The 144,179-nt window shown below is 28.3% G+C and overlaps 5 protein-coding genes across 5 annotated transcripts; 4 read left to right on the top strand and 1 right to left on the bottom strand.

Annotated features, from left to right (window-relative positions):
* Positions 1-19,590: 19,590 nt before the first annotated feature.
* On the top strand, positions 19,591-21,520 carry LOC100203604 (palmitoyltransferase ZDHHC12-A). Its single transcript, XM_065790616.1, has one exon. The coding sequence runs from the start codon at positions 20,679-20,681 to the stop codon at positions 21,513-21,515; it is 837 nt and encodes a 278-aa protein (XP_065646688.1). The 5' UTR covers positions 19,591-20,678; the 3' UTR covers positions 21,516-21,520.
* LOC105845105 (protein C19orf12 homolog) lies at positions 20,029-20,451 on the top strand. Its single transcript, XM_065789467.1, has one exon. The coding sequence runs from the start codon at positions 20,029-20,031 to the stop codon at positions 20,449-20,451; it is 423 nt and encodes a 140-aa protein (XP_065645539.1).
* A 2,630-nt stretch (positions 21,521-24,150) lies between the features above and the next one.
* LOC124812196 (oocyte zinc finger protein XlCOF20) lies at positions 24,151-35,830 on the top strand. The gene is made up of 3 exons (XM_065790615.1): positions 24,151-24,233; positions 25,713-26,132; positions 34,612-35,830. The coding sequence occupies exons 2-3, from the start codon at positions 25,742-25,744 to the stop codon at positions 35,649-35,651; spliced, it is 1,431 nt and encodes a 476-aa protein (XP_065646687.1). The 5' UTR covers positions 24,151-24,233; positions 25,713-25,741; the 3' UTR covers positions 35,652-35,830.
* Positions 35,831-37,953: 2,123 nt separating this feature from the next.
* Positions 37,954-43,823, bottom strand: LOC136076008 (uncharacterized). The gene is made up of 8 exons (XM_065789466.1): positions 43,816-43,823; positions 40,572-40,632; positions 40,192-40,293; positions 39,791-40,093; positions 39,377-39,688; positions 39,082-39,240; positions 38,492-38,676; positions 37,954-38,315 (listed from the first exon to the last, which is right to left on the bottom strand). Exons 1-7 carry the CDS (start codon positions 43,821-43,823, stop codon positions 38,590-38,592), a joined length of 1,032 nt encoding a protein of 343 aa, XP_065645538.1. The 3' UTR covers positions 37,954-38,315; positions 38,492-38,589.
* Positions 43,824-58,429: 14,606 nt separating this feature from the next.
* On the top strand, positions 58,430-138,876 carry LOC101240038 (laminin subunit gamma-1). Its single transcript, XM_065790614.1, has 27 exons — positions 58,430-59,238; positions 63,208-63,441; positions 63,520-63,625; positions 64,480-64,647; positions 64,760-65,244; positions 79,062-79,229; positions 85,204-85,449; positions 85,768-85,948; positions 91,576-91,725; positions 91,907-92,185; positions 98,604-98,952; positions 99,088-99,337; positions 105,455-105,577; positions 107,147-107,426; positions 107,627-107,853; positions 111,155-111,332; positions 115,356-115,549; positions 117,101-117,194; positions 118,490-118,627; positions 119,038-119,288; positions 127,418-127,726; positions 128,486-128,881; positions 133,517-133,800; positions 133,919-134,060; positions 136,077-136,253; positions 136,363-136,507; positions 138,242-138,876. Exons 1-27 carry the CDS (start codon positions 58,687-58,689, stop codon positions 138,382-138,384), a joined length of 6,249 nt encoding a protein of 2,082 aa, XP_065646686.1. The 5' UTR covers positions 58,430-58,686; the 3' UTR covers positions 138,385-138,876.
* The last annotated feature ends 5,303 nt before the right edge of the window (positions 138,877-144,179 follow it).

Raw genomic sequence — 144,179 nt, 5'->3', positions numbered from 1 at the left:
TTTGATAATACTTTTCAATCTTGCTAATTTTTTTTTTCTGACAAAAATTTGTCTTTTAACTTCAAGATTAATAATTTTTTGCAAATTCTTGAAGTTGTTTTTTTTTTAATCATTTTTATTTTATTTTACTTCGATCAACTTGATGGATTTTCTATTGTTACGATTTGGAAATCTTTGAGCCCTAGCTAGTAACAAAGCAGATCAATCTGAAACTCCAATTCAAGCGTATACTAGGGCTTGATTACAAAACTTAAATCTTTTTTCAGAAAAACGAGTATAGTATGATTTTGATGAAGTGTATGCCTAAACAATTCTTAAAATATATTATCTAAGTTTACAAAAGATGCTTCTTCATGTTCTATTTTACACATTGGTTTAAAAGGTAATGTTTATTTACTTTTTCCCACCATATTTTCTGCATAAAAAAAGTTTTCTAGTCTGATTGTATATTGATTGTATTGTTTTTCTTTTTATATTGAACAAGTTGGATTTACTTTTTCTTTTTTTCAAAATTAATCATTTCCATTTTACAAAATGTTCTTCGATCCATAAGAAAACATTTTTTCCTAATAGGAATTTTTACTTTGCAATAACATGCAATAAAGTTTTTACATTTGCAGATACATATAACAAACAGAGTTGTTTCATAATTTTTTCTAAATTTTAAATGTTTAGAGTCTAAACATTGTTGCTTTAAACCTGTTAAAAGATTATTTTTTAAGATTTATACTTATTGTTTATGTTTACTATCATGCTCAATATTCGCTAACCAAAAATAATTGAAAGAAATGTTTTTTAAACTTCAGATCTCGCTACATTTTATACATTAGGTATGTGATAAAATCGATCAAGTATAAGACTTTATATATCCTTAAAAAAAGCATTAATACAGTATTCACAGAATCAAACAATTTTAAAAAAATTTCTGAGGTTTTAAGTAACAAACCTTTGATATATAGATTTAATTGAAGAAAATGTGGTCAAAACTAGGTTTTTCTTCACTTATATTGTTATAATTTTGTCAATTCTTAACTAAATGCTTATAACTTGGTATAAAAAAATTAATGTAATAGATGGCTATTTGTGATAGATACAAATGTAAATTGTCTTCTAGCAGTCGGGCATATTCAGGGGGTTAGAGAGGGTACAAATACGCCGATAAAATTTATTTTACTAATTTATAACTTATGTATACAAAAAATTGTTTTTATTTTATTCCAGACCAAAAGCAAATATAAGAGATCTGTTATCTTTGAGTTGAGGGTGAGTGTGGTGGTGAGGATTTAACACACCCTAGTATCAAACTATTTAATTCTTTTAAATACTTTAAAGAATTTTTTTATTTTTATTTAAATGAGTGAAACTCGTACGAAAAATTAAAAATAAATTTTACTACAACAAATTAGAGAGTGATGAATACACTATTTTGTAGTTGGAGTGTTTAACCCCCTACCCTTGAGTCCTCATTCCTTACTAAAACAAACTTTGTCTGTGGCTCTAATAACTCTGGTCTCTAAAATTAATGGAAATGTCAGTGACAAGAGGGGGAGCTGCACCAATATTTTCACTGTCCAAAAATGCATATTACTTTACCATAAAATACAAAAAGTATTTCAATGACATAAGTATTCAATAACATACACTCACACACAATAACATAAGTATATGCATTCAATAACACTCACACACAATAACATAAGTATATGCATTCAATAACATACACTCACACACAATAACATAAGTATATGCATTGCTATCTAAAATGAGGGAATTTAGCATAAAAACATTTTATTATATTGTAAGATATATGCAAGATATTGCAAGATATTTCAGCGTTTTATCTATTGTCTTATGGAAAAAGGTATTCTTCCTCATATATTTCTCTTTGTTTTAATAAAAATTTGATTCTACTTTTCTAAATGGATAATATCTCCGACAAGCTAATTAACCCTCTTTGATGAAATTGATGAAAAATCGGGGTTTTATTATTTGTATTAATGGGTGCTTACAATTTTTCCCAAATTAGATACAATATGTAACACAAAATTGTGCTGATAGAGATCTAATTAATTATTCATGTTCATTACAGTAGTTTGTAATAAAATAAAAGATGACTTGGCTCATTAGCTTATTTTGATGGACAAGTGTACTAACTAGGATAACCACTTGATAATACAGTGTGTACAATAAAGACAAATGTAATAGCCAGACACATGTACATATAAATCGAGTTGGTTTTAATTATTCTTTAAATAAAGTTGTATTACTATTTTAAATTTAAAAAATATTATTTTTTTTTTAAATCCACAAATGCTAATACAAAAAAATTCAAGTTAAAAAGGTTAAAATAAAGATTAGAAGTTCTTTTTACCAGAAGTAAACTCGATTTACCAGAAATAAACTCGATTTACCAGAAGTAAATGTGATTTACCAAAAGAGCAGACTCGAGCACTTCGATATCAAAACCAATTTTACGATTTTTTTCACTTAAATGGCTTGTGTAAAACTCATGATAGTATGGAGGAATCAGGTCCAAACACAACATCAAATCATTTTTATTAGCTTAACGATATATTCTGTAAATAAGAGCCAGATGAGGGTAAGCGGTAAGTATTTTAATTTAGAACTTTATTTTCTGTTGCAATGACTGATTTAATGTAGATAGCTTAAGATATGATCTATTTTATCATCAAAATTAGCCTGGCTTTTTTTTATTTCTTGGTTCTTTTTTTCCCCGTTGTTTTACGTATGAATCATGATGCTCTCGCTTCAAAGTTTTATAAAGCGTACCACTGGAAACTTGAAAGATTTTGCTAAAAGTTTTCTTGCAAAATCCTATGCTGGTTCCCACGGCGTTAATTTTTGGCTAAAAATCTCCCAGGGCGAAAAGTTCGCACGACTTACAAAACTAAGTGTGGTGTAGACTGAAATATTTTTATGTTTGGTTCAGTCTATACTAAAATATGCAGTTAAATAACTAAGGTTCATGGCTTAATTGGTCAAAAAGCGAATGTTTTAATGTCTTAATATGTTTAAATATAAGTTGTATTTTTTGTTCATTGAGGAATATATGTATTTTTACACATTCTTCGTATTATTCAAATCATAATAAACAAGTGAACAAAAAGATGCTCGATAAACGACCTCTTCAATGCGCATAGTTTAACGTATGAAATTGATACTTGCATTAATATCTTTCTTTTTAGCTAGAGAATTTGAAAGTTATTAAATTTCTTTTTGAAAATCAAAAATTTTTGATTTTCAAAATGTCTTTAAATCTAAAATAATGAGTTATCATTAAATTCTCTAACTAAATATGGACCTAACTTACAAAGGACCACTTGTTGAATTTTTTTTATAAATGAAGTAAAGATAAGTATGAGTTTATCTTATATTATTATAGTATGATGTTTCTATGTGACTTTTTGACTAACTTTTAAAAAATTGGCAGCCATTTTTTTTTTTTAAAGTATTTTCAATATATGATTAAAAAAACACAACTGCTTTTTTAATAAAGACTTTATTAAGTATGTTAAAATGTAAATGTTATAAAATTTTTATTTATTTGTCACTTGACATTTAAAAAATTTTTTAAAAGATTTTATTGTAACACTATAGAATATTTTAGAAAATTTTAAAAAATATATTTTATCAAGATATATATTTATTTAAAAATTCATGTATTTAAATTATTTATATATATAAATAATAAAACAAGTATATATTTATTTAAACAAAATACATTTTATCAACTATAAATTGTAGTATAGTTTATAGTTATATAACTATAGTATAATTAATATATTATAGTACAATTTATAGTCGATAAAATATATTTTATTATTTATTAATGGGGTTGGTGGGAGTAAAGATCCACACTTTGCAGTATTGTGCTAATTGTGTCCAATTTATTAATTTGGGAAATTTTCAAACTGCCTGTTATTGTATAACAAGTATTAGTCTAATAATTCCTCTTACCACCAGTGCTTCAAATAACGCACAAAATTTATGGGGGTGATTTTTTCAAAATTTTTATTTGCGGACTTTTGCCCCATCAAAAGGGGTAAAAGTCTGCAAGGTGTCAAGCATGCGGGCATTTGCCCCATTTAAAGAAATAAAATACTTTATAAAAAAACGTATAATTGTTACTCAACAATCAGAAAAATGTTATCAAAATTATAAAATAACGCTGGATCATTTTTTTAACACGACATCCAAAGCTTTGCAGTGTTTCATAATTTCGCGTTCCATGTGATCTGAAAATATTCTTCTGAAACAACCAAGACTCTGAGTACCGTATCCTATTTTTAACCTTTTTTTGATAGTGGATTCATCAAAATTCAGTGCTCTAGCAACTGCCCTAATTAACAATCCTGAGTTTTTCATTTCTTTTACCTGGTTAAGAATGACACCAGTCAAGGGCTTGACTGCTTCTGCTTTATGCTTATTGTTTCAGGGAAAACAGAAAAATATCTTAGTTTTAAAAATTAAAATTACAATACAAAGTTCATTTTTCTAAATAGCAAGTAGACGTTGAGGTTAGGTAAAGCAGACTCATTTTATTTTATTTTATTTTAAATACATTAATAATTAGATATTAAGATTACAATTACAATTAAAACTAACTAAAAAAAATAATAATAATAAACAAAATAATTAAAACAACAACAAACAACTTACAAAAAAAACAAAACAATTTTTTTCTGTGCGACAAAGATCCACTGTACATGTTTCTGTGGAGCAAAGATCCAAGTTTTATTTTGTATTCATGTATTTCAAAGTTATGCTTTCATTAAATTTTAAAATTGTATGCCAAAGATCTGAATTTTATTTGGCTTTTTTTTTTTTGTGTGTGTGTACTTGTATTGTAACTTCATTAAGTATTTTTATGAAGGATAAATATTTTACTTGGTTAGCCGTTGGAGAATGGATCTCTAAAAAGAAAAGTTGGAAGTGGTCGAATCGCTAAGGTAGCTACTAAAGAAAATATTCCAAAGATTGCTGCATTTTTTGAAAATAAGTCAGGGTGCTCTCAAAAGAAAGTAGCTCAAGTTTTTAACTGTAGTCAAACTCGAATTTCCCAAGAATTAAAAACAATGATTAACATTCGTACTTTCAAAAAAACAAATCGTCCAGATCGTAGCCATCACCAAAAGAAAGTTATGCTTCCTAAATGTCGTAAATTGTACGAAAATTCTAAAAACTTGGATTTTGTTATGGATGATGAAAGCTATTTTACCCTAAACTATAGCACATTAGCTGGTAATGATAGGTTTTATGCCGCTGATCCTTCTCAATGTTTTGACCAAGTATGATACAATTTGCGTAAAAATTACGAGGACAAGCTCTTAGTTTCTTGTTGCATCAGCCCCGTGGAATAAGCCCTCTTTATATTTATCACAGAAAGCAGGCAATCAACCAGTACACTTATAAAGAGATACTAGAAAAAACTTTAATTCCTCTAGTATTAGAATATTATAAAAAAGACAATGAGTTTATTGTTTGGCCTGATCTAGCTCAATCACATTATGCAAAGTCGGTCATCGTCTTTTTAAAATTGAAAAAAGTCAAAGTTGTACCCAAAGGTATAAACCCAGCTAACGTTCCAGAAGCAAGACCAAATGAAAACTTTTGGGGTGATTTAAAACGGCTAGTGTACGAGAATAATTGGAGAGCTGAGAATTTGGAAGAGGTTTAAGCAAGAATTAGATATTGTTATTCAAAGATGAATAAAGAAACTTTCCTTACTCAAATAAAACATCTTTTAAAAAACCTTCTAATTTTGCTAAATATGGTATTTGAAATAATTATTTTAATATATTTATATACTTTGTATACTAACATATTAACAGTTGAAATATTAAATAATAAAACTTATTAGTTCTTAAAATATTAATTTTTAAATTTTGTCCACAATTTTATTTATGAGGTGTTATATTTAAACAGACTGTTTGAATATACTGTTACATTATATTAGTAATGAACTTAAGTGTTAACGGAATTTTTCTACGTTTGCAGATTTAAAATGTTTTCTATTAATAATTTTTCATACATATGTAGGCGTATATCTTAAAAAACTGTGTTTCTCTCATTTATATTCATTAATATCAATTTATATATTGTATATTCAAAAACAAAAGCATTTTGTAGTTTGCTTTTCAAAGTTGATAAACAATGTAATGACTTTCAAAATTGGTACTGCGAGCGTTGTGGCTTGCAAAGCTGCTTAGTTGTATGTGTACAGGCAAATATCAAAAAGAATGTACAAGCAAAAATTGTTTGGTGATGATGATACAAGCAACAAATTGTTTGGTGATGATGATACAAGCAGCAAATTGTTTGGTGATGATGATACAACCAACAAATTGTTTGGTGATGATGATACAAGCAGCAAATTGTTTGGTGATGATGATACAACCAACAAATTGTTTGGTGATGATGATACAACCAAAAAATTGTTTGGTGATGATGATACAACCAACAAATTGTTTGGTGATGATGATACAAGCAACAAATTGTTTGGTGATGATGATACAAGCAACAAATTGTTTGGTGATGATGATACAAGCAACAAATTGTTTGGTGATGATGATACAAGCAACAAATTGTTTGGTGATAATGATAGATGTACAAGCAACAAATTGTTTGGTGATGATGATAGATGTACAAGCACAAAAGTGTTTGGTGATGATGATACAATTAACAAATTGTTTGGTGATGATGATACAACCAATAAATTGTTTGGTGATGATGATACAACCAACAAATTGTTTGGTGATGATGATACAACCAACAAATTGTTTGGTGATGATGATAGTATCATTTCTGAAAATATTTTTGCAATTCGATTATTTCTCGATTTCAAAAAATATTTATATTCATAATAATTAACATATTTTTTTAGAATTGGATTTTATTTATTTCATTTCAAGATACTTTCATATTACCTTTATGAAAAAGATATTAAAAAAAAAAAGAAGCATATTCAAAATATAAAATGAATTTATTTCTATTAGTTTTGATAAATATTACCTGTTATAAAAATATCAATAAGATGACACCTTTCTTAATATGCTTTTTATTATTGTGAATAAATTTAGGTGTAGATGTATATAGTAGTTATAATGATTAAAGGTTAAGTTATTATGTTGGTTTAAAATTAAGTTATTCTATTGGTTTAAAAATAAGTTAAGCTCAAGGTTAACTATTTTATCCAAAACATATCTAAAGCTAGGCTGTTCAACAAGCTTATGTTAAACAGCCTAGTTTATTACGGTGTATTTAGATTTATGAATTAGAATTTGCAAATTGAATGAAAACAGAACATGTATGATAAATTGATAGGACAGTAGCAATTTTTTGTTTTTGTTTTTTAAGTATTGGCAGGCTGTACTTGACGACTAACCTTTCTGCAATGAGGTTACAACAACCTCCAACAACAAGCTAATTTAAAATATTTTTCATAGCAGCATGTTCTAAAAAGAATTTTTTAAAATTATTTTTGGAGATTGTTTAATGCTAGCTTTTTACCAAATTTTAGGTTTAAAAAATTGTTTCACATATAGATTTTTAGTTTTTTAATAATTGATTTTTATTCAGGAGTATAATTATAATTAGAGTGTCCTTTTTTTGTAATAATTTTTTTATAAATATTAGTTAAATATTATAATATCAATGTGAAAGTATAATCTCAAAATATAGTTAAAAATGGTAGGATGAAGTTTATAGACCTAAGTTCAAAGCGTTTTTTTTTATAAATAATATACAAGCTCAGCGCAAAATATCTGTACCAATACAAACCACTCACAGAAAATTTTCTATATTGATTGGTTTATTAAAATTTTATTGTTATTTTTACATGGTTTCCATTTACTATGACTGTAAGTGTGAAAACACGCGCAAACTGGCAATCGGGAGTTTTTTGAACAAAAATAACCCTGTTTCCATCTTGTTTGGAAAGAAACAAAGAAAACTCGTGTAAGTTATCACTTTGAATTGCTATCTTTATCATTGTAATGTCTAGCTACATTTTGCTATTTCACATGCCCACACAGAGTTACACCCACCTTATTATACGATTACACCCTAACAGAGATTTTTTTTGTAATTGATATAGTAATCGGTATTGCGTTTAGGTTTTTTTCTTGACTCATAGCAATATCAGACTATATTTTGTCATAAAAACTTTTTTTCAAGAAAAAATTTTGTAAACATTTTTAATCTTAGGAGTTCTGCTTTTGTAAAAAGTTAAATAAAAATATGTGAATATGAAAAAATTTAATTTACTAATTTGTAAAAACTTAATTTGAACTCAATTTAGATTTTTAAGAAAATAAACAATAGAACTCCTTAAAACTACGCAATGTTGCTTTTTTTTTTCCTAATATCAAAGTAAAGCCCCAGGAATATGTTTGTTGTTCCGATAGATAGAAAAATTCCGGTAGAATGAAAAAATTATTTCTCGTTTGACTTTCCGAGCTTCACTGGAAAAAAATTTAGACGAAAAATTGTCTATAGCAGGGGTGACCAAATAGCGGCTCACGGGCCGCTGTTTGGATCCAGGGGTATGCATTCCCCCCTCTCCCACCAGAATCTAAAAGTCTTGAAATATCTTAAAAATTGAGGATTTTTTTTTTTTAAGAATAAATATGGTACAAAATACAAAAATATTTTAACAATGGTTAAAAAACATGTTGGGTTTATTGGTTTACTAAAAAATGATCCTACGTATTCAGAGTTTATCCCAGTTCATTGTGTGGTTCATCGAGAATATTTAGCAGCAAAACATTTTAGTTTTCCAATTGTTTTTAAGTTAGTGCTGTAGATTTTAAACTATATTCGATCTAATGCAAATAATCACCGACACTTTAAAAACTTTATTAGTGAATTGGATCTTGCTGATAAACCAAGTGACTTGTTGTTTTACTGTGTTGTAAGGTGGCTTTTAAGTGACGTTTTTTATAGGTTTGTAGAACTATTAAAACCAATTAAATCTTTTTTACTTGAAAAGCAAAAGACATTTGAAATCTTTGGCTATGTTTATAATTTTTTGCAAAATCTCAAATGAAGAAGAGGATTCATAATCCAAATCATACGATTCAGTATAATGATCATAAGATTAAATCATATCGGGAAAAACTCTAGAACTTATTCGACGACTTTTAAAACAGGTTTAAAGATTTGTATGCTTTTAAATCATCATTAGCATTTTTAGTAAATTTATTTGTAATTGATATTATTAGTAATAGCTGTCCATTTCAACTTAACATACTTAAAAAAACATCTCAATTTGGAATGGAAATGCTACATAAAGCACTAACTATTGGATTTTTGGAAAATAGTTCCTGAAGTTAAATATCCTCAACTTAAAAGGATTAGTATGGAACTCATTTCAATAATTGGTTCAACATATACATGTAAATCTTTATTTTTGACTATGAAATTTGTTAAATCAAAATATCGTGCCAATCTAACTTTTGTTAGAGTTGCTTAGAATATCAACTACAAGCTTGATTTTAAAATCTACTTGATTTTTGAACTCAACTGGTAAGTTTTTTAAAATCAGATTTATAAAAACTTACTAGTAGTGTTCAAAATCTTACTGCCTAATAAATGTATAGTAAATTATGCAAGAAGAAATTTTTAATGGTCTTTTACAAAATAATTGAGGTTATAAAAAGTATTCTTTCTGTTATGTCTAATTTTTTGCTGAATGATGAAAAGTTTTTTTTTTTAACTGTAAAAATAAAAGTAATTAGAAATTAATTGAAGTTCATTAAAAAAAAAATTTATTTTGTAGTGATATATTTATTTGGTATTTTGCAGTTTTTAGTAACTTATGCTAATATGTAGTTATAGCTCAATTCGAATACAAGCAAGTTTAATTCAAATAGGTTAAAATAACTTTTTTTTTTTAAACTTTTTTATCTTTAGATTATTATACCTTGCTCCCAATTATTTTTATTAGAAAAATTATAGTTGTTGTAATTGTGTTAATTTAAAAAATTTTTATGATCTAGCGATGCTTTCTCAATTTTTTCTACATATGGTTTTCTAGTGTATATAAAAAGGAATCAGATTTTATGTAGCCAAGTTTACATTTAAAAAATAATTTTTACTTTCTTTATCGTAACAAAAAATAAATACTAAACATAAATTGTATATATACTAAGTTTATTTATAAAAGTACAATTTCCATTTAAAAAAATTTAAATATTGCTGTACAAAAAAACTAAATTTACATTCGCCAATTATTTTTTTAACATATTTATTGCGGCTCTTTGGCACACGTCAGTATTTATATGCGGTCTCTCGCGTTAAAATTTCTGGCCAGCGCTGGTCTATAGCAATATATTCGATAATATTGGTATTTTTTGATTCATTGTCATTTTTTTTTTTAGCATTGTATATTTCTTTGTTTTATGATGCGACAGCACTGATTTACTCGCGTCTATTGTTTAATTTTTGTCATCGTCTGAGATATCAATTTCCCAATCTACATCTTCCTTTGCTTTTAGTAAATACCTTTTGCTTGCTTTGATGTCATTTTCATTAAAAATTTTTACATTTAAATTTTGTAGTTGATTGCAATCAACGCTTTTTCCTGGTTACTATTTATATCCATTACGTATTTAAACGCTGTCCTGATTGATTAAGTTAAAAATATTTAATTTTTAAATACTGAATTTGTTATCCCTTGTTTTTAAGTTTAAACGTGTTGAAACTACTTAGAGTAGTAAGAGAGGCATTGAAAGAGTGGACTTCAATCCTATACTATTGATGAGTAGAGTTGGTGATACGAAACCGTCAATTAGTGTTTTTCATTTCTTGCAGAACTATTTATAAATCTTCAAGCTATATGCTTAAACTAATCCGAATAATTCGAACTGATTTTAAAAACTCAAATATAAAATAACAAAAAGTGTCCGATTTCTTTTTTTCTTTTCATTAGATAAAAGTACCCTGCATTGGCTACAATCTTTACATGTGACTTTACATGGAACTATTTTTCTTCAATTGCGGACTTGATCCGGAACCGGAATTAGTGACAAGTAGTTTTGATGAAATTCGTGAACATAGCATCCTATGATTTGGGAAAGGAGATTTTCAAGGCATTGATGCTGTTTTAGGGATGTTCATAAGACTCGGACTGAACATATGGAGTAGTCCATCGTTAAGGTATTGAGAACTGGACGGCAATGTATATATGAACCAGAAATCCGAAAAATTTTTAATGATCCATATCTGAGTGTTTTTTATCATAAGTGTAGCCTAAAGCAACACATTTTCATTCAAAACGTCTATGACACTTTTGTGATGATTTTGACACCAGAATCAATGAATAATGGTGGCATTTTTTTTACCATTTGATGACACAAGGCTGTTACTGATGTTTAAACCAAATCTTACACCAGATGTCTTCCAAGACTTCTACTGGTGTCTAGTCCAAAATATGCCTATCAGTTTGAGTATTTGAGATTTATCCGTAAAAACCATTTGATCCGAATACAGTAAAATCGGCGCAGTTTTTTTCAAAATACTCAGTATTTTCTAGGGTTTTTCAGGTCTTTTGACCCTCAGGTTTTCAGTATACAAATATCTTTTTGTTCTGACCCTAGACTTGATCTTGAGATTCTTCTACACAACGGTTAGTATTTTAGAGTCACTTTCATTGAGATGATTATGCTGCAAAAGCAGCATTTCTTTAATGCTTGAGTTGGCTAACTTCTAGACCTGGAGCAAACTCAAAATATATATATGTTTATATTTATGTCAAACAAGAATGTTTACATTACGATTTACAATAATAGCCCCAAACGAAAGAGCAACAAGCTGATAATTTTTTTTTTAATTATTATTAATGTTTTTTTGTTTCAGGTTCCAATCATGGCAAACTTTTGCAAAGCATCTTTATTTGACATAAGTATAAATATATAATTTTTTCAATTTCGCTTCAAGTCTGGAAATTAACATTAATCTCAAGCAATAAAAAATACTGCATCCGGCCCTGTATATGCCGAACATATTCCCTGTGTATACCCTTAAATATTCTTATACAGGCACAGATGCATAGCCAAATAACAGTTAAAATACTTTTTAAGCAAATAATTATACATTTTTTTCATTTCTTTGTAGTTTTTTTCACAAATAAATATAAAAATTCAAAAAATTTTCATAAAACTTATAAAATATTTGTTCTGTATTTTTTTTTTTTTTAATAAACTTCTTCACTTTAAACAAAGGTGCATCCAATCACTATTAGAGTTAGTTATTGGAGGAAAAAATATGAATTTTATAAAGCAAGATAACAATTAACAAATGACTGAAAAGATTGCAAGTTATATGAATTAGGAATACAAAATGAAGGGAGCGCATTCCAAAGAAATGATGTTCGAGGAAAAAAACTAGACAAATAAGAATTTTTAGAGCACTTAGAAACAGTCACAGGAAAAGGATGAGACTTAATTAAATGAGATGTAACACGAAAATGAATTTTAGTTGATGGCACAAGAGACACTATCTCTTTAGAGCTGCGCCTATTATAGTATTTATACAAAAGAGAAAGTGTAGCAACATTACGACAATGTGACAATGGTTAAAGGTTGCCTGAAAGAGCAAGTCCAACTATGTTTACTACACGTTTTTGCACCTTGTCTAAAAGAAAAAGGTCATCATTCAAAAACACGAACCGGATATGACAACAGTATTCCATTCAAAGGCGGATTTGAGATTTATAGAAATAAAGAATAGAATCCGAAGTAAGAAAGTGGCAAATACAAAAAAGATGCAACCTTAGTAAAACTAATTTTGCAAATGATTTGAGACATGGTTTCCAAGAAAGATCAAAAATAAGAGTTAGTCTTAGAAAACAAAGGGTAGATGGCTCATCGAGTGCATTACTATTCATAAATATAAGAAGATCTAGATTATTGCGATAACAATTACTTGAAAAAAATTGAGTTTTATGTGAGTTAAAGTTCACTAGTCACTGGGAGCCCCATGCTGTAACAAAAGTGAGGTCTTTTTCATTCTCAAATGCCCCCTCCTAGCAATCAGAGGTTGTTGGCTTCTTGTAAAGACAAGAATAAATGGTAGTATCATCAGCAAACAATCCCACTTTAGGTATAAAATTTCGGGGAGATTATTAATGTAAATTATAAAAAAAAGCCAAGGTATAACCTTGAGGAACCCCTGAAGTTACAGGAAATGAAGTAGAGTGCTGTCCATTGAGAACAGCATTTATACTGCAATTGGTAGGGAAGAATTCAATAATCTTAAAGATGTTAAATGATACACTGTAAAAAGAGAGCTTATGGAGAAGACCAGCATGTCAAACTTTATCAATGGCTTAAAAAATGTCAAGAGCAGTAGCCTTAATCTTTCCACACCTATCCAACGCTTAATAAAACCAATTAGTACCTCTTAACAAATCAGCAGTAGAACAAGAAGATCGAAATCCATAGAGATAATGAGAAAGTAAGTTTTTGTTTTTTAAAGCCTCAAAAACCTTCCTTATGATTGTAAGAAGGCTAATAAGATAGTAGTTAGTAGAGTCAGATTGCTCCCCAGAATTTTTGAAAATAGGGACAACTGATACCGCTTTCCAGCAGGTTGGAAAACAAGACTCTGATAAGCACTTGTTTAATTATTTTTAAATTATAGACGACAGCTCCAGAGAACACTTCTGCAAAACTAAAAAATGTATTTTGTCCGAAAAATAATTTGTAGAAGAGTCTTAGGAGGAAATCACTTTAGATAAAAAAGTTGGAGTCATACGAATATCAAGCAATGGATCAACTTGTTTGTCGGCTATATCAGGTAGGATCAAGATAAAATATGCAATCTTTCCTATTTGCAAAAATCTTATTGCCTAAACATTCAAATGTATTTGATTACTTTTGTTTTTTGTTTATAAGTGAAAATTCTTATTATCAGGTGTTATGAAGTTTGGTTTGGATTGAACATTTATGCACACTCTGTTAAGTATATAATTTTGAAAATACTCTATCAACGGTTTTCAAAAAAAAAGGATTAAACGGGTAGTTCATAGATTTTTTATTTTAAATAACTTCCATAGTTATAAAAATTTTAAATTTTGTAATATTGATAAGGTATAGCTAGCCTAGTTGAGCATAGGCACTGAACCTAGTTGGGCAATTAAAATATCTCAAAAGAATCACAACGAATGAAAGACAATTAGAATGGTAACACTTTTGTTCCTCATTGTTCCCGCATTGTTTCCAGGCTTCACTCATTGTAGTTATTTGTAAAAAATTCTTATTAGACACCAGTAGGTATCAAAATAAAAAAACTACCCGTGCATCTTACTCATTTAAATGAGTGTCAAATAAGAATGTTTTACAAATAACTATAATGAGTGAAGCCTGAGAACAATATTACCCTGAAGTTAGATCCCACTGTCCCAAAATAAAAAAAATTAAAATTTGGCTAAATATAAGAAGAGTTGACCCGAAAAGTGAAAATACAAAGTTAAGGTCAATTTTTTTCAGACAAAGCTTTATTCTGGTTTGTAGTTGCTTCACATTTTTAGCTTGCCAGTTACCCTCATACACTTTGTTTTTCAAAATAATCTAAAATTCATTAATTAGGTGCTACTCCAATACGGTTGGTGGATTGTCAATTTTTTGACAAAGTTCATGTAATGGATCTCATAGTAGCTGGTCACGGTTTTAGCGTAATGCGATAAGGAGCGTTAATGAGCAACACTAATCCTTCCTTAATTTAATTCATTTCGTATATGGCTTTGTTGACTGAAAGGTCTCAAAGGGACAAAAAAAGGCTTGAAAATACCTTTGTCAGAAGCGGCCACCTAAACGAGCTTGGATTCAAAATTGCGCTTTTTGCGATATTTAACACTTGGTGGAACCTTGTCTCTAACTTGTGTAGTAGGTGCTATTTCTGTTAATCGTCGAGTGCAACAGCGTAAAGTAAAACTTATTACCAAGGGTAAGCAATTTTCGATAAAAACTTGAATTTGTTTAACTTTTTTCCTTTTTTTTAAAGTTAAAAAAGTGCTCCTACAAGACCTTATCACAGAGCATCGCAAATGATCTATAATTCTATAATCGGCGGGCTTAGACAACCAATCATAGAATTATAGATTATAGAATTATAAATTATCATTATAGATCATAGAATATGAATAGAAAGTTAATAATTAGATAAAGGGCTGCGTTTGTCAAAGCTTCTCATTTTATAAAGAACACAGTTTTTCACTTCAGATATGCGCTGAGCATTAGAGTAAACTCTAATTTTGATTTCTCCCCACACCAAACTTTGTTTTATGTATACTCAGTAACATAAAAATAAGTGGAAATGAATATTGAATTAAATATTTGATAATTAAAAACTTCTAGTGGAATAAAAGAATCAACCTAAATGAAAACGGACTTTGTTTTGACTTGAGTTATCTTCAAATCAAAAAGAAAGCTAACCCAACGTAGTTTAGGTAAATCAGTAAAACTTAAATCAAAAATACTTATAAAACTCTCATCTTCGACAATCTATAACTTAGGTTTTAAATGAAATGAAATAAAAAACTACTTTTGTTTAATACTACTAGTTCTTCTTTTGTTTTAAAATAAAGTTTTTTTTTCCACAGAAGACTTTTATAAAGTCTCTTTTTGAACATCTTTAGGATTTCGCTGAGTCAGTTTGCATCAAAATTAAAAAAATAAATAAATTTAAACTTTATTTATTTAAGTAATTATTTAAGTAATAATTTAAGTCAGAAATTCTGAGACAATCGGTGGAGGAGTATGTATTTTTATCCACAACTCTTTAAATTTTAAACAGCTAGCCGAATTTAGTGCAACTAGTAATGATTGCGAATCATTAACGATTGAAGTTATAAATAAAATCACTAAAAACATAATTGTACATGTTGTGTACAGACCGCCATATGGCAATAACAAATTTTTTGAAAAACACTTTTTAAAATTTAATCAAAAACAAAACTCTATTTGACAAACGTGTCTTTTTTGTTGGGGATTTTAATTATAATGCGCTTTATTACGACACAAATAAAAATGTAAAAAATTTTATGAACATCATATTTCAAAATGGGTTTATTCCAATTATAAATAAACCAACACGAATTACCAGGAATAGCGCAACCTCAATTGATCAAATAATAATCAATGAATATACAAAAAAAAAAAAAAAAAAACTTGAATAATAATATCTGATATATCGGATCATTTCCCAATATTTATAATCGCGCATAAAGTTGTCGAACACACCCCTCAAAAAAAATTATTATTACAAATCGAATATATAATGACATTTCTATGGAAATTTTTAATAATTCTCTATTTTCTGAAAACTGGGATGAAATTCTACAAATTCAAACCACAGATACTGCTTATAACAGTTTCCTTCGAATATTCAAAAAACACTATGATAAAGCTTTCCCAGTGGTAACAAAAATTAATAAAGCTAAAACATTTATAAACCCTTGGATTACACCAGGAATAATAAAATAATTAAAAAAAAAAAAAACGATTGTATGAAGCGTTTCTGAAAAAAAGAACTTATGAAAATGAATTGAGGTATAAAAAATATAAGAGTCACTTTGAATCAATTATAAAGCTTTCAAAGAAATTATACTATTCAAATAAAATAATAAAATTTAAAGGCAATACTCAAAAAACGTGGCAAGTCATCAAAGAAGAAATTGGAAAAAAAACACTTAAGCTAAATGGTCTTCCAAAAAAACTAAACTATCATCATCAAGATATTACTAAAGAAACTACAATTGCTAAAACATTTAATGAGGTGTTTGTCAATGCAGGTTTAAATTTAGCATCAAAATTAAAACACAGTGAGTTTAACAAGGAGAAATACTTGACTTCTAGCAATTCAATTATGGAAAATGCTGAGTTAACGGAAAAAGAATTATAAGATGCTGTGAGTTCATTAAAATTAAACAAAGCACAAGGATATTTCTAACTATAGACCTATTTCCATTCTTCCATGCTTCTCGAAAATACTAGAACGCATTATGTATAACAAATTATACTCATTTTTAGAAAAAAATAATATTCTCTATAACAAACAATTTGGCTTCAAAACAGGGCACTCTACTGATCATGCAATTCTTCATCTCATTCAGGTTATTTTTCAAGGTTTTGACAAAAACAAGTTCACTTTAGGTGTTTTCATAGATCTTAGTAAGGCGTTCGACACTGTTGATCATAGTATTTTAATTAAAAAATTAGAAAACTACGGAATCAAAAATATAAACATAGCTTGGTTTAAAAGCTACTTATCTAATAGAAAACAATATATTTCATTCGGGAATGAAAAAACTAACAATATGTCAATTACTTGCGGCGTTCCTCAAGGATTTATATTAGGACCACTTTTATATTTAATCTATATTAATGATTTAAGTAAAGCTTCTAATATTCTAGATTCTATTTTATTTGCTGATGACACAAATTTATTTTATTCTCACAGTGATATTTAAAACGGCATTATTTAAAACGGTCAACATTGAACTTCTAAAACTAAACGAATGGTTAAATATGAATAAACTTACAATTAGTTTAACTAAAACTAATTATACTATTTTTCATCGCCTCCATAAAAAAGACAAAATCCCTGATGCACTTCCAAAACTTATTATTGGAGAATACATCGTAAAAAGAGAATGTTCAATGAAATTTCTAGGTGTAATTCTAGATGAAAACATAAGTTGGAAAGACCACATAAACATGATTGAAAATAAAATTTCTAAAAATATCGGATTACTCTATAAAGCAAAACCATACTCATGTTTGAAATACATATATTACTCATTTATTCATTCCTATCTGAATTATGCAAACATCTGGTGCAGCACCAATAAGTCAAAGACAAAAAAGCTATTTAGCAAACAAAAACATGCAATTAGATTATTATCAAATGCACACCGCTTCTCACATTCTGGACCATTGTTCAACAATCTAGAAATATCAAACTTGTACCAAATAAATATATATCATCTGCTAATTTTTATGTATAAAACTAATAATAATACAATACCAAATATCTTCAAACCATTATTTAATAAAATTTAACACAAATACATGACTAAATATTCAAGTTACAACTTTGTACAACCCAAAACTATATATGAGTCAACAAAGTTCTCAATAACTATTAGAGGGCCTAATTTATGGAATAAGATAATTAGTAATGATATTAAAAAACTTACAACTCTTGAACAGTTTAAACAAAAGCTAAAACTATTACTTTTAAATAATGAAAAAACAGAGAATTTTTTTAAATCTATCTATAAAAATGTTATATTTGAAAAATATCTATTAGTGCATGCTTTGTTTGTCTAAAAAGGTCTAAAGTGTTTATTTATATACATTATATTCAATTATGTTATGAAAAAGTGTGTATGTGTATGTGTGTGTATATGTATATATGTGTATGTGTGTATATGTGTATGGGTGTGTATGTGTGTGTATATGTATATATGTGCGTGTATATATATATGTATATATAAATATATATATATATATATATATATATATATATATATATATATATATATATATATATATATATATATATATATATATATATATATATATATATATATATATATATATATATATATATATATATATATATGTATATATAGTGTCTTCTGATTATAAATTACCCTTTATGTTTTCATTTTTCATGTTTTCTTTTTATGATGTTGGTTTTGGTTTTCTTAAATGATTTATTAAATTTTTACTTTAATGAATAACTTTGAAATTTGAATATATATAGCATTGCATGACCGTAAGTTAATCTTCATGTTATTGAGAAAAAACTACTTCTTTAACTTGTATTAAAAACAACTTTGAAAGACTTTAACTATTTTGCATTTTATATTAACTTCTTTGAAACATTTTTCTTTTTTCTCTCATTTTTAGTTTTTAATTTTAGTTACAATGTATTTATATAAATGTCTAGAAAAAACAAGGGACTTGGTGATAAGGCAAATCTGTCTTCTTCTCGTCCTTGCCATTTTTATATATATTATAAAACACGGAACTTGGTAGTTTTAACTCTTTTTCTTTTATTTTCGAGAAGAAGACTGTATTGTTTTAATGGCTTTGCAACAGTTAAAATAATTCCGGCACCGAGCAAAGTCCTCATTTAAAAATTGGACTCAAGAACTAAAGATTTCACAGGTCTGGAAACTAAGGCTAAAGTTAGGATTCCATAATATACTGCAATTAAATTATATTAAATTATGTAACATAAGTCTTGATTTGCATACTACATTTTGAACAAATTTTAAAATATTGCTGGTATTCCATTGTTTTTCTTGCAGATCAGATACTTTACGGAAATACATTTAATTATATTTAAAGTAATACAAAATATATAAAAATATAAAATATATAAAAGTTTAATTTTACAGAAATTGTTTAAACTAATAACCGATTGACGACGGCTATTTATTGAAAAGTGCCTGAAAATTGAGCAACTCGCGTTATGTTTGCATAACCGGAGCAATTGAGCCTCCCGAGAGCCATTTTTGAGTAACATTGTTTTAGTTCCGGATAATTAGACATCGCTATTATTATTGCTTCGAGTGGCTTAGTCTTTGATTGTATCAAATTTGCTGATAAATCGTTATTGATAGAAATGTCCTAAGTTGACAACAAAAGCCAGTTTGCAATATGTTTGCTATAACTTTTTTTCATGTTTTGATTTTACTAGCCTAGGATTTATTCGATTATATCTTTATAAATAAGTATAAACATAAATACTGGCAGTATGTATACTTTTATTAAAATTATTTTTTTAAAGCAATATTACTGTTTTGAAGTGTGTATGGTATTATATAAAACAATAGTAATAAGTACTACTTAACACATTTTCAATATCTACCTTGTATGTAATATATACTATTGTAGTGTATGCAATATGTACTATTATAATTACATAGTACATTTTCATTACGTACTATATATTATTTATTAGTAAATTAAGAAAATAAAAATATTTTTTAACATGCCGATATCAAAAGAGGATGTTCTTCGAGTTTTGTCTCATATTTCTGATGTGGATGAACTTAAAGTGACAATTCGAGGAAGTTTTTTTGGCAGTCTAACTATTGCTATTTTTGCTATGATATTTAGTCTATTACTTGGGCCTATTGGTTTACTGTTTGGTGGAATTGGAGGAAGTATTTATGCTTATAATAGTTATAGAGGGAGTTACAAACCTCTTAGTGCAGTAATACGACAGTTAACAAATGAACAAAAAAGTCTTTTGTTTGCAGAATTGGAAAAAACATGCTCACAAATTACAGCCTCTGATTACATGGAACTCCTTTTATTGCTTCAGGGAGGAAGTGGAATCATTCTTAAAAATCAATTGTTTGATATTCTTAGATCTTTTATGAAAAAGAATTTAAATCTAAATATACAATAAGCATTTGTTTATAATCTGTTTGTATTATTATTATGAATTTATTTTTTATTTTAGGCATGATTTTTTAGATTTTTAATTAAATTTTTATGAAATATACATTTTATAGAGTTTTCCTATTAGCTATTTTTAATGAAAACTAATATTTTTAAGACAAAAAAGTTTATGTTCATCAATTGTTTATAATTAGTTTCACAAGTTGCTTTTGTAAAGTTTTAGATCCTTTTTCAATGAAGCCATATGAGAGATGGTTAGCAAGACTGTTACATGTATTTTTAACAGCAATTGTGTTAATAATAATATTTTTGAAAGAAACAGAGATGCATTTTGCTATTAATAATGGTACCCAGTATTATGTTGAAGCTTATTTATTATTGGTCACATTAACTATATTTTTATACTTTGTGTGTAGTTTTCTGGACCCTGGTTTTGTTGTACGAAGGTCTGCTGATATTGAGACAGTTGTTATATTTCATTCTAAAGATGATGTCACTGAATTATTAAAGAATGAAGAAGTTGATGATTCAGAAACTTCTAAAATGATTCAAAATAATGCAAGAAATATTCGATTACGACAATGTGGATACTGTGAAATAATGCAGCCATTACGTGCTAGACATTGCGAAGAATGTGGTAGGTGTGTACGTCGCTATGACCATCATTGCCCATGGATAGGTAACTGTGTTGGTGAACGAAATCATAAGTATTTTTTTGCTTTTTTATGTGCTGAAACAGCATTGATTGGTTGGTCAACCTATATCATTTTTAAAGCATTTGTTCCTGAGCTTATGTGGAAGGAATGGTTTACGAAAAACTGGATATTTTTGTTTAGTATTATTTTTTTAATAATTTGTGTGATTGTATCTGGACTATTAACATTGTGTCATTCGTATATGATGTTTACTGCTCAAACAACTTGGGAGTTTATGTCTCGACCCCGAATATCCTATCTTAAAATATTTCCAGAGCATTATAACCCATTTGATAAAGGATACTTGATGAATATGGTTAGTTTTTTGTGCTATTGTAATTATCAACAATGGGATAATATGTATACAAAACCGTAGCTATATATTATCTTTTTTTTTGAAAGTTTCTCCTGTAACACCCCTAGGTTTGTTTGATATAATAACACTGACATCAAAATTTTTAAGTAAAAAATATTTTGTGAAGTCCAACTGACACTTCAATATTTAATGGTTCTATAATATTATTCAAAAAAAAATTCTTAAAAATTATGTTAACCTGGTAGTCATAAAAAGCAAAGTTTTATTATTTGTATCAAAAATAATAAATATATTTTATAAAAATTTGTCTAAAAAAAGTTTATTTGAAAAAACTGTAAAAATCTTTTTAAAAATTGTTGTTAAACAATACTTTTTATGCAAAAAATATAAAATTATAATATATCGGCAGTTATATGGCAATGGAATTTATCATAATTTTTTAGGTGCGCAAAAAAAAAAAAAAAGCAAAAGAGATATTTTACCCAAGTTTTGCTCAAATTTTGAGCATTATAGTAAAATGGTAGTTATGGCAATAGGTTGTATCTCACTAAAACATAATTTTGTAGGAGAGCAAAAACATTTCAAAAATATTTCAGCTCAAATTTTGAGCATGATACTAGAATGCTTAAAATTTGAGCGAAATTTGACTAAAGTATCTCATTTGCAAACTTTGTTTTTGCTCTCCTGTAAAATTAGTGAAATACAACTTATTTTTATATCACTATTTTGAAATTTTTGAAAAATAGTAATAATTTTAAACCTGGTATTCAAAAAAATCTCTTTTTTTTTTTGAATACCAGGTTGAAAATTATTACAATTTTTGAAAAATTTCAAAGATAATATTCGAAGGTCAGATGGGACTCCTAAAAATATTTTTTTATTTTAATTTTTATACGATCTTAATCAGGACAAAAAAAAGCAGCTTTTTCACATTTGCTTTTGTTTTGATACTTTTTTCACCTCATCTTTATATATATATATATATATATATATATATATATATATATATATATATATATATATATATATATATATATATATATATATATATATATATCAGTCTTCTCTGTTCTTCTTCAAAAAGCCAGCACTTTTGCGTTCAAGTCTTTTCATACTTGCCTGCATGCCCGCAAAAACTTTGGTGAGCGCATAAAAAGTGCTTACCAAAAAAATAAAAGTGTTTTGTTTTAAATTGCATCAAGAGTTTTTTGTTTATTTGAACAACTTTTATGAAAAATGACTTTTTTTACTAGATCTTTTTTTAAATTCTTATATTTAGTATTTATTCAAAGCATTTTTTTTGCTATTTTTATTTTGATTTAAATAGCTGAAAAAAAAGAATTTTTTTGAATCGCACAGGCTAACTTAAAAATAACCATCCTGTCAGTGCTTTTTCGTGCGCTGGCATTAAATTTCAAACGAAGAAAACTGTGTATATATATATATAATGTATGTGTATGTATATATTTATATATATATATATATATATATATATATATATATATATATATATATATATATATATATATATATATAAAATTATATAATACACTTATATATTACAAACTATATTAGTTTAAAATTTTCACTTGTATTAGTATTTTTACTTGTATTACTAGTTAAAGATGTAAAAATTTATTTTTTATAAATTGATATTTCTATTAGTTTTATATCTATAAACTTTATTTTTGTTTACCCCTTATTAGTGTTTGTTCAACGGTGTTTTAAACCTTTTATATTGTGTATTTTTTTTATTTAAAACTGGTATTCTGGTTTTCAATGCTACTTCACAGAAAAGTAACCTTGAATTCTTTAGCAATCACTCAATTTGAGCACAACAGAGGGAGTGTACATATTAAATGGCGTAAATAGGTAGAACATGGTTTCAGCAGGCAATCTATCAATTTAAAAAAAATCCTCTATAATTTTTTAAAAGTAGTTTTAAAAACGTAATGTTGAAATTTCTGGAAAAAATTAAAAATGACTAAGCAATGGTGTATATGTATAAATAAATAAATAAACCCAAACCCTGAGTCGATTTAATTTCACTCCCTTGCATGTTCTACCTAGATAGTCAATGTATGTATTGTAGCCCCCACAGCTAGCAATTTCAGTATGCCATTATCAGTAAGTGTCTTATGCTGCATTCATATATGTAAATATGAAGAGCTTATTTTCAAAACGCAGTATGAGCAATTATGTTTTTATGTGCAAAGATAATCAAAAATTTTAGATACATTAAAAGATAACGCATAACTAATAATAGCAAGTAATTATGTAAAAAATCTTATTTAAAAAGTTGCTAATTATAAATAAACTAAAAGACTATAATTAAGTGCATTTCATATATATTTATATATATATATATATGTGTGTGTGTGTATATATATGTATATATATATATATATATATATATATATATATATATATATATATATATATATATATATATATACATATACATATATATGTATATTTATATATATTTATATATATATATATATATTATATAAGTGTTTTTTACTAATTTATATATATATATATATATATATATAAAATATATAAAATAAAATATATAGTATATATATATATATATGTATCTTATTTTGACAAATTTTTTTGCAGCCATGGAGATATGAGAGATGTTATTCTTAGAAAAAATTTTACATTGCTGATATATAATTTTTTTAAATGCTTTTTTATTTATAGCTATATATAAATATGTTTTAGCAAAAAATTGTAACTATCTTGTGCTTTTCATATGAAAATATTTATAAGGTAACTAAATTTTTTGTCATTGTGATATTTTATACATTATTAATTTATTATATTAACACTTAATATTATACATTAGCATTGAAAAATTTTAAAAACATCAGTAGCATTAATATATTAAATATCAAAAAATATTCAACACTTTCAAGAAAACGCAATAGAACAAAGCAAGCAAAAACTAGAGATAATTGCTAGTCAAAGCAGTTCTATCTGAAAAAAAAATAATTAAAAAAAGTAGTTATATCTAAATAATAACATTAAAAGTCATAAAAATAATAAACTTTGAAAAAAAAAATTATAAAACAAGTGAATATAAAATGTATGCAAAGGCTATATTAATTTGCAATTGAACTGAAAAATTGATCCGTTATGAATTAATATTGTTCCCATTTCACTTCTGTACGTGTACAATTAACCAATTGTTTATTATTTACACATTTATGTAAACTATTATTAGTGTATTAACATATTAACATTGATAGACAGTTGAGAATAAATTTTTAAGAGATTGTAAAAAATAAAGAGAAAGCCTCAAATTGAAAAAAATTTATTAACATTACTTCCCTTTGTTAGGGGAGATTATAAATTGGTTAGGTATTGTTTCATGTATATATTTTGGTTATATATCACGTATATAAATTGGTTAGTTAATGTTTCACGTGGACGGAGCAGTTGCTCCTGCTTTATGATAAGGCTTATATATATATATACATACATACATACATACATACATACATACATACATACTTTAATAATATTAAAGGAAGCTACCCCTCAATAAAATCCTGTAAATTATGTACTGAATAGCACAAACAGTAATACATATTTATACCTAAGAGTAGTCATAGAAACGGTGTAAACTAGATTATATTTACTACGTTTAAGTTTGCACTGTACCACACATTTAACATTGAACTGACTTTTAAAGACTAATGTGTTTTGTGAACTGCAATTTAAATTCATAAATCTTTAACATTTTAAAGTTGATAAATAATAACAAAAAAGCAAAAATATTTTTACTGTAATAGATCTCTTTTTTTTTATAAATACTACTTTTTTAATATTAGTCATAGTTTTAATAAGTCTACTTTTTTATAGATACTGGTTATCCTCAGTTCAACTCTGCGTTATGTTTTTTTTCTCTAATAACTATTTTCTTTACTTAATGAAGTTTATCATGTAATTGCATCATCTTTTTCAAATGATATATTACACTCAATTATACTGGATCTGTATACTTAATTTTAAAATTAACTTTTAAATTTTTTAATTTTATTTTTATTTTTAGTTTTCTGTAGAAACTTTTGCAATTATATTTTAATGCATTTTTTTTGTATGTTTTTTTTTTTTCATTTTCAATCCATAATTATTTTTAATTTACATAATAGTTTCAAATATTTATAAATATAAGTTTTTCATATCTTATAAAAAATATTTTCAATGTATAGAATTTTTTTTTACATTTAATTTTTTGTGCATTAGATTTGGTTTGCAATAAACAAGAATATGAAATGGATTTAACACAAACAGGTTTAAAAAGCTCAATCTTAGTTACTGAAGTCGTTGGTACAGTTAATGAACATTTCAATATAGATACTAAATCAAATAATATTGGTTTAGTTTACTCATGTTTAGAATGTAACAGTGTTTTTCAAGAAGCTGTTAGTTTAAACTTGCATATTAATTCTAAACATTCTTCAAGTAAAAAATATGTTTGTGAAGAATGTGATGCCATGTTTTTTTCTAGCTATAAATTTAAGCTACACTGTAGTTCTAAGCACAATATTGTTCGTCCTTTCAAATGTGGCATTTGCATAAACAGTTACTCAAATATTTCTGCCTTGAAAATTCATTTGAGAAGTCATGAAGAAAATCCACCTTCATTTAAGTGTACTTTATGTGGTGAGTTAAGTGTACTTTATGTGGTGACTTAAATGTACTTTATGTGGTGAGTTTGTATATACAGTATGTCTATTTTTTTAAAAGTTTAAATTGTTATTGTTAAAAAAATTGTTAAAAAAACACTTACAAAATATATTTTAAATTTTGAAATTCCTAATATGTTCTCTCTCTCTCTCTCTCTCTCTCTCTCTCTCTCTCTCTCTCTCTCTCTCTCTCTCTCTCTCTCTCTCTTATATATATATATATATATATATATATATATATATATATATATATATATATATATATATATATATATATATAGATCTATAGTTTGTTGTCTTTGGGAAGAGCGGAAGGAAAAAAGTGATTCTTACGCCAACACATACGTCACTTTAATTACTTTTGACTTTCGTCCAACATTTGCGTGTTGGACGAAAGTAAAAACCATTAATTTAATTACAAATAAATCGTTTTTTAAAAAAACCACAAAAACGCAAATTTAATTGACCAGAATGTTTTAAAAACATTCTGAATGTTTTTAACCATATAAACAATGTTTTTATTTTTATTTTTTTTAATAAATGTTTTTATTTTTAATTTTTTTAATAAAATGTTTTTGTTTTTATTTATTTTTACTGTAAATCATGCGCGGAGTGTTGCAACATCGACTATCTTATAGCCTGACTCGCAAGGGAGTGCTGCTACATCGACTGACAAATAGCCTGACTCGCAAGGGAGTGCTGCTACATCGACTGACAAATAGCCTGACCCGCAAGGAAGTGCTGCTACATCTACTATCTTTTAGCCTGACCCGCAAGGGAGTGTTGCTACATCAACTGAGGGTTTGGTTGGGGCAGGCAGTCTCTCAATTAATAAAAAATAATAATTCCGGTCTTGCATTTTAATTTTTACTTTTTGTCAACAAAATATGGAAAAAACTTTCGGACAACATCTACGGGTTGTGTATATATATATATATATATATATATATATATATATATATATATATATATATATATATATATATATATATATATATATATATATATATATGTCATTCCACATTCCATGCCAAATGGACCAAAATTTTAGGATTTCAACATGGACCCCCTCAGATTTTGATGAAACTCAGTGGGTTTGTTAATACCAATGAGAAAAGCAATTCTTGAAAATTTCAGCATAAAATCTTTTGTGGTTCATAAGATATGGTCATTTAAAATTTCTGATTTTTCCAAAAATAAAAACTTCAGTAGCAAAAACATGATTTGTTCATACTTTGACGCTATATATTTTAAAAACAAAATTTCAGAAAACCTAGTTTTTTTTATTGTATACAACTCCAGACTTACTTTAATAAAACTTTGACATTGAATTCTTGAATGTCACATTTTTTCCATAATGGCTACCTAAAAACCGAAAAAATTGTTTGCAAGTATAAAAAGTTGATTTTTCATGAGTCAATATACAAAACCTGCAGTTTAAGAAGTGAAAAGGAATATTTTGTTAGTTTCTATATATGGTAGGCTTCTAAATTTTTAGAAATTTACTGATAAGATACAATTCAGTAAAAAAACTATAGACCTCTAAAAATGGCTGCGGCTAAAACTTAAGAAAATCAGCCTCCACTTCAAACCACCAGTAATCTAGGATCAACACTGGTTTTAGTAAGATTTATTTTTTCTTCCAATTTAATAGACTTTATTACAGTGATTTCAGAAAGAAAAAAAAGTGGGTAATTATGGGAAAGTTACAAAATCAGAACAATGAAAATTGCCCAAAATACATTAAAAACAATAAAAATAAAGTTATTGTTGTACTTTAGTTTGTATTATATATTGTAATACAAAGTATGTATGAGTTTAAAAGTATTTTATAACAAGTACTAGAAATAAGTCTTTAATTAAGCCTGAATTAAACTCAATTATTTACTTTTTAACCCGATTATTAACTTTTTAACATTCACATTTTTTCCCAAAACTTAGAAAAAAATTGTAGTTGAATACTTCTCCATACATGGTGTGTCTGGTTTTATGTCTGATGTAAGAAGTGTCTTTATGCCTAAACACACCACTAAACATACACATATAAAAACTGAAATTTAGTTTTTAATGTTTTCGTATAAAACTTATTAGTAGCCTATTAGGTAAAACTTAAATGAAAGACTTTTAGTCTAATTTATCATATATTTAATATCATGACTATAAATTTTATAATATTTTTTCAATACATTTTCGATTCCACCCCTCCCCATTAATTTGGCTTATTTGATTATCATTTTCAAATTTAGATTACAACTTATACCAAGTTATAAGAGTTATTTAACTTGTCAACATACTGCAATGTTGATTATGTAATAAATAATATTATGTAATTAACAATCAATATAAACATTGAATCTTTTAAATGATTTTTGCTAAAAAACTTTGACCAAAGTGGTGTATTCCTATTGGAGGTACTTCAGATCTCCATTAAGTATGTGTTTGTGAGTACCACCAAAATGCAAAACTTTTAGCATTACAGATACCAGATATTTCAGACTATAAAGACCTCTTGTTATTAGTTGTATGTGACTTAACAAATCCAGACTGTGCACAGTTGCAATAACTGCCCAGATACCAACATACTAAAAGAGTATTTTACTGCTTTGTTTAATAGGCATAGCATGGAAGATATCACCTTTAATCAGTAGCAAAAAGCCAACAAAAAATATGATATAGTTCCAGTCACTCTTCCTATATATGATTTTATTGATTGTCAACAAATAGACCAATTAAGAGATCACCATTATATAGCCAAAAATCAATTACCAAGTAACCATATTTAATCATTACCAAGTAATCAAATTTTACATAAAATGTTAAAGTGTTTGTATCATTTCAGATCATTTGCAACACAATACAAACTCGGTTAATTGTTTCATTTATGAAGTAAAATTATGAAATACAACAAAACAAAATAGTTGTTGCCTTCAGATAAAAACATATCTAACTTATGACAACATGAACATCAGGTATCTGCAGATTGGCTTATGACAACATGAGCATCAGGTATCTGCAGATTGGCATTTTTTGCTACATCGCATGGAAAGAGTGCTTGCCATGGTGTTGGGGGCTCTGTCGAAAGACTTGTAGCAAAGGCCAGTTTACAATCACTTACAGATCCTATCAATTCACCTGAGAAAATGTATGATTGGTGTAGGCAAAATATCAAAAGAATATATTTTCAATACATTTCAAATGATGCAATTGTATTATGTTGCATAAAGTTTAAATTAGAAGAACGTTATGCTACTTGTTCAACAATTCCAGGGACAAAAACCACCATTGTTTTATACCACAATCATTATCGACTTTACAGATTAGGCAGTTGTCATTTGACAATATGTATACTAATGTAAATGTACCTAAAAAGCAGCATATAGTTCCATTTGCTTCTCTTTTACCAAGATTTAATATACCATGTGTTTATAATGCATAATGATTTTTAGGCAATATTGTGGAAATATCTAAAGAAAATCAAGATGTTTTTATCACGTTCATGAAGCAGTCTATTACCTTAAACATTTACTTGGCCACATAATGAAGATATATTTGCTGCATCCAATAACACATGTTTTATGCAAAATTTCATCTTTAAAAATACAATCAAAATTGAGTTTAACTCAGGCTTAATTAAAAACTTATTTCTAGTAATTGTTATAAAATACTTTTAAACTCATACATACTTTGTATTACAATATATAATTCAAACTAAAGTACAACAATAACTTTATTTTTATTGTTTTTAATGTATTTTGGGCAATTTTCATTGTTCTGATTTTGTAACTTTCCCATGATTACCCACTTTTTTTTTTCTGAAATCATTGTAATAAAGTCTATTAAATTGGAAGAAAAAATAAATCTTACTAAAACCAGTGTTGATCCTAGATTACTGGTGGTTTGAAGCAGAGGCACATTTTCTAAAGTTTTAGCCGCAGTCATTTTTAGAGGTCTATAATTTTTTCACTTAATTGTATCTTATCAGTAAATTTCTAAAAATTTAGAAGCCTACGATATATAGAAACTAAAAAAAATATTTCTTTTCACTTCTTAAACTGCAGGTTTTGTATATTGACTCATGAAAAATCAACTTTTTATACTTGCAAACAACTTTTTCGGTTTTTAAGTAGCCTTTATGGAAAAAATGTGACATTCAAGAATTCAATGTCAAAGTTTTATTAAAGTAAGTCTGGAGTTGTATACAATAAAAAAAACTAGGTTTTCTGAAATTGGTTTTTAAAATATATAGCGTCAAAGTATGAACAAATCATGTTTTTGCTACTGAAGTTTTTATTTTTGGAAAAATCAGAAATTTCAAATGACCATATCTTACGAACCACAAAAGATTTTATGCTGAAATTTTCAAGAATTGCCTTTCTTATTGGTATTAACAAACCCACTGAGTTTCATCAAAATCTGAGGGGATCCATGTTGAAATCCTAAATTTTTGGTCCATTTGGCAAGGAATGTGGAATGACATATATATATATATATATATATATATATATATATATATATATATATATATATATATATATATATATATATATATATATATATATATATATATATGACATTCAAAATTTAAAATATATTTCGTAAGTGTTTTTTTCTTTATAAATTTTTGTTTTTAAAAATCTTCTTTGTTTTTTTTTGGTGATATGTTAAAGCATGACATTATGAATGAGCTGAAGCATTATATAAAAATAACTAGGTAGAATTGTAAAAATAACAAAGTAGAAGTGTGAAAATAACAAGTTTAAGATAATAACAAGGTAGATATATGAAAGTAACAAGGTATATATAACAAAAGGAATATATACTTGCAAGTTAGTTTTTAAAATAATAGTTACTTTAAAAATGATTAGTTCCAGGACTTGGAGAAAATTTCTTTTTTAAAACAGGAGTATTTACATAAAATTGTAGCCAGAGATTCCTGGTTTAACAATTCCAAGACTCCTAAAATTCTATGATATATCCTCTTCAAAGTTTAGAAGTTTGTATAATCGTTTTGAAGTTTGTAAATGTTTTGAAGTTTTTAAACATTTTGAAGTTTCAGCATTTCAAAGTAAAAAAAGAATATAAACCCATCATAGACTTTTTTTCAAACCAGTATGGCACCTTTTCAAACTACTTGTAAACTTTTTCCAACCAATTATAGATCTTTTCAAGACATTCATAAATCTTTTTCAGATGTCCTATCTCTGGAAAAAATGATTTTCAGAGAATCAAGCTGGTTACAATACTACTAAAAGTTTAATAAGGTTTAAAGTTAAAAACCAAACTAAAAACAATGCAAACTAAAAAGCATGGTATAAAAAAATAACAAAGGCATCAGTTGGCTTCAATAATTGAAAAGAGACACTAGATACTGCAAAGAGCCAAACATTTTAGAAACATTAATTATTTTGTGATTAGTTAAAACCATCGACTTATTACTGTGATTAGAAAAATTATAGAAAACATGGTGATTAGAAAAATGGTAGAAAAGCCAGCGCTTAAAAGATATAATAATAAATAAATTAGTAGGGTAAGATCAAGACAATAGTCTATTTTTTTTTATTTTATTCAATTTTTACTTATTTCTTTATATAAACATAAATTTCAAAAGAATTTTTATTTTCAATAAACTAAAATAATAAAATAAAACTAGAATAGTGAAACCTTTCGCATCAAAGCCAAACGTTAAAATTGATGTAACTAAATAAATTATTTTAAAAATCAATTGTAAAATGGATACACTGGTAATATTTTATAATTAAAGTTAACTAAAAATCTAAACTGTTTATTTGATTTTTTTTTACCTTTTATTTTATTATTTTATTGACCCTTTTTTTAATAAAATTTATTTTAAAAACTAATAAGCACTACTACTTTCTACCTTGTTATTAGATATTTTCTACCTTTTTATAAGATATTAGGTATCAAAGATTAATGAGTCAAGTCAAAATTGGCTCATTTACAATAACCCATTTAAGAGGTTGAGATTTTAAAGTGTGTCTAATAGAAATGTATCTTTTTTCACAAACTCATACGACCATGGTTTTGTATGAAACTCTCCCAGGAAGTATAAAAAACTATTTTTGAACTGAATCATATTTTGGTTTACTCAAACCAAAACATGATTCAGTGACAATAATTGAGTAATGTAATACAATCTGTTGTCTGTTAAAAAAAAAAACTTCAAAAAAGTTTGTTCAGCACTTTTATAATTTTTTTCTTGAAATAATTTAAATTCTTATTTAGCACTAAAATTACTTACTTTATTTAATGTATTTTCTCTACAGTGTTTTTTAAAAATTGTGTTTGCTTTCTTATGTTTTTCAAACTTCTTTATAAAAAAGGTTAATGAAACAAACATCAAACCAAGCTCCACATATTTTACTAATCATTTTACTTTTTTCTGGGAGTAGCACAAAACTCTAGTACATATATTTTTTATTCAATGTTTAAATGGTAAATAAGGAAAGTATGTACTTAATATGATTGTAAAGCCCTTCCAAACTGGTATCAAAGCTATTTATCGTCACGCCATTTTATTCTTTTAGATATTTTTACATAACTTTCTAAAAATCATTTCTTAAATTTGCATGTTACTGAGTTCTTGCATGAAAGTTTAGTCTATTGAATGTCTTAAGACTATATGGTGTTGTATAAGAATCTCTTTTTCTTTAAACTCCTGTTGGTCATTGTAACAACTCCATTTTATTTGGTCTTAACAGTAGTATCACAAACAATAACTTTAATGTTTGATTTGGTATTAAGGTAATACTTCAATTATTCTGTTAAATATTGTTAATGTATATAATTAACAACTTGCATTTCTTGTTTGTTAATTTTCTTAGAGTTACAGCTTTGCTGCGTTTTCTGTGATTCTTTAACATATGTCTAATGTATTGTAAGTTGAGTTGGTCTAGAGATGTCTATACCATGTCTGATTGAAATATTTTTTTCCTTACTTTAGCATAATAAAATTGCATTTATTATTGTTGGCAGAAGTTTTTTTTGAAGATATTGTGTTAAATGCAATCAAACTTTTTAATGTAAAAAGATTGTATTTACCTTAAGTTGCGTAACTAATTAAAATGAAAGATTGTATACACTATGAGATGCGTAACTGCTTAAAATGGAAGATTGTATACACCTTAAGACGTATAACTGCTTAAGATTGAAGATTGTAAAAACTTTGAGGCGTGTAACTGCTTAAAATGGAAGATTGTATACACCTTGAGACGTGTAACTGCTTAAAATGGACTTTTACTTGTACTGTTATTGCATAACTACTCTTTGTGATTTAATCTGCATTTAATCTGCATTCTTTTGCCAACCATCTGGTTTTGGAAGTATTAAATAATTTTGGATGTTTATTTTGAGCATCATTATGGTATTTCAAAAAAATTTATTAATTAATGTATTAATCATTCTTATTGGCTTTTCTATTAGGAATGTAAAAGTTAACATCTTTAATTTTTTTAATTCATAAGCTCCTACTTAAATCTGTTTCCAGATTTTTTATTTTTCTGCATAAAATTTTAAACCTTCTAATAATTGTCTTTAAGCTATTTTAGCCATCAAATGAATTATTGATTGTTGCTATAGTTTTCCCATTTATTCCACTCTTGGCTGTCAAATGTTTTTATCAAATAAGCTAATGTATAGGGATAACGAATTTAATTTATATTTTAAATTAAATTTATTACATATAGCAATATGTATAGGGGGTAACATAAATTCTTTATCAAATAAGCTAATATATTGGGGTAACAAATTTAGTTTATAGTATAAATTAAATTTATTACATATAGCAATATGTATAGGGATAATATAAATTTTTTATCAAATAAGCTAATGTATAGGGGTAACAAATTTAATTTATATTAATTAATAATTTATATACCCCTATATATAATGTTGTTTATTACAAGTTTATTTGTTTTACAGGACTCTTATGTAATTATGTTTTTATTCTTATTTTATTAATTTATTTTTTTAATAATTTTTTTTTTAATTTAATTTATTTACTTATAATTCTTATTTAATTTATTTATTATATAATATATAATATAATAAACCTTGTTTAATATATTTACTTATAATTCTTATTTAATTTATTTATATACTATCTAAGTCTTATTTAATTTATTTTTTATTAATTTATTTACTTATTTTAATAATTTAATTATTTTATTAATTTCTTTCTACTATTAACCAACAGTTGTTACTATACCAACAGTTGTTTTAGTTAATCTTTATTATGGTAATATCTCCTCTTGATAAGCAAAAAAAAAAAGAAGTTTTAATATGTAACTTATGTTTGGTGTTTTAGTTATGTCCATAAGGTTGTAATTTTCACATATTGTTAAATAAGCATATAAATACTTATAATTAAAATATTAATAAAAAATTTAAATTAAATATAAAAAATTATAAATACTTTATTGGATTATGATTTTTTTAAGGACGATCATTCGCAACAAAGAGTTCTTTAAAAACACATTCACTGCGTCATGGTTCAGAAATGCCCCATATTTGCGATGTTTGCAACAAATCATTTGCCATTAAAGGCGATTTGCGTACTCACTACCTAAAACATGATCCTATTCCTCAATTTAAATGTGAATTTTGTACAAAAGCTTTTCCTAGAAAAGGAAATTTAATCCGACATATGCGCAAGCATACAGGGGAGAAACCATACGTTTGCTTGTATTGTGAAAAAAGATTTTCGAGATCGGAAAATTGCAGAGAGCATCAACGCACCCACACTAACGAAAAGAGATTTATGTGTAATATATGTGGAGCTTGTTTCAGTGATTCTGGAAATTTTTGTAAACATAAAAAACAAAAATGCAATAAAAAAGCATTTAACTTGGTTAAAAGTGACAAAAAGTCGAAAAATCTTTCAACAAATATTAAATTTTCAAGAGATACTTTAGAAAAAAGTCTTGATTTTGTAGCAGTTAAAACTTGTCACAATGCCAACGAAAATATTGTGTATAGATCTCACGTTGAGTTATCTGATTCCAATTTATTTCCTGATGCTAGTTCAACATCGTTTTGTGAAAATATTCAAATTGCTTATCATGCTGATATAATTGAACAAGTTATTCACCCAGATAAATTTTTAAATGGTCAGAGTTCTAATACCGATGCTCAATCGGTTATACCTTTAAACAATGAAAAAACTAGTGAAGATGGTCGCACTGACGGTCATACATTCTTTCTTGTTGACCATTTTGATCCAAATTTTTCTTTTAATAACGACAGTAACTTATTTATTGATTCGTCTATATTTTTGCAGCAACAAAACGAAAGTGACTTTCAATCTACACTATATAATGATGATAAACAATTTAATCGAGTAAGTCAAACCGCAAATCTTTTATTAGAAAATTCAGAGTATTATTGCGAAGATGATAATGAAATAGATACCAACAAATTTTTAAATGACGATTATTTATTAACAAAAAAAAACGCGGTTGACGCTCACAACGGACCTTAATGTTATGACATTTAGGCCCAACTCACGTATTCAACGGAATGTAGTAAATCTTTAGGAATGGTATTAACATTAACATAATAATTTTTATTTATATTTTTTAAAATGTATTTTATATATTTCAAGTTGTACATGTCTTGTGATATTTTATACCATTTTAAACACTTATATAGCATACGACACTTGAAAATTGTTTTAAATTTACATGAAGTCGGTATTGCAAATTAAATGCACTTCCGAAGCGTACTCAAGTATCTGCTTAGTTTATTTTATAATATATGAACCTAAATGATTTGAGAGACAAACTACTTGGCTACTTAATAACATTAAAATAATAAATAGTAATATCTCTACAAAAGATCATGGTGCCCATGTTTTTTTGGGGCAACAGGGCCGGTTCAAGTATTTCTTTTGGTATATACGAGATTAAGATTTGGCGCCCCCTGTCATAAAAAAAGTACATTCTTTGATAATTCTAACAAATTTTTGTGAAGTTTTAATATTTTTATAATCTTTTAAATAATTGGATAAGTATTGTTAATATGTAATTGTTTCTTAAAAATTTAAATGAACAATTAAATATATTAGTAAAGTTGGTTATATAAATAAATCAATAACTTTTCACGACAGTAGTTATGCAAAAATCAAGATATAATGGTATGTTTATTATATGATATGATATATAACTTATAATATGTTTTGGTAAATTGCGCGTGTTTATTAAAACCCCTAAAATACAATAAAAATTATGTTTTTATTGTATAATACAAATAAAAATACAACAAAAATAATGTTTTTATTGTATTTTAGGATTTTTACGATTACTGCCATAAAACAACACTGCCTTATATTACAAAAAACCGTTTGATTGGAATCATTCCTAGTGTGCTGACCCTTCCGATATTAGTGGCCAACGGAGAAAGCAGTTTTTCTAAACTAAAGATTATTAAAAATTACCTTCGATTGACCCTTTGACCGTCTATGTGGATAGCACGGCGATTCAAGCCTGTTATTTTATTGTGAGCATGCGCACAAGTTACGTTTGATAAAGTTACGAAAAAAAATGGCGATTAGATTTTTCGGCAAATAATGAAAATTTGTTTTTTTTACTTGTTATTAATGAGGTACAAATTTCACTTGAATAAATAAACACAATACATTTCTGGAATTTTATATCCTTAAGTGTTTAACCTAAATCGTAAAAATAAATAAGAATGTTTGTAAACGAAGAAAATATCTCAGTTCAGGATTAAAGGTTTTTTAAGTTTAAAAACTAAACATCTGTCATACAACCTGTAGAATATCTTTTGTTTGAAAATTTTTGGCCAAAAAGTTTAATTGATTCAAGTTCTGTAAAAAAAAAGCATAAAAATGTTCTGTTTTAACCGATCATTTTTTTAACTAAAATAAAATGATTTTACGGCAAGCTATGTATATATTCTATACTTTTTGTGCGTTCTGAAAAAATTTCTTACCACTATAAAAACCTAAATTTACACAAAGTCTGGTGTTGTATCATTCAATTCTAACTAAGTAATTATAAACATGTTAAGAGATACATGCATTTATATTTTATGAGACACACTTGTAATCATTTACTTCGAAATATATAAGAGATTCCACAGTTATGGAATTTCTAATGTTTGCCCTTTAGTTGCAGACATAGATAATGTCATATTTTATTGAGTAACAACTTATAAGATTTACGATACTCAAGATATTAACAAGAAAATCTACTTTTAATTGTGTAACGTACTAATTAAACTAAAAATATGCAATATTTAATGTTGTAATGCATAGAAAATATTTATTTAAAAATACTTTAACTTAAGCAACACTTTTCTATTGTAATTTTTCATTAAAAAACTAAAAAATGTCCCTCCGATAACTTTTAAACACAAGTATAAGTACAAACCTTGTTAAGTCGGACTCTCAAGGGAAATAGATGAAGTTCGATAATAGATAATAGTCCGACTTAGCGATGTCTTTAAACGAAGCTCTCGGTATTTATAGAATGTTCAAAGGAAATTAAATATCTGACTCGATAAAAGTTCGACTTATCCAGGGTATGAATTTATGGGGTTCTACGGTAGTTTCTATTGATGATACATTTCTTATGCACAATGCTACCTTATAAACTATTTGATTATAAATCCGAGAAATTTTCAACAGCAGTATTAATTATATCAATATATACTTCCATACTATAAAACTTAAAGTACAATTATTTATTTTTAGTTTTCGGTAATGGTGCAGAATAGGGAACCATTATTATTATTTTTAAATAATAATACATTTTTGAATTATATACTCCTTAGAAATCCTTTTTATTAAAAGATTGGATTTTCAATACAAATTTGTATACAATAAAATTTAAGATCTAAGAATTTTTTTCCTTTCTGGTTTCATAGCTTTAGCTTTCGGATGGTTTCTAAGATAATGTTCTTTCAAGCGACTACAGCCTTTCATATGCCAAAACAAACGATTAAGGTTGTTAAATTCGGCATGTAAACTTTCACCGCCTTGTTCCTCATAAACGCCAATGCCTAATCCCCATTTCTGAATAAATTGAATTACATGGGATTCAAAGCAATTGCATCTTTGTAGTTACAGAAGCACTTGGCCAAGTCAACCGATAATACTCCATAAGCGTACGGATTGCTAAGTCTAAAATTAAATAATTTGATTATTGAAAATCTTTTACACAACTTCCTTTAAATATACTAATCAAATATCTACCTAAAAGCAATCAAGACAGTCATGCTCATTTGCAAAATTTACTTTTCAATTAGCTCAAAAATGTGTTAAACTCAATCACCAATCTGCTTAAAAAGAAAACCTACCTAATTCCTGAATATCATTCTTTTGAAAAGATTGCGAGCTGTTCGTGAGCTTATGACATTTTGAATAATGAAATAACTGCTTAAAATTCTGGCTCACTTTAACAGATAATAAAGGAATTTTGGTGCCAATAAGACCAAGAGTTGAGATTAGTTTTGGAATTGCACAAATCTAACAATGGCTGAGGCTAAAAAAATATTTATAAAATTAAATAATTTTTCAATATTTTACACAAAAAAAAAACACTTTTGCATGAGATTAAACTGATTTCTATGGATTTTTGATCAATTCAAATATAATTTTTGTTTTTGGCGACAAGCATTAGCTTTTTTTGCAATAACCAATTTACTCTTTTCTGCTTAATTGTAGTGGGTGTAATAAGCAGGGGGGTCTCTAATCCCTCTAATTTGCAAATCGGGTAGTTCAAAACAAAAAAATAGAAAAAAATTAAAGGTTTTATATGAACAATTCGAAAGCCACATTAGGATTTTTCCCAGTGACCTCATGTTTTTCAATTGCTGCTTTTCAGAACAACTGTTCCTAATAAAAAAACACATAAAAATATAAATAATAAATACTATTAAATAAAAACCTTAAGCATTATGTGAACATGGTTTCCAACAAAGCATTTTCTATGATAAGCCTGCCTTTCTACTTTATTAGCCTTCAACACTTCATTAAGTTGCTGAATGCAGGGACCTGAAATTTTATCAAGTACGTTTGCTTCATTTAATGAACTTAATTCTTTTATCTAGAAAAATATTTATTTAAAATTTTAAAACATAAGGATATATATATAAATTTTTAATAATATTTTTATTTAACAAAAATTTCATTTTAAACTTAATTAAACATTTTTGCAAACATAGTTTCATAATAATAAATACCTTGTTGTTAACTATTCTTGGTGTATATATGTTCCTAATTTCTACTGTTTTATCTGGCTCACATATAACCTTTAGAGAAATTGTGTCTTGTAGAAGTGCAATTTTATTGTCACAGTCTTCAATAACACTTTTTACAAGATTGAATTGAAGATGCATGTTAACATATTTGTCAAAATCAGCTTTACCAATTATATTATTCTTTAAAGCAAGTTCTCCAGCAAGCTTTATATCTATTAAGTGGCATTCGTCTTCGAACATGTTGAAAAACTTTAAATAGGTACCCAAAGATATATGTAAAGCAGGTACAGCAACCTAACAAAATTTCAAAGGTACCAACTACCAATACTAAACTCACAATTGAACCAACAAAGAGTACTAAAAAGATTCAAAAACAGAAGTGCTAAATTATATTACCTGGTCTTGAGGAATATTAAATAAAGTTTCATTAATCACATAGTTGAATAATTTAGCATTTTTCAAATTTCCTCCATTACTTTGAAAACGATGAAAGTCATTGTTTAAGGAGTTTAAAGATCTTTGTGAAACAACATGCTCTCTACATATTGGAGCTAGTTGGATATCTTTTTTGGTGATGTTACAAAAAAGACAGCAATGCCGACCTATGCATAACAGAAATGCTATCAGTATAGTAAGGTTTTCATTAATTTTTAATGTTTTTAAAGTCCTTAAGTTTTCTTGATAAGGTTTATTTACTTCCTAAGGAAATGGTTTTTTGTATAAGTGTAATAAAAGCAAAACAAACTTACCAATAGCTACTGTAACTCCATATGCACAGAACTGCAAAGGCTATTAACCATGATGTTGGTTGAACATATAGAACATTTTGCTTCGTTTTCTAGTTTACCTTTAGTAGGCAAATTCTTTTTTGTATCAGGTACAAAAAGAATGCTGACAATCTTTAATCATAACTGTTTGATGCATTATTTTTTCACCAACTTTACAAATACATAATGTTAAATGAGGATTAAGCTGATGATTTAATTCAAAATACTGATCTTGGTTCAAAGGTAAACTAAGGATTTTAGAAACAGATTAAGGTTTATTTGCGTCCATCTTTTAAATGTTTCTAGTCTTCCTACATTTGGTTTTCGACCAGCTTTACCAAATACACAATTACACTCAATTGCTTGACATTTTAACCAAATTTTTGGTATAGCATTGAAAGTTTTATTACCTCGGTTCTATATTCACCATAGTTGTATTGCATTTCAAACACATTTGTGCTGGATGAACATCTAAACAATCTTCAACAATATTTATTTTAAAAATATTATAAATTCTATTCCGCCTACTGATGGTTTTTATAGAGTCTTTTCCAGTCAAATTTCCACAAATTCTGCATACTCTCAATAATTTTTGTTGATGTTTTTCAGGCATCATCGAAATGAAGATTTTATAAAAACCTCTTGACTAAAAAATGAAAATATATTTCTTTAAAAAATGATCGGTTATAGAAACTAAAATTTTTTGAGAGACGATTAACAATATTTTTATTAAAAACTAACTCAAATATCATAAAAATTTTACTTCGTCCATAATTGGCATCTATGTAAAGTGTTAGTTTAGGTAATATTCCAGTTAAAAGTTAAATAAATAAAGTGGATGTTTAGATATATTTTTCACATTGATTTTATGCTTAAACTAACTCATTTATGTAAAATTTCATATTATGAGTCAAAATATTAGCAACCATTAAAATATCGTCTTTAAAAACAGGAAACAAGGTTGAAAGGTAATATACAAATTGAACACGTAAATATAAAATTAGAAAACCGAGTATTTGTAACAGACGCATGCGCATAATAAAATCCCTTTCATAAGTATTGAATCACCGTGATAGCCACATTAGGGGTCGTCCATAAAGTACGTACGCTCATAGGGGGGAGGGGGGGTGGTCAAATTTCAAAATTTTTGGCGTACGTACTTTATGGACGACCCCGTAGGGGTCGTCCATAAAGTAAAGTACGTACGCGCATAGGGGGGAGGGGGGAGGTCTTCAAAAAGCGTACGAAAGCGTATGGGAGGGGGGGGGGAGGGTTCAATTTAAAAGTACGTACTTTGATTTTCTAATTTATCACAATTAAGGGGTCGTCCATAAAGTACGTACGCCAAAAATTTTGAAATTTGACCCCCCCCCTCCCCCCTGTTGCCATGCGTACTTTTATGTCCCCACCCCCCCTTAAAAGTACGTACTTTTCTAAAATACCCCCCCCCCCTCAAATATCCCCCCCATCCCTCCTTTTTTTTTTTTTCTAAATTAAAAAGTTTAATTAAAAAAAAAAAAGACGGAGGGTACCTTAGATACTTTATACTACCCCAAAGCTTTTTGCTTACGCATTTTAAAAACGTCTTTAAGTATAAATGCAAACAATAATTTAAATAAATTTAAAATTGGATGATGTAAGTGTGTATTTGGGCGAAAGGTTTATGCGGCGGCAATAGTCCACGGAGATCCAGGTTCGATTCCTCGGGGAAATCTAGGAAAACGTTTTTTGTTTTTTTAACGAATCAAATGTAAATAAACTATACTTAAGGTGGACGTTTTTTTCAGGCACCCCTCTTTAGTAAGTAAAAAACGAGTCTAAGGTGAGATCAGTAATATTGAAAACAAAGGGTAAAACCCAGTGGGAGGGAGCAACAGCAAATTTTGTGCCCTTTTGCTATTTTAAGAAGCTTTTTATTTTAGCAAAACCTAGCGGTCTTTGAGACGCCATTGACACGTTTTTTTTGGGGTGACTCCGTCCCATCAACCACGGCCCTCAGGTCTTACTCAGGGCCAGTATATAAGGGCGGGCATGTGTGCATGGGCCCCCTCAGGATTTTTTGATGTTTTGATTTTTGATGATAGAACACTTTCACACAACGTGCAAACTTAAGTTTGTTAATATGCCAAATGAGGTGGCCTTGCAAAAAATTTGGATGGCGGAGGCCATCCAAATTTTTTTCCAAATCTAAAAGTTATAACCATGCAAAATTTACACCCCTCTCATTTTGGGGGTCGGGAGGGTAAGCGTTTTAAGGCTTTTTGTTCACAGGCCTCCGCCATCCCGATATTTTGCAAGGCCTCCTCATTTGGCATAGGTATAAACAAACTTAAGTTATGAGTTTGCACGATGTGTGAAAGTGTCCTATCTGGAACATCAAAAAATTCTGAAGGCGCCCATACATGTGTGTGCATAGAGGAAAACTATACCCTCTACTTCATATACCATACATCTTTTTATGTTGGCAAACTAGAATCTTTAGTCAGAATGTAACTTTTCTATTGATTAGCTGGTTAATTGTGATAAATTAGAAAATCGAAGTACGTACTTTTAAATTGAACCCCTCCCCCCCCCCTCCCATACGCTTTCGTACGCTTTTTGAAGACCCCCCCCCTCCCCCCTATGAGCGTACGTACTTTATGGACGACCCCTAACCAGCTAATCAATAGAAAAGTTACATTCTGACTAAAGATTCTAGTTTGCCAACATAAAAAGATGTATGGTATATGGAGTAAAGGGTATAGTTTTCCTCTATGCACACACATGTATGGGCGCCCTCAGAATTTTTTGATGTTCCAGATAGGACACTTTCACACATCGTGCAAACTCATAACTTAAGTTTGTTTATACCTATGCCAAATGAGGAGGTCTTGCAAAATATCGGGATGGCGGAGGCCTGTGAACAAAAAGCCTTAAAACGCTTACCCTCCCGACCCCCAAAATGAGAGGGGTGTAAATTTTGCATGGTCATAACTTTTTTGTAATTTACAATATTTTTCTACAAAAATTAAAATCTGTCGATAAATTTAAATTTAGTTTTAGATGTTAAAGTTAAAAAGTTTGCTACATATTTCCCTCACGTTTGGGCAGGGAAGGGGGGAGGCAAACACTTTAGGGCTTTTTGTTCCCAGGTCTCCGCCATCCAAATTTTTTGCGAGGCCACCTCATTTGGCATATTATCAAACTTAAGTTTGCACGATGTGTGAAAGTGTTCTATCTGGAACATCAAAAAATCGTGAGGGGGCCTATGCACACATATCCACCTCATGTATACTGGCCGTGAGTGAGATCTGAGGGCCGTGGTTGATGGGACGGATTCACCCCCAAAAAAAACGTTTCAATGGCGTCTCAAAATCTTCCAAATTTGACCGCTAGGTTTTGCTAAAATAAAAAGCTTCTTAAATTAGCAAAAGGGCACAAAATTTGCTGTTGCCCCCTCCCACTGGGTTTTACCCTTTGTTTTCAATATTACTGATCTCACGTAAGACCCGTTTTTTACTTACTAAAGAGGGGTGCCTGAAAAAAACGTCCACCTTAAGTATAGTTTATTTACATTTGATTCGTTATTAAAACAAAAGAAAATGAATATCACCGGGAATCGTACCTGGATCTCCGTCGACTATATCCGCCGCATTAACCCAAATACACACTTACCTATCCATTATTTTAAATTTATTTAAATTACTGTTTGCATATATACTTAAGGACGTTTTTAAAATGCGCAAACAAAGAGCTTTGGGGTTGTATATAGTATGTAAGGTACCCTCCATTTTTTTTTTAAATAAAATTTTATTGAGAAAAAAAAATAAAGGAGGGATGGGGGAGGGATATAAGGGGGGGGGGGGGTATTTGAGAAACGTACGTACTTTTAAGGGGGGGGTGGGGACATAAAAGTACGCATGGCAACAGGGGGAGGGGGGGTCAAATTTCAAAAATATTGGCGTACGTCCTTTATGGACGACCCCTTAGCAATTAAATACCAGATCTTAGTACAATTAAAACCGATTCATTTTTGAAAGACTTTGCCAAACTTAAACAAAAGTTTACTACTTGATGATAATTTTTATCTACATGTTCAATCTTGGAACCTAACGCGGATTCATAGACAGCGTCATAACCACAACCCTATGGTATCGCAAAGGTTTTCATCTACAGGCTTTACTTAGAGTTTTTATATTCAAACTTTTTACATGATTTGTTAATAAACTCCACTTATGGGTTGATCCAGTAAAAAGTTATAAGCCTCTTGAATATTGCTGAAAAAGTTAACAGCTAAAGTGCAGCATTATTGATAACAAAGTTTGGCTTCCACAAGAAACAAAAAAAAAGCTTGTGGGTTAAAGTGGGATCTTTTTTTACACGCCAACATTCTTTCATTTTATGTTTGTTCCATTACCATATCTTTGGACACGCATTTTTCGTAAGAATATTTCTTTCTTAAAAAGCTTGTCTAACAAACGAACTGTCAACCCTTGGCCAAATGTATCTGAGACCCAAAGAATAAATGCGAGAATATGTTACCTTACCTTTACTTCTTCTCCTGAAACTGCATAGACAAGCAAACTACAAGTATCATTTGTTCTTTACGACCTACGCTAGGAGTGCAGTCTAAAATTATAGAATAATACAAAGCTTTCTGCTGTTCACTTAGTAACTTAAGTTACTAAGTAAAAAAGTAAAAAGGTAACTAAACTCATTTTAATTTTTTTTGCTTAAATAATATAGATGTGTTTTCCGACGTAGATGCTCAAAAAGAACAGTGTCAAATTTTGAAATGTGTTCAAAAAGTTTTAAAAAGTTTCCGTTGTTTTCTTTAAAACTTGTTCCACGAAAATTCCTTAAGTACCAAGGAATTGTGCAATATTAAGAGAGGAGTTAAAGCTTAAGTTTTTGTTTTAAAAGAAAACTGTGTACTGTACTTGTAGTTTGTACTGTATTTGTATACAATTTATTTTTTCAATGAAAGGCTAAAAAATTAAATGAAAATGGTGAAATTGACGTACTCGTATTGTTACTTGGTTGTAAATTGAAGCGCTCTTATACAGAAAAAGCTTCAACTGCTTCATCAGGAATGCCTTTTAAATCTTGAGACTGTGAATTTTTTCCTGATGTCTTCTGCTCTTAGCGTAGAAATTGTTGTAGTTTCTGTTTGTAATGATTTATAAAAATGGTTAAAAGTACACCTAACACCCAACATCAAGAAAATTATATTATAAAAATAGAACACAATAGTTGTTAAGGCTTAAATAACAGCAACCAATTATCAAAGGAAGTTTTTTTTTTTTTTCGTATTTAATAACTAGCTTTATGGTAATAATTACATTTTTATATTAAATCTTACCTGCAATTGATGCTGATTTTCGTTTGGATCATGTTCTTCCAATCTATAAAAATTTTTTTATTGAAATTTAATTAAAGTTCAGAGCATTTACATATAAATCAATAATTTAAAATATAAACTTTGCCGCCCCTAAATGTAAATTTACGATTACAATAAACATTTAACAAGCAAACAACACAATTAAAATAAACATACAACTCACAAACTTGTGCTTTCAAACAGTTAACTAACTACTACTCCTTGATCTAATTATTTTTTCATTGATGAGCTGAGAAAAAATATACAAAATTATTAGTCTTGGAGATAAGGTTTGCGCCCCTAATATGCAAACAACTCAGTACTTGTACACATTACGGACGCCAAAAAATTGTATTTAAGTTTTTATTTTAAATCAAAATTATGATTTAAAATATAACAAGGAAAATAATATTTTGCCTACGCCAGCACGGCGCCCGAGCCACGCTGGCGTCCTTTGCAACCACATAATTTGCATGGCCCTTGCATGAGCTGGCCATGGGGCAACACGATCATATTTTGAAAGAATAATTTTATCTTTTCAGTCGCCCACTTTTCAAAAACTAAACAAATCTTATATTTGTATAACTGTTTTGATCTTTTGATAGAAAACAAAAGCTATTAAACAACAAACATTAAAAAAAAAAAAATTTTTAAACTTTGACATATATATAATTCTGGCATATATAAAATTTGCCAAATGGTCACACACGAGCAGTGAACGTCTGAAGGAAGAAATAAAGTACATCAGAATGAAGGAGAATTATTTTTTGAACAAAGCATATTTTGACAGACAAAATAAAGATTAATAGAGGAATATTTAAAAATAAATGAGACAGACAATGCATCTAAACTGTAATTACAATAATAATAGACAATCAATTATTTTATAAACACTAATATGAACGGAGATATACAATAAATATATCACTAAACAAAAACTAATAAAATAAAAAATTGATTACAAAAATATGCTTACAACAATGAAAGGCCTCAGAATGGAAAAAAAACAATGCTAATGTGTAAACATAATTTGTGTAGTGATTAAGTAATAAACATCTCCTGAGAGTCGCGTCTATTATTGCTGGCGTTTCGATGAGGATCAGCATTAATAACTAGTTTATCTCGTCAGACAAACGTCATCGCCACTTATGCTTTACCCCGCGACTTACGCCTAATCCATACTGCAGTAAAAAAGGATTCTTTACAAATACCCAAAACCCATCCATACCCAAATTTGTAAAACAATAATATTTCATTGATGATATGATATAAAAAGTGTAGATCGAAACGCCAGTAATAATAGACGCGACTCTGAGGAGATGTTTATTACTTAATCACTACACAAATTATGTTTACACATTAGCATTAATGTTTTTTTTCCATTCTGAGGCATTTCATTGTTGTATGCATATTTTTGTAATCAATTTTTTGTTTTATTAGTTTTTGTCTGGTGATATATTTTTTTGTATATCTTCGTTCATATTAGTGTTTATAAAACAATTGATTGTCTATTATTGTTAGTACCGTTTAGGTGTATTGTCTGTCTGATTTATTTTTAAATATTCCTCTCTATTAATTTTTATTTTTGTCTTGACAACTGTCAAAATATGCTTTGTTCGAAAAATAATTCTCCTTCATTCTGATGTACTTTATTTCTTCCCTCAGGCGTTCACTGCTCGTGTGTGACCATTCGGCGAATTTTATATATGCCAGAATTATATATATGCCAAAGTTTTTAAATGAAAAATATATATTTGTATAACTTTTTTGCGTGATCTTTTAATAGAGAACAAAAGCTATTTAACAACAAACATTATAAAAAATTTTATTCCGCGGTTATGGTAACTCATTTTGGCAACGCAGACAAAGTTATAATTTTTTGTTTGTTTGTTGATGATTCTTAACTTTTTCTGAATAAAGTAGCTTTATTTCGCCCCAGCAAATGACATGTTACTTCAGCAGCTGCGGTTAACTCAGTAACAGTTTGCAATTTTACTAAGTCTACAGCCTGAAGTTTTTTGGTTTCAAAAGATGAGTATTTGAAGTTTTTTTGGAACGTCCTCGAATTCCTCCCCCTGATGATGAAAAAGGACATGCTGATATAGATCAAAGTTTTTATATGAGCAACGTGGTGAACGGACGCGTTTTTCGTTGGAGTGATAAAAAATAAAAATAAAGTTTCGTGGATATTATTTTTACGAAATATTATTTATCTAATGGCTAAATCTAATGAATTTGTTTCCATTGTTATAATGAGGGAAATGCCGAATCTACAAAAAGAAACTATTTTATCTTTTTTTCGTGAAGCTAATTCAAGCATGAATCAAAAGTTTGATAATTTTCAAACAAGTTTTCAAGATGCTCGTCGCGAACTAGACGATATAAAATAAGGATTGAATTTTGTTGGTGGCGTATGCGAAGACAAACTTAAAGCAGTAGGAGAAAAAATAAATAAGATTTGTGAAGATTTATCAAATTTCAGAAAAATGCAGGGAAAAATATCTTCGGACAATACCGAACTGAAACTAAAGAGCGTAAATAATTAAGATAGAAACAGGCAAAATAACTTACAAATCGATGGGGTAGTTGGGATATAACAAAAGAAAAAATAAAGAAACTTTTTAACGTGCGACTTGGAATAGAGAAAGATATTAAGATTGAACGAGCCCATCGAGTGGGACTAGCTAAAGTAGAACGAGCTCGAACAATTGTTCTAAAGCTTCGTGATTATGAAGATAAAAAGGTAATCTTAGAAAAAGCAATGAAATTAAAAGGGAGCAATATCTTTATAAACGATGATTATAGTTTTACGACTAGATAAATACGAAAAGAACTTTTTGAGCAGGCCAAGCTTCATCGACAAAATGGTCATTACGCTAAAGTCGTGTACAATAAACTTATTGTTTACGAATTTAAAGAAAACATCCACAAAGTAATTAATTCGACGCACGGAAATGAAGAAATCGACCACAGCGCAGCTGGTTGTTTGACGCAAAGAAACGAGTAAGATTTTTTTAAAGTTTTGATTTAATTGATTATTTTTATCTATGGATATTTTATTTGATCTTTTTAATTATTCGTTAAAATTGGCTTCGCATTTTGAAAATTTAAAATTTTTAGGGGGTAACTTTTTAATTAACCTGTCTGAAGAAAATATTATTATTTTTCAAGAAACCCAAATGAACTTAATTGACACACCAAATATTAATCCTTTTGATTTTAAAATAATAAACGATCATTGTTCTTTTTCAGTTTTTTATATCAACATTAGAAGCATGCAGCAAAATTTTGAGAAACTAAAAGAATTTTTAATTATTATAAATTAAACGTTCGAATTCATAGTAGGCCGGAGTCTGTGGCATGATATTCAATCACTTTCGTTAGACACATTGAGTAACTAAGTTCTGAAAAGACCAACTTGCGTTTTAAGTATCAAAGAATGTAAAATAAAAAGATCCCACTCTAAAAGTGTCCCAAGCGGCCAGTATAGACCCCCAAAGTGACCCATTATCGTGTCTATCGTGTGCTATCGATTTCATTCGGTTTCATATAAAATATTTTGCAGAACGTTTTTTATCAAAGATTTTTACTATTTTTTACTGTAGAAAACAGTTCTGTAAAATAAAAACCTCATAAATGTTAGTATACAAATTTTTTTCTAGTTGAGCACAATGAATGCCTGTTCTATTCACTTTGATGGTTTTTCTGACGATTTGATATTAATTTCTGAAAAATGACTATTATCTAATAAATGAACCAAAAAATTATGGTTACTTTATCCTGAATATAAACAAAACTTGGTTAGGTTATTTGGTAATGTTCAGCTTCTTCGTATGCCATATGCCATACATTTTCTGTTTAAAGAGGAAGGTTATATGTATATATATATATATATATATATATATATATATATATATATATATATATATATATATATATATATATATATATATATATATATATATATATATATATATATATATATATATATATATATATATATATATATATATATATATATATATGTATATATATATATATATATATATATCTATGTATATATATATATATATATATATATATATATATATATATATATATATATATATATATATATATATATATATATATATATATATATATATATATATACCTGTGTGTGTGTGTGTAAACTTCCTTTTTAAATAAAACAGAAAATGAATTTTTTTAAAATCTTTTTGAATGATTTCAATCTGAAAAGTTTTCATCACCTTCACTAAAGTCTCTTAAATCATTTTCATCATGCTTATTTTTCATCAACAGGTAGCTTTATCTTGTGGCATTACTCTTGACTAAGAAGCAAATGAAAATGAAATGGTGTTTTGCCACATTGCTTGCTATAAATTATTAACTAATAAAACAAAAGTTGAGAGAGCTCAAAAATTAGCAGAGAAAGACCAAGGTAAGTCACTTAAAAATCAAAAACAACCTTTAAATGTTTCAGTTTTTTCACCAAAGAAAACGCGATCGTCACAAGTTATAAAACAAAGTAGCAGCAGACCAGCCGTTCTCCCAGATATATGTATCATTTGCAAGATAAATGAAAAATTTGTATGTATTCAGTCTAGCAGTATTATTATTTTATAGTTTATTTTTTATATTTTATAGGTTATGAAGTTAAATCAGTTACCAAGTTTATTTTAATAATATTACATTTATTGATTAACCAGGCAGATAATTTATTGGTAACACTCCCTCTGAAATCACAGGTTTAATTCTCAATAATACTTTGAGTTGCTGTATAGTAGTAGTAGTAGTAGTAGTAGTAGTAGTAGTAGTAGTAGTAGTAGTAGTAGTAGTAGTAGTAGTAGTAGTAGTAGCAGTAGTAGCAGTAGTAGGATATTCTTATTGAATCTGGTGTCGTAGCATCTGGCTCTTTGAATGGAGTGTTACAAGGGAAGCACTATAATCATTCAGTATATGCCTATAAAATCTTATACGAAGCCTTACAACAATTAAGGTTGCATTCATTCACTGAAACATTGAATTTAAATGAACTGGATTGCCTCAATACTCCTATTGCAATGCTGAGAGAAAATTTTCCCAATCAGTTTACAGATCATCTAGTAGAGGACGACTACTTGTCAATCTTTGCGAGGTATTTTTGTTTCCTTTCTTTTTTATGAAGTACTTTTGAAACTGTGCTTTATATTAACTGTCATTTTAAAACAGCGTGGATCTGCAATTTTTTTTTATGAAATTATTAAAAAACCCTGCAGTTTCCAATCATTTTGCTAAATTTTCATATTTTTTGACTATTATTTTGTTATAGGTATGATGATTTTATTCTCGAATTAAATCAACAGTCAACAACGTTTGCATTCTGGTCATCTTTTATTGAAATGATAGAATTGTTGTTATTATTTCATTAGTGCTACATGCTGCGGTGATAGGAACCTTCATTTGTCAACTACCAGATCAATTTTACCTTGGTGTTTTAGCTATGATCGAGTTAACTATTCAAGGTATCTCTCATCATACTGGTTAAAAATGACATTGCTCAACAAAACACATCCTGATAAGTTTACTAACAAGGCGTTATGATTGTTTGTAATAGAAAAGTTAATTATAAAATTTAAATACAATTAAAATAAGTGGTTTCTCATAGGGGTCAAACATGAGCTATCAAACCAAGGACAGTCCAACGGCAGACTGAATATGGCTTTTCATCAGTTGCATATGACCAAACCATTGAACAAACAGCTAACCGTGATTGCAAAACTGCTGCTGGTATTGTTGGCTCTACCTTACACCAAGGAGTAGTTCATCGGTGGATTTTAGCTCAGAGTGATAAAGCTGCAATATCGAGTGAATGCGAAATGATGGCAGGCATCAATTTAAAAAAAAGGTTAGTAGGGTCATATCTTCCTTCCTACCTGGAGCCAGCCCCTATCGTAATTTTTTTTAAATAAGAAAATTTAAATGTTTTTTTTCATTAATTTTTTTTGTATTGTTTTATACAAAACTAATTTATTTCAGTAATTATATATTTTTGAATTGATTTGTTTTTTAAAGTTTTTAGATTTTTTTTATTTGCGATTGATTTTTATTGCTTGCTTGTAAAAAATGTATTTACTTTTTTTTATGGCAAAAAATTAATATATTTTTTTGATAAAAGTAATTGTTCAAGCATATCAATTATAAAATAATTGTTCAAGCAAATCTAAATTTTATCGCAAAAATTGTAGTTTTTTTTATATAACGTTGTATAATTCTTGATATGGTAGGTGATTACGAACATTATATGATTAGCACAGAAATATTATTGGATCGGTTTTATTTTATTATATATTTTCTCTAAGAAACCAAATAGGTTACCCCAATTAATAATTAAAAGTTATTTAGCTCTAGGGAATATTTATTTTATATGATTTTTATACTTTATTTAAGATGTGAAACGAATGCTTATAATAAGATTCAAGATTCGAAAAAGAAAAAAAATACTCAATTAATTATTCTTGATCTTACGAAAAATTAAAAATAGCATTAAAAAAAAATTTAATAATTTAGTATCATTATTCCGCGCTAAACCCAAATTTATATCTGTTACCGTTTTGGAGTTTTTAAGTTAAAAGTTTTCACGGTATGGGAAGATAAATAATTAATTATTTATCTTCCCATACCCTAATCATATTTTCTGTATTCGCCAACGTTACAAAAGTAAATAGTAATAAATTAAGATAAGTAGTTGTCAATTGAATCAATTCTTTAGGTACAGAAAAAACCTTGATCAGTCTAGAATACTAAAAGATAAGGATAATGTCCGAAATGTTATGAATACCATTGATGCAATGATAAATCCATTTACTACTGAAAGCAAAGAACTACTCAATATCTCAACAGGTTCTATTGCTCCCACTGATATTGAATCTGATCTTCGTAATGCTATGATATAGGTGATAAACAATTTACCTCATTCGTAAAAGAGAAACTGTTGTGTGAAGATCCTGATATATTTTCAACAATAAAGCGAAATAGTTTGAAAACATTTGCTAGCTTAAAGCAGGTAACAAAATCTAAGTCTTTAAATGATAAACTAGTTACATTAAAGAATGAAAGAGGCTTATTTGTTAGGCTAGTGCTAATTGGTAAAGATAGAGAAGTCGATGTAAAGGCAATTTTAGCATATTCATTGAGAGTGTATCCAGCCTTTATCGACAATCACAGGGTCACTTGTAAAAACATGTAAAGCCAAGTTACTAAATGTTATTGAATCAAAATGTAATGATATTACTGTGACCACTATTCCTACAGACAACACGCCACTCATTGATGCTATGGCAATTTTACAAAGCTTAAAAGCAATAGCGGGCACATTCAAGGAGCTAGCAAATGAAGTACTTAAACAAGTAATACGATTAGCTGATTACCATAGATCATCTCGTGTTAAATTTGTATCTGATTGCTACCCATTAATTAGCACAAAAAATGCTGAAAGAGAAAAAAGTGCACAATCCTGTGTACAAGCATTTACCATCTATAGTGCTACTCAACAGGTACCAAAGCAATGGAAAAAATTTATGTCTCTCGGACGAAATAAAGAGGAGCTAATAAATTTTCTATACATGTCATGGTGTGAGTGTGATCAACAAATTCTTGTCAACATTATTCTCTACGGAACACACATGAACTTGTGTAACAAAATTCAGTCAATTGACAACCTTATTGTTGTAAGTGAAGTTCATGAGCTTGCCAGTGACCACGAAGAAGCTGATACTAAGTTGATTTTATATGCATCACATGCGTCACTGCACTATCAAACTGTTGTTATTAGTAGTCCTGATACTGATGTATTTGTTTTTGCTCTGTCAACTTGCCTTCCGTCAACTATATACTTCGATTCTGCTGTTGGTAACAAACGCCGTATCATTAATATAAAAAAATATGAACCTGATTTTGGTAAAGATTTTTCGATTGCTATGACTGGCTTTCATTTGTTTACAGGTGACGATTTTTGTTTCTTTAGAAAATATTGTAATGTTTAGACGGGGTAAAACTATGAATTCAGATTTTTAAATTTATTCAAGTTTATATTTATAGTTGTTATTTAGGATGCGGTTCAACAAGTGCATTTTATGGAAAAGGAAAAGCAATAGCTTTCAAAGTCCTACGGAAGAAAGCAAAATATTTAGAAGCTTTTAAAACTCTAGGTGATTCAGTACCACCATCTGATGAACTAATAAATATGCTGGAAAAATATGTCTGTGATTTATACGGGGCTGAACAAGAAGAATCAGTTAATGTAGCTCATTACACATTGTTTAAATCTGGTAAATTTAGCAAAGAAATGTTGCCACCGAATAAAGATTCGCTTGTGCAACACATAAAAAGAGCTAATTATGAAGCTTTTATAAGAAAAAGATCACATGTAGCATTGATTAATCCACCAAGTCCTTTTGGAAATGATTGGTTTAATGATCAAGGTTCCATTGCCATATCTTGGATGGAATCGCCTGCTACACCAGATTTGATGCTTGATTTTTTTGAATGTTATTGCCGTGGTGATTGTTCCACAAAAAGATGTTCATGCAATAATTGCTTAACATGCTTATAATTTGCACAGATCTTTTCAAATGTAATGTCTGCAACAATGACCATCCCAAGAAGGAGGATGACGAATAGTCAGACAAACTATCCGAGTCAGAGTCCGATTGCGATAGTAATACGGAATAAATGTTTAATTTTTTTTTATTATATCATTGCTATTTTTATATTTTCGGACATTGAACTGTGAGATAAGCATTAACAGTAGTAATGAAAATAAAAAATTCGGTTATAATAATATTCATGTTTTAAATACAATACTCTTTTGAAGCGGAGCATAAATATGGTAACTGATAATTATCCAAAGAAAACAGCGCACAAAAATACAAAGGTGTAGAAGTCAAGTTACCCATATCATAAATTGTTCAAAATTTTATATAATATTGGCAATTTATTGAGGAATACACTAACAAAATTTGAAATCACAAATATTATTTATTTGGGGGTAATTAAACAAAAAGCAGACTTAGGTTTTTTTTAGTTAGTTGAAACCGTCTTTGTTAAAATTAAAGGATGGTTTTTATATACGGCAAATGTTTGACCTCAGTTATCCGGTTACTGTGACTCTAAAAATCTGGGATCTTTTGGGTATTATATCAAGTCATTTAGATCTTCAAAATAACGCTTTCAAAAATTAGTTAATAAATGTGTCTAACGAAACTCTTTTTCTAGAAGACTTTTCTGTTAACAGACGCCGGCCTATAGCTCTTTCAGGGACTTGGCATGATTTTGAAAATTCTCTTGAATTAAATTCTACTTTGTCATCTTATAAACTTATCAGTAGTATAGAGGGTTAGGGCTTTATGTCTTAAAAAAGCATCATTTTAAGGTAGAAAACATACTATGCTTCTCAAACGATAATTATGAAAGCCTTTTTCATTTATAAATAAAAAATTTCAAAATATTTTAATTGGATGCGTTTAATGTCCACCAAGTGGTAAAATCGAATCATTTCAAACATTTATCAAAAATACAATTGAAAAAACAAATAAAGAAAATAAAACTTTATGCGTTATTAGAGACATGAATCTTGATGAACTTATACAAAGTCTCCGAAAGCAAAATCCTTTTTGATATGCTTCTTAAATTTAATGTCTTGTCAGCAATTAATAAGCCAACACGAGTGTCAAAAACCTCGGCAACGGCAATAGAAAATATTTTAATTAATAATTACCTAGAAATGGAATTTGAAACCGGGATATTTATGATTGATATTAGCGATCACTTTTCGATATTTATAAAAGTAAGAAATTTAAAAACCATGTCTAATTGTGAACCAAAAGTTATAAATTTAAAAAAAACGCAATCTTAAAACAAGTAATACTAATGAGTTATTGATTTGACTAAAACAAGAAACGTGTATAGATGTCATGACACTAACGAATCTTTTAATATTTTTTAGATATATTCCTAGATTGCTTTAATGAAACCTGTCCTCAAAAGAACATACAAATTAAGACAAAAGCAGTTGCCAATCCGTGGATGGATAAATCACTGATAAAATGCTCAAAAATGAAGCAAAAACTCTATAATAAATTAAAAATAAATAAAAACACTGAAAATGAGATAAATTTCAAAAATTATAAATCTTTTTACCAAAATCTTATCAAAAAGGCTAAAAATAAATACTACAGTAATCATATCATTAAATGCAAATCTGGTAATATGAAAACGTGGTCCATCATTAATGAGAAAATGGAAAGGAAAAAAATAAATTCAACTTCTTCACCAAAAAGAATTAATATTAACTACACTGACATATTCTGTAAAAAATAAATCTCGGAAAAATTTAAAAAATATATTATAAATATTGGTCTTAATCTCGCTAATAAAATAAGTGCAACATCTGATTAGCATAAGTAATTCCTATTTTAAAACGCAATGAACATTCAGACATAACCAATTGTAGATCTATATCAATACTTTCTGTATTTTCAAAACTTTTTGAACGTGTAATTTATAATAGAATACGTAATCACTTGACTAAAAACAAATTATTTTACCCAAACCAGTTTGTATTTCAAAAAAACCTCTCAACAGAGCATACAATCATTGAACTAGTTAATCAAACAACTGATGGTTTTAAACAAAAACAAATTTACTCTAGGAGTATTTATTGACTTAGCTAAAATTTTTGACACAGTTGACTATTGCATTCCATTATATAAACTAAAACACTATGGTATAATTAATAAAACTTACAATTGGATTAAAAGTTATCTTACCAATAGAAAACGATACGAGTATAATATACAATCTGGAGTTTTAAATGTTTTATGTGGAGTCCCCCAAGGATCTATCCTTGGTCCACTTCTATTTTTAATTTATATAAATGATTTTTGAAATGCATCTTTAAAACTTAATTCAGTCATGTGCGCTGATGATACAAATATATTTCTTACTAACAATGATATCAAAAAATTATACTTAGATATGAAAATTGAACTAAATAAAGTAAATAATTGGTTTAGGGCTAACAAACTCTCACTTAACTCAGAGAAAACAAACTATATATTATTCCATAAAAAAAAACACAAGAAGAAAACCTTCCTCTTAAGTTGCCTGACCTTATCTTAAATGATAACTTAATTAAAAAACAAGCCAATTTTAGATTTTTAGGAGTTTTTGTTGATGAGAATTTATCCTGGCTTCCTCAAATAAGATATATTCAATCTAAAATCACTAATTAAATTGGTATGATGTATCGAGTTCGCTCATATATAAATAAACAAAGTCTCCAACTAATATATTTTGGACTAATTTATTGCTTCATCAGCTATGCAAACATAACATAGGCAAGTACGTAACATGGGCAAGTACGCAACAAAACTTAAAAAAAATTATAGTCTACAAAAACATGCTAGCAGAATCATTTACTCTAAAAATAAGCGTGAACACACCAAACATACAATGAAAGATATGAAAATGATGGATGTTATTGAAATAAATATCTATCAGCATTTAATTTTTATGTATCGATTCAATAATAATCTCTCCTGCAAACTTTATTAACAAGTTTGAAATAAACATAAATGAAAACTATTATCTAAGAGCAAATATTGGTAACTCATGTAGACTGCCTCAAAACTTTAATAAATATGCTGAATATAGCATTGCATATCGAGGACCAAATATATGGAGTAGTTATCAAAAAGGATTCAAATGTATGGTAAAGTCATTAAGTTCATTTAAGTTTCTAATAAAAAAGGAAATTTTTAAAATTTGAGAATCATTTAAAGGGATCACCAAGTAATTTTAACTACTTTAGTATTTATTTTATTTGATCTTTTTTTATTTACATATTTTCCTTTTCATCTTCTTTGAGCCCCTGTCTGTTTAACTCTTTATTTTATAAAGATCATTGTAAAAAAGAAAAGTTTTTATTTTTTATTGTATATACAAAAACGATGCTTGTTGACAAGATTTTACTGTCTTCTTTGTTTCTACGGACATATTTTTTTTTCTTGTATATATATGTTGATTATTTATTGTTAAACAGCAAAAGAAATGTAAAAAAAAAGAAAGAAAAAGATAACCTAAGCGTTGGATCTCAAATAAAAACTTCCACCTCAAACACAAAAAGTATGCTTAGCTACCTTAAAAAGGTTTTCCACAGTCGTATTTTTATAATATGGTGCAGTCTCTACTTAATATATGTTTGCCCTCTTCTAGAATTTACCGTACAATTATTGTCACTTTTTTCGAAAGGTGACATTCCAATCCTTGAACAAGTACAGAAACGAACGACGAAAACTATCGCCGCAATCAAACATTTATCGTACAAAGTGAGACTATTACGGCTCAGGAGTACCACCCTAGAACAAAGGCGAATACGTGGAGACTTAATTTTACAATATAAAATCATAAAAAATATTTAAAAAACAGATATTCACGTACTCAAAAACAGCCGTCGTAATCAAAATACGGACTACGCAGACACATTAAGCGAGTAGAGAGACAAAATGTAAAAAAATACGCAGTACATGAACATTTCTTCACAAATCGTGTTGTCTCTAATTGGACGCTTTTCATTGTAAAAAGTTATAGACCTATAGTTAACTCCATTTAGGACTTAATTGTTTAGACAATCTGTTGCTTCGTTTCCAACGAAAAACTCAATAGGAAAGAGAAGCCTAAAAAGCGAAGAACCGAAAAGATTCAATTATCTTGTAATTATTTACTATAAAAAATAAATTAAAACTCAAAATCGAGTTAAAGCTTTCTAAACTTGACCCACGGTTAAGAATCAAACTTGCTAAACTTGACCATGGTTTAGAATTTGCGCGCTGGAAATTATTTTTACGCGTAATGAAAGTTTTGGCAACATTTTTTTTCCTAAGGCTTCTTGTTTGTTTACTGTTTATATACATGTGTTTAATCCAAAACATTAATACAAAATATAGCGTCTATCCACATCAACATTTAAAAATAATAGTTATAGAAATAATGTTTGAAAAATTTAAATGCAGTATGCGTAATATGATTCAAAATACTGCAGCATTTTTTAGTTTTTCAGAAAGTTTAATTGTATTTATTAAAAACTAAAATTTCTGCAGCTAAAGTGTATTGATGTTAATTTTTTTATGATGAATTATTTTAACGTATTTGTAAAAATTTGGACTTTATCTATTGCCTTTCAAAATAATTTATTTGTAAATGGCCAATGCGTTTTAAATGTTGCATGTTTTCCTCCATCTATTGATGTCGCAAAATTAATTCCACATAACATGACAATAAACTCTACATGTGGAGAGGTTCCTGAGGACTTTTGTGTGGATACAGATTGTTCACTTAAATGTAATGCAAAAGATGAGCAGACGTCTCATCCTGGAAGTTATCTCATTGATTCATATGATCTTAATACTTATTGGAAAAGTAAAAATTTCGACGAACCTGTGTTTATTCAATGTGATTTTGGATATAATTTGATGTTACATCAAATTACAATAACATTTCAGTTTGAACTTCCATCAAGTATGTATATTCAAAGATCTCAAGACACAGGAAATTCATTTACAACATTAATTTACTTTGCTCTTCGGTGTAATGATACATTTAACATGAAAGAATCAGTTAGTTACAATAAGCTTGATGTTATTTGTCTTCGAATTAAATCAGAAGCTATACAAAACCAAGTGAGAACTTTAAATTTAAATATAAAACATGATAATAACTAGTTATTAAAAAATATTTTTCATTTAAATGGTAAATTTTTTTTTTTCTTAATTCATTAAAAATTATGGTACTTTGCTAGACTCACCATATCATTACTACTATCCTAAAGCTGACTGAGATTCTTTTTATGATTTACTTAGTGACTGTTCTTAAACTAATTTCCTTTATTTCTATGCTGATAAGTGCGCCTCCTATGTAATCTCTTGGATCCAGGCATTCATGGAAGCTTTTATTCCTTCTTATTGGTTTCCAGTCAAGCCTCATTCTGCTCTATTGTTTTTATCTTCTTGTGCAGCTGCTATAACTAATCATAATCATTTTAAATACAGTTTTCACAATCAATACAGTTTTCCATCTTCTCATTCTACAACTGATTTGCTAATTTTTATAACTGAAAGATCTTGTTTTTTCTTGTTTTTTCTTTCACTTTGATGCTTTGGAGCTCTCTCATTTTTATGATATCCTGACTCATGGAACCTTTAACTTTTAAAGTCTTCTGTAAACTATTTCTTTGCTCTTTAACACTATTCTTTGTTTTCCAGTGACTCCCATATTAATAGAGGTCATTTGCAACCTTTTTGGGAGTGAGTCAGCCAAAAAAAAGAATATTAGGGTGTCCCATCCGCCCCCAATAATCTAAAAAAGATCTGTTAATATTCTTAAAACTTTCTATTGGTTCTCACAAGCAACTCTGTTAAATTTTTTTAAAATTTTATTAGATTTAGGGTGAGCACAAAACCCTTGAACACTTATCGGGTTCCTAATATTAATAAAAAAAAAAGTTTTTCAAAAGTATGTGATGTTGTGTCTTAAAAGAAGCAAAATTATATAAAACTTTCAAAAATAATAATCATTTTATTAAAAAATTATTATTTTAGAGTTTATTGCAAAAAAATTTTTTTAACTAAAAATGAAAAAAGTGTATTTCTTTTGGTAATAGTTTCAAACAAAATGATAATTTTTTAAATAATTTAATATAGGTGGTTTTTATTTAATTTAATATAGGTGGCGATTGGGATGCCTTAATATATATATATATATATATATATATATATATATATATATATATATATATATATATATATATATATATATATATATATATATATATATATGCAGGTAAAAGTGAGAAACTTTTCAGTGTACTCCCTTCACTAAAAAGCTGTAGTTTTGACCTGTTTTCCTCACTAGAGGACATGGTTGTTATCAAATAAGTTTTTATATTTAATAATAATATGTTATATTTTCACAATTGTGTATAAAGCTTTTTTTAATTCTTATATTTATTTTTAATTGAAATGTATTTGTATTTCCATAAACTCTCTTAACTAGCATTTTTTTTTCTTCTGAAAAGTTTAAGAATTTCATTGTTTCATTTAAGAATTTCATTGTTTTCATTGAATTTCATGCTGTCACAGATAATATTTTTCATTTCTAACACTAAAATAGTTTAAAAATTTGTTTTAAAGTGATATTTTTTAAAAGACTTTTTTTTATTTTTTTGTTTAATTTACCATTTTTCCAACATTGTTTACAAGTTCTTTAATTGTTTATTAAATAGTTTCAGTAATTGTTTTTCACTTTATTTTAGAATAAAAATTAAAATAAATATAAAAAACGTTATTTGAAGAATCCTGTAAAGAATTTTATTATTGTTTTTAAGAATCCTATAAATTAAGTTTATTTTTCCTGTAAAATGCACTAACAATATAAGTAAAAAAAAAAATTTAAAGCATTAATGTTGAAAAAATCTCATAAATTTTTCCTTAAAGTTAAATTAAGGTGGTACTACCCTATTAAAAACACATTTTTTTTTAAATTCCAAAAGATTGTACTGCCTAGTTCATGAGCACCAGTTTACCATTCTTTAAAAGTTATTAAAAAGTCTATAAATTAGTATAGAAAGGCAACAAGATTAATTTGAAAGTCTTAGCAACAACCTTAGTAACCATCTCTAATTATGTTTTACCCTACTTTTAAAGCCAATTTACTTTAAAAACTATTTATTTATGATGTTCCTTGTTTCTACAATAAAGTAAGTCATAAACAACATTTGTTGTGCTTGTAAAAATTTAAACTTTTCCTCAACATTTGCTTGTATTAATCTTAACATTTGCTTATATTAACATAGACATCTCAACATTTGCTTATATTAATTATGTTCTTTGTTCCTGCATGTTTTTAGCTTTTTTTTGCTGACTCAGCAGCTTCTTATTAGAAAAATAATTAAAAATATGTTTTTTATATTCAGATTGTTTAACACTATCAAATAAAACAGTTTTGTTCTCGAAAATATATCTGATTGTGAATATATTCACAGATACTTTCAGCTAGTCCTGTTGGTCACAAAAGCTCCTAAAGGAAGATATTAAGCTGATAGAAATTAACACATTAAGCTGATAGAAATTAACACATTTATAAAAGATATGAAGTTCTTTCTCTTCTCATGGATAAGGTTGTTAAATTCAGTCTTTTTAATCTTTTCTCATAAAGTAGTTCTGAGTATCCTGTAATTAGTCTTGTTGTTCTATGTTGTACTTTTTCAATAAGGCTAATATCTTTTTTTTAAAATGGATTCCGAATAGAAGACACATATTGAAGATAAGGGCGTACTAGCAAAAAAATTTAACTATATCTGTGTTTAAAAATGAAAATGTATGTCGGATAAGACCTAGAATTTTATTTGCTTTAGAAGCACATGCAGATATATGATAATCATATTTCAGATCGTTTTTTAATATGAAACCAGGGTCATTTTCACATTCTACAGTATTCAATTGATAATCAGAAATGTAATATTTTTTGACATTTTTGTTATATTTTGTTCTTTTAGTAACATGCATAGTTTTACATTTTTCTATATTTAATTATATACTCCAGTCATTGCACCAATTCAAAATAAAATTTATGTTATCCTGTAGATCATTACAACTATTATCATGGATTATCTGGAAAACTTTGCAATCATTAGAATTGAGCTTGCATTTACTTTTTAGTTTATCCGGAAAATTATCAATATAAATTAAAAACAAAGTTGGCCCCAGAACAGAGCCTTGTGGTATGCTACTTAAAGCACTAAGCCATGTAGAAGCAACGTCTTCATGAACAACTCTTTGCCTTCTATTTGGTAAAAAGGACTCAATTTATTTAAGAACTAATCCTTTTATAACGTACATTTCAATTTTGAATATAAGTTTACTATGGTGAACTCTGTCAAATGCTTTAAAAGATCAGTAAAGAGGATATCAATAGGGTAATCTTGATTCATTGCCGCAGTTAGAATATTTTGGCTTTCAAAAAAAGATGCTAAAAGATTTTTTTAATATCCTTTCTAAAATTCTATAGTTGGAAGAATCAAGCTTATTGTCATTTTTAAAAAATGGAACTATGATTGAATCTTTCCATGCTTTTGTTATCTCTCTCGATTCAAGGGGTAGCTTAAAAATGTGTTCAATAGGAATGCTCAAACTTTCAAAGCAGTTACTCAAGTTACACAGTAAACTTGAGTAAAATTTTGGTAAGGCTTTGTTATCATCTTTAGTAAATACAGATTTTAAAAAGGTGTTCAACAAATTAGAAAGTTCTAAAAGGTTATCACTTATTGCACCATTTGGAAATCTAAAGTGCGAATTCCTTCCTTATATTTTTGTTTGCTGTTCATGTATGAATAAAATTTCTTAGGATCGGATTTAGAACTTTTAGCAGAGTTTGAAGGTTTTAATTAGCATAAATATTTAATCAATATATTTTCTCTTTTGTTAAATATTCTCGAATTTATATTTGAAGCTTTGAAATTTCATATTAAACTATGGTAGTTTTTGGGTATGGTTAAACCCACCTATTTAAAATCAAGATGGCCATTATGGCATTTAATATTATTCCTTGATTCTAAATGGAAATTTAAAAACAATTAATATTTTATTTTTTAGATTTCTTATGTTCCAAGAAGAGATGATTATGTTGCCACTGAAGTTCTAAAAAATGGGATTGTTCGTGATTATTATCTTGCAACAAATATTAGAACTGTTCTTAACACATTTTTTATGCCATCTGAGTTTGATAGATCAGTAGCTGATCCCAGAAAGTTTTATTTTGCAATTAGAGACGTTGACATTCAAGCTTCGTGTGTTTGTAATGGAATGTCAAATCAGTGTTCACCAGAGGTATTTTTTTTTTATTAACACTCTAGTGTTTTATCTTTTTTGTCTTTGTTTCTAAAATTTGAAAAAAATTTAATATAGGATTATGGAACTTGCATTTGCCAGAAAAATACTGATGGAAAAAACTGTGAAAGATGTAAAAGTCTTTTTAATAATAAACCTTGGACTTTTGGTCAACCATGTGAAAGTAAGTTTTACTTTGAAAAGGTAGGTTTTTTTACTTAAAAAAGCAAATTTTATCCTTTAAGAAAGAAATGGGATTGAATTTGGTTGAAATATCGGGGTTTTTTTCTCCAGCTAATAGATTATAAAATAAAGATTTTAAATATTTTATTGTAAGATTGTATCCAGGGGTAACTGGAGAGAGTGTAACTGGGGAGGGTGTTTAATACGAGATGTTAAAACCAGATAAAGTTTTCTTAAAATTATTGTTGAAAGATGTTTTGATGTTTCTGCATAATTATGATGTTTTGATGGTACTGCATAATTATGATGTTTTGATGTTTCTGCATAATTATAATGTTTTGATGTTTCTGCATAATTTTTCTTTATCATAAGAAAATGTGTGGTACAAAAAACCCAATATTTTACGATACCATTAAATGGGGATAATTTTAAACTTATAAAGTCACTAAAATATGAAATATTGATTTGTTATAAACATCGACAAAGAGCCAACAATTATTTTCAAAATTTAGAATTGTGATGTCAAAATTAAGAACAAGAATGAATTAAGAATATATAAATATTTTAAAATAAATGATTTCAAATTTTGTTGGTTTCAGTTTTATAAATGAATAAATAAATAAAAAGTAGATGGTTTTTTGAAAAAAAAATTTGTTTTTTCAAATTTTATGTTTTTCAATATATTGTTTTAATTTTTTTTTTTATATATATCTTTTATAAATAAAATAGATACAATGGGTTAACTTTATTCCATACAAAATAGCTACATGAAAAATAAATTTAGCATTTGTATTGTGTTTGTAGGTGGACTTAAATGTAGCAAAATTTTATTAAGTTGTTAACTATGTTTTTAAGGTTGTTCATGTTATTCTCACAGTACTGCTTGTGTTTATGATGCTATTAAAAGATATGGTGTATGTCAAAATTGCATGGATAATACAATGGGTGATAAGTGTGATTTATGTGCAGTTGGTTATTATAGAAATGTTGGTAAACAGCTATATGATAAGAATACTTGTATATGTAAGTTTTTTTTTACCCTATATGCTAAAAAAATATTTGTCATATTTTTTGTCTTTGCATTATATATTAGTATTGTTTTTTTAATTATTTTTAATATGCTATAATTTTGTAGCATGTAACTGCTTTATGAGTGGAGTTTTATTTGGAAGTTCAGTATGCAATCAAGTGACAGGCAAATGCTTTTGTAAAAGTAACGTTGATGGTACTTACTGTGACACATGTAAAGATGGGTTTTATGGCCTCTCTGCTACTGTTTTAAATGGTTGTAATGCATGTGGCTGTTACAGATTTGGTACAATTAATGGAAGTGCTGTGTGTGATAAACAAACTGGAGTTTGTCCATGCAAAATTGGTTTTACTGGACGAACTTGTGCTGATTGTAAACCACTCTACTTTTCTTATCCTTCAAATAATCCATCAGAATGTCGGCCTTGCGGTTGCGATCCTTCTGGTTCAGTTAATATGACTTGCGATAAATCTGGACAATGTCTGTGTCGGCAGAATTATTTTGGTTCCAGATGTGAACAAATTAGAACTGGTTATTTTTCAGCTAGCGTTGGACAATTATTATTTAGTCCACAACAAGTTTCCTCTCCGGTATTTATGTGTTTTAATTTAGTGTATTAAGCCAATTCTTTTTATTATTAATTATGCCAAAATTTTTTTTATCAAGATTTTCCAAATGTTATCTTTTTTATCCTTTAATAGTTTCATGTATGTTTACAGCTGCATCATCAGGATCATCATCATCCTAACATTTTTAGCTTCTACCTATGGCTATTTACAATCTCTGTTCTTAATGCCCATAGATGAACTATTTATCTAATCTTAAACATATTTGTTCTTGATGCTAATAATTTCAATGTGGAAATTGATTTTTAAATAATAATGTTAAAACAACTTGGACAAACATAGCTGTCAAAATTTTAAATATTTTTAAATGTTTATTGTTATTTTCTTTGTGTGTGCTCAAAAACATGATTGAAGCTTACTAATTTTAAAAAACACAAAAAAGTGTTTATTTGAATATAAAACAATTGTTGCTTATTTTTAAAATAAAGTTCTCTGACTTATTTATATATGATTATATTTATAAAGTTTATGATAACTATTAGTTTTAATACATTTATTAAATATTAATTTTAACTTGTGTACAAGTTTGTTTGAAAAATTCTTAAAAAGTAAAATAAAATAATTGATAATAAAGAATAAATAAAAAATTTATAAAAAATTTTCAACATTTTATCAAATTGTTAAACCAGTTTTTTACAGAATAAGGATGTCATTGATATTTTTAAATTTCTGCATAATGTATTCGTTTAAAACTAGTTGATTTTTCCTTAAAATAAAAATAAAATTGTGTTGAACAATGTAATTAGTTAAAGGATGAGTTAAAAAGGTTTTTTTGCTGATGATGCATTTTTTTTCTAAAGAAACAAGTTTATTGTTTTGGAAAAATAAGTTAAATATTGTGGAGAAATAAGTTTAGCTAGTGCAAGTCACTGATAAAAAAGACTAACAGTAGATAAATTTTTTAATTCTTTGTTTAAATTATTATCAGTGCTATAAATATCTTGATGAAATAATATTGTTCATTTTATTAACAAGTAAAATAGTTATTTTTGGACTTCTGAAATCAAAAATGCATACAGGGTTTGACGACCTAAAAATGCACAAGGTTTGATGCCACGTCTGAAATTAGCAACAATAGAAGCAGATCAGACTAGAAAGTCTTTGAGATTTCTAAAGCAGTATTTGTTAATGGAATGGTGTGTTGCTTCAGAGATTTTATTGACAAATTAAAAATAAATTAATTTTTGTAAATATAAATAAAAAAACAACAGTTGACACCATTAATCACTTATAAAAGCATTTTCAATTATATTATAATAATATTGTGTAATATTAATAGTATTTTATATTGATATAATAATTTTTTTTTGTATATTCATATTCTATACAAAGGTGTTGAAAAATGCAAAAAACAGTTGAAGATACTTTTAAGGTTTTGCTGGATCCATAAAACGAACTACCCATTTTTTATGCATGCAACCTATCAAGGTTACCTCCAGTTGGTACAGAACATATTGATGTAAGTGCACTTATACAGGAGGTAGCATATCTTCAAGCCGAAGTGAGGCAATTTGTTCAGATGAAAAATGATCTAATGAACATGAGAACTGCACTTGATCATCTAGTTGCTGTCAAAACTGATTGAGCGGAGCACAATCCATGTCTTGACAGACTAGGCATCCTGCAACATGATGACTTCCACCGTTAAGGAATGGATCTTCACAAACTCTTAGTTCTGAGATTGTCAAAAAAAGAATACCAAGGAAGCAGAATCAACAACAGCCAGCACAAAATATTACACAACCAAAAAAATCAAAGGCTTTTTTTTTAGGATCATCAGTGACAAATATGCAATTGAAATCTAGGATTATATGCTTGCGTATTGATACCAATATTGGGCTGGCGCTGCTTATGAATGTATACATGCCCACTAATTATAACGATGAGGAGAGTCTCCAAGCCTATATTGATATATGCTCCAAATTGAATTATAGTAGAAACAGATACGGTATGCAGTATTATTGCAGGTAATTTTAATTGTTATGAAGGGTCAAGTTTTTATGATGAGTTTTCAAATCTTTCTGCTGAAAATAATCTGGTTAAATCTGATATAAACAGGTTAAATAATGCTTTTACCTATATCAATGTTGAATACTTCATATTAGTAAGAATACTTCATGGCTAGATCATGTCTTATGTAGCCATGCTGTGGATAAATTAGTCATTGCATCAGACCATAGACCATTAGTTTTTTCAATTTTATGCTCAGTAAATAGCAAAGCTGCTACAACAGGTAGTAATTCTACTTTCAAAATGATGCCTAGTAAGCCGGATTTGCAAGCTTGCAACTATTCCATTATAACTCAATATCAACAAAGGGTGAATTATTTACTTCAAAGAGTAAAAGTACCTCTTAGTATATTTAATTGTTTTATATTTCTATGTATTGCTTCTGAAATTGATCTTTTTTACAATAACATTATAAAATGTATGCAATCTGCTGTGGCTGACATGATGCCTCCTAGGGGTTTAAAAGTAAATTTAATGTTCCTGGATAGAATGACTATGTTGCAGATAAACATGAGTTAGCCAGGGATGCATTCAAACAATGGGTAATTAATGGAAAACCTAAACATGAAATTATCTTTGAAAGAATGAAAAAAACTCGGGTTGTTTTTAAACTTGCTTTTAGGTACTGTAAAAATCATACTAAGTAAATCAAAGCTGACAGATGTGCACAGAATATCAATAATGGCAATTCTTTAAAGTTTTGGAACAGTGTGTATGAAATTAGTAATGTAAAGGCAACCAATCATGTTGCTAGTATTGGTGGAGTTACTGGTGACAAGGACATCGTCACTATGTGGAAGAAACATTTTCAAATACTGTATAATTCACTTAATGATAACCAGCATAGAATACAGTTTGAACAGAAAGTGCATTCTTCATTGCTAGACATACCTGTTAGAGTTACTATTATAGATGTTGCCAATGCTTTGCATAAACAAAAAAAGAGAAAGTTTGCTGGACCAGATGACTTGCTTAAGGAATCATTTATATATGGAGGACATAGACTGTCTCTCTATCTAAGCATTTTTTTTAGTTTATGCTTGTTGTATAGACATTTGCCATCAACATTTTGTGAAGCTACGATAATACCTCTAGTAAAATCTAAAATTGGAGACTTAACAGATGTAAATAATTACAGAGCAATCGCAATCTCTCCTGTTTGTTCTAAAATACTTGAAGGTATTTTATTAGAAAGAATCGAATCTCCTGAGAATGCTGATGATTTTCAGGTTTCAGGAAAAATCATACCACATTGTCTTGTACATATTATTTAAAAATTCTATATTTCTAGAGGAAGCCATGTATTCACATGCTTTATAGATTTCAACAAAGCTTTTAATAGCATTAATTATTGGAAACTGTTTTCTAAATTAACTGATCAGGGTATTGCCAAGAATGTTGTCTGTTTACTTGCATCTTGGTACAAGAATCAAACTGTTTGTCAGATGGCAGAAAGTAAACTCTGATAGCTTTACCATAAGCAATGGTGAACGGCAAGATGGAATTGTTTCACTATTCTTGTTCATATTTTATTTAAGAACACTGATTTTCAATATTACGAATATGCATATTGGATGTAACATAGGTGGAACTTTTTAAAATTTTTTGGCGTATGCTGACGATATTGTACTAATTGCTCCGTCTTGGTTTGCATTACAAAAATTATTAACTGCATTAAATGTTGAAGCCACTGCCATTAACATGTCATTTAATACAAAAAATATATATTTATTGGTTTGCATTGCAAATATATATATATTGGTTTGCATTGCAAAAATTATTAACTGCATTGAATGTTAAAGACACTGCCATTAACTTGTCATTTAATACAAAAAAAAAAATATATATATTGGTTTGCATTGCAAATATATATATGTATAGTGGTTTGCATTGCAAATATATGTTAATTGGTTTGCATTGCAAAAATTATTAACTGCATTGAATGTTAAAGACACTGCCATTAACATGTCATTTAATACAAAAAAAAAAAACGATGTGTATGGTATTTAACCCAAAACAGAGATGTAAGATTGTGTCAAGCAATTTTCTACTGTTTACCTTGGCTGGATGTGAATTAACTTTCATTGACAAATTTAAGTATCTGGGTCACATAATAGAAAATGGTTTGTTTGATAATGCTGTTATAAATCGAGAAATTAAATGTCTTTATACGCATACAAACATATTAATCAGACGATTCAAGAAATGCTCGATTAAGGTAAAAGTGCAGGTATTTAAGACCTACTGCCTCTGTTTTTATGATGTGGCTCTATGGACTAATTTTAGTGCTAATACTATGTTAAAGCTAGACTCTTGTTACAAGAAATGTGCTAAAATGCTTTTTGGATATGACAAGTACTCAAGCGCTACAAATATGTTTATGGTACTAGGCTTGCCTAATCTAGATCCTTTATTTGCATAACTACAGACTTAGCCTTATAAATCAGTTAGTTACCTGTGCCAGCAGCAATGCAGCTGTGTATAGATTAAACAGAACTTTTAATAAATTTTTTTTTTTTAATTTTAACTATGGACCTTGTACTTTACTTTTTGTATAAATCAAGTAAATAAATAAATAATAAGGCAAATTAAACATTTGAAAACATTGTTTAACAATATATGAGATTTTGTTTAAATTCATAAAATTTTTACTGTTAAAAATTAACTCATAAAATAAAAAGTTTAATTGTAAAAATGCAAGTCGTGGTTTTATTATTTATTTTTTACAGTTTATCTTAGAATAAAAAAAACAGTTGATACCATTAACAGTGGAACACCTTTTTTGTGGAGGATTTTCTAATTGAATCCATTATTTTAAATGCTGTTTATAATTTTTTTCAAGTGAGTAAATTTCTTAACTGAAAAATTTACTCTGTTTTGCCTGAAATACTAGTCTTCAAAAAAAGCATACTTAATGAAGGCTGTATATATATATATATATATATATATATATATATATATATATATATATATATATATATATATATATATATATATATATATATATATATATATATTTTTTTTTCTTCATCTATTAGGCCCCTTCTTCATCTATTAGGCTGGCGCAGATGTATTTTTAATACATTGTTTCCAGTTTAGGATGTTGAATGCTGAATCTTCTTGACTCAATGCATGGGTTTGCTTGTGTCACTGTTTTTATGACTAGGCAACTCATTCTATTATCTCCTTATGAGGGTACAGCTCTAAAACTCAGTTTTATGGTTCTGAGGCCGGCTGGTAGTCAGGTTTCCCGAACTCTGTGGTAGCTCTCAGAGAGGCTGATTCCATCAACAGCTGAAAAATATCAAAGTATTAACAGTGCCATGTTGCGCATGGATGGTGTCCCTGTTTGTACTTTTGGTGTGCATTGCGGAGGCCACATTTGGAGCCCTTTGTTACGGCTTAGGGTTTATTAGTAGTAATGAGGCAATTGCTTGGGCTATTAAACGGTGTTCTGAGTACTATCTATGCTTTGAGTCAAGTTCTTCAATCTAATTTAAAAATGAATAAAGTACCAAAAACTATAAAACACAAAAAACCATCATCATCACCAAGTTCTCTAAACCTATCATTCACTAATATTCGTGGTCTTCGAAGTAACTTTTCTTCTGTTGAGTCTTATCTCTTGCAAAGTTCACCAGACCTACTTGCTCTTTGTGAGACTAATTTGAGTTCGGCTGTCTCATCTTGTGATCTTAGTGTTGATGGTTATCTTCCTCTGATTCGTAAAGACTCCAATAGCCACATGCTTGGCCTGGGCATTTACATTCGTAAGAATTCACCTGTTTGTCGTGAAACTAGGTTTGAATCCACAGACTATTCTTTCATGTGCTTTCGTTTAGCACCACTTCACGCTATTGCCTTTCTCTTTGTTCTATATCGATCTCCTTCATCTCAAGACTGTACACTTTTTGATGTTATTTCTGATCATATTGACCAAGCCCTCTCTCTTTATCCATCAGCTAATATAGTTGTTGTCGGTGACTTTAATGCTCACCACGCTGAATGGCTTGGCTCTAGTGTCAGTGACTCTGCAGGCATTAAAGCCCACAACTTTTGCCTTTCTCAATCCCTAACTCAAATAGTCAACTTTCCAACTCGCTTTCCTGACAACCCTAATCATTTACCTTCTCTACTCGACTTATGTCTTGTTTCTGATCCTAGTCAGTGCTCAGTTTCTCCACATTCACCCTTAGGTGCTTCTGATCACAGTTTGATCTCTTTAAAACTAATATCTCATTCTTCTTCATCACCTGAATACCCCTACTATCGAACCTCTTACAACTACAGTAAAGCTGACTGGGATTCTTTCCGTGATTTTCTTCGTGATGGCCCTTGGGTAGAAATCTTTCAACTTCCTGTCGACAAATGTGCTTCTTATATAACTTCGTGGATTCAGGCTGGCATGGAATCTTTTATTCCCTCTCGACGATTCCAGGTCAAGCCTCACTCTCCTCCATGGTTTTCCTCACACTGTGCTGCTGCGATTGCCAATCGAAACCGTTACTTCCATATTTATCAGCAAAACAATTCTCCAGAAAACAGACGTCTTTTCATTACTGCTAGAAACAACTGTAAAAAGGTTTTGTCTAACGCCAAAACCCGCTATTCTCAGGTCATGAAATCTCGTATCTCATCTCAAAAATTAGGCTCTCGTGACTTCTGGAGAATCTTTAATAATATCAATAATAAGGGCAAATCTATAATTCCACCTCTCTTGTATGGTTCAGACTTTGTCACCTCACCTAAAGACAAAGCCGAACTGTTTGCTAAAAACTTTTCATCAATATCATCTCTTGATTCCACTAATTGCGTTCTACCTGATATTGCCAACAAACAGGTTGATTCATTGCTTGACATTCATATCACTTCAGCATCTGTATCTAAAGTGATTTCCTGTCTAGACTCTTCTACAGCTTGTGGCCCAGACAACATACCTGTTATTGTCTTGCAGAAGTGTTCTCCAGAGCTGTCGTCTATACTCTCAAAACTATTCAACAAGTGCTTATCAGAGTCTTGTTTTCCAGCCTGCTGGAAAGCCGCATCTGTTATCCCTATCTTCAAAAATTCTGGGGAGCGATCTGATTCGTCTAACTACCGTCCCATAAGTCTTCTTCCTATCATAAGCAAGGTTTTTGAATCTTTAATTAACAAACACTTAATTTCTCATCTTGAATCTAATAACTTACTTTCTGACCATCAATATGGATTTCGATCTTCTCGTTCTACAGCTGATTTGCTAACAGTAATAACTGACAGGTTTTATCGTGCATTAGATGAAGGTGGAGAGGTTAAGGCCATCGCTCTTGACATTTCAAAAGCGTTTGATAAAGTTTGGCATGCTGGTCTTCTCCATAAGCTTTCTTCTTATGGTGTATCCGGCAACATCTTTAAGATCATTGAATCCTTCCTTTCCAATCGTAGCATAAAAGTTGTCCTCGATGGACAACACTCTTCTTCTTATTCTGTAACTTCAGGGGTTCCTCAAGGTTCTATCCTTGGCCCTATACTCTTTTTAATTTACATTAACGATCTTCCAGATATTCTCACATCTATGGTGGCATTGTTTGCTGATGATACTACCATTTATTCTTGTCGTGATAAGAAACCAACACCCTCTGATTGCCTGGAGGGGGCATTTGAGCTTGAAAAGGATCTCACTTCTGCTACAGCATGGGGCTCACAGTGGCTGGTGAACTTTAATTCAGATAAAACTCAATTTTTTTCAGCCAATCGTTATCGCAATAATTTAGATCTTCCTATATTTATGAACGGTGATGTACTCGATGAGTCACCTACTCTTCATCTTCTAGGATTAACTCTTACTTCCAATCTTTCTTGGAAACCATATATCAAATCGGTTGCAAAATTAGCATCTGCTAAGGTTGCATCTCTTTATCGAGCTCGCCACTTTCTTACTCTGGATTCTATTCTCTACCTCTATAAATCTCAAATCCGGCCTTGTATGGAATACTGTTGCCATATCTGGGGTGGATCTTCTAATGATGCCCTTTCTCTTTTAGACAAGGTGCAAAAACGCATTGTAAACATAGTTGGACCTGCTCTTGCAGCCAACCTTCAACCATTATCACATCGTCGTAATGTTGCTTCTCTTTCTCTTTTCTACAAATACTATAATGGGCACTGCTCGAAAGAGCTAGCGTCTCTTGTGCCATCTACTAAAATTCATTCTCGTGTTACTCGTCATTCAATTAAGTGTCATCCTTTTTCTGTGACTGTTCCTAAGTGCTCCAAAAACGCTTATTCGTCTAGTTTTTTTCCTCGAACATCAGCTCTTTGGAATTCGCTTCCTTCATCTTGCTTTCCTGATTCATATAATTTGCAATCTTTTAAATCGTCCGTCAATCGTTATCTTGCTCTACAATCTTCATCTTTTCTCTTACAGTAACTTCCAACTTTAATTAGTGGCTGCTTGCAGCCTTGTTGGAAGCGAAGATGTTTAAAAAAAAAAAAAAAAAATATATATATATATATATATATATATTTATATTCACTAACAATATTAAGTAACATTTTTGATAAAACGGCAATTGGAACAATAAAAACAAAGTTATTTATTTCAAGATCAACATAACTGCTACAATTTTATGTTTTAAAAAAATTCTGTTTCCAAAAAAAACAAGTATAATTGTTACTTAAATTCCATGCTGCCAGGGGTTTCAGGTCATACATCGACTGACAAATAAACTGACTCGCAGCGGAGTACTGCTACATCGACTGAGGGTTTGGTATGGGGCGGCAATCTTTTCTTTCATTATTCTTTGTTTTTTTCTTTTTTTTCTTTCTGAAAACTCCAGATGCTATAAAGATAAACAAAACCAGTGAGGAAATGTTCATCTAAACAAGTTATAGAAGATATATATACATAACTTTTTTCAACTCATTGCAAAACTGACTTTATAAAGGGACTTTTTATGAGGCGTTCTAGCCCAGTTAACTGGGCTGGCTCACTTAATTGAAATTTTTATAGATAAATATTACCCATGCCAAGATTTTGTTTAAGTGAGCCAGCTAGGTTAAACAGGCTAGTCTGCCATATATAAACAGTCCCTAAATGAACATTCAAAATAAATGTGACAAAAGTAAAAAAACATTAAAAGTTTTTTTATGAAGTATAATGTTTTGTCAATAACTGTTATTACAAATGCAAGATTATCATGTCTGATTTTCATTTTAGTACTTTGTTGCACCACCTCATGCTTTTTACAAGCTTTGGCATGACGCCAGCACCAATTGAAATCCAAGTTTTACTGAGAACCTCATACAATTATTTTTTATTTGTTTCTTTTGAAGGAAGCATTTAAATTTTAAAACTTCTAATAAACTTTCAATGGGGTTAAGGTCAGGGTAGTCATTTATGGATGTCAACTTTACTTTTTTTGAGGAACTGTGTGGCCACTTTGCTAGTGTGTTTATAGTCACTGTCTTGTTAAAAAAAGAGTTTGCGATCTAAATTCAATTCTTTAGCGGATTAGATTAATGTAAATTTTTTGGAAAGCAAATCAACATACATTTTTTTTTAAACATCTTCGCTTCCAACAAGGTTGCAAGCAACCACTAATTAGAGTTGGAAGTTACTGGAAGAGAAAAGATGAAGATTGAAGAGTAAGATAATGATTGACAGATGACTTAAAGTATTGCAAATTATATGAATCAGGAAAACAAGATGAAGGATGCGAATTCCAAAAAACTGATGTTCGAAGAAAAAAACTAGAGGAATAAGAGTTTTTGGACCACCTAGGAACAGTCACAAAAAAAGGATGAGACTTAATCTAATAACGAGTAACACGAGAATGAATTTTAGTAGATGGCACAAGAGACACTAGCTCTTTAGAGCAGTGCCTATTATAGTATTTGTAGGAAAGAGAAAAAGAAGTAACATTATGGCGATGTGATAATGGAGGTTGGCTGCAAGAGCAGGTCCAACTATGTTTACAATGCGTTTTTGCACCTTGTCTAAAAAAGAAAGGGCATCATTAGAAGATCCGCCCCAGATATGGCAACAGTATTCCATACAAGGCCAGATTTTAAATTTATAGAGATAGAGAATAGAATCCGGAGTAAGAAAGTGTTGAGCTCGATAAAGAGATGCAACCTTAGCAGATGTTAATTTTGCAACTCTTTATCACTTTTTGAAGCCAAATTTACTCTCATTAAACTATAACAAAGAATTCTAAAATGCCTTACCATTTTAATTCTTTTCTGTAAAGTCAAGTACCATTTCGACTAGAAACATATTATTTGAGATTTTCAACAATCTGTCTTGGGGTTATTGTCAAGTTTTTCTTTGCTATCCATGCATTTAGAATATCAGTTTTTGTTGACATCTTGGGGGGGTCAAGTCTTTTTTGGTTTTCAACAGAACCAGTTGTTTCATATTTTATACACGTCTTTCTAACATCACTTATTGATATTTGATATTTTTCAGCACATTTTTTTTAGGTTAGGTCCTTTTTTCAATCACTAATGATCAGATGTCTATTGTCCAATGAATAATTTTGATGATAAACCCTTATTATTATTATTTTTGATTTTTTTAAAAATAAATTCAAAAAAATATAGTTTGAAATGCTTCTTTTTAATAGCTTTAACAAAATATTTAAAAAAATTATTATTTTTAATAATTAGGTATTGACAAAACATATTTTATAATAAAAACTTAGTTGTTTCTTACTTTTGTCACGTTTATTTTGGTTAGAAAAAGCGTAAGATAATTTCATAGATAAATTTAGATAAGTGTAAGCTAATCTCATTTAAAAGAGTTAGTTTTCCAAGGAGCTTTGTAGAAGGCTTCCTAAACAAAGACCTAATAGATGAAGAAGAGGTTTGAAGCTGGTATGCAGAATAATTCTGTTGACCAGCTTCAAACCTCTTCTTCATCTATTAGGCTGGCGTAAATGTAAACCTGTGTTACATTGTTTCCTGCCTAGGATGAAGAATGTTGGATCTTTTTAACTCTACTCATAGGTTTTTGTTTGTGCCTCCTAGATAGTGGCTATGCAACTCTTTCTGTTATCTTTAATAAGGGTACAGCTCTTAAACTCAGTTTAATGCGGTAGCTCTCAGAAAGGCTGATTCCATCGATGGTTGTAAAATATTAGAGTATTAACAATGCCATGTTGAGTATGGGTAGTGTCCCTGTTAATGCCTTTGGTGCATTGTCAAGGCCATATAAGAAGCCCTAAGTTATGAATTTAGGTTAATTAGCAGGATTGAGACATCTGCATAGCTCACTGCTTAGAATGCTGTGCTCTATCTATAATTGAGTTAAGTTCTATTTAAACTTAAACCATGCCTAAAGTAACCAAATTTATTTAATATTAAAAACCATCCCCACCACCTGATTGTTTCATTATATCTTTTATAAATATTCTTGGTCTTTGAAGTAATTTTCCATCAGTCTAATCTTACCTCTTGCAAAATTCACCAGACTTGCTTGCCTTTGTGAGACTAGTTTAAATTTGGCTTCCTCAGTATTGATATGTACTATCTTTTGATGCATAAAGATTCCAATAGTCTCATGCTTGGCTTGTGGGTATACTTATGCATCAATTCAACTACTTGTAAAAAAAAACAGGTTTTATCTTCTAAAGATTAAAACATGTTTTAATCTTTAGACTATTCTCTTATGTGCTTCTGCTTCACTCTTTTTTATTGTTCTTTATTGTAATCCTACTTCTCAAGACTTCACTTCTTTAGGTGTAATTTCTGATCAAATTAACTATGCCTTTTCTTTTTAACCCTCAGCCAATGTTGTTGTTATTGTTGACTTAAATGTTCATTATACTTAATAGCTCGGATCTAACAACACTTACCCTGCTGGCACTAAAGCCCATAGCTTATGTATTTCTCAATATCTTACTCAGATAGTCAACTTAGTGACTGGTTTTCCGGACAACCTTCATTACTTACCTTCACGTCTTGGTTTGTGTCTTGCCTCTTACCTTAGCTTGTGTTTAGTTTCTCCTTGTTCTCTTTTAGGTGATTCCAACCATGCAATGACCTCATTAAATCTTTCACCTTTTACTTTTTCTTTGGATTTACCCTATCATTGCACTACTTGTTACTACCCTAAAGGTGACTAGGATTTTTGTGATTTTCTTTATGACAGTCTTTGGGCTGATGTCTTTTCTCTCTGAGCTAAAAAAATGTGTCTCCTGGACCCAGGCAGGTATAAAAGCTTTTATTCCTTCTTGTTGGTTTTCTCCATGGCTTTCTCCTTCTTATGCAGCTGCTATATCTAATAATAATCATTCTTTTCATCTTTTTCAAAAGAATAACTCTTTTGAGAACATACACCTATTTATTATTGCAAGAAATCAATGCAAAAATTTGCTGTCGGATAAGTTCCATTATTCTCAGTTTACTAAATTTCCTATCTGATCTCAGAAATTAGGCTCTAGAGACTTTAAAAAAATCTTCAGTCTAACATTCCATCTCTAATTCATGAGACTGATCTTTTAACCTCTACCAAGGTTAAGGCAAAACTGTTTGTATAAAACTTCTCTTCTAATTCGACTCTTGAAGCTAATGAGCAGGAGAGTACCTTCATGCCATTCTAGTAAAACAGGTTAACCAGTTGTTAGACTTTCAAATCATTCAAGCTTCTGTTGCTAAAATTATATCTCAAATAAACTCTACTGCAGCTTGTGGTCCAAAACACATTCCTGTCATAGTCTTACAAAAGTGATTTCCAGAACACTTTTCAATTCTCTCTAAACTATTTGTTAATTGCTGAATCTTATTTTCTTTCCTGGTGGATAATAGCATCTGTGGTTCCAATTTTTAAAAACTCTGGGGAACATTCTGACCCCTCCAGCTATTTTCTGACCAGTTTTCTCTCTGTTATTAGTACAGTCTTTGAATCTTTAATCAAAAAATTTCTCACATCCCATCTTAAGTCAAATAACTTACTCTCAGACAATCAATAGGGTTTTTGATGCTGTTCTTCTCCATAAGCTTGCTTAATATAGTATATCAGGGAAATTTTTTTTCTTTTTCATTTTTTTTTTTTTTTTGATTGCTTAGAACAGGTAGCCGATTTGGTATCTGATCTCACTTCTGTAACAGATTGGGGCTTACATTGGCTTGTAAATTTAACTCCAAAAAAACTCAGTTATAGAGTTCTGTTGTCATATTTGGGCTGGTTCTTTTAATGATGCTCTTTCTCTTCTAGACAAGGTCCAAAAATGCATTGTAAACTTAGTTAAATCTGCTTAATCTGCCAAGCTTGAGCCTCTCCCATTCTTGTAGAGTTGCATCTCTTTCTCATTTCTATAAATGCTATCATGGTTGCTACTCAAAGGAGCTGTTATCTCTAGTTCCGTCAACTAAAACTTATTTTTGTTTGATTTTTCATTTAGCACATCCTTTTACTGGATCTGTCCTTGCATGCTCTAAAAACTTTTATTTTTACTGCACTATAACCCTTTGAAACTCACTTCCATTTTTTATGTTTTCCTGACTCATAATATCTACAACTTTTTAAGTCTTTTGTCAACCATTTTCTTGCTCTTTAACTCTATTCTTTGTTTTCTAGTATTTCCTAACTTAGTAGTTGGTAGTGAATTAAAAATAAAAAAATTAAAAAAGAAAAAAAATCATCAATAAATACTATTTCTCTTTATATTTTATTTTAACCAGTTTAGCTTTACAGCCAGTTACTAGTAAACCTTTGTTTGTTGCTAAAGAAAAAATTATTAAAGAATTTTTAAAATTTGTTTTAAACTTTGTTTAAATTTTCTGATTAGGTTGCTTACTCATATGAATATATAAATTTAACTGAGGCCAGTGGTAATACATTCTATGTCCTTGGTTATTCAGTTTCTGTTGGGAGCCTAGATACATCAGCTACTCTTGTAACTTTTCAAATCAGTGTTCCAAAAATATTGCTTTATGAGTTTTTTATTCAATACAAGGTATAAATTTTTTCTTTTTTTCTATTTTATACTTTTATTTTGTTTTATATTTTATTAGTGGTAATATATTGGTCAGTATTATATGCATATATACTATGTTGTATATTATATACATGTATATTATATACTATGTTATTATTTTTTTTATATGTTGTTATTATATTATTAATTTTTTTTTTTTAATTTAAAAAGTTTTTGTCAATAAAATGAAAATAAATTTTTTATAGTTTTAAGTTTAATTGGTATTGGTAATTGGTAACAAAAAAAAGAGTAAATTTTACTTTTTTTTTGTTACCAATTTTTTTGTTATTCTTTTTTGTTTTTATTGTCTAATATAAATTTGTCATTTTAAGGATTTGAACATTTTTTTTTTTTTATATTTTATATAAAATTTTAAATTGAAAATCTTTTATAGCTAGTTTTAAAATCATTTTTTTAAGTGGAGAAAAAAGATAAAAATTTAAAGGTTTATTACATTTATCATTCATTTTATATTGATAATATATTATGATGATGATGCCTTAAAGGGCTTCTTCTTTTTCCCTTTTAGTATACACTTTAAACAAATGTAAAAGCCAAAGACCACATTGTAATTTATGAAGCATTGTTGAGCTGTCTTGGCAATAAAGGGTTGTTAGGTTTAATAAATTTATTAAAGTTATTTTGGATAAAGTGTTTGTTGGGAATGTCAGATCATTTTCTTTCTGTCAACTTGAACAGGGCTACATTGAATAAATATTAGGCTTACACATCTAACTTGCTATAGCAAATTAGATATGTGAGCCTAAAAGAATAATATTTATCTCTTTTGCTAATTGTATAAAAAAAATTTTGTTCTGGTTTTTACATCAACATGGCTTTCACTGTTTTTAAAAGTATTTAGCAACAATTGAAAAGTTATCAATATTTTTTTAAATGAAGTCACAAATATTGGTTCATTTCATTATTAACTTTGCACTGTTAGATATGTCTTGTGCAGTGTGCAGTTGTACAATTTTTTCATTTTTTACAGTATTCTTGATGACCCAAATTTTGTTTGTAAGTGTCTGTTTCCTGCCGACCAATAAAATCTAAATGAACTGATTCTGATGCTTGCTCACATCAAAACTCACGACCTCTTAAAAAAATTTTTATATAGAGTTAAAGGAAGTTTTTGCTGGGTAATGGCTTTTTAGCCTGATTGTCAATAAACACAGACATGTACTTGATGGTAGCATAAACTTTAAATGTAATTAAAATGTTGAGGACTTTGTATGCTCTCTCTCATAAAATCTGCTCTCCCTCACAAAATCATGGAATCTTTATTTTTTTAAATCTTATTGATTTAAGAACATTGCTAAAGCTGTTGTACTGCATTGATTATTTTAAATGGAGTAATAAGTTTTACACCTTCAAATCTATTTTGCTGTTTTCAAACAATCCCACATCCCTGGTAGTACCTCGCTCAACTTGTTTTTCAGCGCAGTGGCCTTGTTCATCAAGGTTTGTGTTTCGGAGTTATAGAGTTAAGAGAGGGTTATAACCACAATTAAGTAGCCTCCTCGTCTGTAGTGGCCTTTTCGGCCTTGGGAAGGTGAATTAACAAAAAAAAAAAAAAAATTCTTTCAGAAAGCAAATATTGTTGAAATCTTTACACTAGTTTTTATTGAACTCTTCATGGATAAATGTCTGCAAATGATAAATTTACTTGATAAAGTTAGTTGATCAAAAAACAAGAATAACTTCAAATAAGGGGGGTTGTTAAATGATGAAACAGTCTGTTGGTAAATCAAAGCAATTCTATGGTTAGCAAAATATCACCAACTTTTGTTCTATCAGGAAAATTGAGCAAAATGAGTTTTTGTAATGTTCCCGTTGTTTTGTGTCGTTGAGAGTTTTGATTTCTTTAAAAGAACACTGAGAGCTTTCTGGTAATTAATGGGATTGGAATTAATCATTTAAAGTGTCATTAATTTCCCTGAAATTGGTTGGTTTTTCAAAATTTTAGAGATTTCACAACAAGGACAGAGATATGTTTGTGTAGGTGAGTCTGATCCAAGAAAAACATTGGCAAATTTTATGTTCACTGCAAGTGTGAAAGCAGCATTTTCTAAACAAAGTAACTCTAAAACTTTAAGTTCTCATAAGTTCTATAATACAAAATCCAAAATAAAACAAACTCCACAACTGCCTAAATTTTTTTCACACCTCGTTGATAAAATTGATCATAAAATGTGCTTAAGAAATTTATTATTAAGAAAACTTATGTTATGTTTTCTCTTGGCTATTTAATAAATGCATACAGACTTTTAGAAATTCAGCACCTCCATCAATGTCTACTTTTATCATATATCCATTTTGGTAAAAGATCATGTTGGTTAACAATGTGTTCAATTAATCCAATAGCATCATTGCAAAAGATGTTTGAGCTCTGAACTTTTCCACTTTGATTATTGTCATTTGATACTTCAAACTCTGTAGTTGTAGATCTGTAAAATGGTTTTGTAGAAGCATTAATTTCTGTTCCTTGAAGCAGAAAATATTGCTTCTAACAAAACTTGGTCAATAACTGTCTGAATATTTTCTCTTGCATTTTAAATGCTACAGGGAATGATAGTTTGGAAAGGGTCAGTAGTGAATGATAATTTAAAAAGATGAACAGTTTACAAAAGTCTCTGTAAGAATGTTGTCACCAATATTTAAATAACATCAATATTGCAACAATTGTTAACAGTAAACAACTGAGTTTTGTTTGAGTTAAAATTCAAAAGCCACTGCAAGCCCCAAGCTGTCACAAAAAATAAATCAAATTCAAGATCAGTTGCCTGTTTTTACAGTATTCTTGATGACCCAAATTTTGTGTTCTAATTGATCAAAAAGTATTCCTTGTTTAGTCAACACTACAGGTAAAGAATTGTGTCAAATATCTTTTTAGAGGTAAGATTATTAAGAAGATCTAGAAAATGTATAGGAAGACCAAAAGAGAACCAAGGATGGAATGTTGCGGTACCCAAGAAATAAAGGAGAGTGTTGTCCATTAAGAATAACTTTAATACTACATTTAGAAATGATAAGTAATTTAAAAAAATTTACTAGATACATAAAGCATGGAGATGAATATGGAGAAGACCAGCATGCCATTCTTTATCAAAAGCCTTTGATATGTCAAGAGCAATAGTCTTTGCCTCATTTTTTCTATCTAATGTACAGCAGAACTGTTATAAAGGTTAATAAGTTGGTAGTATGAACACTGTAACAAAAAGATCGAAATCAGGTTTTTATTGATTGTCAGAAAATAAGTTGTTAGGCTCAATAAGAGATAGTAGAAGTTTCCTAATTAAATATATAAAAACTTTACTAATTAACCGGCAACTGATAGAATCTATATGTTATAACTTTGTTAATTAAAGACTGAAAGCATTTCATAATAGGTTAAGAGACTGAGTGGTTGATAATTAGGTGTCAGAGTGATCTTCAGAGTTTGTAAAAATTTTATAAAAAAAATGAAAGCAAGATTCAGTTAAGCTCTTATTAAATAGCTTAGAGAGTGGGGAAAAGGTCTGGACTATATTTTTGTCAGACTGATAAGAATGTTGTTTGGATCACAATCTGTAAAAGAGTGAGAAATAACTTTTGCAGAAGTGGGAGTAAGAGAAATTTTTTGCTGGACTTTTAGAAGTGGTTTGTATTTTTAACAGTAATGAATCTACTTGCCTTTGTTATTAAAGTTTAATATTTTCTGAAAGTCTCTAAAATCTAACTTCTGAACTAAATTATGAGGTTTTATAGTCTGAGAGTAATTGACCTCGGCATCATACAGTACCTTTTTGCATCAATGTCTTGCAAATTAGGCAAAATCAGAAAAGATTTGATCTTTTGAAGTTGTTTTTAAAAATAACTTTGAAAAAATTTAAAGCGCCAAGTAAATCACTTTTTGTTTTCTCCCTTTTTTCAATTTTAAGAAGAATTTATCTACATCAAAAATTCCAGTAGGTAAATGTTTATTTGGATTATAGTTCTCAATGAAGTGTTTTTGTGTCTTGCAAGTATTGAGTCTCTTCTTGCTGGCACCATATCTTGGGCATTAGGAAATGTTTTAAAAATATTTTCAAATGTTTTCTTGATATTAAAATTAAAAAACAAGTACAAAACTTTTTTGAGAAGCATTTTTTCCGACTCTATTGATGTAATGCTTATGTATGTTTTAAAAAACTCTGCTTTTTTATAAATGTACTTTCAAAAACTTTCCTTTATCTCATTAAAGGCCTTACATTTAAAAATTTGTCATGACATAATGAATCCACACAGATTGTATACATTAAAAGTTTGTGCATTAATATTTTTTTAAATGTTATACAATAGGTCACTAAAGAGCTGTATTTTAAAGTAAGTGTGAACAACAAAAATCACCTTTTTGGAAATTCCATTTTTTATGGCTTTTATTTTATTATGAAACATAAAAAAATTTATTCAGCTACTTTTGATTATAGTTTGATAAAAACCATTGATCAAATTTTGCTAAATTAACATTGGTTTAATGTCAATTTAAATCCTAAATGTCACGATAATATGAGATAAATCAGTATCACTAAGTGATAGAAGCTTTGCAGTTATCACGACATATTTAATTAGTATTGATGAAGTAGAAATATAATCTAATTAAACTACTCTTGATATTACTCGTGAAAGCTAAAATTGTCTAATCTCATGAAAGCTAAAATATAATTTTATTAACTCTAAAATGTCCTCGATGTTGTCACCCAACTTTTAATTACTTATAAATGTTTATAGATGCAGAGATTAGAAGTCCTGTCACTGTGAGATTAATCATTGTCATGTTGCTACAGAGTATTATGGAGTATTTACCTATAAGATTTTTCTTTTTTTTTTTGAAAATTTTCTTTTTTGTAAAAGGTTAATTGGTTAAAAATTTGCTGATTGACTGTTCATGCAAGCAACAATATTGTGTATTAATATTGTGTTGAATAACAACTATTTGAAAGTTTTCTCAATATTTGTTAGTTGTGATGGTGGTATAGTGGTAGAGTGCTCACCTCATAAGTGAGAAGTTCCAAGTTCGATACCCACCAGGTTCCTGGTAGTACCGCGCTCTACTTGTTTCTTTCACAATGGCCTTGTTCATCGAGGTTCATGTTTCGGAGTTATACAGTTTAGAGAGGATTGTAACCACAAAAGTAGCCTCCTCGATTGTAGTGGCCTTCTCAACCTTGGGGAGCTGAATAGTTAAAAAAAAAAAAAGTTAAAGACGGTTTTAAATAGTTTGATTTTGGCTATATTTAACTCTCTTAACGCTATATTTATTCTTTTTTTTTTTTTTTTTTTTTTTTTTTGTTATTCACCTCCTCAATGCCGAGAAGGCTACTACAGATGAGGAGGCTACTTAATAGTGGTTATAACCCTCTCTCAACTCAATAACTCCGAAACACGAACCTTGAGGAACAAGGCCGCTGCGCGAAGAAACAAGTTGAGCGCGGTACTACCAGGGACGTGGTGGGGATCGAACTCGGAACCCCTCGCTTATGAAGCGAGCACCTTACCACTACACCACTACACCACTACCGCATTCATGCAAATGTAGCAAAGCTATACAGACTTGATGTGTTAGTATTTATTATATATCTTATTAAATATAAATATAAGTAATACCTTATCTTTAGGTATTACTCATATTTATATTTACTAAGAAAATTAAAAATATTCATTGGTATAAAGAGTGATAAATAAAAAAAACTTTAAATTCTACAGTTTTTATGTTATCTTTAGAATGTTTTTTAAAAAGTACTATAATTAAGAACCTTACTAAAGAAAAAAATCTTATAAATGCTTTTTTTAAACTTATGTCTAGATAATTGAACATTGTGATCATAGTGATCAGTCATGGTTACATGCTGATTTAGGAAATTTTACATTATATGATATATTACTTTTTTATTTTTTATTATCAAGTTAATATTAAAATTTTTTTTTTCCTAAGTGTAGAGATATATTTACTGGATTAAGTATGCAAGTTGCAATTCAAAGTCAGTTTTTTCCATATTCATGTGATGATGGCAATACAATGATTTCAAGTAGTCTTGCAGTAACATTAAGTGGTAGCTTAGATCCTGAAACACAAACACAAAGCTTTGGAAGTCTTTGTTTAAGTGTCGGAACATACAATGTTGTTTTATGGTTTCCTCCTGGAAGTGCAAAAAATAGAGCTAAAGTTTTTATTCTTGGGGTATGTTTTTTTTAATTACAAAAGAAAAGTTATATCTTAAATTTAATATTGAAAAATATTTTACTGCATAAGATGTAGCATATATGCGTGTGTGTTTATATAATATCATCATTGTCATCATCATCATCATCACCATCATCATCATCATCATCATCATCATCATCATCATCATCATCATCATCATCATCATCATCATCATCATCATCATCATCATCATCATCATCATCATCATCATCATCATCATCATCATCATCATCAACATCATCATCATTGATTACAGTATCTTTTTTATTCAATTAAAGCTGTCTATGTTTTTAGTTGTTACTGATGCCATTCTATGAATCACAGAGTCGTTATTTGCTGCTTGATTCTGATCAGAAAACAACATTTAAACAGTTTTATTCAGTAGCCTCCTCTAGAGTGTTATGGGCTACACAAGAATTAGTTGGTGCAAAATCTTTAGCATACAGTTATGGATCTATATATGAGCAAGCTTTAGGTATGGATTTTTTACTTTTATGTTTTTATTTTTATATAGTTTATATTCATGCGGTAGTGGTGTAGTGGTAGAGCACTTGCCTTTTAAGCGGGAAGTTTCAAGTTCGATCCCCACCATGTCCCTGGTAATACCGTGCTCAATTTGTTTCTCCTTGCAGCAGCCTTGTTTGTTGAGGTTCATGTTTTGGAGTTATAGAGTTGAGAGAGGGTTGTAACCACAAAAGTAGCCTTCTTGACTGTAGTAACCTTCTCAGCCTTGGGGAGGTGAATAGTTTAAAAAAAAAAAAAATGCAGCATAACTAAGTTCTATGACAAATAATTTGTTTTAAGATTAGAATAAAATCTGAAAATATCTTGCAAATCATGTCATCAATCAAAAAAAAAGTAATATTAAGTCGTTACCCATTTAAAAATTATTTATTTTTTGTATACAAATGTTAGGGAATGATTGTTACACAGATTTTTGCATTACTTTCCTAATTTTTATCATTATTTTTATGATTTTTTTTGTTAATTTTGTATTAACATAACATTATTGAATTCTTGCATTCATGGATTTAAATACCTTATCTTACTTCATAATTATTCAGAAGTATTTACATACCTTAATTGATAAACATTTACATTAAACATTATTTAAGTTTCTAAAGTATTTCTGTGACATATGTAGTTAAAAAAATTATTTTAGACATTTATAAACATATTCAGGAGTCAAAGAATTCTTTTTAAACATTTATAAAAGGCATTGTATAAATCTTTTCTAGGTAAATGCTAAGAGAAATAAACTTAAAATTCTATATAATAAAATCTGTGTTACATTGTTTCCTGTCAAGTATAAATGCAGGATCTTTTTGACTTGTTAGTTTTTTGCTTGTGCTTCTTCGATTGTGGCTATGCATCTCTTCCTGTTGCCTCCTAATGAGGGTAATACTCTAAAACTCAGCTCTCAGTTCTGAGACCAGCTGGTAGTAAGGTTTCTGGAACTCTGTGATAGCTCTCAGGAATACTGATTCCATCAACAACTGTAAAATATCAGAGTATTAACAGTATCATGTTAAAAATGGATGGTGTTCTTGTTAGTGCTTTTGGTGTGCATTGTTGAGGCCACATATTTAGCCCTAAATTACCTCGTTGGGTTATTATTATAGATTAATATATGGCTGGACTGAGGCAACTGAATAGCTCATTACTTGTCTAGTTCCATCTATGAATGAGTCAAGTTGTTTTTAACTTATATTATGACCAAATGACCAAAATGTTAAACATAAAAAATCATCACTACCACTTAACTGTTTCAATTACCTCTTACAAGTATTCATGGTCTTTGAAGTAACTTTCAATCAGTTGAATCTTATTCTTGCAAAATTTACCAGACTTACTTGCTCTGTGAAAAATTACTTGTGAAAAATTTAGCTGTTTCTTCTTTGTTGTGAAATCAGATTCAAATCCTTTGACCATTCTTTTTTCTTTTCAAAACCGAATCTTAGTATTGATAGCTCCTTTGATAAGAAATCAAGTTAGAATTCTCTGACCATATTTTTATGTGCTTCCGCTTAGCACCTCTTTTTTATTGTTGTTGTGGTTTTTAAGGCTTTCAGAAGTCCTTATCACAGAGCACCATGGAACAGCATTTAACTAGTAAGTTCATGCCTCCTTCATTACCAATGTCACAATGGGCTAGAGCTGGCATCAAACCTCCGACATCTTTGTTCTGAGCCAGATCTCATACCACTGCGTCACAATTGGACACCTTTTCTCTCAATCATCTTTCTCTTTGTTCTTTATCACTTCCTCTTTTTTTTAAGACTGCACTCTTTTAGATGTAATTTTTGATCAAATTGACAGAGCCCTTTTCTCTTTATCCCTCTGCTAATATTGGTGTTATTGGTGGCTTCAATCCTCATCACACTGAATTTCTTGGCTCTAACACCACTGATACTGCTGGCACAAAAGCTCATATTTCCTGTGTTTCTCAATCTCTAACTCAGATACTCAACCTTATTCTTATTTTCCTGACAAACCTAAACAAATACCTTTACTTCTTTGTTTTTGTCCTGTCTTTAACCCTAGCTTGTGTACAGTATCTCCATGTTGTCCTTTAGGTATTTTGGGCCATACAATGATTTCTATAGTTCTTGTACCTCTTTAGACTCAACTTATTTATTGCACTACTTACTACTACCCTAAAGCTAACTTGGATTCTTTTTGTGATTTTCTTTGCAACTGTCCTTTGGCTGATTTTTTTCTTCTCTCGGCTGATAAATGTGTCTCTTACATAACTTTCTGTATTCCGGTAGGTATGAAATCTTTTGTTTCTTCTTGTTGATTTTAAGTCAAGCCTCATTCTAATTTATGGTTTTCATCTTTTTGTGCAGTTGCTATATCTGATAATAATATTTTTTTTTAACTTTTTAAAAAAAAAACTCCTTTAAGAGTACACTTTTTATTATTGCAAGAAATCAATGTAAAAAGGTGCTGTCTGATGCTAAACTCCATTATTTATTTTATATTGGGATATTTATATATCCCAGTTGACTGGGATATATATCTCAATCTCTTACCTCAGAAGTTAGGCTCTATAGACTTTTCTCTTGAAAGTTTTCAACACTGTCATTAACAAAGATTAGTCAAACATTCCATCTTTAATTCATAAGTCTGATGTTATTACATCAGACTCATGAATTAATTACTCTCTCTTTAATTTTCTCTAAACTATTCGATATTTATTAAATCTTGTTCTCCTGCCTGCTAGGAAAATGGAAAAAGAAATTGTGGTAAGTTTTTTAAAATTCTGGAGAACATTCTGACCCCTCTCACCATCATTTAATCAGTCTTCTCTCTATTATTAGCAAGTACTTTGAGTCTTGAATCAACAAATTTTTAAGATTCTATCTTGAGTCTAATAATTTACTAATTAATTAATGGTTTTCAATCTTCTTATTCTACAACTGACTTTCTAACTGTTGTAACTATAATTATATCGCAAATGAAATAGTTATATTGTGCATCAGATGGAGGCAATGAGGCAAGAGCTGTTTTGACAAATCAAAAGCTTTCGATAAAGTTTGGCATACGGGTCTTCTCCATAAACTTGGTTCATATGGTCTGGCAAAATTTTAGAGATTGTTAAATCATTTTCTTTTTGAAGTTTTAAAATTATCCTTGAAGGCTAACACTCTTTTTAATGTCCAGTAACTTCTGGGGTACCTCAAGGTTCTACCCTTGGTCCTGTATCGTTTCTTATCTACATTAATGATCTTCTCAACAATCCTACATCTAAAGTGGCTTTATTTGATGATGATTTATCAACTTTATCATCCTGTCTTGACAAAAAATTCTTCTGTTTTTGGTCTCTTGGAACAACAGCTCTTGGAATTAAGAAAAATGAGATCAGCAATACACTGCCGGCCTTAAACTGTTAGAGGTCAGCATCAGGTTGGCAAAATTATTTCAACAAAAAGATTTTACTAAAAAATATAGAAATGAGGTTGGCAATTTTTTGCTGATCTCAAACACTTTAAAGTTGGTAGTTGGGTCCGCATTGCCAAATGTCGACCCTAAATCCGAAGGCTGGAACAGGCAACCTATTTTTAATCTGATATTTCTTCTGTAACAGCTTGGGACTTGTTGTGTCTTGTGAATTTTAACTCTAACAAAACTCAATTATTTACTGCAAACAACTGCCACAATATTGTTGACATTCCTATATTAATGATTGGCAACCCTCTCACTGAGTCTTCTTCATCATGTCTTTTTGAATTATCATTCACTAATGACCTCACATGGAATTCATATATGCAATTGATTGCAATGTCAGTATCTGTTAAGTTTCTATTAATTGTGCTCGTTATTACTCCTGATTCCATTCTCTTCCTCTATTCTCTATTCCCTACCTCTAAAAATCTCTTCTTTGTTTCTATATGGAAATACTGTTATCACATTTGGGCTGTCATAGTTACAGTTTCAAAAAAATTTCATTTAGTTTCATATACACATTTATATTTCATATATACATTTATGTTTCATATTTATATTTTATATGTGTTAGAACTAACTAGTTAGTAATCACTTTAGTAAACGAACTAAATATTTACTAATTATTAGTTCAATTATGTATTTACAAAAAAAAAGCATCAACAAAACAAATGTAAAAAAAAGGGATAAATTAAAAGTATTAAAAATAACTCATATATAACTATTGTTTTTTAAGAAATTGATTGATTTCTGTCTTAATTTTCTTATGCAACTTATGTTTCATGTTTGTTCGATCACAAGTATTAAATCTTGACTCAACAAGGACAACCCCAATCACAAATATTAAATCTTGATTCAACTTCTCTATTCTTTTTATAACGAAAGAGATTTTGCGTTTGACAAAACTTCAAATGGGATATGCATGTCAAAATAATACCATCAAAAGCTAACTCTGTCCTCGGTCAACTAAAGAAAGCTTTTATCTATAAAAACAAACAAATTTGTAAAAGACTCTACACATCGCTGGTCAGACCTTATCTAAGCTAAAAAGTTACAGCCCCTTTCAAGCGATAAAGAATTGTATCAACAAACTTTTTCAGTTGAGCAAAGTTGTGGCATGTTTGCCAGATTCATTTTTTTAGGGACAAAATCAATGCCATTTCGTTGATGTCATTCAATTGGGAACTGAGAGTGACAAACAGTCAGTAGTTCAGTAGGATTCATCATCCATTATTAATGCACTTTTGATTTCTTTAATTATTTTCTCATAGCATTTTTTGACAATTTTATGATCTTCGCTGAGTGCTATTGGGATCTTTTGAGTTTCTGCTTAGTGTATGTCTTGTAACCATATTTCTTTTTGACTTCATAGATTGTAGACTTGTGATCACCTGTTTTTTTTTTTTTTTTTTGATATCCTGAACAAAGTACTCTGGATTTGCATCAATACACCTAATCACTTTTTGATTAAAGTTTAAACTTGAATAACCTCTATTTTTGTTTCTCATCTTTTTTCAAACGGCCAAACTTTACTCCATGACTTGATGGTACTTCTGACAGTTTTCCTTTGAAATTTATACTTTTTTTCAAATAAATTAATTTGAAAAAAAGTATAAATTTCACAATCAAGTTTTTTAAATTTACAGTTTTATTATTTGAAAAGAAGTTAAGTTTGCTTTAAACCATTTTAAAAATAATCAAAATTGATCAAGGGTTTCACAAAATGTTTGTGAACCCCTTGTCAAAAAACCCATGTGTCATCATCATTCTGAACAGTCTTTATATTATTTGCTCTGTAAAAGCTTTTTGCTAACATTAAAAATCTTTTTTAATTATTTAATTTTTACATGATTTAATGAATTTTAATAAATTCATTAAAATATGTAAAAGTAAATGAATATATAAAAAAAACATTAAAATATGTAAAAATAAATGAATATATAAAATAATCAATAAATATGTAAAAATAAATAAAGACTTTCTATTATAACAATATCTCAGTAAGTTAAACAGATTTCTTTTTAAGGGAGATTCTTTTTAAGGGAGACAAACATTTATTATATATATATAAACCTCTCAACATGGTTTTTTATCAAAAAGTTTATTGTTATAATTTAGGAACATTTTAAAATTCTTTATTTTATTTTTTTACAGCATGTGGATGCAACAGTTTGGGCAGCATTAATTCTTATGTTTGTAACATATATGGTGGTCAGTGCAACTGCAAGGAAAACATATATGGTAGAACATGCATGTCATGCTTGCCACAGCATTATAACTTTTCTTCTGGACTTGGATGTGTGCGTGAGTATTTCAATTTTTTAACATTTTGTTTTTATGTAAATCATCACAAAAAACTCTTTTTTACAAATGGTAATTTTGATTTTATTTATTTTCATTCAAACTCTTTTCTTCAAATGAATTTTTTAATGTTATTTATCTTTACAAAAACATTTTTTCAATTGATCATTTTATTGTTATTTAGCTTGTAATTGCAACACAGCTGGCTCAATAAATCAAGATTGTGATTACAACACTGGGCAATGTCAATGTAACCCAAATGTTATTGGTCGTACATGTAACCAATGTGCTTTACAATATTATGGGATTTCTACTGGATCTGGATGCAGGCCTTGTTTATGCTCAGCATTATATGCAACAAGCTCTCAATGTGATGAATCTGGACAATGTCAATGCAAACCTGGTGTAGGCTCATTGAAATGTGAATCTTGTGCTCCAGGGTTTTATGATCTTTCGGTATCAGGTAAAATAAAAAGAATTAAAAAAGAAATTCTTGTGAATAGAATTTTTTTTCTTTAAAAGAGAAAAAATAAAATGTTGAACATTTTTTTTGTGAAATTTTGAAATTTTTGTTTATTTTTGTGTAATTAAAAATAATGACAACAAGCAGTTGTTGCAAAAAAATATCTCTTTGTAAAGTTTTTCATGTTAGAAAAATAATTAAATAAGTTATTCAGTCCAAAATTAAACTGACTTAATTCAGTTCAATCTAAATTTAAATTGACTTAAAAATATTTTTTCATGGTTTAAACTATCAAAATATAAATGTTTTTAGTTTTAGTTTTTAGTTATATCTTTAATTTAATTAAATCTTCTACTTTTGATTTTCGATTTAGAAACAAGATTGTTGACTTAGAAAGGAATAGAAAGAATTAAAAAAAAACAATTTTTTTGTAATTAATTTTAAACAACATTAAAAGTTATTTAAACTTATATAACAAAAATTACTGATGAAATTACTGATGAAACTTATATAACAAAAATTACTGATGAAATTCGGTATTTGAAAAAGATTATACTTTCTTATAATTTATTTCTTAAAAAAAAATCTTATTATTAACATAATCTTTTGTTTATCACAACTTATTATTTTTTCAAGTAATTGTATGTAATATTTTAAATAAAGATTATAAACAATTTATAGATTTTAATTACCAATAAGATTTTCGTAAACAAAAATTTATGTTCTAAATAAATTGTGTCAAAAGAACTTTGATATTGAATTAATAAGAAACAAAAATTAATAAATTTATTTGTGAAAAGAATTCTCTTAAACAAAAACATTTCTACCTTTTTTTAAAAGAAAAAACTAAATTTTTTTTTCGCTTTCACATATTTTAATCTACAATAAAGAGATTTATGTTTCATGTAATGAATTAGTTAGCAGATGATAAAAAAAACATTTATTCTTTAATAAATATTGTGATACGATAATACCTTCCTTTGAAATTTTACACTCTATGTTTTACTATTTTACATTCCTTCAAAACTAAAATTAATTTTTTTAAATTAAATTTAATTCGAAAACATTTATTTAAAAAAAAATTTATATAAAATAATTAGTTTCTTTAACAAAAAATTTACATTAATATTTTCTGAATAAATGTCGTATAAACTATATTAAAAGATCATTTGAATATTTCAAAATAAAAAAAAAGTTTTTAGAATAACAATGCTAGCTGTGGAATGTTTTTTAATGAGGCATGGACCTAGTTATATGATAGTTAATGATTTTTTGGAGCTGAAACCTTTTTTAATAAATCATTGAAAAACCAGTTTTGAGGTCCAAAAAATCTTTAGTTGTCACATAATTTTTAACATAGTCTGATAATTAATTATCTTATAATTTTTGACAAGGCCTGATAATAAAATTAATTATTAGGCCTAGTTAAATATTATATGATGATTAAAGATTTTTTAGACCTCATAGCTGATTTATTGATGGCTTATTAAAAAAATGCATTACATCAAATAGAATGGCTGAAAACCAGTTCATTAAGCTGGGACTTATTTCCAGATTATAAAAGATTTAAAAAAAACTGTCACTGGTCTTCTTGCTCTAAATTACACTGAAGAACATGCTATTAAATTTTGTCAAGATTTCATTCAAACTTTCTGAAACAAAAGGCAATAAAGCAAATTTAATGGTTGTTGCTTAGCATTGTCTTAAATTAAAAATAAGAGATAAAAAATCTTGGATAAAAACTTTAAAATAGTCTTTCTTTGAATAAAAAATCTACATTTCTTAAAATATTTTATACTTAATTTACATAGCAAAAAATATTAGTAACAGTTATTAAAACTTTTGTATTTTACACACTTTAATGGTGCAAGTAAGAGAAGAAAAAAAAGTTAAATAGCTACAAAGTGCCATAAAACATAAAAATATTATTTTATACCATTATCTTGAACTTTAAAGCCTGATTTAAAATTATTATTTTTAAATATGAGTATTTATTTTGACAAATCCATAGTGGAAAATGAATGATTAGTCAAATTTTATTTGTTTTTTTGTCAGCTTTTAACAAATGAATATACATCAATATTCATTTATTAGACACATGAAAGTTTATTAATATTCATTTATTAGACACATGAACGTTTATTAATATTCTAATAAATAAACCTCTAATATTAAAATAAATTTAAGTCATTTTAATGTTTCCGAAAGTTAAGGTTTTTCTCATTATCGCATGATAAAATCATTGTAAAATCTTAATTTAACCATGAATTTATTTACATAATCCAAATTATTTTACTGTCAAATAGAGCTCACATGTTTAATTTAACAATGGTCAAATATTTTACTCATCAAATCAAATATTTTATATAAAAAAATTAAAGTAAATAACAATAGCACTTTTGCTATTGTTTAGTTTTCTTTAGTTTAAAATTTAAATTTGTTATCAACATATCCCCAAGAATATTAAATCTTATGCTTTTATATTTAAAGTATTTAATAACAATGCTTAAAGTTGAAGCATATTTTAAATTTTTTATATTTTAAAATTTTACATTTAAAAATTTTTAAATTTGAGTTTGTGTAGCGTAAATTAAAACTAATTGAATTTACCAAAGTTCTGGCACTTTTTCTTTAAGTTTTTGTTATTTACAAAATGGATACTTGTATTTTACATCACAATTCCTATGGAGTTGTGATGTAAAATACGTGTTCCATTTGTTCTTACGCTCAACTAACCTCACTCTACGCTTCACTAAGATTCATTTTAATTTACTTAAAATGAAAACCTTGTCTAAAAACTCGCGTCATGCGCAGTATTTTATTATTATTAAGGTTTTATGTCATTTTTTTACTGGTATTATGTAACACAAAATCATGTCCTGCATGTTTTTTTACTGTTATCACATATAAGAGAGATAAAACCTAAGCTTTTAATTGAGAGATCAACAAAGATTGTTGGTATGTTTTTAGCTGCATAATGATATTATCTTAAAGAAGTTTTCTATGAAAATATAGAAATTAAATTTTGACACATCGTTTGACAATACTAAGGACCAGCATAATTTATCAATAGTAATGGCAGACGCATAATTTGATAGTTCTAAGGTATGGACCTTAAATGCATAGTTGGATAGTTCTAATAACTGGCACAATGTTTTATAGTTGTAAGGGCTTACAAATAGTTTAATAGTTGAAGGGACTGGCAGATAGTTTGATAGTTGTAAGGATTGGTACATAGTTTGTAAGTTGTAAAACTTGCACATTGTTTTACCAGTAGGTAAGTTCTAGTTCCTTTTTAAATTAAAATAAGGGTACAGCTCTAAAACTCAGTTTTATGGTTCTGAGGCCGGCTGCTTTCCCGAACTCTATGGTAGCTCACAGAGAGGCTGATTCCTTCAACAGCTGTAAAATATCAGAGTACTAACAGTGCCATGTTACGCATGGATGGGTTTATTAATAGTAATGAAGCAATTGTTTGGGCTATTAAATAGTATACTGAGTACTATCTGTGCTTTGAGTCGAGTTCTTTAACAAATTAAAAAATGTCTAAAGTACCAAAAACTCTAAACTCTAAACACCATCATCAACACCAAGTTCTCTAAATCTATCATTCACTTATGTTTGTGGTCTTCGAAGTAACTTTTTTTATGTTGAGTCTTATCTCCTGCAAAGTTCACCAGACCTATCTGCTCTTTATAAGACTAATTTTAGTTCAGTTGTCTCATCTTGCGATCTTAGTGTTGATGGTTATCTTCCTTTAATTTGTAAAGACTCCAATAGTTACATGCTTGGTCTGGGCATTTACATTCATAAAAGTTCACCCATTTGTCAGGAAACTAAGTTTGAATCCACAGACTATTCTTTTTGTGCTTTCGTTTAGCACCACTTGACTCTATCGCTTTTCTCTTTGTTTTACATCACTCTCCTTCATCTAAAGACTGCACACTTTTGATGTTATTTCTGATCAAATTGACCAAGCTCTCTCTCCGTATTCTTCAGCCAAAATTGTTGTTGTTGGTGACTTTAATGCTCATCACACTAAATAGCTTTGCTCTAGTGTCAGTGATTCTGCAGACATTAAGGCCCACAACTTTTGCCTTTCTCAATCTCTAACTCAATTAGTCAACTTACCAACTCACTTTCCACACAATCTAAATAATTTGCCTTCTCTACTCGACTTATGTCTTGTTTTTAATCCTAGTCAGTGCTCAGTTTCTCCACATTCACCCTTATATGCTTTTGATCACAGTTTGATCTCTCTAAAACTATTATCTCTTTTTTCTTTATCATCAGAATCCCCTTATCATGGTACCCCTTACAACTACCTTAAAGCTGACTGGGACTCTTTCCATGATTTTCTTTGTGATGGCCCTAGGGTAGAAATCTTTTCGTCTGCTGTCAAATATGCTTTTTGCATAACTTCTTAGATTCAAGTTGGCATGGAATCTTTTATTTCCTCTCGATAATTCCAAGTCAAGCCTCACTCTTCTCCATGGTTTTCTGTTTATTGTGCAGCTGCAATTTCCAATCGAAACTATTACTTCAATATCTATCAGCAAAACAAATTTATATTTCATTCCAAAATTTAGGCTCTTGTGACTTCTGGAGAATCTTTAACAGTATCTATAATATAGGCAAATCTGTTATTTCACCTCTCTTGTATGGTTCAAGTTTTGTCACCTCACCTAAGGACAAAGCTGAATTGTTTGCTAAAAAAACTTTTCATCAATGCCATTGATATATACTCTTGATTCCACTATTTGTGTTCTACTTGATATAGCAGACAAACAGGTTGATCCATTGCTCAACATTCGTATCACTCCAGTTTCTGTATCTAAAGTGATTTCCTGCTTAGACTCCTCTACAGCTTGTGGACCAGACAACATAACTGTTGTAGTCTTGCAGAAGTGTTCTCAGGAGCTTTTATACTTTCAAAATTTAACAAGTGCCTATCGGAGTCTTGTTTTCCAGCCTGCTGGAATGTGACATCTATTTTCCCTATTTTCAAAAATTCTGGAGAGCAATCTGACTTATCTAACTACTGTCCCATTAGTCTTTTTCCTATCGTCCCATTAGTCTTCTTATCTATCTAAGTAAGGTTTTTGAGTCTTTAATTTACAAATGCTTAATCTCTCATCTTGAATCTAATTACTTACTTTTTGATCATCAAAATGGATTTCAATCTTCATGTTCTACAGCTGATTTGCTAACAGTAATTACTGCGAAGTTTTATATTATTAATTGAATCCTTCCTTACCAATCGTTGTATTAAAGTTGTTCTCGATGGACAGCACTCTTCTTAATATCCTGTCACCTCAGCGGTTCTTCAAGGTTCTATTCTTGGCCTTATACTCTTTTTAATTTACGTTAATGATCTTCCAGGTATTCTCACATCTAAGGTGGCATTGTTAACTGATGATACTACTATTTATTCTTGTCATGACAAAAAGCCAACACTCTCTGATTGCTTGGAGGGGCATTTGAGCTTGAAGAGGATCTCACTTCTGCTACAGCACGGGGCTCACAGTGGCTGGTGAGCTTTAACTCTGATAAAAAATTTTTTTTTTCAGGTAATCGTTATTGCAGTTATCTAGATCTTCCTATATTTATTAATGGTAATGTACTCAATGAGTCATCTATTCTTGATCTTCTAAGATTAACTTTTACTACTGATCTTCCTTGAAAAACCATATATCAAATTGATTGCAAAATTAGCATCTGCTAGGGTTGCATCTCTTTATTGTGCTCGCCACTTTCTTACTTTGTATACTATTCTTTATCTCTATAAATCTCAAATCTGCCCTTGTATGGAATATTGTTGCCTTATCTGGGATGGATCTTTCAATGATGCCCTTTCTCTTTTAGACAAGGTGCAAAAGCGTAATGTAAACATAATTGGACCTGTTTTTGCAACCAACCTCCAACCATTATCACATCATCATAATGTTGCTTCTATTTCTCTTTTCTATAAATACTATAATGGGCACTTCTCTAAGGAGCTAGCACCTCAGGTGCGGTTTACTAAAATTCATTCTCGTGTTACTTGTCATTCTATTAATTCTCATCCTTTTACTGTGGCTGTTCCTAAGTCCTCTAAAAATTCTTATTCATCCAGTTTTTTCCTCAAACATCAGTTGTTAGTAATTAGCTTCCTTTATCTTGTTTTCCTGATTCTAACTGTTAAGTTTAAATAAATTAATAAAATAAATAAACAATAACACAGAAAAGTTAATAAACAGTTAATTACACAAATAAATAAACAGTTAATACACATATAAATAGATAAAGAAATAAATTATCATATAAATATTTAATTAAATTAATAATTACTTAAATAAATTAGATTGGTTGATAATTTTAATAATAATACTATTTAAATGTAAGTTTTTAATTTAATGGTTTCTTTTTTATTTTCTAGGATGTAAAACCTGTCTATGCAATCCTATTGGTACAGCTGGTAATAAATGTAACCCAACAACAGGCTCATGCACTTGTAAAGACCTAGTTATGGGAATAAAATGTGATCAATGCACAATAGGGTACTATGGTTTTAGTAGTGATTTTCCAAACACATGTTTAAAGTGTTATTGCTCTGGAAAAACAAGTGAGTGTGATGCAGTCAGTGATTATTATTTGACTTCAGCTAGTACTCTGTTTTCTACAACACAAAATAATGTTGGCTTAGAAGGCTGGACTTCAGTTGATATTGATGGTAAAGATAGTGGCAAGTTAGAGTGGGACTGGGCACCACTTTATTCAGTTGATAGGTTTGGTTGTTTTACAAACGTTTATTAAAGAAAAACAATTTTTTTTTAAAAGAATTTATTTATATATTTTTTAGAAAAACTTGTTTTGTTCTTAGTGTCATAATAGTGTCATAGTGTTTTATTTTTATTATTTAGAGGCTTTGCAAAACTAACTGATACAAATAGTGATACCTTGTTTTTCTCAGCTCCAAGCATTTTTCTTGGAAGTAAACGCTCACTCTATATGTACTATATCACATTTGATTTAACTCAATATGATGATGCTAACCCAATGGATCCTACAAATGATGGAGATGTAATTATAAAAGGGAAAGGATTAAATTTTAAGCTAGTTATGGTGTTACCAAGACAACCAGCTACACATCCTACTTTTACTTCATATAAAGTAAAGAAAAAATTAAAATATTTGCTTATTTTGTAAAAGTATTTAAAAAAATACCTCATTAAGTTGTATATATATATATATATATATATATATATATATATATATATATATATATATATATATATATATATATATATATATATATATATATATATATATATATATATATATATATATATATATATATATATATATAAATATATATATAAATATATATATAAATATATATATATATATAAATATATATATATATATATATATATATATATATATATATATATATATATATATATATGTGTGTGTGTGTGTGTGTGTGTGTATATATTAGGGTGGTTCATATACCATAGCCAAAAAATAGAAGTTATTTCTAATCAAGTGCTCATACTTTTTTGTGATTCTATTATGTTTAGTAAAAGTATTTAAAAAAATACCTCATTAAGTTGTATATATATATATATATATATATATATATATATATATATATATATATATATATATATATATATATATATATATATATATATAAATATATATATAAATATATATATAAATATATATATATATATATATATATAAATATATATATATATATATATATATGTGTGTGTGTGTGTGTGTGTATATTAGGGTGGTTCATATACCATAGACAAAAAATAGAAGTTATGTCTAATCAAGTGCTCATACTTTTTTGTGATTCTATTATGTTTAGTACTGCCTCAAAGCACCTGAAGTTTGTATGGAATACCGGTTTACGAGTTTATGCATTGCTATTGCTATGCAATACTATTATTTAATATTAACCATTGTTTTCAAATATATTCCAACAAACTTACTTATTTAAAAAAATAGCACAATACATTTGTAAATATTAAATATCCTATGCAGTGAAATAAATATTAAATATTCTATATAAATTACACACTAGTCTGATATTTATAATTTCACAATAAGTTTCTCAAATATTCAATTTATAAATAAAGTACTAGAGATTGTTTTCAAAATTACTGAATAATACTGATCCATGTTTATTTGCTTACTTTATAAAGGTTAAAAAATAGCAATGGCTGTAACACGTGCCGTAAGTACTGTTTTATTAATTGGTGAGCCACAAGATACATTTGACGGTCGAAGGCAGCCAACGACTCGTGAAGTTTTGAAAGTTTATTTTCACCATCATAAGAATGAAAAACTGTCACAAAAAGAAGCTGTTAAACTTGCAATTCAACAGCTATGTGAAATTTGGGCCAAAGCAAGGGTATCAACGGCTGAACTGAGAAATATCATTAGAAAATTTGAGGATTTATCAGATGGTTACCAATACGTCTATTGCAATTAAAGTAGAGGAGTTGTTGCACAAATGACCCAAGAAGCAGAGTTTGAGCAGTCTATCAACATGTTGTTTGACATTTCTCACCATGATTGCGTGAATTTGATTACAATTGAAGAAGATAAACTGTTTTTGATCTATCAGCAGTCTGAAAGGAAATCGCCATGGGTGGTGTGGATAGGGACTTGTCTAAGAAAGAGGAAGACAAAAAGAGTGTCGAAAGAGGTGGAATGACAAGCCAAAGATAAAGAAAGAAAGAACAGTGCTGCTGAATCTGCAACTTTGTCTGGAGCAGGTCTGTTCAGTAGTTTTGAAGCTGAATCATCTTAAGACGAGGCATCTGAAGAAGAACAGGCCAGCTTCAATAAGACTCCAAAACGTGCAAAAGTAGTGGCTAAGCATGTTTTAACATTCGAGTCATTGCAAACTACCATTCAACTAGTGATGCAGTAGCCAAGGTGGCTGCCTGTGTAATTGGACGTCATTTATGGTACTTAAGCAAAGAAATGGTACCTCTTAGCCTCTTCTCAGACATGGTGACACTGAACACAAAGCAGAAAACAGTGAGTTGACTATGAGAGCACCTAGTTGGAAGAAATGAAGATCTTTCAGTCAAATATACAGGAAAAGAAAACCTCAGCGCAAAAACTCTCGATCATTTCATTGGACCTGCATCCCACCTGTTTTTTGCAGCCCTTCAAATTGACACCTCCTTTCTGTCAGAAGATGTAGATAAGTGGCCGGAACTGTCATCGTTCATCATTAGAAAGAACACTTCTGAATCTTTAAAAGTAATTAACAACAGCACTGAGAGGGCCATCGCTTTAGCCACTACATTTAATTCCTCACTGACTAAACAGGAAGATCAGAAACAATATCTGTTTCAAGTTGTTAAACAACATCGTAAATGCTTTTACTCAAAGAAAGCTACGCTACTTAATAAACATAAATAGACTTTAGTTGTCTGTTAGTAATAGGCCTACTGCAGTTGTGACGAACACTGAACTTGGAACAAAGCACTATAGGTCGAACTTGAATAAACAAATACCACTGGACTATTATGAATAATTGTCTACTTAGTTAATTAAACAATCAAATATTTACATTTTATTTATTTATTTTTTTTATTTTTTTATTTTTTTATTTTAGGTGCCCCAAGAAGTCCTAATGGTCTTGTCACAGAGCACCGCGGAAGTGCATTTAACCAGGAAGTTCACGCCTCCTTCCTTACCGTGACGCGAAAATATGTCCAGAGCTCGTTTCGAACCTGGGTCTCCTGCTTATAAAGCAAGCGTTCTAACCACTACGCCACGGCCACACGGCCCATTTACCATCGCATTTCAATAGCAAAAAGTGCAAAGTATGTTTACTTTCGACTCGAAATTTCAAATTAGCTCAAATTATGAAACTTCATGGTCTTTGAGACTGTTCTAAAATATACATTACACCAAAAATATTTTTTGTGGCCTATTTTATGAGCAAAAGGAACACAAAAAAGCAAGAGCATAAAGGTTTTGACCCTAATATATATATTTGTATATATATATATATATATATATATATATATATATATATATATATATATATATATATATATATATATATATATATAGATAGATAGATAGATAGATAGATAGATATATGTATATATACATACATTTTATATTCATATATACATATATATATTATAATATATACCCTTGTTCTTTTAAAAAAGATAAAAAAAAAATTACAATTAAATAGAATAGCTGCACCATAAGATGAAAACCATATATATATGGTTTTCATCTTATTGTGCAGCTATTCTATTTAATTGTAATTTTTTTTTTATCTTTTTTAAAAGAACTCTCTTTTAAAAGAAATGCCTATTTATTATTACAAGAAATCAATGTAGACTATATAATAATATAGTATGCGATCAATGGAGCTGTCTGATACTAAGCTTCTTTATTCCCAGTTCACTAAATCTTGTATCTTATCTCAGAAGTTAGGCTCTAGAGAATTTTGGAAAATTTTTAACAGCATTATTAACAAAGGCAAGTCTAACATTCCATCTTTAATTCATGGTACTGATCTTATTACCTCTCCTGAGGATAAAGCTGAGCTATTTACAAATAATTTTTTTAATTCAACTCTTGAATCTTATGGCCATACATTTCCTTTCATTCTTAATTAAATTCTTCTATGGCTTGTGTTTCAGACAGCAGTTCTGTCATAGTCTTACAAAAGTGTTGAACTCTCTTCATTTTTCTTTCTTAACCATTTAATAACTGCTAGACTGAGTTTTGTTTTCCTGCCTGCTCAAAAATGGCATCTGTGATTCCGATTTTTAAAAACTCTGGAGAACATTTTGACCCCTCCAACTATTATCTGATCAGTCTTTTATTTGTTATTAGCAAGATCTTTACGTCTTTAATCAACAAATTTCTAGTATCCTATCTTGAGTCAAATAACTTACATTCAGACAATACAGTTTTTGATCTTCTCTGACTTGCTAACTGCTGTGACTAAAAGATTTTATCCTTTATTAGATGGAGGCAGTGAAACAAGGGACTTGCTCTTAAAATATCTAAAGCTTTCAATAAAGTTTGGCATGCTAGTCTCCTCCATAGTCTTACTTCATATTGTGTATCTGGAAAAAATGTTGAGAGTATCCAATCATTTGTTTCTAACTGCTTTATTAAAGTCATCCTCGAAGGCCAACACTCTTCTACATTTTCAGTAACTTCTTGGGTACTTCAAGGTTCTATCCTTGGTCCTGTTTTGTTTCTTATTTAAATTAATGATCTTCGTGACAAACTTACATCTAAATTGGCTTTTTTTGGTGACAACTTAACTTTATATTTTTGTCTTGACAAAATGTTTCTTCTGTTTTTGATTACAGCTGAATAGAGCAAGCAGCTGATCTTGAGTCTGATCTTACTTATGTAATAGATTATGGCATGCATTGGCTTGTGCTTGTCAACTCTAACAAAACTCATTTATTTAATGCAAACAGCTATTGCAATACTGTCAACATTCCTGTATTAATGAATAGCAATCCTTTACTGAGTCCTTTTCTTTTTGGATTATCGTTCACTACTGGCTTCTCATGGAAACAATATATATAACTCATTGCAAAGTTAGCATCTGCTAAGGTTGCAACTCTTTATTGTTCTTGCCATTATCTTACTCCTAATTTGATTTTCTATATCTACAAATCTCCTATTTGTCCATGTATGAAACAAATAAAAATACTGAATCAAAAATCTCTTATTCGTCCCTGTATGGAATACTGTTGTCATATTTGGTTGTTATTTTGGCGTTGGCTGGTTCTTCTATTAATGCTCTTTCTCTTCTAGACAAGGCAAAAAAAAAAACACATTGCAAATGTAGTTGGACCTGCTCTATCTGCGGAGTTTACGTCTTTAAGTTTACTTTAATCTCCCATCATTGTTAAGTGGCGTTTTCTTCTCTTTTCTACAAATATTATCATGGTCACTACTCAAAGGGGCTATCATCTCTAGTTCTACTAACCAAAACTTATTCTTGCTTGACTTGTCATTCAGCAAAGTCTCATCCTTTTACTGTATCTATCTCTGCATGCTCTAAAAACTTTTATTCATCAAGTTTTTTTTACTTACACTTTCAAACCTTTTAAACTCTTTCCATTCTTCATAATTTTCAAGTCTTCTATCAACCATTTCCTTGCTCTTTAATTTTATTCCTTGTTTTCTATTAACTCTCAACTTAATAGTAGTTGCTTGCAGCCTTGTTGGGAATGAGTTAGATTAAAAAAGAAGTTAATTATTTTTTATTTATTTGCATAATTTATTATTAATTTATTTAATTTCATAAACTTTATTCTCATTTATTTTCATAAACTTGCAAATTTTCAAATTTATTTTTATCTTTGTGTCAAACAAAGAAAAATTCAAATAAATTTATTTTCTTCTTCATTTTGTTTTTTTAAAAAGTTTAAAAAAAGAACTTTTTCATTTTTATTTTATTCACCTCCCCAAGGCCCTGGGACAATTACAGTCAAGAAAGCTTTACTTTTTCTTATTTTTCATCGTGGTTAAAACCCTCTCTCAGCTCTATAAATCTAAAACATAAACCTTGAAAAAACAGTGCTGTACTACCAGGGACACATTGGGAGTTAAGCTCGAACTTTTTGTTTATAAAGATAAAAAAAGCCCTCTACTACAACACCACTACTTTAACTTCTACTACTTTTACTTCAACCCTAAACTCTCAACTTCAACTTTCTAAACTCTCTAATTCAAAGTTGTACTAATTAGTTACAAAAGTTCTAATTTTATTTTTGTTGTTTATATTTATTCTGCTGTAACAACAACAACATCAACAATACTAACAATAATGATAATAGTAATAATAAAAATAATATAGAATATATAGTTTAATAAGAAGAATAAATAGAATATATAGCATAATATTAATAAATAAAGAATATAAATTAAATTTATGTCACTATTTGATCTTCCTTTATCAAATCTGTACTGTAATAGTACAACTTCATAACATATTCATTTAAACTGCTTAACATCAATTTACACATTTATCCAACCTGATAACCATAAATAAAAGTGTGTAATTTTTTGTAGTTTTGGTCATTTAAATGTTTGTTGCAATATAAACGATTTAAACAATTAAAAAAATACGAAGCAATCAATGGTTTATATAAATATAATATTATATATATAAATTAATATTTTATACAAATTTATTATTTCAAGCTACTTTATTAATCTCTATTTATGTTTTTATTAATTTTATTAATTTATATTTAGGTTACTTTTTATGAAGTTTTTTGGAGAAAAGATAACATGTTAGGCGCTGTTCCAAGTAATATAGACATGATTCAGACTCTTAGTGATTTGGAATATATATACATCAGAGGAAAGTGGACTGCGGTATTTTTTTTTTTTTAAATAGGTTGTTTCTTTTACTAACTTTTTTTTCGTTGAAAGATTTGTATAAAGAGTCATTAATGCAGTTATATTTATATTATTCTATTGACTTTGTCACCAAAGTACTTGATCTGTTTTAGACTATTATTCTATTGACTTTGTCACCAAAGTACTTGATCTGTTTTAGACTATTATTCTATTGACTTTGTCACCAAAGTACTTGATCTGTTTTAGACTATTATTCTATTGACTTTGTCACCAAAGTACTTGATCTGTTTTAGACTATTATTCTATTGACTTTGTCACCAAAGTACTTGATCTGTTTTTATTGGCTCTTTATTTTTTATTATATCACGCTTTTTCATTTTTGAATATTGGACTTTTATCTTATTTATATTATTTGAATGTGAAGTTTGATTATCTTTTATTATTGCAAACTACTGTTCACTCTTGAATTTTTGATCTCAAAGCAATTTCTGCTGGGGTTCTGCTGTGAGTCTGGTAATTTTTAACAAAATTTTCAATTTGTAATTGTCTTCATTATTTAGTTTCCATAACTTTACAGTTATCTTCATTAAGGTTCCTCCCCCTCCTTTTACCTAACTCCTTATTTTCATTACTTTTTTACATACTGCTTTTTTTTTTTACCCACTCCAACCTTTATTTGCATCATTATTTGTGTCAGTTTGGGTTCTTGTTCTTCAGCCTTGTGTCTTGAACTGTAACCAATATTGTGCAGACCAGAACCAGTCTTTGAAATTTTGACACTAAATTACTCTAACTTTTAAGTTATTTCATCCTTGTTGGCCTAACTATTTTTAAAGACAATCTTGGTTAGTATCCTTTCAACACAGGGGATCCTCTTTTATCCATATTTACCAACCCTCTTTGATGTCAAGTTCTCCGTATTGTTCTTTTTTTTTCTTTACATTTTGTATGGAAACTGCAAAGTATCATTTTTTATCAAAAAGTACACTATTTATTATGAGTTAAAACTTCATTTTAAATAACAAATTAACCTCTAGTAACAATTTTTTTTTTTATATTAAAAAAATAAACTTTTATTTCAAAATAATCAAAATTGATAGATAGCCATCTTCAACTGTCATACAACTGTATATAAATATATAAGCAACAAAGTATATAATTGTAACACCCTGGGTTATATAAGTACCCTGTAAACTAATTTTTGCTTTTTAATTTGTTTGTTTTTTTGTTAATATTTTAAATATAAATTTGCATAACATCTCCTTTTTTAAAAAAAATAAAATTATATATTTTTTAAAATTAAACAATAATATATAATAATTATAATGTATAAACATAATAGTAAATGATAATCATATAGTACAAGCATTTAAAAAGATCATATATAATTATAAAATCAAATTTACTGCTAGGTCATGTCAGCATCATTATTTTTATTCACTGCTAAGTGTCATGTCAGCATTGTTTTTCATCATTTTTATTGTCAAATTGTCATTTTATATTTAAGTAAAATTTGTTCCTTCATTTTTTAATAAAAGTTTAACTTAGTTTAATATTTCAGATTTTATACAACTTTTTTTTCAGAATTCTGATGGTTTTGTTGGAATAACAAACATTGTAATGACATACAGTACATACAAATTACCAAAAAACTCAGGATTAAAAGTAGCTAAGAATGTAGAGTACTGTAACTGTCCTATCGCATATACAGGACAATTTTGTCAACATTGTAATGATGGTTATACAAGATCGCCTCCAAATGGTAATATCAATGATGTTTGTGTTCCATGTCAATGTAATCAGCACACAAATAAATGTGATCCAAACACTGGAGTTTGTTTTAATTGCCAAGACAATACTAATGGTAGTTTTTTTACATTTTTACATATAAAGTGAAAAAATATTAAAATAATTTTGATAAAAGGTGTTAGAGACGTTGAAAAAATTAAATCAACATTGTGTCATAATACTCAATATGCAAAGTGTAAATGGTGATATAGGGTATAGGGTTATTAGGGTAAAATAAATGTATTAATCTTATTATGTTTTTTTTTTTTATTTCAGGTAGCTACTGTGAAAAATGTGCAGTAGGCTTTTATGGAGATCCAACCAAAGGAAACAGTGATGACTGTCAAGAATGTGCCTGTCCTGGAGGACAGAATGCAAAAAATCAGTTTGCAAAACTTTGTTTGCTGGATAATGATGATAAACCAACATGTTATGGATGTGCAGTAGGTTATTCTGGAAGACAGTGTGAAACTTGTTCTGATGGCTATTATGGAAACCCACTGGTAAAATTGGTTTATGCACATTTAAGTAAAATTCTATAAAGCAACATTATTCAATTTTTAAGATATATTTTTATTTTTTCAATTAAATTCTTTTTGCAGAAAAAAAGATAACAATTTGAAGTCCTACTATAAAAAGTTGGACATCATAACAAAAAAATATATTCTTTTTACCATCATAGATGCCATTCACATGTTTATATATACTACCTTCCCAAACTCATAATATTTTCAAACACAAATTGATATTTTATTTACACCTAAGTAAACATTAAAAATTTGAAAAACAAACCCATTATTTTACCTTTTTATTAGGAATTTAAATAAAACATTAGTTCTGCAAGTTTTAATTTTCATTATTTTATTTAGAATTAATAAAACATTCGCTTTTCTGTTTTTTATTTTAATTGTTATGTTTACTATCTAAATAAAAGTTTCCTGTTTAGAATTCAAACTTATGAACCTAAAAAATAAAGTTTTTGCTCTTCTAAAATAAGGTTGTTCCAAAAAGTCCTAATAGTCTTGATTTTAGTTTTAAACTTTAACTGTCTCATAGCTGTATTTTGCTGTAAAATTAAAAAATCAAAGATGATCATGTGAAACAAGTCTAAAAACAAATTTCTCAGAAAATTTCTGACTCTGATTTGTTTACCAATTATGGATTTTATAAATGACATTGATTGTATTTTACCATCCTCTTGTCTCAAATGCTGTTATATATTTAGTACTCCATGTATACTTATACACATCAGCTTGTATTAATCTACAGTTTCTGATCCCCTTTAGAGGCATCCATCAAATAAATTAAAAAAATGATATCAGTGTTGTTTTTAAATTTAAAGTATTTCAATGTATATTTTATTTTTATTAAATTTAATTTTAAAAAAAGCATTTAAAGAAAAATACAAAAAGGTAATACTCTTATGTAACATCAGAGTAGACATTAATACAGTGAAAAAAATAGTTCTGAGTATTACATGTTTTTAAACTTAATTTAAGCACAGACATTAAAAATGAATAAACTATAGGATTAAGTAGAGAAAATTTAATAAATTTTTCTCTGAAGAAAAATCACTACAATCTTTTGCAGAACAAAAATCTTCAATTCAAAAACCTTCAAATCAAAAACCTTTACCACAAGGTTTTATAAATACACTGTCGATGTCAGGTTGCAGATGCTGATTCCAATTAAAATATTGCATTGTGTCAAAAATAATATGATTTGAAAATGGTACAGAATTTAATGTTATAGAATATTAACTTATTCTGGATGTTTTTACATTTAGCATTTTACATCTCCATATTTTTTAAATGTTATTTTTAATATTTCTTTTAATTTTATTACATGTTTAAATTAAACGATCTATAATTTATAGTTAAATTTTTGTTAGTAAATTTTATTATTTTTTTCCAACATCTTCACTTCCAACAAGGCTCCAAGCAACCACTATTAGAGTTGGAAGTTACTGTAAGAAAAAAAATGAAGTTTATAAAGCAAGATAATGATTAACAGACAATTTAAAAGATTGCAAATTATATGAATCAGAAAAACAAGAAGAAGGAAGCGAGTTGCAAAGAACTGATGTTTGAGAAAAAAAACTAGATGAATAAGGACTTTTAGAGCACTTAGGAACAGTCACAGTAAAAGAGTGAGACTTAATTGAATGACAAGTAATAGGAAAATGAATTTTAGTAGATGGCAGAAGAGACACTAGCTCTTTAGAGCAGTGCCCATTATAGTATTTATAGAAAAGAGAAAGAGAAGCAACAGACAGACAGCCTCCAACCAATAATGGTTCGAGGCTGTCTGCAATAGCAGGTCTAACTATGTTTAAAATGCGTTTTTGCACCTTGTCTAAAATAGAAAGAGCATCATTGGAAGATCCACCCCAGATATGGCAACAGTATTCTTTATAAGGAGGGATTTGAGATTTATAAAGATAAAGAATAGAATCCTAAATAAGAAAGTGGCAAGCACAATAAAGAGATGCAACCTTAGAAGATGCTAATTTTGCAATTGGTTTGATATATAGTTTCCAAGGAAGATCAGAAGTAAGAGTTAGTCCAAGAAGTTGAAGGGTAGATGACTCTTCAAGTATATTACTGTTCATAAGATCTAGATTATTGTGATAATGGTTAGTTGAAAAAAGTTGAGTTTTCTCTGAGCTAAAGTTCACCAGCCACTGTGAGCATCATGCTCTAGAAGAAGTGAGATCTTTTTAAGCGTAAATGCCCCCTCTAAGCTATTAGAGAGTGTTGGTTTCTTATCAAGACAAGAATAAATGGTAGTATCATCACCGAACAATCCCACCTTAGATGTGAAAATATCTGGATGATCGTTAATGTAAGTTAAAAAGAGTATAGGTCCATAGAAAGAACTTTGAGGAACTCCTGAAATAACAGGATATGAAGAAGAGTGCTGTCTATCCATGACAACTTTTATACTATGATTGGAGAGGAAGGATTCAATAATCTTAAATATATTACCAGATACACCATAAGAAGAAAGCTTATGGAGAAGACCAGCATGCCAAACTTTTTCAAAAGCTTTAGAAATGTCAAGAGCAATGGCCTTAACCTCTCCATTTTTATCTAATGCACGATAAAACCTATCGGTTATTACTGTTAGCAAATCAGCTGTAGAATGAGAAGATCCATATTGATGATCTGAAAGTAATTTATTAGATTCAAGATGAGAGAATAAGTTTTTGTTATTTAAAGACTCAAAAACCTTGCTTCTATAGCAAAAGACTAATGGGAGGATAGTTAGACAAGTCAGATCGCTCTCCAGAGTTTTTGAAAATAGAGATAACAGATGCCACTTTCCAGTAGGCTGGAAAACAAGACTCTGATAGGCACTTGTTAAATAGTTTTGAAAGTATAGACGACAGCTCTGGAGAACATTTCTGCAAGACTATAACAGGTATGTTGTCCAGACCACAAGCTGTAGAAGAGTCTAAGCAGGAAATTACTTTAGATACAGAAGCTGGAGTGGTACGAATGTCAAGCCATGGATCAACCTGTTTGACGGCTATATCAAGTAGAATCAACTAGTGGAATCAAGAGATGATATTGATGAAAAGTTCTTAACAAGCAGTTCAGCTTTGTCTTTAGGCGAGGTGACAAAATCTGAACCATACAAGAGAGGTGGAACAACAGATTTGCCCTTATTATAGATGCTGTTAGAGATTCGTTTTTTTATTTATTTTAACATCTGTTATGATACTGTAGATTAGTATTTAAGTCATTAAAGATTTTAATATTTGATTTTTGTTATTAATTGTTCGCTTAAAAATATTTACAGGATCCTAATGGTTCGTGTAAAAAATGCATTTGTAACAACAACATTGACGAAAAGGCTGCTGGTAATTGCAACACAACAACAGGTGTTTGCTTAAGATGTCTTAAAAATACAATTGGTAAAAATTGTGAATATTGCCGACCTGGTTATTATGGTGATGCTTTAGCTGGTACATGTAAAGGTATAAAATGTTATTTGAATACATACAAATTTTTTATTGATTATTTGCTGTCATTATATTTAGGGTAGATTAGGGTAATATGAGCACCTTGGTAATATGAGCATACTTAAAGATTTCTTAGATGTAAGCAATGAAGTTAAAGTTGCTTTTTATTTTTTTAATCTACTTTATGTTGTGGTAACAGAAATCAGTACAATTAGCGAAAATTTACATGCTGTAGTTAGCGACTTTCATCTAATTAAAATGATGTTAAACTTTTTGAATTGTTAAAATAATATTATCACTCATGAATAAATCTGTGGCACAAAATTCGGTGCTAAAATAATGAAATTGATTTTTTCATAAAGAAAAATATGTTAGCTAAAAATCCTGGTCAGGGTAACATAATCAGTTTTTGCCATGTCTAATAACATCTGTCCAAAAACATCTGTAAATAAAATGAGGTATAACAACATCTGTCCAACAACATCTGAAATTTTATTGATGTCTAATAACATCTGAGCAAAAATTATATGAATATTACAGATATAGTTACATCTTTTAAATTATCAAAGTGTAATAGCATCTGTGCAACTACATCTGTGGATTCTACAGATGTAGTTACATCTTTTAAATTATCAAAGTGTAATAACATCTGTGCAACTACATCTTTGGATTTTCCAGATGTAGTTGCATCTTTTAAATTATCAATGTGTAATAACATCTGTGCAACTACATCTGTAAATTTTAAGATAAAGTTATTTTTAAAATGAATCAACTACTAATTCATTATTTTAACCAGCTGTTATTACATATAGAAATTTATTCAGATGTAACTACATCTGAAAAAAAAAATTAACTAATAATGCATTATTTTAACTTGATGTAGTTACATATAGAAGTTTTTTCAGATGTAACTACATCTGGAGAAAATTCTTCCCGATGTCATTAGACTTGGAGAAAAATTACTAGATGTAGTTACATCTTTCTAAAGATGTTGTTATCGGTCGTTGAATTTTCAAATGTTATTAGAGTAAAAGAAAAATACAGATGATCTTGGACAAAAGTGTACAGATGATCTTTGACTACTCCACAGATGTTGTTGAACAGATGTAGTAATCTTTTACCAAAAATCCAATCCATTTTTGTTTGAAAAATAATGGATAGAAACATTTTGTTTTGACTTTATTTAAAGATGCCATTTTGGTGTAATATGAGCACACTCAAATTACCCAGTGTTTTTCATTGAAATTACCTAGTTTAAAGTCCTAATATAGCGGTGGTTTTAATTACTTTTTGAATAAAAACAAAACATAGTAAAAAAATTTGATCAAATGTATTTGATTTGATCAAATGTTTAAACAATAGTAAAGATTTTTCTGTAATTTAAATTCATAAAGTTTGAATTTTTATAGTTCAAACATTTGAGTTGATAAAATTGAAAAAATAATGAATTATAATAAAAATAAACTAATTTTTTTTTTTTTTTTTTTTTTTTTTGCGGAAAACATAGTAGTAGTGTTTTAATTAAAAGTGGCTTAAAATGGGATCTTTTAATAATAAGTTTTGTTAATAACGAATTGTTATATTCAAAAAATTAGTTCTAATTGTCAGGTTGGTATTTTTTTACTTAATTAATGTTATTTTTTTGTGGTCTGGGTAATATGAGCACTTTTGCTATTTTTTTAAAACCTCTGTGTTTTTAAGAAAAAATTTCAGGTGTCCAAATATCTAAGTGGATCATGAGTAGGACTCCCTAAAAATTGTTTATTTGCAAAAATTTTGGGTCCAGCATAATTATTTTTGAAAATATTCTAGTTTTTGCTTAAGGTGCTCATATTACCCTAATCTACCCTGCAGTGTGGTGCAAATTTATAACTTCACCAAAAATTCAAGATCTCACAAATAATTAAATAATTATTTTTAAATTATTCAATTGCTTAATATCTTACTTGATTAATATTTAATTTTGTTAATTGACTTGAAAATTTTAGAAAAATGATGGTGCAAAATTATAACCTCATTTCAATTTTACTCTATAAAATTCCATAATGTTTTGTATTGCAATTTGAATTTATTATTAATACTTTGTTTTATTCCTGCCATTCTAAATAACTTCAAATATTCAATTTGGCATACTTTCCAAATGTTTTCTTAGATCTGTTAGAGATATGTTCTTCCAAATGTGTACAATTGCCTTTTTCAATTCATCGACATTCGAATATTGTTTTCCTGCTACATAAACACATCTTGCTATGATGCCCCATATGTTTTTGATGGGATTTAAATCAGGTGAGAGCGCTGGCCATTCTAATAACTAAATTTTCTTGCTAGTAAACCATGACATATTCAACTTTGCTCTATGAATTGGAGCATTATCTTGCTGGAAAATAAAATTTGCGTTACCAAATTTTTGCAAAATATCATTCAAATGACCATTCAACAAATCTCTATATCCTTCAGCATTTAATTTAGTAATAATAAAGCCAATCAAAGTTTTTCCAAAATAACCGAACGCACCTCAAATCATTACTCCTCTGCCTCCCATAGTCTTTCTTTTTGAAAATATTTTCTCTTTTCTAATGTCACGCCAGTAGTGATTAAAACCATCTGGACCATCAAGATTGAATTTTCTTTCATCAGACCAAATATTTTGCCATACTTTTTCCCAAGTCATGTGGTCCTTGGTCCAATGAACGCGAATGCGTTTGTGCACTTCAGTTAATGCTAGAGATGTCCGTTTTTTTGCATATCAAAGTATGCCTGACTTGTTAATTGCACGATTCACCTTCCAACATGAGCATTTCAATCCCAAATCAGTGCCTATTTGTCTTGCAGAGATTGTATGGTTACTAGCGGCATGCACAATTCGCAAGCTAAGTATAGGTTTTCTACCACTTTGATACTTTGTGCAATAATTTGTTGAATCGTTTACAAAATTATAGATTAAACGTGGTGAGCATCTCAGTTTGCAAGCAACTGCCCTGCTTGATAAAAGCAATGAGTGTAATTCGTCTTGGCATTCGTTGAATGTATTTTATAATTTTAAAATGTAATAAATTTAATTTGAAAACGGAATTTGCTACTATTTGGCTTTTTTTGATTCAATTAACATGTTTATAATTGTACACCACGGTTTTATAATATGAGTTAATTAAAGTATAAATAGATTATTTATTAAATATTTTATTTATTTCAAGATTATTATAAGATTAAATATTTATTTATTTCAAAAAATGATTTACAAATAGAATTTGATCAACAAACTTTGAAAGATTTAAGGTTTAAGGTTTCTATATAGGTGAGGTTATAATTCTGCACCCCACTGTATAAATTTGATTGGTTTAAAATAATATTTTTACCTAACAATGTGTTAATAATAATTTTTATTGTATACTTGCTAACTTGTTGAAACACATTTTTTTAGAGACTCTTGTTTGGGCTGTCATGTTTATTACATGTTATGACACATTTTTCTAAACTGCATTTTAATATTTATAAATAAGTTTGCCTCAAGGGTAACCTGGGTCAAATACATTTGATCAAATGCAAATACAAATAATTTGAAATTATTATTTACAAGTTTAAATAATACTATTTGTAACGTAAGTTTTCCAAATAAAAATATTTTTAATTTGTTTTTCATCTTTCAACAGTCTGTTTCAGTTGTTAGTATTCAAGTGAATCTGTGATGTAATCAAGTAATGTCAATTTTAATATTTTAGTATCAATAAGTATATTCCCAAAATGATTTAAATACGTAATGACCTGTTTGAACTTATTATACTAAAAATACTTCTATTGGTGGTTTGTTTATATTAAATATTTTTATGAGTGATTTTCAATCAAATACAAATATTGAAAATATTTTTTGATCAAATGCAAATCAAAGTTCAAAGTATATTTTAATTGAATGAAAGTATGTATTTGACCCCAACCTTGAAGGGTTCAAAAACAAAAACTTTATGAAACTACTTAAACTCGACCCCTGTTCTCCCCTATTAAAAATTAATAAAATGATTTGTAATTAGTATTTTCTTTTAGAATGTTCCTGCGATCTAGTTGGATCATTTGGTAATGATTGTCAAAATATTACTGGGTATTGCTCATGCAAGCCAAATGTAATTGGTCGTACATGTGATAAATGTGCAGAGAACACTTTTAATTTTCAAAGTAATGCAGGGTGTGACCTTTGTCAATGTGATTTAATTGGCTCAGTATCTCAGCAGTGTGATCCTGTAAGTCTGTTTAAATATTCTTATAAATTATTAAATAGTCCTGTAAGTTCTATTTAAATATTCTTGTTGTATTCTATTAACTTAAAACCAAATCAATCCAAAACCAAGATTTTTTGCTTGGTTTTGGATTGATTTGGTTTTAAGTTAATAGAAATACTTTAATCTTAGTTTCAGGTTCACAATACTTGATAATTAATAGAATTAGACTTAATAATTTTTTGTTACTAAAACTTATTACTTGTTAGTTAGTTTTCATAATAATTATTATTGTTGAAATTAATAATAATAACAATAATAATAATAATAATAATAATAATAATAACACAAGCTTATAGTTATATTTTATGAAAAAATAGAATGCAATATTAAGTTGCATTATAATTTGAATCGATTGTGTCTAATATAGTTATTGTCTAACTTGTTTTTAAAATTCTATTGTTCTTGTTATTGTTCTGTTATTCTATTTTTTTTTGTTTGTGAACTTAGTTTGTTCCTATTATTTATTTAAAAAAAGTATATCTATGTAAACACAATTAAATAAGCTGCTTAGTGATTAAATGGTGATTTTTTACATGAAGTTAAATGGTGTGTAATGGATTTATGTAATTGATTATTTCATAACCTTTGTGAGTTACGTATTGGAAGATTAGGTCATCATTTGCTCTTTGTGTTCCTAAAGACAAAATTCTTAATTTTTTCAGCCTATCTTCATAGCTGTTTTTTCTTAACTTATTAATAATTTTTGTTGCTCTTAATAGTTTTCTACAGTTTTAATGGCACCTTTTAAGATTGAGATCTTACTAGAAATAGATACAATTTCCTTATAACAAATCTATTACTACTTTTGAACTTTTTTCTTATTAATCCCAAAAAAAGTTAGCTTTATTTAGTTATATTTGCAATATGGTTCATTCCATTTCAGATTTCGGTAAAAATAAACCTAAATCTTTTTTCTTTTCACTTATTTCCATTTTATGTTTGTTTAGTTTGAAGCTATAATTCTGGTTATTTTGACATAAACTGCATCACATTGCATTTTTCTTCATTGAAATAGACCATGCTTTAGCCCAATGACCTTTAGCCCATTAACGATTTGTGAAATAACAAAGAGAGCTAGGGCTGAAATACATCACATTCATACATCCCATAGATTTATTATGATTTAATGATTCAACTTTTTTTTTAAGAAATACATCCCATAGATTTATTATGATTTAATGATTCAACTTTTTTTTTAAGAAGACTTTTATAAGAAAACATGGTATGTGGATCAAAAGTTTGTCCTTTTATGCAAAATATAATTTTTTAAGTTATCACCCTCAAGAAACAATTTTTTGAATTAATATTGCAAAAGTTATTGACCATGTTTTGTACATATGCCATATATGGTTATACAAATTTCATTGACCATATACATATCTGATGTATGGTTACACAAAAGTTATTGTTTTATCCATAAAACCAAAACATAAATCACAAAATAAAATCACAAATTTTTATCAATTTTTTACCTATTTTATTTCAAACTAAAATGTTTGAATCTCTTATTAGAATACTGGAGTCTGCAAATGCAATCCTCGAGTGTTAGGTGACAAATGTGATCGTTGTGCTCCAGGCTTCTATGATCTTTCAAAGGGATGTTTACGTAAGTTTAATATTGTTATCTTTTATGTGTTATGCTTTAATTATACAGTATACAGTAATAGTAAAAATTTATGTAATTATATAACTATATTTGGGTAGTAGTATCAGTATTGAAAACAGAATAAGCTCAAAAGAACTTTCTTAAATAATATCGAAATAGAGAATAAAAGCGAAATTATAAAAAAAGGAATTGTATCTAAAATACGAAAAGCAGAATAAAGTTGATATAGCTCAAAAGAAAGTAAGTTCGAAAAAGTACTTTTCGAATTAATATCAAAATTGAGAATAAACTGAAATTGTGAATTTTAATTGATAGACTGCCTGCCCAAACCAAACCCTCAGTCATTGTAGTAGCACTCCTTGTGTGTTCTACTTATTTGTCAGTCAATGTAGCAACACTCCTCGCATGTCCTACCTCTTTGCAAGTTTTTCGATACTATTCCTAAATCCAAATTTTGATATTATTCCATATTGGCATTTTTGACATTATTCTTTCTAAATGAATTTTAATATTTTCTTAAAAATAATTTCCTAAAAAATAAAATTTTGATATTATTCTCAAAAAAATGTTTCAATCAAATAAATTTCGATATTAATCTATTTTTTGAGCAATTATTTTTCGATACTATTCTGCTTTCCTCTATATTTGTATATTAAAACACAAGTTATATAAGTATATAAATCAGTTATTAAATAGTTGACAAAGTCACATTTAGTGATTGTATTCATTACAAAAACTTTGTTAACCAATTTGTTAAGATTGTTTACAATTGTTGTTACTTAAATTCATTCTTGTTATTTTAATTCAGTCCTGATTTAAACTACAACTAATGTTACTATTCAACAAATTATTCTTTAAGCAGAAGTTTCAAGAAAAAATAAATTAATTAGAATATCAAAGTTTATACATTATACTTCATTTTTGATTACATTTATATTAAATTTGTTAAGTACAAGTTGTTATACAAATTTATTTACTATGAAAATTACTAGATTGAAATTGAAATAGTTTGTTTTTTTTAAGATTTTTTTTGTCATCTCTAAATGACATCTTTAAAGTGTTTATATAAATTAAGAATTTATAGGGCACAATCATTGTATATTTGAAATGTTATATGAAAGAAATGTAGCTTTTTTTTCTCTACCTTAAAGCTATTTAATCAAATTTATTGGGGAAAAGTTATGCATTATGTATATAAATTTATTATTCTATATTATAATTTTCTTGTTTGTTTCGAATATTTTCCTTATTTTAATTTATAGTTATGTTAATTTATTTAAAATTTTAATTTTTAGCTTGCGACTGTGATCCTGACTTCACCATGACGAACAAAACTTGCGACGCTTTAACTGGCCAATGTATGTGCATAGTAAGTCCTTTAGGTGGAAGATACAGCGGAAGAAGGTGCAATGAATGCGCTGTAAATGCTATTGGTGCGTAAATAATTTAAACTGTTAAAATAATTTAAACTATACACAGTCTATCACACTATGTATAAACTAAATATACACAGTGCATCACACTATACATAAACTAAATATAGACAAAATAGTTAATGCTAAAATTTAAATTAAATGTTAACAGTAAAATGTTATTATTTTATATACTTATTTTTATAAAGTTTTTTTAACTATTTATTAGGAATATTGGAATATTATTAGCAATATTGAGTTTTATTAGTTGTTTATTTTTGATTTTGTTATTGATTTATTATTTTTTTCCATTTTTTTTCTTTTTTAAGGAGTTGTTAAATGTTACAATGTTCTGGAATATTTTCAATATATTTTTTGAAAAAATTTTTGTGTTTGTCTTTGTGAATTTCTCATTATACATTTTTTTTCAGGAACGCCACCTGATTGTGAGCTTTGTCATTCACCTTGCTATGACAACTGGCAGAATTACATAGATGGTGAAGTTGAAGATATCGATGATCTCAATGATAATGTAACTAACTTACTAGTGCGGTTCGGCAGTATGAAGTATGAAGATATAAGCTCTGCTCTATCTGAAATAAATATTAACTTAACCTATGCAATGAATGTGTTTACTGGAGGTATTTATAATACAAGTGCAAAAGACAAGCAATTTAATCAAGTAAATTGTTCCTTTGTTAAAAAAGTTTTTTTTATTCACTTACAATGTGTATATATATATATATATATATATATATATATATATATATATATATATATATATATATATATATATATATATATATATATATATATATATATATATATATATATATACAGCTGCGAAAAATAAAATAGCACCACCACCAAAAATTGGTTGAAATTAGAATTTTTGACTATTTTTGATAGTTTAAAAATCTTTTAAATACATATTGAAAAGTAAAATGGCTTATAATTTTTATAAAAAACAAAATATACAAGTTTTAATATATCGTATTCATTTATTAAACAAAAGTTCAAAGAAAATCAAATAAAACGCAAAAAAAATAATAGCACCACAGCTTTAATGTGTACTTTTAAAATGAGAAAATATTATAAGATTAATTGTTTTAAACATTTTACAATAAATATTAGTTATTTCTTAACATATTAGTATTTTGTAGTGTGATCTTTATTGGCAATGATGGCTACACAACGTCTTGGCATTGAGTTAACCAAGTCCTGACATCGCTTTAGCGGAATTTCACTCCATGTCTCCTTAACTACGTTCCAAAGTGACTTCTTCATGGTGGGTTTGGCAGCAGCAACCACCTCCTTTACGTCACCCCACAAATTCTCGATTGGGTTAAGATGTGGCGATTGTGCTGGCCACTCCATAATGTTCACTTTACGCTCCTCAAAACAATTCTTCGCCTTCTTGCTAGTGTGCTTTGGGTCATTGTCCTGTTGGAACACCCAGGACAACGGCATTTCATAGTCTGCATACGGCAACATCACTTTATCCAACATAATAACATAAACATATTGATCCATAATAGTAGTAATGTGATGAATGGGCACTACTCCGTAATAAGAAAAGCATGCCCATATCATTATACTACAACCTCCATATTTAATAGTTTGATGGTATATTTTGGATTGTATTCTGTATTCGGTGGTCTTCTGACATACGCTCAAGAGCCTTTCCACCATAAAGCACAATCTTACTTTCGTCTGTCCATAAAACATTCCTCCATTTTTTGAGTGGCCGATTTGAGTGTTTTTTAGCAAACGCAATATGATTTACAAAATATCTGGCACTTAGAAGTGGAACTTTTCTGGGGCTACAGGCTTTTAATTCATTAACTCATAGACAACTCTAAATTGTTTGTACTGTTGCATCGATGTTAAAGTCCTTTTTCAGCTTGGTAGCTGTTTTAAAAGGTTCCTTTTTAGCCTGTCAGACTAAGCGATTGGCCAGCAATATTGAAATAGAACGTTTTTGACCACGTGTTTCAGGCTTTTCTTGAAATTTTATGGCATTTCTTATCATTTTATTGGAGCACTCAGCTAAATGACTAACTTCTCTATAATATTTCCCTGCTGATATCAACTTTTGGATCAGTTCTCGTTTTTCTGCACTACAATGGTTTCCGCGTCCCATTTTTATATGTAAATGTCTCCTAACGCACTTACATAAAACGAATAAAACAGCAACAAAAAAACCAGAGCTTGCTATTTTCACAATTATTTTTACCATTATCAGAGTATTTTACAACAAAAGAGTGTGTGGTGCTATTTTATTTTTCCGTCAGAGTTGGCATTTTTGATTAAAATCAAGCAACACCAAGCAGTTTTTTTCCCAAAATGATTTGTTTTAGAAAATAAACATGTTAGCTAATATTTTAAACAGCAAAGCTATAAAAAAATTTTATTATGCATGGTGTTTTCTTAACAAAAAGGGAAATACGCTTAATGGTGCTTTTTTATTTTTCGCAACTGTATATATATATATATATATATATATATATATATATATATATATATATATATATATATATATACACACACAGATAGAAAATAACCATGCACAAATGCTTTTATGTAACAATGGGAAGTTATGATGGAGCAAAATTTGAAAATTTGCAGGCTTATGTATTTTAAATTCCTTAGCTAAAATAGTTCAATTTGATTGATTAGGCTTGTATCGCGATAATGATTTCATAATAATGCAAAATAAATCAGGACCTTAACTTGACAAAATCAGAAAAAATTTAATATATAAAAATTTTCAAAAAAAGTTGGCTTTCAAATTGAAATGAATATTTAAAAATTGTGAACTTTCTTCATCTCACATTTAACCTCTCGTAAAATTCTTATAGGCTTTACAAAAAAACCTAATGATGAATTATCATATATAAATATAAATTCAAACAACCCCCCTCAAATTTCTATTAATAATAACGTGTGTATAAAGATGCTCTTAAAAAAAAGTGGATTTAAAAATTTCAAGCTAAAATTCAAAACAAAAACTACAAAGAAGAAATAAAATTTGGTTCAACCCACAGTACAGCAAAAATGTTTTAACAAATAGAAGAAAGTTTCAAAGTAAGGTGTGAAAACAGTTTATAAAGTAAATTCATCAAGTCCTAAAGAAAATATTACTGTCTGCTATTGCTTTGGAGTTAATGGTTCTATGTGTAATAAACCCAGATTATTTTGAAAAAAAAGTTCACACAAATAGAAGATCTTGTAAATACTTCTGGACCTCATCTTGAATCTAATAACTTACTTTCTGATCATCAATATGGATTTCGATCTTCTCATTCTACAGCTGATTTGCTAACAGTAATAACCGATAGGTTTTATCGTACATTAGGTAAAGGTGGAGAGGTTAAAGCCATCGCTCTTGACATTTCTAAAGCTTTTGAAAAAGTTTGGCATGCTGGTCTTCTCCATAAGCTTTCTTCTTACAGTTTATCTGGTAATATATTTAAGATTATTGAATCCTTCCTTTCCAATCGTAGTATAAAAGTTGTCCCCGATGGACAGCACTCTTCTTCATTTTCTGTATTCTCAGGGGTTTCCTCAAGTTTCAATCCTTGGCCCTATACTCTTTTTATTTACATTAACGATCTTCCTGATATTCTCACATTTAAGGTGGGATTGTTCGCTGATGACACTACCATTTATTCTTGTCACGATAAGAAGCCAACATTCTCTAATTGATGAAGTGAGATCCTTTTCAAGCATTTGAGCTTGAAAAGGATCTTACTTCTGCTACAGCATGAGGCTCACAGTGGCTGGTGAACCTTCATTCAGATAAAACTCAATTTTTTTTAGCCAATCATTATTGCAATAATTTAGATCTTTCTATATTTATGATCGGTAATGTACTTGATGAGTCTACCCTTCATCTAAAATTAACTCTTACTTCCGATCTTTCTTGGAAACTGTATATCAAATCTGTTGCAAAATTAACATCTGCTAAGGTTGTATCGAGCTTTCGTCTTTATCGAGCTTAACACTTTCTTACTTCGGATTCTATTCTCCATCTCTAAATCTCAAATCCGGCCTTGTATGGAATACTGTTACCATATCTGGGGCGGATCTTCTAATGATGCCCTTTCTCTTTTAGACAAGTGCAAAAATGCATTGTAAACATAGTTGGATCTGTTCTTGCAGCCAACCTCCAACCATTATTACATCATTGTAATGTTGTTTCTCTTTCTCTTTTCTGCAATTACTATAATGCACACTGCTTTAAAGAGCTAGCTTTTCTTGTGCCATCTACTAAAAAATTCATTCTCGTGTTACTCGCCATTCAATTAAGTCTCGTCCTTTTTCTGTGACTGTTCCTAAATGCTCCAAAAACTTTTTTGTCCAGTTTTTTTCCTCAAACATTAGTTCTTTGGAATTTGCTTCCTTAATCTTGCTTTCCTGATTTATATAATTTGCAATCTTTTAAATCATCTATCAATTGTTATCTTGCTCTACAATCTTCATCTTTTCTCTTCCAGTAACTTCCAACTCTAATAGTGATTGCTCGCAGCCTTGTTGGAAGCAAAGAAAAAAATGTATATATATTTTTCAAATGTGCGGTACAATTTTTGGAACAGCCAAATTAGGATGGAAAAAAGAAGTTAGTTATTGGAAAAGAAAAAATGGCTGCAAGGAAGTTGATAAGATTGATTTCATTAAAATTTTAAAACGGATGAATGATAGAATTATTACAAAATCAAAAATAGTTAATGGTTTCCATGGTGCAGGCATTTTTCCACTAAATATTGAGAATATTCATCTTGAGCGGTGTATTGGAGAAGATAATGATTCTGAATCAGCTTCCGATTCAGATGCACAAGTAACTTAAGGTTTTGAAATTCGTACTTTTTCTAATGCAGCTTCATCTAGTAAAAATATTATCAGTAATGAACTAACTGCTCCAAGTAAATCATACAAGTTGTCAGTATAAATAAAATGATTTTTTTTTTTTTGATTAAATATTTTTACATTTATTTTTTCTTGTAAATTTTTCTTGTACACCAATTAATAAGGCAGCAGCATTTATTCATTACATTTCAAAAATACAGGAAAATATGGAGCCATTGTATAATCTTTTGAGCTACACCCTTGGTTACTATGTTTTGAATACTTTAGTTATGAAGCAGCAGCTTGATATACTTTCATCAGCATTTCATAATGAAACAGCAGTTCCAGGTATGCTCAAACTTCCAGAACCAATAAAATGCAAAACAAATATATAATAGCAAATACAAGAAAATTAATTATGGAATTTTTAGGATTGATGAAGTTCTGGAAATTTATAAAAAATAGGGGGTAGAAAAGAAAAAAAAGGAAAAGTAAAAAGAAAAAAGAAAAATTATTAATAAATAAATAAAGTAAAACTAAAAATAATGCAAAAGAAGATAAAAAAAATAAAGATGGAAAAAAAAAGTCATCTGAACCTGTTGCTAAAAAGAAGTGTGAATGACTAGATAAAAATATTTAATATCTTGGTTTTTAGTTGTTTTAAGAAATGAAATTCAAATTTCTTTTATTCTTAAAAGCTCAAATACATTTAATCTTAATGTTTTTTTATAAATTTATTGCATTTTTTTCAAAGAAAAATTTATAAGTCATTTTTTTAAATACCGCAAAAAATAAAATTTTCTACTGCAAAAAACAAATTTCATACTGCAAAAGTATATTGGTTAAGTAACATTAAATTTTTTAGTAAAAACAGTAGGGCACAATGAAAATGGGTTAGTAATACATTTAATACTTTCTTTACTGCACATTTTGCTGCATATTTCATTTGAAGAGAGTATATGAGTAATAAGTTATAAGTCTCAAAATGCGGAATACAGGGAAAAACAAGTCTTTTATGCTGCTTGTGGTTGGCACAACATTTTTTTTATTTGCTTTTGGTTAAGCCGATATATTGTTTTTCAAGGTTATTTTGTGAGGAAAAAATGCATTTGTAGAAAATATTTTTTGATAAGCATTTTTTGACAATCAATTTTTTTGTTTGCAATTACAATTTTTAGTATTTTTTTTTTAAGAAATTCATTTTTTTAAATCAATGCCAAATTGTGACCTTTTATAATTCTTTCTATATTTTTTGTACAGCTATAGCTTACTTTTATAGTATTTCTATAAAAACTTTTGTGCAATATATAAAGTTATGTAGACAACAAATGTTTAGTTTTTAGAATGGCTTTGTACACATTTTTTTACACAGAACATTTAAAGTACTCTATAGCTTTTTTTTTTATAGAAAAGTTTATACCTCTTTTTGAACATATAAAATATGCAAAAGGGACTATGCTGTCATGAACTATAAAATATGGAAAAAAGACTAAGTTGTCATAATATATTTGGCAACTAAAATAAAAAAATATTATTTTAAATCAAACTGGTCTGTCCTAAAAACTGGGCCTGCCTATAATAATATTTCCAAAAAATGTATGCTATGTTTGCAAGAAAAATTTGAAATTATTACCAATATGGATCAAGAAAGTTTACAAAAAATCTGAATTAATTTCTAAATGCAGGCACGAAAATAGATACCTTTTAAAAAATTATAAAAACAAATGACCAAACTAAAATTATCCTAATTTAAAAGAATTCTTTTTCAAAACTAATTTTTTACTAATGTAGTAATGTAACTTCTTGGTTGTGAAATAACTATAGCTATTACATAATTATAACAATCCTTCCCATGAAGTATTTAATATAATTTTGAATTTGTTGATATTTAAACGTTCTTCCTGATGAACCTACAGAAGGAGAAATAGCCTTAATAATAATAATAATAATATATATAATAATAATAATAACAATATATATATATATATATATATATATATATATATATATATATATATATATATATATATATATGTATGTGTATATATATATATATATATATATATATATATATATATATATATATATATATATATATATTTATACATATATATATATATATATATATATATATATATATATATATATATATATATATATATATTATTATTATTATGTTGTTATTATTATTATTAATAGAAACTTATCCAAAGCATGACTTTTGATCATGTTTTGAAGTGACCTCGTCCCTTGCTTGGATGATACTCTTAATCCTTTTGAGAAAAATGGATGAATGATAGAATCATTCATCCGTTTTTTTTAAACGGATGAATGATTCTATCATTCATCTGTTTTAAAATTTTTATGAAATCAACCTTATCAACTTCCTTGCAGCCATTTTTTCTTTTCCAATAACTAACTTCTTTTTTCCATCCTAATTTGGCTGTTCCAAAAATTGATGTATCGCACATTTGAAGAATATATATCATACTTTCTGTCATTTCACCTGCCATTCCTTCCTTCCAATGAAGGAATGCCAGGTGAAATACAGAGAGCATGCCTCAAAAGTGAATACATACTAAATGTGATTTATTAGCAGAAAAATAGATAATTCAGGCAGTGAATAAGAATGATAACACAAGAGAATAAGGATATAATGGTATTAAGATTAGCTATTAGAAGGTCAGTTTACAGACAGGACTGTAGTGAAGTGAAGTCACCTATCCAGAAAATTTAATTAGTAGTTGAGTTGATAAGTAAGTGTATGCCATGGCCAAGCCTGTGGTTATTGGAGTCTTTGCAAATCAAAGTATAAAATCCATTAATTCTAAAATACAAAGATGAAACAGCTGAAATTTTAAATTAAAAAATAGTATAGGTTTTAGAAAGAATTTCCATTAATTCTTTTTAAATCCTATATTATTTGGTAAAACAATGAAATTGCTTTACCAAATAGTATAAGTTTTAGAAAGAATTGATGCCTACAAAATAAGAAACAGTGTATTTATAAATGATATGCAGTTTTTTTTTAGACCAGGAAAGGAAACAAAAGATGCAAATAAAAAATAATAAAATTTGTTGTAAGGTAAGTTAAAGAAAAATTTTTGGAAAAGATAAAAGATTCATGAATGCATTTGTTGACCTTGAAAAAACTTTTAACAAAATACTAAGAGAAGTACTGTGATACTTTGAAGTTTTTTGAGAAGGGTTTAGGATAAGCATAAATAAAACTAATTTTATGCATGGTAAAGTCAAGAATGAGCAAGTAGAAAGTGCTGGAAAGTGACTATGTATAATGTGTAAGAAAGTAGTATGAACAAACTCTATTTTTTTTATTTTTGTAAACAATCGGTTCACAAGAGATACCGTAGTGTAATAATAGAAGGTGCTCTGTTAGATTATATAAAATGTATTCTTGTTAAATTCAGAAGTCAGAAGATATATCAAGAAGATAGAAGTAGAAAAAATAATGATGATGATGTGTCTGTATAAATTATATGTATATTATACATATATATGTATATATATGTATAATATACATATAATTTATATTATATGTATAATATAAATTATCAAATCTCTAAAAAGGTCTAAAAATCAAAAATTTCATATAAAAGCTTAGATTTAGAGGTGTTTTCCGCATCATTTTTTTTGAATTCATTTTTAAAACCCTAAAAAATAGCAATAAAATTATCACTATTCAAAAAATTATTTATGTATTATTTGAAAAGTATTTTATTATTGCAAAAATGATCCTCAGACATTAAACAAAAATATAAATTAATAAAAAATATTGTTTATATAAGTATGTTTATATTGTATACATTTATATATGTATGTAATGTATAAGTATGTATTTAAAAAAAAAAAAAATTAATAACAATATAAATTGCTGTATACTTTTTGTTTTGTTTGTTTTAATTTGAACTCAAAAATTTGTAAGTTTAAAAAAATTTTTTTCAGATTGAAATGAACATCATAAACTTTGAATCACTTCTCAATTTAACGAAGCAACAGTTATACAAATCAAAGTATTACTTCGAAAATACAGTAAAAAATTTTAATGGTGCTGTCTTTCTTAATGCACCAATACCTCAAATTATTCCGATTACAAATATCACAGTACGTCTAAGGCGACAAATAGCTAATAATCAAAAAGTTATAGATGCTGCCCTTATTACTCAATTGGCTCATAGCTTTATTACAATCACATACCAGCAGAACATATCTGGTCAAGCTGTGTATAGCTTAATACAAAATCAGTATAGAGATGTAAGTTTTTTGGTATCTGTTTCAGAGAATATTTTAAACCAATTTATTATAATGGAAACTTTTTTTTTTTTTAATTATTTATAAGTATTAGTTATTAAATTTTTGTAATTTCTGATTTTGATTTTAGTTATTTAATTGAAAAAAAAATTTTAAATTCTATTTTTAACTTAACTTTTTAGTAATATTTCTTTCACCTAGTCATAAAATGTCTAAACCAATTTTGGGACCACTCAATACTAATATTGTATTTACAGATATTTTGAGTCTCAAAAATACAAAAAAATAGAAAATATTATTGCATAATAAAGCACATATTTGTGTTAAAACACTTTTTAATTATGATACTGATTGCACAATGTTTAAAGACAATAAAAATTACTGAATAAATTATTTTTGTTTGATAATTATGTTTAATAATTTGAAAACTAAATGCAATGTTATATTTTTTACAAACCAGAAAATCTTATTACTAATTCATGGAAGTAGTGACCTGTGTGTAAATCTAATACAACCAAAGGAGGTTTTTCTTTATTTCTTGACTTATATGTGAGTGCAGTATGTTAAAATAAAGTATGTACGTGGGCACAACAAGATAAATATACAATAAAGTTCTATGAGATAAAGATTTATATCTAGGATTCAAGATTTATATTTATACTTTTTATTTATATTTATACTAGAAAAGTTTGATTTTTTAGTTGTTTTTTTTTTTAATAACTAAATGTTGTAGTGGAAAAAACTTTAAATTTTCAACTTTAGATTGTTTCTGCAAATGAAAGCATTGCAGATGCTGCTGTTAGATTATCGTCTGCAATGGCTGATCTTTCTCAATCAAATATGGCACGGTCTCAAGCAACTGACTATTTGGATACTGCTTATAAAGCTAGATTTACAACAAACTCTCGGGAGTTGATGAAAATTCATGACATTATATCAAGTACACTTCTTTTGCAGAATCGAACTGTTGATGTTTATTTAAGTTCAATAAACACACTGCAAACAGCTAAGAATTTTATAACTAGAGCTGATTCAGAAAGCATAAGGATGAATTTAATGGCTGATGCAGCCTCACAGTCTGTAAGTAAATTAAAAATGGATGCTGTTACACTAAAAGCTAATGTTGAAGGGCAATTTTCTGTAGCTAACAATTTAAAGGTAAAAATTATGTTCAAGTTACTTAGATTTTTAATTCTTGATCAAAAACATTTTAAAAAATAAATGAAATTAAAAAAATTTAAACTTAAAATTAAAAAAAAATTAGAAAAATTTTTTGCTTTAAAAATTAATAAGAAATAATAATTTTTTTTTTGTTTAAAAAAAATGTTTTGTTTTAAAATGAGCAAAAAGAAAGTCTCATTAATTCTTGTCTAATTGGAATTTGCAGAAGCTTCAAGACAATCATATAACTTAAAAGCTTTCAGTAAAGTTGCATATACTTTTTTTATGGAATGGGTATCTGCAGGTTAAATAGTTGAGAAAAATGTACTAAAAAGATTTTAGCTGCTTTTGTGCTATATGTCACCTAGATTAGGATACTAAAAATATCTGTAGGTTGAATTTTTCTAAATTTATGAAGAAAATTTAGAAGTTTCTACTAAAAAAATCCATTTTGTTCAAAATGCATGCCAAATAGTTGGTTTTAGTATTTATCACCTTTGCACTAAAAAAAACATTTGATTCATCACATTCAAATCTCTGTGAACTTTGAACCTATGTGATTTATATACTTTTTGGATGCAATGGTGGAATAGTATGACTGTTTCTTGTATACTAAAATATTTTTTTGCCAGGTAGTACAAACCAAACAATGTGCAACAAAAGGAAATGTTCTTCTTTTCAAAGTACAGAGTCACCTTTAGGGTAGATATAAGTAAAACATTAAAATTTGAAGAGAAACCAGGTTTGAAGAGATTCCAGATTGTGTAATGTTAATGATAAAAGAAACAAAAGTTGGGTTTTGGTTGATTCACAGAAGAAAACCAACATCTTAGTTTTCTCCTGTATCCAGGACAAAAGTGTTAATGTTAGCATCAGGTCCTACTACTTAGATAGCTTGACAATTTAAAAAATGATATTTCTCTCTTGAATTCTTCTGCAGCTTGTGATGTCATGTAATAAAACATTCCTGTCACAATCTTACACAAGTGTTCTCCAGAACTCTCTTCAATACTAATGAAGTGTTTAACTCAATCTTGTTTCAATTCCTACTGTAAAATGATATCTGAAGATGAAGTTGTTATCTGCTGAAATCTGTAAAAGTCTGTTGTTCCAATTTTTTTCCCTGGAGATTGCTCTAACTCTTCTTACATATTATCTCAATAATCAATTTTCTCACTATTTTAGTAAAGTCTTTGAATCTTCAAATAACAAATTTTAAATATCTTATTTCACAATTTACTTTTTGACAATCAATATGAATGCAACAAAGGTTTTTAACAAAGTTTGGAATAATGGTTTTCTCCATAAGCCTTCTATATACGGTATACTTAGCAAAGTTATTAAATCTATTAAATCTTTTTTTTTAATGCATTATTGTTATTTTTGGTGGAAAACGCACTTTTAGTAACTTCTGAGGTGCTACAAACTTCCATCTTTAGTCCTGTGTTGTTCCTCTTTTGTATAAATGATCCTGGTAATCTTATTTTTAAAGTAGCTGAAAACACAACCATATACTCCACATTGACCATAGACACAATAATGTACTCCACACTAACTAAAGACACAACTATATACTCCAAACTAACTGAAGACACAATTATATACTCCAGTCTTACCTGAAGACACAACTACATACTCCATATATTCTCCAGTTTGACAAGTTTGTTCTGTAATCTTTAAACTTGCAATGGTTGGCGAATTTTAACTCCTAGAAACTTCTAGATTTTACTGCTCATAATTTTCATAGTGTTAATGATAATCCAATGATGAATGTCGACACTCTTACTTTTCATGGAAACTATGGATTCCACGCTCTCTATAAATCATTTATCTCTTATGTATGGAATACTTTTGTAATACTGGGTCTGGTTCTTCTAATGACTTCTGTTTTTAGACAATGTCCAACCGATTGTAAATTAGTTAAAACTGCTTTAACTGTTAATCTGGAGCCTTTGTCTTGCTGTCATTAGAATTTTTTTCTCATTTCTACCAGTATACAAAGTAATAAATGAAGCCTTAAAAAAATATCTTTTTATTTTGATAAATGATAGGAGGTTTTTAATTTTACTTTTACTTGACTTAGTAACACTTATATAAATTTAATTTTTGTTTTGTTTTAATATAATGATTGGTTTTATCACTTGATAGATGCAGCATTTATTACAAGTGTAAACAATTGAAGTATATGTAAAGCATAATATTATAATATGCTAGCCTTTATAAAGTAGAAATAATGAAAATATAACTCTTGCAATTTCTGAACTTCTTTTTACATAATTTTTATGAGGAAAGTTCTTTCACCAAGTTTAAGATCAATTTCCAATATCCAATAAATGCACAAAATGTTACAGGTCAATTTATACAAAATTTTGATAAAAGAATTATTAAAATCAGTATTTTAATTTCCAATTCGTTTATGTTATGCAAAGTTAATTTATGTTATATGACTTAATTTATGCTTAACTTTATACCATCTGTTAACACAATAATGGTGTAACTACATGCTATCTGTTAACAAAATAATGGTTTAACTTCATGACATCTGGTAGCAAATTAATGGTATAACTTCATGACATCTGTTAACACAATCGTGTAACTTCATGCCATTTTTTAGCATAATAATGGTTTAACTTCATGACATTTGTTAGCATTATTAAAAAAATAATTGAATAAATTGACATTTTATACAAACAGAGCTTTGTATAAAGCGTCAAGTTTAATAAAGTGACTAGAGCATGTTTTTTAAGGTGAAGTATTTTTGTTGGGTGGAGAAAACCATTGTAATTATAGTTTTAATAAAGTTATTGTGATTATTTATTAATAATTTGAAAATATAAATTAATAAATTTAATTTCAACCATCATTTTTTTCTTCTTATTCATATAATAATTATTTAACATAGTGTTAATATTATCATAGTTAATATTATCATAGTAATATTATCTGCCTAGACTCTTCTACAGCTTGTGGCCCAGACAACATACCTGTTATTGTCTTGCAGAAGTGTTCTCCGGAGCTGTCGTCTATACTCTCAAAACTATTCAACAAGTGCTTATCAGAGTCTTGTTTTCCAGCCTGCTGGAAAGCCGCATCTGTTATCCCTATCTTCAAAAATTCTGGGGAGCGATCTGATTCGTTTAACTACTGTCCCATAAGTCTTCTTCCTATCATAAGCAAGGTTTTTGAATCTTTAATTAACAAACACTTAATTTCTCATCTTGAATCTAATAACTTACTTTCTGACCATCAATATGGATTTCGATCTTCTCGTTCTACAGCTGATTTGCTAACAGTAATAACTGACAGGTTTTATCGTGCATTAGATGAAGGTGGAGAGGTTAAGGCCATCGCTCTTGACATTTCAAAAGCGTTTGATAAAGTTTGGCATGCTGGTCTTCTCCATAAGCTTTCTTCTTATGGTGTATCCGGCAACATCTTTAAGAACATTGAATCCTTCCTTTCCAATCGTAGCATAAAAGTTGTCCTCGATGGACAACACTCTTCTTCTTATTCTGTAACTTCAGGGGTTCCTCAAGGTTCTATCCTTGGCCCTATACTCTTTTTAATTTACATTAACGATCTTCCAGATATTCTCACATCTAAGGTGGCATTGTTTGCTGATGATACTACCATTTATTCTTGTCGTGATAAGAAACCAACACCCTCTGATTGCCTGGAGGGGGCATTTGAGCTTGAAAAGGATCTCACTTCTGCTACAGCATGGGGCTCACAGTGGCTGGTGAACTTTAATTCAGATAAAACTCAATTTTTTTCAGCCAATCGTTATCGCAATAATTTAGATCTTCCTATATTTATGAACGGTGATGTACTTGATGAGTCACCTACTCTTCATCTTCTAGGATTAACTCTTACTTCCAATCTTTCTTGGAAACCATATATCAAATCAGTTGCAAAATTAGCATCTGCTAAGGTTGCATCTCTTTATCGAGCTCGCCACTTTCTTACTCTGGATTCAATTCTCTATCTCTATAAATCTCAAATCCGGCCTTGTATGGAATACTGTTGCCATATCTGGGGCGGATCTTCTAATGATGTCCTTTCTCTTTTAGACAAGGTGCAAAAACGCATTGTAAACATAGTTGGACCTGCTCTTGCAGCCAACCTCCAACCATTATCACATCGTCGTAATGTTGCTTCTCTTTCTCTTTTCTACAAATACTATAATGGGCACTGCTCTAAAGAGCTAGCGTCTCTTGTGCCATCTACTAAAATTCATTCTCGTGTTACTCGTCATTCAATTAAGTGTCATCCTTTTTCTGTGACTGTTCCTAAGTGCTCCAAAAACGCTTATTCGTCTAGTTTTTTTCCTCGAACATCAGTTCTTTGGAATTCGCTTCCTTCATCTTGCTTTCCTGATTCATATAATTTGCAATCTTTTAAATCGTCCGTCAATCGTTATCTTGCTCTACAACCTTCATCTTTTCTCTTACAGTAACTTCCAACTTTAATTAGTGGCTGCTTGCAGCCTTGTTGGAAGCGAAGATGTTTAAAAAAAAAAAAAAAAAAAAAAGTTAAGAATAATTTAGAAATGTATAGATTAAATATACTAATTTAATGTACTACATTAAATAACATACAGAATAAGAAATAATTTTGCTTTTGCATTTGAAGGAAAGTGTTGAGGATGTCTTGTATGACGCTCTTCAAGAAACAGCATCATTAGCTAGAGGTGTTACCCAACTTGCAATTTCAAGAAACAAAACCATAGAAGCAAGAAAATTATCTTTAGATATTCAAAATTATTCACTTCCATATTCATTAGCGGACATTCAAAGTCTTTCTAATGAAATTATAAGTACTGTTGTGAATGAAGGTGTAATTAATGAAACGTATAATGATGCTCAAATTGGACTGCTAAAAGCTCAACAAGTCCAAACTAGATCCCAAGAAGCTGTGTAAGTAATTTGATTTATGCTTATTTATAAATGAGAACTAGGTTGTTTAAGGCTGAGTGAACTAGTTATGTTTTGATTGTTTGTGAATGATTAAGTTTAATTGTATTTTTTTTTAAAGAGATGTTTCTCAAAAGACACTTCAGGACATTAAAAATTTGGAAAATTCTTTAACTCAGTCTGCAGCTGTACGATCATCTACACAAGAATCTCAGAATCGAAATGAGCAGATCAGGTTTACTACAATGAACATCACATCCAGTGTAATTAATTATTCTTTTCTAAAACACATACATTAAAATTTTTTTATTCACATATTGGGCTGTAGTCATGGTATCATAGTATCTTAGTATCAAAGTATATTAGTATCTTAGTATCATAGTGTCTTATTTTCATAATATCATAGTGTCATAATTCCATAGTATTAAAGAAAAATTGATCAGAATAAATATAAAAATAACACTGGTTTTGATTAGATATAGTTTATATTCAAATTAAATTAAATTTGATTAAAAAAAAAAAAATTTATAATTGTTTTCGATATATATTTTTTAATTTTACAATTAAATTTTTATTAAGTAAACCATAAAAGATTTACAAAACAATTTCAGCAAAATATGATAATTGGAAAAGTAAATTCACAACTAAGGCCACGTGGTTCATTTTTTTAATTTGGTTTTTTTAAATTCACAACTAAGGCCACGCGGTTCATTTTTTTAATTTGGTTTTTTTTTAATTCGATTTTAAACTTGAAACTAATGATGCAGTTTTATTTGGTTTAGTTTGAAATTTTTTTTCATTGGTTCAGTTCGGTTTCGGTTAAAAACAAAATAAATTGTTTAGGGGATTATTTATTTTATAAATTTAGAATGATTGATTTACTAAACCACCAAAGAAAACTTTACATTCTTTTGATCTTTTTTGCATTTTTAATTAAACCTCTAAAATTTTAGTAAATCTTTTCAACATATATAACCCCAGCGTAATTTTTCTGGCAGTGGCGACATTACCGGCAGTATTAAAAACCTCTCTGAAGTTGCAGAAGTTGCTGATATACATAAGTACTTTTGAACATAGTTAGAATTAGATACTGCAATTTTATTATTTTTCACCACTTAAAAATGTCTTTCTTTTTTTCTTCTTTTTTTGTTGTTTTTTGACAGAAATGAATTTCTGAGCACAATTTAGTTTTTAGTCATTTAAAGCACGGTTTAGTATTAGCTGAATTGTGTAGAAATGCAATGCTATCATTTTAGAGTTGTGATAAGTTCGCTAAGTGAGGCTGATATACAGCCGATTTGACACTAAAAAATTTGCTAAGTGAGGCTGATATACAGCTGATTTGACACTAAAAAATTTGCTAAGTGAGGCTGATGTACAGCTGATTTGACACTAAAAAAGAAAGCTGAAAATAAAACTATCATCTTAGAAAAGTTAAAGTTAAGGAATGGTTAGGTGCAAATTAGCTGAGATAACAAAAAAGAAAAAAGTGCATGTAAGTTATGTAGAATATTAAATAATAGTCAACTTGCAGCAAACGAGTCTGAAATGATAAAAAACGAGATATAGTTAAATAGTTCTCACATTCCTGTAATAGTTCATGTTTCTAGGCATTTCGCATGTCGTCAGCATTAGTGTTTGATAAGTAACTTATCATTTAATTGTAATAAGTTAAAATTATTTGTGTGACTTTTTTAAATGCTGTGTAATTTAATGTTTTTATGAAAATAATTTGATAATTTAATGATTTTAAGAAAATAATTTAACAGTTTAATATTTTAAGGACAATAATTGAATGTTTTAAGAAAATAAATTTATAATGTTTATTATTAGTTTATTTTTGTTACACTTTTTGAATATTCAATATAAATAAAGCTAAAACAAATAGAAAAAAACTAATAAGAAATAAATATTTCATTGCAAATAAATTTCTCCTTTATATTAAATCACTCTTAGTATGTATGTATATATATATATATATATATATATATATATATATATATATATATATATATATATATATATATATATATATATATTATACTAATGTAAATAAACTTCTTCTTTGTATAAAATTACTCTTTGTAAAATACATCCATTTATTTCACATTGCATTCATTTTACAAGCACATGTTTAATGTCTAGTCAATTGCTTTTCATGTGTATACTACATAAATAGTAAACAATCTCTGTTCCAGGCTCTTTGTTTACTGGTCTTTATATTCTAACTATTTTTTAACTACAGTTCTCATTATTTTCTGTTCCATAAATATGTTTAGATTGAGTCACAGTTTAGTGCAATTAGCGGAAAAGGTGCACAGGCATTAAGTATGTTGAATTCAATAATAAGCGATGCTGAAAATAATAAAATGTGCTATGTTAATTCAAAGTCAATAATAGATAATGCAACTGCAACTGCTGCAAGTGCCCGTATAATTGCCAATGATGCATCTGCTGTGAGTACAGTTTTTTTTTACTGATAAACTAATGTGATTTTTTAACTTAATAATATTTTAAATAACAGTTTAAAGTTTTTAATGTTTTAATTTACCGGATTAACATTAGTTGCATACTTCAAATGAAAAATCTCTACCAAGTTACGCTACACAGATTAATAACTTATACACAACGACTTCTGCAACGCATACAGAAGCAAAAAAAGCAAAAGATAACGCCAATCTCCTTTTAAATGATGTGACAGAAGCAGAACGTATGTTTTATATTTCTTTATATTTATATAAAAGGTAGATAAAGGTATTATCAAATTATGATAAATAATTATGCTGAATCCAAAATTTTTGCAAATAAACAGTTTTTAGGGATAACTACTCATGATTAAACATCCAAAATTTTTTCTTAAAAACACTGAGGTTTTGAAAAAGTAAAAAAAGTGCTCATATTACCCAGACCACTGGATAATATGAGTACTTTAAATTACCGCAAAAAATTAACATTATTTAACTAAAAAAACACAAATCTGACAATTAGAACTAATTTGTGAAATATAATGATTTGTTATTAACAAAATTTATCCTTAAAACCAGACAAAAATGAAACCGATTTCTAGCTAATATATTTTTCTTTATGAAAAAATAAATATCTAAATTTAAACATTAAAATTTCGCGCTATTGATTCTTTTATGTGTAATGGTAATTAGGGTTAGGACTATTGTAATTGTAATGAAAACAATAACAGTAACAATAATTATTATTATTGTATTAACTTAATTTAGAAACAATAATAATACTTGTGATTTACAACTACTGTAATTCTGTAATACAATAACAATAAATATTGTATTGCAATTCATCTTTATAAAACAATAACAATATCTGAAAAAAATATGTATTGTAATGACCCACTACAATAACAATAAATATTTATATTTTTTTTTAGATTATTCACCTCCCCAATATTGTATTGTAATTCGTCTTTGTAACACAATAACAATATATTGTTATTGTAATAAAAAAAAATAATAGTAAGTCCGTCAGAAATGAATATAAATACGTTAAAATACGTTAGCTTTTCTACTTTAATGTAAAGTAATACACTACAATAGTTATTGTAATTGTTTTCATCAAAACAATACAATAGTTATTGTAATTTTATTTCATTAAAACAATACAATACAATACTTCTCGAATTTTATTGTATTGTTAGAAAAAAAACAATACAATACTTATTGTAATTGTTTTTCATCGCAGCAATACAATACCAAAATAAAATTTTTTTATTGTTTCAGTAGTATTACAATACAATATTATTGCATTGTAATGTGTAATTGTATTTAATTTTTACAATTACAATTACAATAGTCCTAACCCTAATGGTAATATTTTAACAACACAAAAAATTGAATAGCGTTTTAATTAGATGAGAGCTGCTAATTACTGCCTATAAACCTGAGAACAAATTTATGCTAATATATGCAAAATTCATGAACATTTACAGGGTCCCCAATATTTTGAAATATTAAGTTTTTCAAAAGTAGGTCACCTGATACTTTAAAGAAGCGAAGTTGTATAAAAAAAATAACAATCGAAAATAACAATCGTTTTTTAAAAAACATATTGAAAAAAGATATTATCAAAGTTTTGTAAAAATGCACGTAATGTAACAATGTAACAATGTAAAATTCCATATTTTTCAAGCAGTAAATTTAACAATAATTTTTTTCTTAATATTTATATAATTTCGCTTCATTTGTATGTATGTATGTATATATATGTATGTATAAATACATACGTTTGTATGTATGTATGTATGTATGTATGTATGTATGTATGTATGCATGCATGCATAAATATATATATATATATATATATATATATATATATATATATATATATATATATATATATATATATATATATATAGTATATATATATATAAACATAAGTCTTATTATAAAAGATGTACATTTTTGTTATTTTTTTTTAGGTCTTAAAAATCAACTTTTGTCTCAGGAAAGCGAACTTGATCTCCTTGTAGCCGAAACGGAAGCCATGGAAGCTACATTAAATAATCTTATTTTAAAATATGAAAATGAAAGGATCAGATTAAGCTCTTGCAACCAACCGTAAATTTAGTCTTTAGGCGGATTATTCAGTCTCATAAAATGTACATAATAAATATAGATGTGACATGTAGTTATAAATATATAGGACCATATGAATAGCGGTTGTGCTAATGATCTAAAATACAAGTCAGGGCTGGAAATTCCACGCCAAACGCCTAAATAGACTTTTCGGGAAACGACCTTGTTAATTGGGGTAATAGCTACATAATTTAGAAAAAATGCTTTTCGAAAGAATTGTAGTCCGTAATGGTAGCTCGTTGGTCTTTGATAATGATTGTATTTATACACAGAAACTTTTTTATCTCAAAATTGTTCTTTTACTGTATTTTTGTTATTATATTATTCATTTATAGAAATTGTTTATTAACTTATTTGAATTTTCGAGTTATTATTTATTTGAATTTTTGTAAATTGTTTTTTTTAGATTTTTATAAATATTAAGATTGTATCTATAAAACAAATATTTAAAAATAAAATTTATTTAATTAGTCCTTAATAGAGAAGTATTTTCTTAGATTTTATTCTCTAAATGCGGCTGATAAGTGCAATTCACTCCCATTCCGATTGATAGCACAACTTGCTGCATGCATTTTTTGATTAATTAACAGTCTAATTGTAAACCTGTAAATTACTTTAATATTACTGGTATCATTTTATAAAAAACCCTAACAAATTAATATATTAATCAGGTAACGATAATACAACGGGTTTATCTAATGATAGTTAGGCCACTGTATATAACTAAGTTTTTAACTAGTTATAAATTTACCATTTAGATTAGTTACCAGTAAAAATAGTGAAATTTCAAAATTATAAATAAAAATGTATGAAGTAATGTAAAAGCAACTAGGTAGCTGGAGGGGAAAGGATGCTTTTAATATTAAAAATGGTTCTAAGTGATACAGTCTTTGTAGTATAATTATTCAAGCGGCAAGTCAAGTCTTTAGCAGAAAAAATTTAGAAATGTAGTTTGTAAGCTTTGACAGCTCTAATCGAACTGGGTTACTCTCTGAGAAGTTAACTTAATAAGTTTGTATACGATTTCACAGGAAAGCAGAAGGAGGAAGGGGGGATGGGGAAGGTCACACTCCCTCAAAAAAAGCGATTTGTAACTTATGGTCAGTTTCTATCGGAATATAGTCGGTTAGTCAGCATTCGACACATTTCAGTCGGTTTATTCTTAGTTTTGAGGACCTTTCGATTTTTTAGAAAGCAGTCGGCATTTACAAAGGATTTACCTTCATCATCTTTCATTTATTTCAAGACTGTTTCATTTATTTCTATTCTATTTCTTATTGTTTCATTTATTTCTAGATTAGTTCGAATTTTCAAGAAGTCATTTCAACAAAAATCACAATTTTGGTAAAGTAACTGTTTTTTGAATACCTTAATAGTAGGTATAAGTATCAAAATTTTTGACAATCTTCACTACCTGTTTGAATCTTATCTTTTGCTGCCCCGTTTAACCAAGGTTTTAAATGACTACTTTTGTTGCTTTTTTATGCAGCTATAATGTCTGTAATAACGAGAAAATTTAAAACGCAAAATTTCTCTATGAAAAAGCAAAATATAACTTTATCCCATTTTAGCAAAAATATTTAGTGTGAATCATTTTTTTTACTCTTCATTAATCATGATTATTGTTATTAAATGTGATACTTGACTTCTAACTATAACATGTCGACAAGGCAATCTGTTGTTCGGAGAAATCAAAACCACTATCAACTAGATACTGAAAGTTTTATAGATTTAAATATAGAAAGAAATCACAAAAGGTTATTCTTGCGGAGTATGAATCTGTAAGAGCATCTATTGAAAAAAATAGCAATATCCATTATAGCTGTTCTATTGGAGAATAGTGTAATAAAAGTTTTAACTTGTTAAATAAACATTTCGGTGTTGTTATATTAAGTTCAAGGTTTTATCTAAAACCCAGAAGTATGCCACCAAGTATATAAACATTAACTTTATATTAAATATGAGAATCATTGGTATTTAGGGTTTTTTATTTGGGTTATTTTTTATTGAGGGTTATTTGATTTGTTTTTTGGTAGTTTATGGAACCCTGATTTCTGATTTTATATATTTTAATAATCTTTATGTACCTTTATATATCAACAAAGGTTGATATATAAAGGTACATAAAGATTACTAAAATATATAAAATCAATTAATTTTATTTAATTTTTTTAATTAGTTTTATATTTGTATTGTTTAGTTTTAGCATATTTCTTATTTCTTAAATGTTTTCATTTAAAGAGCGTAACTTAATGAAACTTCTATTTTAAAAATTGGCTAACGAACTTAGTGTTAAGTTTAAATAAGGGTTCATATATTGAATTATAAATTTAGTACCAATGATTTACTCTTTCTTTGTTAAAAAAAGTTATTTTACATTTAAAGTGCCAAAGTTAACTTAGACAATGGTTTCAGCTTTTGTTCTTGATATTGTTCCAGCAAGTGGTTGAGGCAGGACAACTTTTATACCATTAGTACTTTTTTTTTTCTATTTTTTAATTTCAACTTATTTTCTCTGTCTCGCTTTACCTCTATGTAGGGCAGATGCAGTAAAATTAAAAATACAACCACGCAAGTAACACCAAACTATAAATTTAAGTATTAAAAAGTTACATGAAAAGAGTAAAATTTCTTTCTAAAATTAACAAATTCTGCAATCAAAGTCAAAAATATACTTACTTGCAATAAATTACATTTATTAGGGACCGCTCCTAATTAGAGTTATTGGACTATCCCACTATTCTCACGTCCAACTTCTCCTCTCTCACCCTTACCTACTAAACATTTGTAAAACAAAATTTTTAAATCTATCAAAGGTTATCAGTAAAATTGCTTTTATATGTACCCAGACCCGTAACAGAAGGTGTGGTGGGTGTGTTTGATCACTTCAAGTTTTTAATAACTTTATTTAGGTGCCCCAAGAAGTCCTTACAAGAGTTCTTGGGGCGTCTAAATAAAGTTAAAAGAGAGTTGTAACACACCTACTAAAGATTTTCTAAAGTTTACCAAGAATATATATTAGCTACTTTTGCGGAAAAATCAACTTGGATTTAATTTTAGATCATTGGATAGAATAATATGTTATACAAATCAAATTGGAAATATACAAAAATGAGCACCGTTTCTTTAGGACATTAGGGTAAGACGGGACAAAATGAGACAGTGGGGCAAAATGTGACAGATCGCATTTATAATGATCCTAACCACGCAAATTATTGCTTTAATGATTTTTAAAAGTTTAGTTGTGTACTTAAATTATTAAGTGTTACAAAAAATATCTTGAGTCACTTTGAAATGAATAAGATGAAGAGAACGACAACCATTTCATCTCTCGGCTCTATGACCAATACAAATTTCGATGTTTCAATTTTTCTTAGAGTTTTTTTATCTTACGGAGTGGAAAAAATTGTTATATCCAAAGTTAGTGTTTTATTATCATCTTTAGGCATTGCTTTATCATTTCCATATATTGAGATTTTATTTCTATGACCAAATTGCCATGAAATTACACGATTTCGATGCCAACATGTTGCGGGGCGAAACGAGGCGTTTTGGTTTTTAGTTTTGCCGATATCAGCCATGTTTATTTAGAAAGTTAAATATAGTTAGAAACTATAAAGGAAAAATCATATGTGGCAGTTTTTCTGAGCAAAGTATGTTATGTTGAAATTAAAAGAAATTTTATTGAGAAAAGTAGCTTTGGCATTTAACGTAAATAAATGCTTTACAAAGGAGGATTTAAAGAAAACTAAAGAGTTTAGACTATACATAAAAAATCACTTGGTTCATTTAAAAAAGTATTGCCAGATGATACTGAAAATCAGTTAGTTAACTACATAAGAGAAATGGATTGTCTATAAGTGACATTCAACAAGTTGTCTTCCAGTATGTTGAAAAGTACAAAATAGTCCATCTATTTAATAAATATAATGGTGTTGCAGGAAGAGATTTTGTAAGTGGATTTTTAAAGAGACATCCAGACCTTTCAATCAGAAAGTCTTAAGGGTTGTCTTTAAATTGTGTTTATGGTTTAAAAAGCAATTCTGTGAACATTTATTTCAATAATATAAAAGCTGTTATGAAAAAGTACAGGCTTGAACCGCATCAAATTTTTAACTGTGATGATTCAGGCATTATAACTGTTCATAAATCATATGTTAGTTATAACAATAGAAGGAAAATAGTATAGTTATAACAATAAAAAGAAAACATTGTGTTTCTTCTGTAACTAGTGGTGAACGAGGTGTAGCGACAACTGTTGTTTTAAACCACTTAAAACTTTTTTATAATAAAGAATGTGGATCATGTTTATATGAGCATCCTGGAAAAAAAAAACAATTAATCAACTTAGAGATATATTCTTCAAAGTCTATCATGAAGCTGCCTCTGTAGAAGTTGCGTGTTCTGGCTTTCGTACATCTGGAATTTATCTTTTGTGTTGGAATATAATTCCAGACATTGAGTTTAATAATGACAAAACCAACTTATATAAACCTGAAAAAATTGATTCACAAGTTAATTCAAGCACCTTATTGACATCGTCATCAGGATGTTCAGAAAATATTGATTTTAATATAGTAATACCCTGCTTTTCTATTATTTTAGCTATTTCAAAGATCACTTTATTACCAAGAAAAGGAGAAGAATCACAGATAATAACAACATTACATTATAGAAAATCACTATTTGAATTCTCTGAAAAATCAAAAAAGTTAAAAAAACAAAAATTGAAAATAAATGCACATTAGAAAAGGGTAAAGAAAGAGTTTAAAAGTTTAAGTGTTGAAAACTGGGAATATATTTAATGGATTATGGAGTATGGCTGCAAAAGTATTGAAGTAGAATCAATGTTTAAAATGTACAAGTTGGATTCATTTAGACTGTTTTTAATTTCAAAATACTGGTGAAGCATTTTGTGATTTATGTGACTAGTGACAGTGTGTTTCATATGATTAACTAGTGACAGTTTGATTATGTATTTTATTTGTTTGATTATACATTATGTATTATTATTAGCTGTATTATATTATAAAATGTTTATCTTACTAAACCTCTTAAAAATCTGTTTTCCTTATCATTATTTATTTGAATTACTTAATAAAAAAATCAATCTCATTTTGCCCCACATAGCGGTGCAAAATGAGACAGGATAGGTGTTGTCAATAAATGATCTCTGGTGACCAAACCAATGCAATTTTGCAACTCATATTTTTTAATGTCATAGTAAGATGGTAGAAGATTTGAAAAATATCAAGTTCTTTTTTCAAAAGTTCATATACAGCCTGTATTAGATAAATTAGTGCCTAAGTGTCTCATTTTGCCCCTCGTTACCCTACTTTTTGAAATGAAACTCAAATAAAATTTAAGGGCAGTATATTTTGAATACTAAAAAAAAGTTATCATTATTTATCATGGTCAGGTATCATTATTTGTGATATTAACAAAATGGGAATTGTCACCATTCCCTAAAGTCTAAATTGAATTTCAAAACATCTTTATGTCCGATGGTCGGTTTGTGCATTCATTTTTTTAAGAAAAGCTGAACAGTGATTTGTCTTCAACTTGAGGAAAACAAAGTGAGACTAATCTCCTATTTAGCAGGATACAAAAATGTTTTAGGACATTCTTCCGATAAAAAAACTTGATCAGTTCGACTAAGATTTATCTTTCCTTAGTTATGGGAAAAATCGACAGCAATCCACTGTCCTAATTCACCCCAATATTGGATATTTTTTCCTATATATTTAAAATTAATATATTAAGTAACATTAGGTGTATATT

The sequence above is a fragment of the Hydra vulgaris genome, chromosome 02 (assembly GCF_038396675.1).
Source record: "Hydra vulgaris chromosome 02, alternate assembly HydraT2T_AEP".
Taxonomy (NCBI): Eukaryota; Metazoa; Cnidaria; class Hydrozoa; order Anthoathecata; family Hydridae; genus Hydra; species Hydra vulgaris.
The sequence above is the reverse complement of the archived record's forward strand: the minus strand, read 5'-3'. Positions and strand labels throughout refer to the sequence as shown.

Coding starts and splice junctions, on each gene's coding strand:
- LOC105845105 (XM_065789467.1), top strand. CDS start 20,029: ATGCCGATATCAAAAGAGGATGTTCTTCGAGTTTTGTCTCATATTTCT.
- LOC100203604 (XM_065790616.1), top strand. CDS start 20,679: ATGAAGCCATATGAGAGATGGTTAGCAAGACTGTTACATGTATTTTTA.
- LOC124812196 (XM_065790615.1), top strand. CDS start 25,742: ATGGATTTAACACAAACAGGTTTAAAAAGCTCAATCTTAGTTACTGAA. Junction 26,133..34,611: donor ATTTAAGTGTACTTTATGTG/GTGAGTTAAGTG, acceptor GATTTTTTTAAG/GACGATCATTCGCAACAAAG.
- LOC136076008 (XM_065789466.1), bottom strand. Junction 40,294..40,571: donor ATGGTGAATATAGAACCGAG/GTAATAAAACTT, acceptor TTATGATTAAAG/ATTGTCAGCATTCTTTTTGT. Junction 39,241..39,376: donor CAAGAATAGTTAACAACAAG/GTATTTATTATT, acceptor ATATTTTTCTAG/ATAAAAGAATTAAGTTCATT.
- LOC101240038 (XM_065790614.1), top strand. CDS start 58,687: ATGATGAATTATTTTAACGTATTTGTAAAAATTTGGACTTTATCTATT. Junction 107,854..111,154: donor GCTATTATGGAAACCCACTG/GTAAAATTGGTT, acceptor AAATATTTACAG/GATCCTAATGGTTCGTGTAA. Junction 136,508..138,241: donor TGATGTGACAGAAGCAGAAC/GTATGTTTTATA, acceptor ATTTTTTTTTAG/GTCTTAAAAATCAACTTTTG.